Genomic DNA, 121,896 nt, shown 5'->3' with positions numbered 1-121,896 from the left:
GTGCCACGCCCCCTCATTAACCTCGTGTGAATTCCTGATTGTTATCACCTGTCTCCTGTTATTTCGACTTGTCCTGTGTATTTAAGTCCACGTCAGAGTCTGTATCCCCAGTTCCGTCATTAACATCTCGATCGTATTGTGCCCTGTCTGCCTGTTTGCCCTAATAAATCCCATTCCCTGACCATCCGTGTCTGGACCCTGATTCTCAGCTCCCTGCTCGTCCGACCAATCACAACACCAGGCTGTTTTTGGTTGCTGTCCATAAAGATCTACAGAACAAAAAGCAGTACATGGTTCAGTGATGGATCAACAGCTATTTTTCTAGTGCTACCCAGAGCTCAGGACTGCAGGCAAAATATAGACACAAAGACCATCAAGGGCAGAAGAAAAAAAACAAGAAGCGTTCCACACAGGAAATGTCAAGCAGATTTCAGTTTGACTGCGATCTCCCCGATTTTAAGCATCCAATCGGAGGCCACGCTGGCCAGTGAACACAACTTCAGTGGGCTGGGCAGCATCTACATAGCCAGACTACACCAGCCATTCACCTGTGTGCTGTGGTTCTTTCTGCAAAGACAGCCCCTTACCTGTAGCTACAGGCCAGCCCCTTACCTGTAGCTACAGTCCTGCCCCTTACCTGTAGCTACAGGCCTGCCCCTTACCTGTAGCTACAGGCCTGCCCCTTACCTGTAGCTACAGGCCAGCCTCTTACCTGTAGCTACAGGACAGCCCCTTACCTGTAGCTACAGGCCAGCCCCTTACCTGTAGCTACAGGCCTGCCTCTTACCTGTAGCTACAGGCCAGCCTCTTACCTGTAGCTACAGGCCAGCCCCTTACCTGTAGCTACAGGCCAGCCCCATAACCTGTAGCTACAGGCTTATAAATGTATATGTAGCAAAGTCTTTGAAAATAACATGTTATGTTTCTGCTTTTTTCTTCCGAATTAGGTGATGGTGTCATGTCAAGCCCATCACATTATATTGCAGGGAGGATGAGGATGCTTCTGGAAGTTTCCATCATGATTACAACTTGTTTTATAGATTACGATCGGAGACTTCATGCTGGATGTAAACATGGGGCAGGAATAAATCTGTTTTCTCTTGTTTTTTCCTTCTCCTTTGGGCAGGGAGACGGCTCCGGTTTGCCAGTGTGAGATCGATGCATGTTGCTCATGCCCACTATTGAGATGGTGGGAAGGGCAGGTGGCATCTGTCCATGGTGCTGACGTAGGCAGACTCTGCTAGAAGTGGGCCGACATGCAGGAAAAGAAAAGACCAACTCGGAAAAACCTCAGCAAATATTTTTGACATGACATAGCAGTGCAGTGGAAATGCATCCAATAGTCACGAACACGCAGACATACACATACACACGTGGCACAGTATCTGACCGGGAGTGTGACCACACAGGAGCTTCCGAAGTGGTGGTATGAAGGGAAGCGTGCTTCACGAGGCCTGCAAATGTGGCCCGGTTTCAGATCCACTTCAAACGGCCCATTATGCGCTTATGATGTCATAAACACATCACATAATGTGGGCGCCGAGGCAAAGATTCCTCTTTCCGGCACTGGAGCTCAACCGGACCCTCATCCGGCGTTCCGAGTCGGTTCCGCGGTACCCGATTACTCATTGTTATGTTTTTAGCCCCCCTTCCGTTTCCTCCCGGAATGTTCCGCAAGAGCCCAATATTTTTCTCCTCAAAGCTTCTTGCCTTTTAATCACAAACAGAAAAGCAAACAAATGGTCATGAACACAATACTAAAACAGCAGGTTATGTGGTTAAGTCCAGCTGTAGGGAATGAGGTTAGATCTTTGGTTCGGGCTCTGCTAACGCTCGCTTCAACATCAACACGCCAAGTCTTCCGCAGTCATAGAAGAGCTATGCCCATGTGGACGGCTCAGGGTTCTCTTGGCATGTCACACGGAACCGGGCAGCACTCCTGCTAGCTCCCGGTCAGGTAGGTGACAGATCCCTTCAGTACCTTACTAAAGAATGCTAATCAACACCAATCCTCAGTGACCGAGAACCATTCCTGGAAGATAAACCTACAGTATGCATAATTACAGGTTAAGCAGTCAATTTGTTCGCATCTGTTGCTAACCGGTGTGGAATTTTTTTCACCGCGCTCCCAACTTTGCGACCCCCATCGGGACAAGAACCAAAACATGCGGGGTAGATTTGGTGACTCAGAACCGGTGAGCCAGCCTCCACACAAAGCCCATGTTGTTATATGGGGGAGGGGGGCTGAATTTCAATTCCATTGATTGAAAAGTTTTTTCTTTTTTATAAAAGTATTCAAAATGTTTCCTTTAATTAAAAATCCGGGAAAAAAGGGGTAAAAGAAAGGCAACAGCTTTGCCAAAATTAACCTACATCATGTACACATTATTAAATACGAGTGTGGCTGAAAGTTTGATTTGTATTTGCCTGGTCTGCACCGTGGTATACGGGCACCTTGACAATAAACGTAACCACAACCCAGCAGACAAGTCTTTCAAAACAGTCATCAAAGGTCGAAGCTGAACGCTGTGTGGATTACCCACACTCCTGTTACAAAATCAGCCCTGGGAGACAGACAAGGAGGGTACAATCGCTCAGAACGCCAAAGGGGAAGGAAAGCTGGATTTTTCACCGGCATGGAGGTCACAGCTGAGGTGGGTGACATTTCTGTTATGTGTGGCATCGGGGACTGTTTGTGTGCGTTACTGTAAATTATTCTCAGGCAGGAAAACACTGCCACACCTTTGACCTTCCGTGAGCATAGTGTCGTCTGCAACAATTCAAAGCTGTCCGGTCATCTGCCTGCCTGTTTGCTCGGCGGTATGAAAAGTCTGGCGAATGAGGGTGATTCATCCAGCTGCTACCAGCTCGTTTGATTGGTTCAGGAGAGGTTTGTTTATTTATAACCAGACCAGATGCGATCGGGGCCTCACACGCTGATAGGCGTCTCCATACTCCTGCCTATCCCAGGCTTGTGATACTTCTTTATGTGCGAGGCGAAGCGTGCTGACGGATCCGAGCGATGATGATCTGAGATCATTTGAATATAGCTAAATAGCACCTGTTTCTCATATGCCGATCTAAATCTGGAGAATGCCATTATGACGACTAAACGGTCGTCTTTTTCTAAGCTCGTCAGTTGTACATCACTCACATGTCACCCCCGCTTGGTTCCCAGGCGTTTTTTTTCCTGATGTGCTCATGTCAGGAGCGGATCCGGAACTTTATGTGGGCGGTTGAGTTTCCGTTACAGGGGACCGTGTACTTTCACGGTCGTTGACTACTCCGATTACAAAAGACTTCCTGTGCTTTGATTCTGTCAGTTAGCACACGGGAGGACCAGACAAAAGAGCGAACACAGGTGACTTCGACGGCCAGCGAGCCACTGATCTGGGATTCTGTTCCTTCGATGGAAATTCTATTCTTGGCGTACCAAAGGTTTTTTCTTGGGCGAAGCAGCGCAACGGGTTAACTTTGTTACTGCGTAAATAGGATGAAAGCTATGCTTTGTTTTGCCACACGTGTCTGTCAAGGTCGATTGCATTTACACGTCCGCCTGTCTTGCGGAGCCCTAAAAATGGCCAGTTGAGATGCAAGACCACCTCCATTAGGGCCCAGCTGCACACGGCGCAAGATTGTACAGATTCAGGGGGACCTAACCACACCCCTGGATATTCTCTGGCCCGGTCAGTCTCCTCCTGCTTCCCCTGAGCATACAGACCACATTCCCAAGAAGTGGATCATTCTTGAATAAGGAAAGAAAACAACTAACAGTAAAAGGCAGAACTTTGTACTCATTTATGGCTTGGGTGCTTTTTTTTGGGGGAGGGCAGAAAGTTTCTAAACCTCTTCAAAGAGCATGTGGACAGAATATTTACGTCATCTGTCTCTTCCGACAAGACTTAAGATGAAAGCGATTTTGCGGCTGCCCGAAATGTAAAGACAGCTGCTCTCTTCTCTCTAACAGCATTATGTCATTTTAAATTCACAGGATGATTTTGAAAAAACACACACACACATCCCTTCGTCCATCTGGCCCCATGACGTAAACAATAATAAGACAATGGATAAATAGCAGGTCAAGGAAACTTAGCTGATTCTGTATATTTTGGTCCAATCAGGATTCCCAAGCCGGCACACCTGACCACACAACCCTGCCCCCCACAACCACCATCACTCAGTCACGTGCTCAGTCACACGGGGGACCTCAATCTGCTCCTGCCTGCATCTGGGATAGGCATAAGCCACCAGGACTAATCTCTGGTTCCATGTTTGAAATGATACATCCGCAGGAAGCAGGGCTGGACCGAGATTAAAAAATCGCCCCCAGACTTTTGTCCTTTACAAACATGATAAAATTAGCTGTTAGGGATGGGATTGCGGAGCCCATAACTCTATCAGCCAGCTGGAATAATGCCCGGTATGCCGGATGGCCAGTCCGGCGCTGGCAGGGGACGTCTCAGTGAAGACACTGCTGTCATCTGCCCAGGAACAGGCATCTGAGTCAAGCCAGAGAAGGAGTCACCCGGATCTGGAGGAGGCCTGCCGATGGCTAGACGGCCTGCATTTTGCACCCAGGATCACCTACATGCGATGGCACTGTGGCTGTGCTCCTGTGCTGACGCAGAACTCTGCAATTACGCTCGTGTTTCAATTGCGTCACAGTGAATAACTTGTTTATTGTACACGGCAAAGGCAAGTGGTTTACGTGAATTCCTGTCCATGAACTCTCTTTAGGTGCGAGAATGTTGGGTGGGACCTTCGTCTCATCCAAAGCAGTTCCACCCTTGGCCTCCTGAATCGGAATTCAGGATGACTGTGATCGTGCACTGGATATGCAGATGGGTGGATGGATGGATGGATGGAACTTTGTGTACCAGGTTTCTGAGTCTCCAAGGAATCTGAAAATGCAGAAGGTGCCAACTAACTAGTTCAGGGGTCAGCAACCTGCGGCTCTTCTCAGAACGATAGACACATTCACATTTTCATGTCCTAACATATTATGATAATACTTTCGTAAATATAAATCATTTATTTATGGGTTAATATTATTAGTTTTCATTTAGGTATTTCTTTAGCTATATGTGAATGAGGCGGTCTGTGGCGCACTTCTGTGATGTTTTATTGGCATCATTTACATCTTCCTCAAAGTCATTCTCTACGACAAGATTATGTCTCCGGTCAAATGGTAGTTTTTCGTAGTTTTCTTCAGTGTCCGAGATTGGACGTACGCTTCAACGTTTATTGGGATTCCTAATTCTTTCATATAATTTTTGTAGTAAATCGTCACCACGCCTTCCCAGGTCTTCGTAAAATTGTTATATTTCCTCCGATTTACATATTATATCCAGCTGAGTTCAGAGTGGTGATGGTATTTTGCGCTGCTCGGTCAGCAGAGTTACAATTAGTGAAGTGGATAGTGAAGGGCAGACAACTAGAACGATATTGTGACATTAGTCACCTTTGCGCTGTTATGCGTCCGAGTGATTTAAAACTGAGTCCCCCTCCCCACCCCAAAACTGTTTTTCTTTATTTTTTGTAAGTAGTGGAAGTTTTGTTTTTGTGTTGAATGCATATATACCAATATCGCATTAAAAAATCGTATCTCAAACCCTCTTCTCTATCCATTGCGGCTCTTTGTAAATCTTGTGTCAGACATTTAGGATAAAATGGCTCTGCTTTAAAAAGGTTGCTGACCTCTGAGCTAGATTAACAGAATACCATCAACCATGCTGTGTTCAAACTATTGAGATACTATTGAAACTATTGAGTCGAGAATTCCACTCAGTGTATCAAGTTACAAAAAATGCTCAACAAACAAACGAACAAATAAAACTCTGATGTTCACCTGTGAAACGTGGCTAAAGAAAAAAAGTTTCATTTTGTGATTGTAAATTTAAACCTAGTAACCCAGTGCTCTTCTAAAAAATTCCCAGAAGCGGAACAAAAGAGTTGAGTAACATCCTCTAAATTGCCATTTAAAATGATTCTCAGAGAAGCAGGTTCTCTTGAGATGTCTAAATATATCTTAAGAGGGGAAGCTTGTCATGATTAAGCTACCTAGCTACCCAACCAACCTCAAACAGCATCGTTGTTTTGGGTGAGACATCAATCCAGCATTAGGCACAATAGATTGGTAAGTGCAGCTGACCCAGGGTCCAACACTGCCAAGGACCCCCAACCAACTGCAAATCTCACATACAGACAAAGTATTTGTGACAATTTAGGATCTGACATCACACATATTTCACTGAATTATGATAGGCTATTTTTATGCCTCTCACTTTAATTTATACAATCTCATTATGGTGGGAGTCATAACACACACAAAAAATGGTATAATACTTAAAACAATTTTAAAATGTAATAGCCTGTAATGTTTTGTAGTCAAACTATGTCGTTGAGACGCGTATTTAACGAAAAAAGCATGTTTGTGGAATTTGCTGACTACCGCAGTGCATGATGGGTAAGATAGTTGGAGGCTACTTAAATTCCATCATCTGCAACTGCTGCAACTGGCGTAGGCAGGCCCTAAGTGTGTATTTGGAAAGGGGGGGGGGGGGGCATGGTCCATTTTAGCCCTAGGGCCCAGTGTACAGTAGTTCTGCCAGTGACTACAGCAGTACAAAACATAACACAGACATGGGATTCAAACCCACAACCTTGGAGGGGTAAGGCAACAGCTTTACCTATTCACCCTGGTCATTATGTATCTGCCAGCTCATCACTGTTTAGAAGTGTGCTCCAGTTACAGGTTCAATTCAGGTATTGCTGAAGGTACAGCACTCACACTGAATGAACAGGACAGGATTACTCTTCATCTCAAATACATGCATATATGTATTTACTGTCCCACTCACAGTGTCAGCAACATGTACACCGAGGGCAATTCAGAGAGAAAAATGTGCTGATTTTCCTGTTTAACCGGCTTACATATCACAGCGACGTTAAGTCTGAATTTAAACCCTACTGTTCAAACAAACTGTATGCAAATATTATGACTTCAATCATTATTATAAATGGAAATGTGCACTGAAAAGGCAAATTGAATAGGTGTCTGTATTAATATATTTCAACTATAAGTTTCTAGTACGCTAATGTAACTTTTTTATCTTTTGTTAGCATACTGAAGAATTCCTTACTGATTGCCTGTTACTAAAATACTACCTGTTTGTTTGTCACGGGTACATGGCGATTTCATTTTATTAAGCTATGTTTTAAAAAGAGAGAGCCTGCAGCTACTCAAGCAGGATGACCCCTCCAAAGATAAGCTAAGCTTTGTTCAGAATATGGCAACAGGATTGATTGTAAGCATGGTTCGAGTGTCTGTCATGGCTCCACGGGTGTGGAGTTTGCAAGTTTCCCTGGGTCATTGTGAGGCTTCCCCTGGGTACTCCAGTTTCCCCCCCGCAGTCCAAAAACATGCTGCGGTGAATCGGATTCACCAATTTACCCTTAGGTGTTCTTGTGGGTGTGACTGGTGTGTGAGTGTGCCCTGCGATTGGTTGGCGCCCCATCCTGGGTTGTTCCCTGCCTCTGAGGTAGGCTTCCCCGCGATCCTGCATAGGACAAGAAGCTACAGAAAGGATGGATGGATTTTAAGCTAAATTCATCACAAGCACACAAGGATATTTGAGTCATCATCTATCTAAAACTTCATATCGTATATTTGTCGGCTGATTACTCCATTTTGCTTGTCGATCATGCTGGCGGATCCCTTTGGCTGTGCTCTCTAACACCTACACTGCTTATAATCTTTTTTTATCCAGCTCCTCGACTTGGGGATTTCCCAAGCAGAAACCCGATGATTCCCACCCACTGGGTGTAACCCTGGGGATTCTAATAAAACTGTACAGTCAACGGTATTCAGATCGAGGGCACAGATTTATACATATTGAGGACACTTTATTGTTTATGTACCGTGATATGTAGGTTATATATATGAGCCAGGTCAGCCAAACGTCTATGCCAAAGCCTTCTTTATGTCGTCCATCCTCTTGGTGCACCGTTAGCCCTGGCTGCTCTCGCCACGGGGTGCGTAGAAGCGCAACTGGGGATCTTTTCCGTCTGCTGCCCTCAGCAATGGCCGCTCCCTACGTGCCGGCCCTCATGCCGGCCATAGCGCGTGCCAGGAGACCGTTTGCAAACAGGCAACAAACTGCACAGCCTCCTATGACTATGCATGTCACATGTGCACCCGTTTACATTTATATTTTCTTATCTGTTTATTCATTTGGATAAGCTTGTTTCAATATTTTACGCTGTTTGGAATAATGATGTAAATCATTTTAATTTCATTTTTAATAACGTGTTTAATAGTAATTACAGTAGTAATACAGTAAGTATGGTAGTTTTTATAAATCCTAACTAAACTAACTACATTTAGAAAAGCCATCTATACACAGTGCAATTTAGTAAGAAATATTAACACTAAAAATTCAATTTATTTTTATATAGCGCTTTTCACAACAGAGTCGCCCCAAGGTGCTTTGTATTGGTGTGCGGTGATGCATTACAACATCATTAAGACAGAATAATGCAATAAACAGTGAAAAAAGCTGAAAAAAAATACTAAAGAGTCAAATAATTGGGGAGAATGTTATAAACAAGCTGCAACATTTGCGGTCAAGAGAAGCGTCATATAATAAAAATAATAATAATAATAATAATCATGAACGTCATCGAATGAATAAATACAGCTTACCAGTTTAATTAGTTGTGAGGCTAAGAATAATGTTAAAATATCGGGCCCAGACCAGGAGAAATTGGCCAAAAGCGGGAATAATTTTACAATCGATGCATGATCGCCGGCCGGTGGCTGAACCACCGAAGCACGACGTTACGCCGACGTTACGACCAGCAAGTTGGTTAACGCAAAGACTGGATGCAGGCGGACGTCAGTGTGCACTCTAAAGGCTACCCGTCCGAGATCACCAGGGAGGGTGCATCTATGAGCTCTGCGTGGTGCATAATGTGAGGAACACCCTCCCGTGCGCTTATATCTGCGGCGCTGGGCGTGCGCAATGAGCGCAGCCACAGGCGTGAGTGACGTCCGGCTCAATAGCGACGGGCAAGTCAGAACATAACACTGCGAGCAGCCGTCGTTCTAGGCAGCACTCTGGATGAAAGTGTACGAGAGCGGCTCATCGCATGCGAGGGAGAGTGCCGATCGACGGCACTCGCGTCGGGCAGCAGCCCGCCTGGGACTCTCCCGAACCGGCGATGCGCTCTGCGCCACCGCACCTGTCAGCACGGTTCCGTCAAGCCGCGCATCTGGACTAGGCGCTCCGCAGACGAAGATGAACCTCGAGGATGAGCTCGCATCCGCAGCGGCAAATGGAAACACCGGGATAGTGGGACGTTTGCTCCAAAATGGAGCTGATGCTAACGCCGCAAATAGCTTTGGACGGACGCCGCTGCAGGTTGGTACGCCTCTGCGTGTTCCGCCGTCCTGTTCGTCAGGTGCAGCTATGGAGTACCCAGAGAGAATAACCGATGTTTTATTAGTTGGCATCCGAATCATGATATAATGGTATATCTGTAAGTAATACAAAATACTGTTGTGTTTATGTTCTGGTTTGGTTTCTTTTTCAAACTATGTAAACGTCACTGACACCTGAACACTGGCAAACATGTTTTTACTCTTCAGGACCCTGTTATAGCCTATGAAAGCGTTCTGAATAAAATGACCGCAAAGCAGTTTATTTGTTTGTGCATTTAATCTAGTTTGCCTTTAAAATGAAATAACATTATTTTGCGTCACATGTATGTCCAGTTATGCGCTCATGTGACGTTATGTTAAACGTCATTGCCAATCATGCTGCTTGTACTATGCGTGGTGTTTAACTTATTTAATATATCGATCTTTACAATTTTCTTTGTCGAAAATATTAAGGATCTGTTATAGAATACTGTCGGGGCACGCCCACTTCGAAAACACTTTCACCTTTAACTATACGTGAGTATCTACGCGAGTTTTTATGAGTGAATAATAATTACGTTATTTGCACTGTACACGAAGCCTTTTTTTTGTGCAAAATGTCTGAAGCAGAAAAATGCACGCAGTATTTTTTACAAAAGCCCGGATAGTTTAGAATGAAAACCGCAAACATACCAGCCACCAAATCCATCCTTAATTTGAGGGTGTTGTTAAATGAACCTTCGCGTAGGTAAAGTGGGAAGTTATCGTCCCTATTTATATTAAATACATTAACTTCGAAGTACACTTAGTTAACATAAATTGTATAATTGTATTGTATTTAAAATGAGTTGAAATGTATGAAGTACAGTCGTTTAATTAGGATTGAAATATTTGTCGGATTAATTATGTGTATTATTTATAGATGTCTTTCAAAACTCGCACTCCGTTAATGTAAAATTAATAACTCATCCTTTATCCGTCCTGTAATTGATTTAAAGCAACGATGGACTAATGTGGTATCCTTTGTACAGATGGACTCTAGAAGCAAACACAATCTCAAATGTGTATTTCATTGCACAGGTAGCGATGATGGGGAGTTCAGCAGTGGTCAAGTTATTGTTGGAAAACGGAGCGGATCCGAACAAGCCGGACAATACCGGCACTACGCCCCTGCACGACGCCGCCAGAGATGGATTCTGCGACACGGTGCAGATTTTGGTCCAATATCATGCTAATTTAAATATGAGAGACCAATGGAATCGCCGACCAATTGATCTCGCTAGAGAACATGGACACCAAGATCTCGTGGCTTTTCTGGAATCATTATAATATAATATTAGGTTCTATCTATTTAAATTCAGTGCTAAACATTAGTTTAAATCAGCGTTTAAATATGTAAACCGAATTGCTAATTTATGGAGACAGCATTACTTTTTCTTGTGTTTTTTTATTTATTCATGTATTGAATGCATATAATTTTAAAAATACATTAACGGTTCAGTTCTTTAATTAAAATTGTATGTAAACATTTGTAGAGTGATTGAACATCTATTATAACTCATATTTAATAAACCAATGTAGTACTTTGTACTATAAAATTTATTACAAAAGTTTATGAGTCGCGGAAGTTTGATACAGCACTAGAGGGGAAAACAGCCACTTGTATAAAGATTGCTTTTTATGACAGCCTTGTATATTGTATTTATGAAGTCATAAACTTAGCGATTAATAGAAACTAAAAATGCAGCCGGGTTACGTAATGCGTTTAATTGTGTTTTTACACCTTGCCCCTGTATTGATTTGTATCTCATGCTGAGTTCAAGCATCAGTGTAGTTGATGTGAATGTCTATCGGTAAATACATTATAAAGTATTTTTTATAAATTGATCGTACTATGACCGATGGACTAGGTATTCAGAACTATGCTTGATGTATTCCAGGTATCAGTAGGATATACGTACGATTGTATAGACGACGTGGTAGCGTGCATGAGGGTTGTTTGAACCTAATTTGAAAATGTTGGAATAAAATACGAAGTGGTTATTACCTTTCAATAGGCTACGTCACCGAACCGTTTCACTTCGGTTCATTTGATTAGTCAGTAATATTCCGGACAATTATTGTATATCCTTGACAATAATATAGGCCTAATAACAACTGTAATTTTTCCACCGCTTTTCCTTGTGGGAGTCGCGGTATGATATGATATAGCCTAATAGCCTAACCCAGCCAAATGCAGTAATAGGCTATATAACTTAGTAATTACTTTATATATGGTTCTGATTAAGGTTGAAAATATCTAGATTACTGATGGTAAATGTAATGTAAAGCTTTGATTATAACCTGAAAAGTGCGTTTAATGAATCAGTCTATCGGTGGACATTGTATTGGCAACTCGCGGATTTTTAAGCGGATAAACAAATAATTCCGAGTTCCACGAAAGATTAAAAACTTTATGTACAGACTATATTAGTATAATGAAACTTTATGTGGCAAAAATAAAGCCGATAACATCTCAAATTCGTTATAAAATTATAAGATGACTTCATTGCATTTTTCAGCGACTTGTATCGAAAGTGATTTAGAGTGCAGTGAAGTGTTACAGTTTTATGTGTGTTTCCCAGGATTTAGAACCGACATTTTTACATAGCTAGCGTAGTGCTTTGCTGAGCTGCAGGAGCTCTAAGTATATTACAAATAATTAGCCGAATTAATCATTTGCATTAGTGCCTGTTTAATGAAAGGGGCTCTAATCCTGCTAAATGTCGCCATCATGGAAAATGCATTTAAGTGAATTTCACAGTATTACTAAAAAATCAGATTCTTACATCTGCTAAGCGTATAACCGGTCCAAAAGAAAGTAACCGTACATGGCTCAATTATTGTTCGTTTTAATGGAGATGATAGACAGATAGATGATAGATAGATAGATGATAGATAGATAGATGATAGACAGATAGATGATAGATAGATAGTGCATAAAGTGCACAGATAAAAACCCACAGTGACAGGTTCAATTATGAGCGAAGACAGACACACTGCAAACAAGATTGTGCAAAAGTGAACTTAACAAGCGATGTAGGCTACATGAAATATACATAGTAATACACTCTCTCCCGTATCCGAACTGCCGTTTAAAATCTCCTTTACATGTTTATGTCATTAATCATCTGGAGAGGCGGCATGCCCTTCGTTTTGTTTTGTGACTTCAAGCACGAAAGGGCGACGCCCATTCCCTCCGGCGGGTCACGCCGCTCAAGCTGCTTGCACCACGCAAAACGCAGCCTGTGCGCGCCAAAAGCAGAAAAATGTCATCTTCCGGTTAATGACCAGGGTTTCTCGAAACGAGAAATACCCAAAATAAATATGCATTTTCGGAATAAAAATGAAAATGAAAAACATGGTCCGAAACCCAAAGTATTAAATATTGAAACTCAACAAATGCCATCTTTGGGTTAGTAGATATAAATTACAAAACATTGCTGATCAAGCCATTTCACGTGTGGATCTGAGCACTGAGTGTACTCTCTTAAGGGTAAATTATGTTTTCCGAATTTCTTTTCTGATAGAAGGAGTAATCAGAGTGGTTAGCTGAGAAATAATATAAATAACATATTGCCTTTATCCGTGGTTCACAGTATGCAAACCTTATTTCAGTCACAAGTAAGGCTGTATTATTTATCGCCAGGATGACAGCCCAGATGCACAATGATAAACCTGACAACGTTCTTTCTTACTACAGTCATTAGTTCAGGATACTCATTTTTATGAACAGGACCATACATGGGGGATCAAATGGCAGTATTCAAAGAAACACAAAATTATGCAAAGTGAGTTTTATTCGTTATAATTAGTTGCCGTACAAAGCGTTTGTTATTAATGCACATTCAAGTCAGATGCTCAGTCCTAAGGGAGTGCCTCGGAAGTATCTACTGTAAAACTGGAATTGCGAGCCGTCAATCAAAACCTGGCAAAAACACAAAAACGAAGAGCCGTTTCTCCGACTTTGTTCCTAATGTTAAATCAGCAGCACGGGGTAAACGGCTCATTCTAGCTAATACGCGTTTAAACCATTCCCTCTGTGTCAGTGCCAGGATAATGGTACAGTGGTTACCATGCATCATTTAAGCAATAACGTACGTGTTTATGTATATAAAAAAAATCAAGGCAGCATCTTCAATACTACATTTTACGGCGCCCCTGAGGGTACCCGTGCAAAAAAACTCGCACCCACGACGTGCTTTACGCAAAATTCCCTTCAGGGGCTCCGTAACATTTCTAATGAATACTATACTTAAAAGTAACAAAATCGTTGATCTGAGAGGCAGGAAACAAGCAGACAGACGTGCAGACAAAACGGCAATACTTCTTCTAATCGGTAAAGCGGCGCGCGGCCATGGTTGGGGTCTGCAGGCCACGTGACGGCGCATCGTCCTTATTGCTTCGGAAGCATTATGGAAGCTTGAGCTGTGGACTGAAATAAAAACCCGTCATCAAACAACAATAATAACAGCGTAAACACTGTGCCCTTTAAATGTAATTCTTACGTGACAACCGCAATACGTACGTCATAGCTTAATCCCAAGTTAAACCGATACCGAATAACTTCTGGGGCATCTGTTATCTGTCTGGCGCGAGCAGGCATTTATTGCATCCGTGTGGGCAAAGTATTAACTTACTATCTATCAACTACCTGTCTGCTGCGGGAGGAGTTCACGCTGGTGCAGCGTTACGAAAGGCTCAGCGAATTAAGGGAGGTTAATTTGCTATGAAACTGGCACATGCTTGCACTTGTGGGGGGTTAGGGTGATCCGGCAGGTGCCGGTTTGCAAATCAGGCCATGTTGACGTGAAGAAATATGTCTGGATTCCTTAATCTGATAATTGCAGAAGATGGATATTAGACCGGTGCTGATTAACTATGGAATTTCAGACAGTCAGCTTTTTTCCAAAGTACGCCGGAGTAATTTACCCCAAATAAAAACAGAATAACTATGATACAGCGGTAAAAATCTGTTACGTCAAAGCGGTGATAAACATGACCTGTGATTGCTCGTTAAATTCCAACATAAAATAATTAAGCTGTAATTGTAAGGCTATACTGTTTCTCCCAGATAACGAGCATTATAAACAAACAACAAAAAACAAGTCCATTACCTTGCTGTCTGACATGAAAATACACAGCAGACCACGTGAATTATAGGAATAATGGAGAAATCTGAAGTGAGTTAAAGTACTTCCCTCCCCAGCGGAGGGTTACTGACCGTGGGCACTTACCCGCTTGCAGTCAATAATCCCGGACCAATCCATCATAGATATGAGGGGGATGGCGGAGAGCAGGATGCTGCTGGCTTTGCTTGCGTTCTCCTTCATGGTCTTCAGCACGTTGTCCACACAGACCTGTTACACATCGAGTCACATGGCGAGTCGAAGTGAAAGCGCCTGAATTGTTATCTACAGCTATATGATCCATGGCTCATATACCAAGATGAAACCTCAATCCTGTTGGTCATAGTGCAAGACAACGGTAATAAACGGGACATAAATATGTTAAACGTGAAATTCAGAGACATAAAACAGAGGAAAAGGCAAAATACAGTTTAGCAAATGGACAATGAAACTGAATGTGGACGAATGTGCAGTGAATAGATTTTGGTGAGAATTTTTTTAAAGGCTCGTAATGGTGTATCTGGTGGGAGGGGTGCATTTAAAAAGGGGGGGGGGGGCTTGTTGGTGCCAAAGTTGTTAAACTTCCCCATTACAGCAGCTGCCAGTCCCTCCAACAAATAAATTGCCGCGAATGTGCACTGTCTCCCCACGGCGCCTCCCAGTGAGAGGGAACGGGACTGCAGGCGAACGTGAGCGGCGCAGGGACAGCAGCTAGACAGCGACGGGCCGATAAGGGGGAGCCGGAACCTGCAGGACGGCATGCATCCGTAAGGAAAGCCACGGGGCAGAGTCCAGTGCAGGACGGGCCGCATAGTTTCAGTGATGCGCTGAGCAGTACTGGTTCTTCAGCCACACCAGTGACTTTCACTTTCACTTCGTGCGGCTTCGCACAAACTGGATCACCAGGCCCTACAGATCATCCAAAATGACTGTCACCCGTGTGGGTGTGGGATACGGCTCAGCGGGTTTGGACAATGTGACTGTGATCGGAAGGTCGCTAGTTCAAATCCCCTGATCGGTAGAGTGATTTCGCCGTTGAGCGAAGCCCTTAATGCCACAAGTGCTTTGGGTGAAAGCATCTGCTAATTAAGTAAAATGTGAACAGTGACGATGTTTTCACCGAATGTACAAGGTGTGCCGGCCAACATGCATGCAAAGAACCAAAAACATCTAAAGAACTAACCACGTGTATATGGTGAGGGTGATTTATTCAGTACATTTTTACATTTTACTTAGCAGACACTTTCACTGAAAGTCTCTTTTTTTTTAAGAAAAGAGGGTCAGACAGTCCCTGGAGCAATTTGGGGTTAAGGGCCTCGCTCAGGGGCCAACGGTGACATCACTCAGCCGACCCTGGGATTTGAACCGGCGACCTTCTGATCACAGGCATAGAGTCCTCGCCCGCTGAGCACACAGGTTTAGTAAAACGTGTTTAACCCACAGTAGGCTATGAATGGGATAGAGACGAGCCCCACCGGGCTGCTTCCGCGCCGCAGCCGTGGGTGGGGAGGGCTGACCCGGTGGCCTGGAAGGCGAATCGCTGTGACTCAGCCTCCGCGGATCCGGGGATGGAAGGAAGGACAGAAGGAAGAATGTGAGAATGTGTGTGTAGTGTGGGTGTTTCAAAAGCGGGGGGGGAAGGAGGGGCACCCAGAGGTCAGTACAGTTTGATACGTAAAGGCATGCAGCCCTTAAGGTGGGCGACTGGGTCTTTCCGGGAGGGGGGGGAGGGGGGTTTGCTGACTGGAGGGCGTCTCCCCAGCTTTTACAGCAGTTAAAAACCAGCTAGCTGATGAGGTGCATTTTATTTGTATATCATTTTCAAATGTCATTTTGAAAGTTTTTATGTATTTTAGTTTTAGGTCAAGTTTCAGTAATTTTATTTCTACGGACTGATTGGAAGTTGTAGAGCTAGTTTACGAGGATCCTACATGAATACACAGTGCAAATTACGTACTAATGTCCTCAAAATGAGCAAAACACGGTCCAGGCATTATTATTGGTAATTAAAGATAAATAAATCGTTACTTTAGCTAAACAGTATTTAAAACAGCAGTGTTTGGACACAATATTTATGGTTTTGGTGTAGCAGTAGTTTTTTTTATTTTTGCATGTTATTCCCATTTACGAGAACGTTATTTTTGTTCGACAATAACCCAGATTAGGTGGGGAGCATCGAGGCACAAACACTAGGCAAAGAAACGGGCACAGACAGGCTATGTGGTGTTACTCTGAGGTGCAACATCAACGTGGGGGAGGGGTGTCACGGTGGCGCGAGAGGGGGGAGAGCCTAGCGCACTCGGCCTGCCACACCGCTGAACAGAACCACTGCGACCCCCAGGCTGGGCCTGTGTGCCACCAGTGTAAACAGAGCGAGCCTGGAAGCGGGGAAGGCGGACTTTACTCAACGCAGTGCGGCTCCCTTCCGAGGAAAAGGGAAACTGTCCTGTGAGCCGCGGCATCACAGATCGCGGCTGCATCTTGCCAGGTCATCGCCCAGAGCGCCGCGCTCCTGCCTGAAGATACTATCTGCCTTCCTGAGCCACTGACTCCGGGCAGCGGGCAGCAGGCGCCAGTCCCCGCTTGTGCGGGAATTCCGCGCTTTAGAGTACGACTCTCCTTGCAACACTCCTCCTTTCCCCGGACGGCCTCGCCGAAGCTGCGCTACGGCCACATCTTCGCTCCCCTACCACACTGCGTACATCAGTGTTTCTCAACCCAGTCCTCAGCGAACCCCAGCCAGTCCACGTTTTTGCTCCGTCCCAGCTCCCAGCGCACCTGTACCAGCTATTCGGTGTTCCTGATTGGCTGGGAGCCGGGAGGGAGCAAAAACGTGGACAGAAACACTGGCGTACATCTTTAATTAAATGCCGTTAAAAAAAGCATTTGGTTTAATTTTATTCGAGTCACAAAATTCATCATGTGCTTTTTAACATGCAATGACTTTACAGTACTTGGACCAATGAGGATTAGGGGCCTTACTCAAGGGTCCAGTGGTGATATCACTCTGCAAACCACAGGATTTGAACTGGAGATTTGAACCTTCTGAACCCAGACACAGAGACTCAAGCCGCACACTAACCTCCACGGGCAGCTCATCAGATATCATTGGTGAAGCAATGTGTTAGAATGAAGGCCTCAGGGACCAGGATGGTGGTCCGTGACAGGGTGGCGTGTGCATGTAGCATGCAAATGTGCTCTCTCTCACACATACACGCATGTGTCTGCACACACACACTGCCTTGATTTTATGGGTCCCATTGTTACGCAAACACTGTTCAGGATTGACGTTCCAGGATAAAATAAGAACCACAGCAGACTAGGAGCCATTACAGGGACAAACCAGCTGGAGCTCAGATTCCCCCCCCCCTCCCAACCCCGCCCCCCACTCACCGCCTCCTCGTGCTCCTTCCAGCAATCGTAGTCCGTCGCCATGGCAATACTGGCGTAGCACAGACCGGCTTCATTGGCCAGGACCACCTCCGGCACGGTGGTCATGTTGATGACGTCGGCACCCCACTGGCGGAGCATCAGGCTCTCGGCACGGGAGGAGAAGCGGGGCCCCTCGATGGACACCATAGTCCCTTGGGGGTGACACTTCACCCCCAGGTCCCGTGCCACCTCCAGAAGGACCTGCAGTGGACAGCAAGCCGAGGAAAAGGATGATGGGAGGGATCAGGATTCCCTTGTGGGCGGGATTACTGCGTGGGATCAATGAGCTTATTGGCTGCTCTGAAGCTAAGCCGGACTGTGATTGGCAGCTGATAGTAATCCCACGCCTGAGGGCTTTTAAAGCCTCATCCATGAGACCAATCCCATGATTCATTGCGCCCCAAGTTTGTTCTTGCAAGGCAAATTAGCACGACTGGTCTTGCCGAGACCACAAATACGATCTCTGCGTTCTTGGTACTGAGATTCACCCACTGCTATAAACGATGGTTGAGGGTTGCACTGGGGGTGCTGGGACACTATCATCGCAGAAGTGACATGACAGACTCACCTGCCTGGTCCTACTGCAGAAGGGGACGGCCATAGGAATGTGGCACACCCCAGGGGGGCTTGTGGGGCTTCCATCATAGAAGGTCTGAATCCTTTTCGTGGTTCTGACATGGGGTGGGAGGAGAAGTAAACAAGAAAGAATCGATGCTTGCTTGAGTGCAGCTACCTCCATCTCACCGCAGTGCCAGTGGCGACATCGTGCTGGCGGCAGATAGGGCTCTGAAGGGATCAGTCACGCTCGAGAAGCTCTCGCACGCAGACACACATGCCGGCAATGTGACGCCCTGCAGCAGACAGGAGACGGGGCCTCTGTGGGCCAGCCGGATGCAAGATAATTAACCCCCGTTTTCGCCCGTCACACCGCACCGAGTCGCCAAGCTGACGAAACGATCAGAAAACACGACATGAGGCGTAACCTTGGTGTGCTGCCGCCTCTCTTCCCCGCACTGCCCTCGGTGGATTTTTAAAACAACTGCCGCACAGGCTTCCACGCAAAACACGCTCGGCCAGAATGTCCAGGTGAGGGAGGCCGCGACCGGCTCCGACACAACAGCCGCCACCCAGTTCCCGCTCTGCCAGCCCCTGTGTAAACATACTGTCCCGGCACCCTGCCCTTCTCGGAAACAAACCCCTCCCCATTTTGAGGCTTAAACATGAGTGCGGAAGATGACAAAAAGATCAGAACTCCTACCCCTTTGACCAGAAGGTTGTGGGTTCGAGACCCATGACAGAGAGATGAGTCATCTCACCATTAGATGTCTGTGTGTCTCATGGAGAGCAAGACAGGATTTACAGAAAACACTCAATGGCGGAATAAGGTACTGCTCTTCTATTCTAAACAAGGGACTTTTGTCACATTCACTCTGCGGCTGCCCGTCGCCGAGTCAGGGTGACAGTTGGTGGCATGGGTATTCGGGTGTGGCCGGCGGTGTTCATCACAGGTCAACCCTGAGGGAAGAGAGGTCCTCCTACGAGACGCGGGCGTCACGCCGAAGATGGGCGGGGCCCGCTTAAACGCTTTCACTGGGCGTTTCCGTGGCGAGGCGGAGGGAAGCACGCCAGCAATCTGCTGCCAAACCACGTGGGCACTTTTAATCTAATATTTATGGGACACAAAGGACACCAAGTTAGGGCAACACTTCGCTTGAAAGTTCAGTCGCCTTGCACCTGTAAATGGATATAACATTTAGATATGGCTGAACTGAGCAATGACGGAGCAACTACCCCCCCCCCCCCCCCACCCACCACCACCACCCAGATACAGTCGAGAAAGCTTCCCAGCAAATTCCACGTTAGATCAAAACAGCTGATGCACAGAGCAGACAGGAATCCTTGCTTCAGATGTCTTTCACAGATCTAGGGCTGCCACATGCGACTGTTTTGGTAGATCATGGAAGCGATGAGCATTGAAGTCAAGAAAAGAACAGCTCAGCAACCACGACATCTTTTAAAAGAGGAGATATTGTAGGTAAACAAAGCAAAAAGACGGAGGTCTGATGCTGCTTTTTGCCGATTAAAGTCTGACACTTTTTTTTGTAAATACAGTTTTCATTATTTCATGAATTATTATTAATAACACACATTGGCACAGTCAATCCCAGATTTTACCTACACATTTTCTCAAACACTTATTCAATGGAGTTTCCAAGCTAGCAGGCAAAGAAAAAAAGCTCTCCGTACTAAAGATAATTTAATAAACATGAACGGACAACACTCACTGGGTCATCGACTACATCGATTAATCGCGACAGCCCTACACAGATCGAGATGTGCGAATCATAAACACGTTCGTCTGGCCTGGAATTATGGGAAACCCTCATTAGATCTGGAAGCCCAAAGTGGACAGACGAGATGGGGTCATATGACGGCTACCCCTAGGGATCAAAATGCAAACAAATTATGATAAACCATCATGTCATGACTATCAATATAAAAAGATGATCTATGGAGAATTAATTGTATATATACCACTGTTTGTTTTCAGGCCTAAAGCTATTGGCTATTCTCTTGCTAATCCAAAAGACAGGCTTATAGAGATTTTTATCAAATATTTACATACTACCATAACTCAAAAATTAAACACACAGAGTCCTGTGATCTGTTCATGCCTAATAGGGTGTCAAGAGGATATTAATTTGGGCAATGCGCCAAAAGAGGAGGGGCCCACAGTGACTCAGTAAATCAGGCCACATGTTGGCATTAGTCAAATGATTCAGCACAAGTCCAGACATGCCCCAGCAAGTTGAGCACCCAGACCTCACCGCTGGAAGAAAGGGGGAGCTGGTCTGTCGCCGCGGCAACGCTTCCTCATCTGCGGTGACTGTTCTGGGAACGCGGCCGAAAGATGCCACTGATTTTACCGACGAGGTTTTTCTTTACGCAGTCTGCAGAGACAGCGGGTTTATTAGATTTTAGTTTAAAGGGACAGGGGAATGAGGGCAGAAGGAGGTGATGTTGGTATCGCAAGGCGCTGTTCCGCGATAAAAAAAGGCGTGCGACACTCGTGGGCGCGCATCTCACACACACACGCACACAGGTGCACAAAAGGACATTAGAGAACAGAATAATTTTGCTGAAATAAGGGAAAACCTCTGGTATGCGTATGAGGGGGGTGGGAGGGCAAATAAAAATCCGGAAGAATGGTAGAGTCTCATTTCCTCTTTACGGAGAAAGCGTGACTTAAACCAAACTTAAATCAAAACAGCATTTCCATCACAGGAACACAGAGAGAGGAAGTAGGATTGGGGCTGAACAAATAAACATAGAATGAGAGGATCTCTAATGAAAAAGCGAGTGACCGTCTCTGTAAAACAAAAAGGAGGGACATAAATCTACTGGGGGAAAAAATATCCCAAATGAACATTGGAGGCCAAAATATAAAAAGTATTTAAATGGGGAGAGACGGGAAAAGTGCAGGGTGAGTCGGATAGCGAAGCGCAGCAGCCTGGATGTACTATTCTTAAAAACTGGAATGACTTTAAGGACGGAAAGGCATGTTGCTGTCAGACACTGCATCTGTGATGTCACACTGCAACCCAGCTTCCCAGACTGCAGATCCTAGGGGCCCTTGGATGATCATGGTCACTGGTTATCACTTCAAAGTCAACGTTCAAACACACGATGCAGTAATAGCCCCCCCCCCCCGCAGCATGTGCGATTGGCCGTTATTAACGCAACAATGCCGCTCGTCCGGATCGTCCCTGCAGAATCTTCCACGCTGCCAAGAATGTTAGTCAGCCTGAAAGTTACAGTTTGCCACCTTGTGTTGTGTAACATCAAACTTCAGTTTCCTAATTAATTCCCACAGGTCAAACAGGTTCAGTGGCCTTATTTATTATTAAAACTGCTAAAGTCTTCCTTATATGGCATCACTGGATCAAACGAGAGTCACAACTAACTCAGTCACAAATTAGAGAGTCACAAATAAGTCTTATTAACTACGGAAGAACTAAAATCAAGTCTTCAGTATTCCTATGAAGATTGGTATATAAATAACCGTTGGAAATAAATTTGTATAGCAACTGCAAAAATGCTTTTGGCAGAAATTGTTTCTGACTATGCGGAAAGCAGACATATGTACACGGCGCCAGTAGAATCGCGGTGACCGATCGCCAGGACACTGGGCGGCAATTCAAGCGTCACGCAGAACCCCAGATTTCAGGAGAGTAAAAGTTTTGGGGCAGGTAAATAAATGCTCTGCTGTCGCCGTCAACGCAATTAAGAGAAAACACAACGCCATGACAACGTGGCCCGAGGGTCACGCTGTAAAGCGGCAGGCAAACGAGCGATTAAAAAATAAAAAAAAAACAAGTGAAGAGAGAAGGTGACGTAAGAGCCGCTCCCTGCATACCTGTCGATAAACTGGTCGACCAACACAATGTGACCAGGCTGGATCTCCTCCCGGAGGGAGCCACAGGCGGTAGTGACCAAAAGATGCGTGCAGCCCTCGTCTTTCAGTGCCCAGATGTTGGCTCTGTAGTTCACCTTGGAAGGCATTATCGTGTGCTGCCTGCCGTGCCTTTAAAGATGGTGGGGGCAAGGTAATAGGTCAGGGAGGGGAGAAAAACTTCCTAGAAACTTTTATTCTAGCAGCATATAAAATACACCAGAAACTATTCCATTCACCTACACCCTGGTACGGTTAATCAGATGAACGAAGCCTCACTGCCACAAGAGGGCACTGTGACTTAGGAAACAGATATCATTCTCAACAGCTCATCACCTGAGAGCAAGACACACTCCATCATCTATTACCTTGCCAGCAGTACACATTCGACGTTTTTAATCTTCCCCAGTATGAGCACATCTGAAGGCTGAGACAATGAGACAAGAGGGGAAAAAAAGAAAAGCATTCATGAGATGTATACAATATATCTGCAGTGTTGTCTCTCAACACCTGTTCTACGATCAGAGTCACCACCGGATACGGCCGAACACAAACCTCCACTTGGGTGTGAACGGGTCAGTCTGGCTGGTGGTTAAGTTTAATGTCAATCAGCAACAATGGCTATATCATGGCAAAAAGGTCAAACAAATAAATAATTCAACAAGAAACTTCAAATAGGAAAAAGATAAACAAAAACAGAATTTACCAAAGATTCTTTAAATTAATGTTTGATAAAAATTCCAAAACTTCATGGGCTGGTACCTTATTAAAAACATCCACCAGGTGGTTTTGTCAGTAAAATCGCTGCCTTGTATTACTGTTTTGTTTCACTGACAGGGCCAGATTACAAAACGGATATGATGGGGGCTCCTAGTCTGGCTGGTGGCGTTAGAAGCATTTTTCTGCTTCGCTATTGGCTATTCGCCACCTCAGGATTACTCCCTTTCCCCAAATTACGCCGATGACTCAATACCGACACCAAATCTGCCTCCATTCCACCCATCCAACATGGAGGTTACAGCAATCTGCTTCTACAGGACAGGATATATCCTGTGACGATGAATCATATCTGCACTCTTCATCACTGCAAACACCCACGAATAAACACCGTCTGCCTCGAGTTTCACTGGAACAAACCTTCCCGAAAGGCGTGTCGACATGCTTCTCGGTCCGTCCTTCCAAAATGTCCGGGTCGTCAAGACCAGACCCTCCGATGATGCCGATCTGGACAAAGTGGGAAAAGTCAGACCCCAGCTCACAATCATCAGTCTCCCTGCTGAGCTCACTGACCCCCATGTCCTGAACTTTTATGCGACTGAACCATGACCGTTAAATGAATGTAAAAACATACAAATCCATGTTACTTACTCGATGCATTCGGGAGTTAATTTAAATTTCCCAAAGGCAAATAGTTACCTTGACAATATGTGTTAAATGACAGCTGGTGAACAGACGGCCAGGTGAAAACCAAAGGAAATGTATGTTTTAAAAAATGTCAATATAACAGAGGGAGGGGCTTGGCTCTATCCATGGGCTATACACTGAGCCAGAATCACACAATCAGTGACAGCTCAGGGCTATGGGACGCAAATACGCTGATGTACTAATGTTTATTACACACGTACATATTGGTTTGTGGTAATGTGGCGTTTACAACGGCACTGCATGAACCCAGGATGAGGCACGACATGTCGGGCAACCAGCATAACAAGGGACTGAAACCAAGAGGACCGAAGTAACGGAGAACAAACCGTAATAGTTATTTTAAGAAAACACGAGAAATATCCGATTTTAGTGCCGGGAGCCCGAGGCGGCGTGTCTGCGGGATAGGACTGTGATCGGAAAGTCGCCGGTTCAAAGAGAGGGATGCCGAGAGTCTCATCGACAGCAAGGTGCAGGGCTGCCAGATCTTATCTCATCTAGCGTGAGACTCACGCTTTCAGACTCCAAAGCAAGAAATCTTACGACAAATCTATATTATTGTATTATAAACCTAAAACACCATAAGCGTTGGGGCAGTTTGCAAACCCTACAGACTATTTGTATGCATATAAATGAGAGTGCAGACTTGTCTCGAATCGAAAATATCAGTCTAGCCAGTTGGCCAAAGTTGGCAGCCCTGAAGGTGGGACACGTGAAATACCCAGTTTCCTCAGGACAGCAAAAAGTGACACTGCTTTGTTAAATCCGCCGAAGTGCTCCATTCCACGAGGCTGTACCACGTTATCGGTTTTGTGAAGTGCGGAAGCGAATCATTTAACTTTACAGGCAAACGCCAGGTGGCTGCAGTGGACCTCCATCGGCTACCCTAACCGGACCCGCTAAACTCGCGTTTCCTTCTTCAGTTCTGGGAAGTGAATTAAGATGGGAAAAACCTGCAGTTCCAGTGGAGCTCATTACCTTAATAACAGCCGCCATGGTCACGGGGAAAAGTCTCGCGAGGACACGAAGTCTCGCGCGAAACCGCCAGGATCATTTGCGTTGCAGAAATTACTTCTTGAAATCATCGTTAAACTTTTAGATTCATTTCCAAAGTAACTGTCTGCGCCACGCCTGCGTACAAAGGCCAGCAATGCATCGCCTTTGAAAGCTACTTACATTTCCCTCCACGAACTTGACCCGCTTATAATATAATATACAATGCTTGGACTCGGGACTCACGGGTTACGTTCAAGTTCGACAGGGTCATACCGCTTTTTTTTTTTTTTTACCTGGGAGCGATGTAGTTAATCTAGTTTGGGTAAATGAATATAGAACTCTCATACCACCGTCAGATGTATTAGAAAATGTGCATTAAAGTTTCGTGAGAAGCAGAAATGTAACCAAAGTGCAAAAATGACCTGTTTTTAAAAACTGTTAGACTACTATAACGTGATGCAAAGACACAATTTGTTTGAAAAAATTAAAATTGTACAACATACCTGTCCCTTTTAACTGTGTCCCATAAGCAACTGACATAAGAGATGGACACACCCGCAAATCCCGGCATTAACCTCAGGGCAACCAGGTGTCAACAAACTTACAGTCGGCGTTTTGAATTAAGTAATGTGTCACATTGTGCATAATTTTGGAGAGATGAGTACCTAGAGGAGACTGTACTCTAGGGAACAAAACTGATATAGCTATCTAGGACATTCCATTCAAGGCTTCAAGTAGACATTCCACAGATGGTTCATTCATAGCCAGAAACCACACGCCTCTTATAGAAATCAAAAATAGATTGTTACATCTCCTGGCTATGGTGGCCCCGAAGTGCAAAAATACGAAAAAAAGGAAGCAGAAATACAAGAACGCAAAAAATAAGCATCACAAAACTTCGACAAAACCCGAAGTTGAGAAAACAATTGTTTTATTAATGTTTTTGCTTTCTAGATCTTTTTTGCGCGTTCTTAATCTCTTGTTTTGTACTTCAAGGCTATTGCACCCATCCCATGTCCACTGCGCAAGTGATATATCCAGATTAAACGAGCATCGAAACTTCACTTCATTACTAGCATAACATAATACAGCAGTACGCTAATTAGGCAAAATATTTGCTTATGAAACATTTGTTGCAATTCAGTCTTAATATTCATATGTAATAAAACACATATTTGTGGTCTTGAGGTAAGGATGGCAAACAGTTCCACAATTAGGTCATCTTTGCTATTTGCAGATACCATCGCACTATTGCAGATAGTATCTGTGATGGTGTCTCACAGAGCGGTCGGGACAGGTGTGTCCTCTGAGGTTTGTACTGTAGTTCTTGGAATGTCTCTCCTGGTGCCAGGAATCCCCGGGAACGGAATTGGGTGTGGGACACACACCCAGTTTTAAATACATTTTAAAAGCATTTAAAACTGTCATTTACTTTCCTATAATTGTTTAAACAATGCAGACTATTTTTTACTATTACACAAACAATGTTGATGTACGAGGAGACTGCATTGAGAGATTATCTACTGTGAAGTCTGGTAGTTTGTTTTGGGAGTGTCTGCTGACAGAATTAAAATGGGCAGCCAACCTCTCATCAGAATATGAAGCAGAGAGAAGAGCCTGACACAAGGACAGTAACACAAGGTGAAATGAAACAGGACTGTACAGGTCTGTGAGCTTTCACACATCTGTAAGACATATATCTTTTAAGATCAGTTCATTAATTTCAAATTAAGACACTGCAAGAGGTTTGAAAATGTACGTCTCAGATAACTTGGGCTGGAAAAAAATCTGCATGAGGTAGATGGGGGGGGGGGGTGTCAGAAAACAGCCGAGTGCATTGAGGAGAACAGATTATTTTTAATGATAAATATATACATGTGACGAAGAAACAGGAGGACATTGGCATGAGATTTCCTTGCTGTCCATCTTTGTGTTTAATGGTGCCCGTGACTCTCAGTCTCGGGAAGATCTGGAACAACCTCCCCTGTTTCCAGAACAGTGTCTCCCTGTGAGGAATCCAAAACCAGCAGTCAGACTTGGCACCACTCATGCCATTTCAAGGTTTTACCACAAAAGATGGCCAGGACAACCTTATATTTACAGCTAACATAATCGTCACCACTGCATTACAAATGAAATACAGCAGGTTAGAAGAAAAATACTTACAGGAAACAGCCTTGGCTTCAACTCAACAATACCGTAGGGTCTTTTCTACAACCAAAGACATAACTACTGTAAGCTGCATGTGAAAAAATCCATATCCTAACGGTTTTGTGCAAAGGGACTAAACATTTGCTGTTGTAGCAGACTCAAAGCCCAATCAACAGGTTATTTTAACATATATTTGCATAATTACTTACACACAGACACACACACAAAACCTAGAATAACCTAACTTTTCGCCAAGCGCAGCGTGCATTTCACGGCACTGCCCCCTTCTTTTGCACTCTTATTTACTGCTACGTTCAAAGAAGTGATAGCAACCGGCCATGTGGAAACTTACCGCTACGTGATACTTGACATAATAGTGCACGATCCAAGCCGGGATCAGCAGCCGTGTGAAAGTGAAGATTCCTGCATTATACACTTTGAACGTCTGAAAATAACAGTATAAAACAAACAGGTAAACAAAATAAGTGTGGCTTATTATCCTCGACGTATTATGACAAGTGCATCCTGATAGGTGTTATTTTACAATCAGTTGGACAAGCATTATTGCTATTTTCAAGCATACTGCACGTTCTTCACAACGTGTAAACATTTACACCTTGCTGCTGTAACGTATGATTGCACACAGCAGCTGTCACAGTAAAGATTGCTGATTTGTTGACCAGTCACTATTTACTCCACCTACCACTGTCAGCAGCCGATTTTCACGGCCAAGTCAACTGGGAAAACGGAACATACGTACGCATTTACACCAGTAAACTCACATAGAGCCTCCACAGACTTTGCGGCTCCAAAAAGCGGGACCAGAATTTAGCCACGGGTCCGAGCGGTTTGGGCTCAATGACAGGCTCGCGGTGACTGAGCTCCTGGTCTTTCAACCATTGCCTTCTTAGTTTCGTCAGCTGGTCCAAACGAAGCTTTTCGTCCGGCGTATAACCCGACATGCTGTAGACGTGCAAATTCGCAAAACAGTTTCACTTATTAGATAATACAGTTGAAAGGAAGGACAGCATTAGCTGAAGCCCGCAACCTATTGAGGTCACTGTCACTGATTTACTTCCGGTTTCCTTACTCAGAATAGCTTCCGGTGATTATACTGCTTACTTCCGGTGTCACTGACTCAGAATAACTTCCGGTGATTACACTGCTTATTTCCGGTGTTACTGAATTCATGTTTTCCGGAGCACGACTTCTGTTGGACAGGAGGGCAATAACAGCCGTCTTTTTGAATAGCCGCTTCCCTGTAGGTGTGCAAAACAAACCTCGAATCTGTTGAATTGCATACACTTTTCCAAATAAATCATCGATTCGTGTTTTTTTTTTACAAACATAAGGTGAATATCATAAAATCATTTATATATAACCAAAACAGATAAAAAGAAGTTGGGCTTTATGATACAGGAAACGATTTTTGCATTTTGTTATCAAAAACGGTACCTTTTTAAAATTATGACCCAGAAAATAAGACATAACATGTTAAGTCATTTGTCTGTATTGAGAAATGCTGATGCACCCGTGGGTAATATAGATAGCAGTAGCTCTCTCATCTGCTCTGTTCATAACAGAAACGTATCTAGATATGTCAGCACGGGGAAATGTCAGCGTACACAGTCTCATCCAGTCCCTGTCATCAGTTCAGAGCAGGTGGGTAAAGTTGGCCAGTGAAACTAAGGTTCATTTGACCAGCATAATTTCACCGTACATCAAAACACTTATTTACCTTGTTTTAAGAAGCAGGGAGTAATATAAGAATTTAAATCCGAATGTTCCAATTTTTTCATTGTTGTCACTTAATTTTCCTTTAGTAAGAGTGACTTGAAATTGCTGCGGGGCACGGTGCCTTTAAAATCATCTGGGGGTCCCATTAGCTTCACCCATCAGGGGGTCAGAAAACAAGATAGACCCCCCCTTCCACTTGTCAAACACTACAACTGCCCTGGTAAATTCAAGGCCAAACAAAGTGATGCAAACGGGACAGCAAAGTTAAGGTGTAGATTACGGTTTTTCATTCGGATAAGGTGTCGGAAACCATCTGAGCACATGGAAATCAGATTAAAGAGCCGGAAGTGTATATGAGGCAAGTATGGCACAACACTGCGAGATATTTATTGGCTAAGCCTCCTGAGAATACATGGTACAAAGCTGCTTTGGCCAGACGTTTGGTAAGATGAAGTGAGTTATTTTAAAAAGTGCCCCCCTGAATCTTAAGCTTTCACAACTGCGTGATTATGTCATTACCGTATCATTTGCTGCCATGTTTACTGTTGACTTTGACCCCGGCTGGATGACTCTTTGATGGACATCGTAATCAGAAAATCGGTGACACATCTGTGACAGACTGCATTCCTGAGAGGGCTGGCAAATGCACAACTGTTCATTCATTCAGTCGTTCTTTTTTCTGTGGTTTGTTAGATAAATTTGCATCCAGAATGTTGTTCTTCAAACCGTTTTGGGAAATATTTGGGGTATAATTCACCTTATTTTTATAGAGTTATGAAAGTCAAGCTAAAAGAGTTAACTAATAGTTAATTTATTCTTCTGCACTATGTTCAGAAAAGGGTTCACCTGTTTGCTCTGGGGTTACCACAGACAAGCAACTCTTAATGGAAGTAGATAATCGCACTTCTGCTGGATGATCATGCTGCTGTTCCCAGATGATCACGCTGCTGTTCCCAGATGATCATGCTGCTGTTCCTGGATAATCATATTCCTGTTTTTAGATGATCACTGTGTTATCACTGGATCATTACCCTATTAATCATAGATAATCTTGCTGTTAGTACTGGTTGATGATCATTCTGTTCACTCTGAAGAAGGATCACACCTATGCTAGTTTTTTTTCCCTAGAAGCTCTGAGGCCAGAAGACAAATTTAAAAATAGTGAATGAAGATTAAATGCCTTACTATTAATTGCGTATATGTGATATGACATACATCAGTCTGAACTGTTGGAATGTCCTTCTCAAGTGTCTAACTTTCCTGCACCATTAATTACTACACATCAGCAACTGGTTTATATTTAAAACACAGCGGTAGATTAAAGAGAGTCAGGATCACTTGGTGTTTTGCATTATTAGCTCTGTCGCCCTTCACTGGGCTTGAGGTGTGAATTCCTGTGCGAGTCTGACCAAACTATGTGGGTAGGGTGACCAGATAATCCATGTCAGGGAGGACACTCTGAGCTAGGACAGGAATTGTAAATTACAATTTCAATTAAAAGGGTCTGGATTTCACTTGAGCGCTGAGTTCTTGCTGCGTGCTGATTGGTCAGTCTCCTATAATCATGCATGTGTCACTAATGCTAATGTGAAACAGCTGGATGAGTCTTTCAGTCAAGGGAACAAACCAGTCAAAGCACAAGAAGAGCTGAACTATTTAGCCGAGCACAGGAGCCTTTCAGTTTGAAAGTAGTTTGTAAAACCCGAAGTAGCTCAAAGTGTCCTGACATGGATTATCTGGTCACCCTATATGTGGGATCCTGACAAGATCATCTGTTTGCAAGACACATGCAGGAAGGGTTAGATCAAATGCAAAGTGAAATGATCCTTTATTTGCAATTTGCACAGCTACATTGCAAAGCTTTTTACATATCCCATATTTATCTCCAGTTTATGACAGACACACAGATATATACAGTGCTGGTCAAAGGTTTGAACACAGCAAGCCGCCTACAAAGGAGAGTGATAGTGTCACGTCACATGACCTGGCCACCTGACCGAGACACAGTCGAGAGGGTTTTGGAGAAGTTTGACCAGAGAGTGAGGGAAAAGCGACCAATGAGTGCTCAGCATATACACCGCGTTCCAAATTATAACGCAAATGATATTTTTCTCTGATTTTCCTAAATTGCCGGTGCAAATGACAGTCAGCATGATTTTCAAGTCATCAACCGTTAGAGTATAATTCGAATGTTACTGAACAAACCTCCCAATGATAACAGTATGTTTTTTAAAAATAACAAACTTAAAATGCAGCGTTCCAAATTATTAAGCTCAACAGAGTTTAAAAACATTTTATAGGTTGTAAAGAACTGAAAATTTGTCATTTGTTGAATTTGCATCATTAGGAGGTATTACTGAAATCAAAAGCTATTTCAATCAAAAACATCTTAACAGGTCAAGTTACATTGTAACATAGGACCCCTTATTTGATAGCAGCTTCACGATTCTTGCATCCATTGAACTTGTGAGTTTTTGTAGAGTGTCTGCTTTAATTTCTTTGCAGGATGTCAGAATAGCCTCCCAGAGCTGCTGTTTGGATGTGAACTGCCTCCCACTCTCATAGATCTTTTGCTTGAGGATGATCCAAAGGTTCTCAGTAGGATTGAGGTCAGGGGAGGACGGGGGGCCACACCATGAGTTTCTCTCCTTTTATGCCCATAGCAGCCAATGAGGCAGAGGTATTCCTTGCGGCATGAGATGGTGCATTGACATGCATGAAGATGGTTTTTTTATGGTTCTTCTTTTTGTACCATGGAAGAAAGTGGTCAGTCAGAAACTCCACATACTCTTCAGAGGTCATTTTCACACCTTCGGGGACCCTAAAGGGGCCGACCAGCTCTCTCCCCATGATTCCGGCCCAAAACATGACTCCGCTACCTCCTTGCTGACATGGCAGCCTTGTTGGGACATGGTGGCCGTCCACCAACCATCCATCTGGACCATCCAGGGTCGCACGGCACTCATCAGCGAACAAGACTGTTTAAAAATTAGTCTTCATGTAGTTCTGGGGCCACTGCAGCCATTTCTGCTGGCTGGTGGCCAGATAGAAGGTCTATGGTTAACTGCAAGCCTCTGGAGGATCCTACACCTTGACGTTCGCGGGACTCCAGAGGCACCAGCAGCTTCAAATACCGGTTTGCTGCTTTGTAACGGCATTTTAGCAGCTGCTCTCTTAATCCGGTGTATTTCTCTGGCAGAAAATTTGTCTGTCACAATTTGCATAATAATTTGGAAAGTGGCAGCAACCATATGAATCCTGAAGAGATGCCCCCCCCCCCCACACACCAATTTAATTAAAAAAAATATATTTTTTTTTGCTCAGTGCAAAATTCCATATATGTTACTTTATAGTTTTGATGTCTATAATTATTCTAAAATGTAGAGAACAGTACAAATAAACCTTTGTATGGATGGGTATTTCCATAATTTGACTGGTACTGTATGCATCTGAGGGAGAAGCTTGGGGTCTAAGCACAGGGTCATTGATGTATCCAGCACCCCTGGAGCATTTGCAGGAGGGGGAGGACCTTGCCGAAGGGCCCAAAGGAGACGTGACTATTCTGCCGAGGACGGGGCTCAAACTGGCAACTTTCTGATGACAGGAACAGAGGCCTAAACCAATCAGCCACTAACTACCACCAAGGCATTGACTCTATGACCCTGACCAGGACAAGAGAGTAGAAGATGGATGTCTGGATATATAGACCATTTATGAAATGTGGTCCTCCGTACTGTCATCGGGAAACAGGCAACCACCTGCACAAAGAAGGAACTCATGGAATGTGTAGGTCTCTCCATCTCTGCACCTCATATGGTCACTTCCATTGGCACTGCCAGCCACTGAGGTCCGCAAACTCTGCAGAGCCTGTGGCGGTCTCCGCCCTGGGCTGATTTAACTGCCCCCGTGCCGCACTCAGGGGACACTCTGTGTCCTGAAACCCAACTCCAGCTCCAGGACCTCAAGATGAGATTCTTACGGTCTGGGACGCAACCCTATGCCAGCAAGCCCCCGGGACAGGAAATGGGGCTCACACTGAAGGAACCTCCAACAACAGCAGTTGCAAGTTTGGAGAACGACAGAGGCTGTCCCAAAATAGCCTCCGTCCTGCTCAGTGACCTGGCTCATGAAGGATGCCTTCAGATCATGCATTGCAGCACCGCAGATCACAACAGCACCTTCTACAGAAAATACCAAGTGCTCCACAAGTCAGGCTGCTGGGTCACCAGTGAGCCATCAGGGGTGACAGTGACAATTGTAGCACTGCCAATCGCTTAAGCAAAACTCAAACTGCACACACATAGATTTGCTAATTATGACATTTAAGGGATTAAAAGACTCATGCAGTCTTCCATCTTCCAATCGCTTATCTTGGTCAGGGTCATTCTGGGTAGCATAGGGCACACGGCTGGGCTACGCCCATGATGGGATGCCGGGCTATCGCAGGACACATGTCCACAAAGTCATGCTCAGCAGCCAATTCAGAGATGCTGGTTAGCTTGATTGTCTTCCAACTGCAAAAGGAAACTGAAGAACATGGGAAGAACATGCAAACTCCTGAAACACACAGAGTGGGGTGAGAGCCATCATGCCAGTCAAAAAACAGAAGAAGAAAGACATGAAGATCCAGTCAAAAGTTTGGACATGCCAAGCTGTCTACCAAGTAGAGTGATACTGTAGCATCACATGACCTGGCCACCTGACCTAAACCCAGCAGAGATGGTTTTGGAGGAGTGTGACCATAGAGTGAAGGAAATGTGGCCAGTGAGTGTTCAGCAAAATCAGCAACAAATTAGTTGTGTCTTCACTGCAAACTCAGCTTATTTATAGTCCTTTATCCACCCCATTTTTAGGATTTACTGCAAGCCATCACATAGAGCTGACTGCCTGGGTGCATTGGTTCAGTCCCATGGGAGGCTCATGTGAGGGCTGACTATTCATCCAGCCTAAAGTGTTACGTTACTCCAGGAATCGGATTGCCTCAAACTCGCCTAGTAACCGGCTTCTGCAGGCACATTATAACCGTGAACCCCACCACTCGTGACCTGGCCCCTGTACTTCATTCAGGTACGGCTGAGAGTTTGTCCTGTGTCCCCTAGGTCATCCAGGGGACACCTGGATGAAGGCATCCATCATTGCACATTAACGCCAATGACTCTGCCATAGGTGCTAACGGCTGCCTGTATTAAACACCTAGATCCTTTTCCTAGATGGCATTGCAAGACTTTGGTAGGGCTGGACCCAAGAGACTCTCCCTTCTATATTTATTGCAGGTTTGGATAGGCTGTAAGGCGTAGCCCGGACTGCCAAGCAGACGGAAGTGCTTCGGATGGATGGCATCGTGCCCGTGAAACCCAGTCCACACGCTGTTTGTTCAGCAAATGCTAAAACCGGAACGTGAGCAAAGTTGTGGGCGAAAAACATAAACAAGCCCAGTGAGGGAACAATGAGCAGCCCAAGTTCAGTAACACATGCAAGGTCGTCTTCATTAGGTGTCCTCTATGATATTATTATCTCCAACTCGCAATGGAGGACGAACGCCGTTTAGCAAGAAAGACTTGCTAGTTCTGACTAACCGGTTGAGTGGCTTTAGATGGAACGTCTTGATTGAAGGTGCCCGTTAAGCCCCCAATGTCAATGCTTTGGGGAGAACTGAATTTGGCCAACAATTGGCCAAAAAATCTGTGGCAATAAAGGGGGGTGAGGGTGTGTGCAAGCTGGGCACCGAAAGTCAGCAAAAAGTCCGGCAGGCTGCCAATGCGCGTTACGTGACGTCTCCAAAAGGCGCGCAGCTGCCTCTTGGCGCTTCTCGGATTTCCAAGTCCGTTTACGTTGGGAGGGCAGGTCCGCTATAAAAGCGATCTGTTTCACGGCGGCGCTCAGCATCCCGTCCGACAGCGCAAAATCGTCAGGAGGAGGGCGATCACTGGCGGCACGCCGTAGCGTGGCGTACCGGAAGCACTTCCAGAATTTTCCCGCGTGTTCTTCATTTAGCTACACAGGCTGAGCGCTCGCGAGTGAGGCTGTACTGTCGAAGGCATGACGGCGCGGTTGGATGACATCAGACCGCGTACCGGGATGGTCGTGGCCCTGGCCAGCATCTTCCTGGTGTTCGGGTTCATGTTCACCGTGTCGGGAGTTAAGGGCGAGACTCTGGGTGACGTCCCGCTCATTGCCATCGGGCCGGCCATCTGCCTGCCGGGAGTGGCTGCCATCTTCATCGCCAATGCGACCAAGGGTTGCACGGTGTCTCCCTTCCGAGACGTGTGGCTCTGTAAACGGGGACGGCCCAGAAGGGAGGATGGTAGGAGCTGTGTGGATCTGAAGGCACTCCACAGCTGCAAGAAGGCCCGTTCTGGTGAGGACTCTGTGTCCACCACCACGGTGGGCGAGACCAGCCAACTGGTTCGAGATGTAGAGCGAGATGAGGTCTTACGCTACCTACAGGACTGTTACCCTTCCAGCACCTTCCTTGAGACTTCAGACAAGTCGGGCTCCTATGCCTTGGACCGGCTGTGCCCTAGCCAGGAAAGCACGCTCAATGAAGCCGCTCGCTACACCGCTGTGCAGGCGCCATATGACAGCATTGTAGTGTCATCACTCTACAAGAGCAACTCCTACGGGTCCTACTGCTGCTACATCCCTCCGCGGGACTTCAGCTGGGACGTGGAGACCGTGGTCTGACGGGGGGGGGGGGGGGTGCTGCAGGAGAAGTCCCAGGCAGACCCAAAAGCTGTTGATGCCCATGCCTCTTCCTCACTGTTCCTTACACCGGGAGAGGTAATCCAGCTTGGGGGGGGCGGGGGGGGGGGCATCATTATGGGCCACCCAAGGATGTTTGTGTTATCAAACAAATCTCAGGGAAACTTAAAATTGAACACACAGATGCTGATTTAATTGTTTCTCTACGTGGAGCGTCTCCTCGATGTATTTCCATTTTGCTGTAAATTTTGAATGAATGTTTGTATTTATATTCTGCTTTATAACAATGGGCTGTTTCTCAGTTCTTAGGACTACTGACGTTCCTCTAAGGCAGCTAGTAAGAGGCTTAATCGACAACTGGACTGACGCGGTTGTATTTGAAACCACCAGATACCTAATTATTATAAATAATTATAATTTCACATCGACAAGCTAAAAATTTTATAGTTTTATATAATTGTTTTTTGTTGTTATTTTGTGTCAGTTTGTGAATTATGAATGAATTTACACTGTACTCAACTGGGATATAAAAAAAAAAGTAAGAAAGGGAATTTTTGCATATCAAACTGCAGTTTTTGACTTGATAAAACATACTGGATAATATGTTACATAAATAATGTTTTTTTCCTGCTATAAAGATGTCATTTCTGCTAAGAGGCATTACGACTTTGCACCTGTCATATTCTGGCATTTAAACCAACGCAAGATTGTAAGAATCACAGAATTTGCCATCTGCTACAATAAAGGATTGCACACTTCCTTGCTTTCAGAATAAAAATACTTGCCACAACTGTTGCTTCTTTATCAAATAGATCAGAGCTGTGAGCTGTGGCTTCTATCTACACCGAATCCACTGCCTGAAATTCATTCTCCAGCAAGCCTGTCTAGCTAATCCACATACAACAGTCTATACCTGCAGAATGGATCCAGCAGGACCCACGAGATGGGACCAGAATTAATGGACGTTAAGGCGGCTGGACCTCAGAAAACCCCACACAGAGTGGCCCATGAAGAACCACATGTCCACTGGAGGGAAGCAGAGGGTTGCTGGAGAGGTTGTTATGGGATAAAGACAGAACCAAACCACTTTAACAACATCAACATTAAAGAGAACTAAAATTTAGAATGCTAGAAAAGTACCACGAACCCGACAAGTAATAATAATAATATACTGTATAAATTATTATACTATTTCAGACGGTGAATCGCAAACCTGCCTCACAAACATGCGATCGGCTCCCGGTTTCACTCCTGTCGGGCCGTCAGACGGCGGAAACGCCACACGGTAGCAGTGATTCGGCACCGATGTACGACGGGAATTAGGCGCCTGCTGTGCCGCGAGCATTTAAGGTTACAGCGAGCATTTTACTGGTTATTGTATAACTGGTCCCCATCGCATTAAAATATTTAAAAAATGTTACAAAAAAAAACTAGGGTATAGATAAGAGAGGACAAGCTTCACCAGATACACAAATCCACCCATGCAAATTATTTCAGTATCAGCGTGAAGCTGTTCAAACAGCCCGGGATGCAAATAGGTTTTTTATTATTTTTTTTGCACATTATTAGGTTCTCGGCTATAACGACGACGAAATACAGAGATATTAAGCTTCTGGAGTCATCTAACGCAGACACCGACAGCCCCCCTCTCAACTTGGGAAAAGCACACTGGGGGCGATCGCGTTCCCCGGCGAGGCTATTTGGAAATGCATATTCATGATCCTTGACGCCTAGGAAGAAGCGTTTCGCTGATGGTTGAGTAGCGGACGTGGCCCGTGCGCGTCCCTGCTGCGCAGCGGTGACTTTGGGAGGAGCGGGGCCACGCGTGGGCGGCTGGCGTGCGCGGTGCCGCTCGCCGGGAACGCGGCTGGAGAGCGTGGCCGGTACGTCCCATGCGTCCTGCACCTTCAATCTCCCGTTTGCTGATCGGCCGTTTCGCAGGTTTCACTTTATTTACTTTTTTTGCACTAACGTTTGTGCGGCGCGGCCATGTTTTTATATTAATAAATATTTTAGTGATTGTTTTATACTAGGTTTTATTTATCGTGATAGTGTTTTAGTGTCGGGCACCACTGCGACAGTTTTAAAGGCATATGCGGAAAAGTGCGTCCTTCGCCGGCGGTGGGAGTCGTCCTCAGTTCCCATGCTATCTGTGAGGTTTTACCGATTTATTGCGTATAATCCCGGAAATCGCGGTCACATGGGCCAGGATCGGTCCGGTAAATGAGTGCTGGGAGCAGGATCCATCGCGCCGATTTCGCTACCCAGACTAGTGAATAGAGGTGAACGGCGATTTGGAGAAATGAATGGGGGCGGTTAACGGGTACGTGGGGAAACGAGGACTTCTCGGTGTCACGAGTCACCATTATCGAGCTGTCACATGGCTGGGGGGCAGATGGACTTAGCACTTTGCAACACATGCGAAAGAGGATGTGGGTTATATTTACGTTATACATACTTAGCAGACGATCTTATCCAAAGCGAAATACATTTTTTAATTAAGTAGGGAGAGAGAACGACTCAAGCGGCTCCGTCATCAGACCCTGGGATTTTACGGGATCTTTAGGATTGTAAGTTCAGCGTCCCACGCCTGCAAAGTATGACACAGTGAAACTGGAAAAGGTCGATATCAGAGATGTTTTTATTCCGCCACGGCGCGTTTTAGTGCTTTATTGCGGCTGTCAGACGCCCACTGCGCACCCCGGTGAAACCGTCCGGCTGGCAGCGTCGCCACGTGTGAAGGCGGCGCGTGAAAATGAAACGGGGTGTCTCTTTGAAGTCCTTTGCTGGGCACACGGGCTCGCGGCTCCTAGCTGCTGTGCTTAATGCGCTGTTTATTGGCTGCTAGGCTCCGGTGCATGTAAGCGCACGTACGCATGATTTCTGCCGTCAGCTGACATTCTATGGTTTTGCAGCTTTGCTCGCTATCAGAGTAACCTTATCGGGTAGGCCTTATGTCCTGTGCGGAACAGGCAATAAAAACAGACCCACCCACTGTGTAGTAATGTAGATCCTCTTCTAACTGATAAATCTGGTGTGACTTACGCATCATGGAAATGTCTTTGTATCCGCAGGTTGATCTGCTCTGTGCCGGGAGGGGGGTTGGGCCACTCTGCACTTTAAGGACACCCCAGCAGACCTTGCCCTGGAACCTCCCTGTGATCAGCCATGGTGAAGTATTTCTTCAATGAGACGGACATCAAGAGCGCATGGGACCATGTCGTCTGTGCTTTCTGGCAACGCTACCCCAACCCGTTCAGGTACGTGACCACCACCACCACCATCTCCCCTGGTGCTGGGGTTCGAGGTTGGGCTTGAAACCGCATCTGTCATCTGTATCAGTGCTGAACCATTTCCGTGACGCAGATCCGGGAAAACTGAAGCGTCATGCTGTTGACCTAAATTTATTAATTTAGCAGCAATGGCTAATGGCAGTAGAGTTGACACACATCCATGCCGTCGTCTTTGGAGACTGTAGCCGGTTCCGGCAGAATAGGGCTCTCGTTTATCGTATATACGATACCAGACTCTCACGGCACTCACAGAGAGCACTGCAGGTTCTCAGTAGGGGAAGTGAGATAAGCAGGCATCGAGAAATGACGTGTCAAGTGATGCGTCACCTATGGGAGACCAGCACCATGCATTTCCTGTAACACGCTGTCCTAACGACACTCTGGGATTTTTTTCTTCTTAAAGTTGTCCACAGGAGTAAATGTCCAAGAGGCGTCACACACGGGTATGAGAGCGCAGCGCCCCCAGAATGAGAGTATATCTGTAGACTCAAGCTGGACTCTGAGCTACATCTGAAACAGATCAAGTTGTTTTAAACACCCCCCCCCCCCCACCCATGTGTCCATGTGTGTTGCTCCAGGTATGGAATCCTGCAAAATTGGAGAACCGGTGTCCATTGTTGCAGTGTTATACTTCAGTTACCTTAGTCATGCCCCACCCACAGCTACATGCTCACAGCTGAAGTAGTTCTACCGAACAGGAGGTTATAGGTTCAAATCCCACGCATAGCAGCATAATAGTGCCACCATCGGGCCTTTAACCTTGACATTTCCACAGGTTTCGGACACCGACTGACCCTGCGCTGTGACCTACCTTGGCTGCTAAGTTAATGCGTGCTGTGATGTGAAAAAGAAGCCTTGGAGAATCGCACCGCTCTGTGAAGCTCACCTGGGCCCCAGTGCTTGTAGCCCCACACCCCCCAACCTGTCTCTTACCCTCCCCAGCGCCCACGTGCTGACCGAAGATGTGGTGTACCGTGAGGTCACCCCGGATCACCGGCTGCTCTCCCGGCGCCTCCTGACCAAGACCAACCGTCTGCCACGTTGGGCCGAGAGGTTCTTTCCCGCCCACCTGTCGCGTTCCGTCTACGTCGTGGAGGACTCAGTCCTGGACCCAGTCAGCAGGACCATGACCACGTTCACTTGGAACCTGAACCACACAACGCTGATGGTGAGCGCGACCTGCCGTCTCTCGGTTACTCGCCGGTCGGGTCGCAGTGGCACTGGCAGTATCCTGTATACGCCAGATGGCGAGGTCTTCTGTAGATGTTTGCTGCTAAGATCCTCTTCTGCGTCTCTGAACCATTCCTTAAATCGCTGCTTCTGACATACATTAAAATTTGCATTTGCTCAGTCTGCCGACCCTAAACCCTATTCCAGGCGGAATTTACTTTGCAATTAATCATCGTCTGTCTCAAACTACAGTCTCAAGTCTCCATGTTTGGGGGGAGTTTACATTTAATGCCATAAATTAAGCAATTTTATCTCTAACTAAAATACACAAGGAACTCTTCCTGGTTCGGAACGGCTTTGTGCCCGTGCTGCTAGGTTTGTCTGCTCCTGGTGCCTCAGGCTGTATCACCTATTCTTCCCCATAATTACCCCCCCCCCCTCACATGCACACCCCCCCTCACAGATTTCGCCACCTCACCACCCTTTTATTTGCCCACATCCATAATTTATGCCCCTTGGTCCACTCCTCTGTGTTACTGCACTTGACCTAAATGTCAGATAGAGGCAGCCGGTGCCAGAGATAACAGACGGGGAATAATCAGAAGGTCGCCGGATCAAATCCCAGCATCAGCTGAGTGCTTTCTTAAATGTATGTCACATTGGATATTTACTGCTAAAAAATATTATTATGCTGAACATACACTATATGGACAAATGTACCAGGCCATTACATCTACAGATGACGTCCCATTATAAACTGAGTATCTGTGAGGTCAGGCACTGATGTTGGACGTGAAGGTCTGGCTCACAATCTCCATTCTAGTTCATCCAAAAGGTGTTTGATGGGGTTGAGGTCAGGGCTCTATATGGGCCAGTCAAGTTCTTCCACACCAAACTCACCCAACCATGTCTTTATTGGCCTTGCTTTGTGCACTGGGGCAGAGTCATGCTGGGAGCGTAAATGTCCTTCCCCAAACTGTTACCACAAAGTTGGAAGCATAGAATTGTTCTAAATGTCTTGGTATGCTGAAGCACTGAGTCCCGTTCCCTGGAACTAAGGGGCCAAGTCTAACCACTGAAACACAACCCCACACCATTATCCCTCCTCCACCAAACTTTAAAGTTGGCGCAATGCAGTCAGGCAAGTAATGTCCTCCTGGCATCTGCCAAACCCAGACACGTCCATCAGACAAGAGAGAAGCGTGATTCGTCACTCCAGAACACGTTTCCAGTGGTGACGTGCTTTACGCCACTCCATCCGACGCTTGACACTGCGCTTGGTGATGTGAGGCTTGCATGCAGCTGCTCGGCCATGGAAGCCCATTCCATGAAGCTCCCAGTGCAGTTTTTGTGCTGGAGTTAATGCCAGAGGAAGTTTGGAACTCTGCAGTTATTGAGTCAACAGTGCGTTGGCAACTGTTACACACTGTACGCCTCAGCACTCGACTCCGCTCTGTTACTTTACACGGTCGGCCACTATGTGGCTGATTTTCAGTTCTTCCTAAACACTTCCACTTCGCGATAATAACACTTACAGCTGACCGTGGAAAATCTAGCAGGGAAGAAAATTCACAAACTGACTTATTGCAAAGGTGTTGGTTGAATGAACCATGGTTGAATTCACTGAGCTCTTCTATCTGTCAAATCAGATAGAAGTTAAGTTTGCATTCCTGTGTTTGGAAGCAGAGCAGATAATAAGAGGGATCTAGGCTTGATTTGGTGACAGTAAAACAAGCTTTATGTCGCCATGTTGGAGGGTGTTGGGGTGGGGTCACTGGCTGTGTAGTATGTTCTGAATTTCCTGTCTAACTCTTCCTCATACTGAATAGGCTGTGTAGGGTGGGACAGGGGTGCAGCGTCTGTGCCCGTGATCAGAAGGTTGCAGGTTTGATTCCCAGGCCTAGCAGAGTAGCTATATCTCCAGTGGGCTTTAGAGCAGTCGGCTTTAACGCCCTGAAAATTGCCCCAAAAAAAATATTCTGTGGGCAGAGGGAAAAATGATTAGTTCCAAGAGATAACCAGATAGATTGTAGAGGAGGTGGGTCCAAGCAACCAGAGGAGGCGGGGCCAAAATATGTGATTGGTTGGTGCCATCTCCTCTAGTTGCTTGGTCCCACCTCCTCTACAATCTGATTGGCTTTTTCTCTGAACCAAATAAAGCTTCGGCTTCATTTCATTTCAGACTGTGGAGGAGCGCTGCATGTTTCAGGAGAACCAGGAGCGTCCTGCTTGGACCAAGCTCACGAGGGAAGCCTGGATCTTCTCAGGGGTCTATGGCTTCTCCAGGGCCATACAGGTATGGGGTATGACACTGCGGAGGGTGGGGCAGTATAGTGGGTATACCGTCAATTTCAGGGTGTAACTCCACCCAGTAGGATTCCGTAGTAATCGTGTTGTCATTGAGCTCTTGGACCTTAATGCTGCACACGGAACAGTGCTGGTTCACAGAAGGGGCCCCTGTTGTACCCTGAAGTCCTCACACTCTGACTCCACCTGCCCAATTTCCCCAGGAGTTCGGCCTGGCCCGCTTCAAGAGCAACCAGACAAAAGCCATGAAGGGTCTGGAGCACGCTCTGTCCAACCTGCAAGGTACGTTTTCCCCAGGGGGCTGTTTAAGCTTGACGTCTGACTTGCTTCGCGGCTTAGTCTTAGGAGAGGATGTCGTGATTGGCTTATTATTTTGAGCCGATAAACCTGAGGTGGAGTTCATTTCCATCCCGCTACATTGTCCACCAACCAGTAGGTGGCGCCATTACAAAAGGTCTCTTCTTTTTGACACCCGATTCCTTCTCCTGCTTTTCACTCTGTAGCATGGGAGTCAGCATTAGAGTGGTAAGCAGAGACTGGTCAGTGGGGCGACCCTTCCAGAACATTCCCTGGTGTGTAGGCGATAGAGACCCTCTTATTTTGTTTTATGCCTAGTGTTAAAATAGAGTATTTACACGAGTAGCTACAGACGCTGAGTCTGCCCATTGCAAGTACTTTGTTTAGAAACGCAGGGGGGCTGGGAGGGAGGAGGCAGACTGAACGCGGACTTATGGAATTATTTACGCTTTTTGCAATGGTGTCCTTTTGACTGCGGGCTGCCTAATCTGTCTTGGGCCCCCAAGGTCATTTCTGTGGGACCTGAGAGGCGGAGGCTGGACACTCGGTCCGATCGCGTGTCTCCCTCACACGCAACTGTATTGTTGATTTCGTTATTTTCGAGGTGACCCCCCCCCCCATCCCCACCCGCCCACCCCCGTCATATGGAGGCCACATGCAGCACACAGCTATGGGAGGGTCCGTGTGAGCGTGCAAAGGGATGGACAGCCCCCCCCCCCCCAAATCACTCTGCTGACGTCAGACCCGGATGTCTTGGGATAGTCCTGAGATATATTAGCCTGAATTGCTGGGGGGGGGGTGGGTTGCAGGGTGACAGACTGGCTGGCTCCACACGTGGGGCGTTCTCCTCCTACTGCCGGCTCAGCTACACAGGGGGGGAGGGGTCGGGGCGTTCAGGAAGCCTCCGGCCAGCTGTGGAGGAGGGGGGACATTATCAACAACACCCGCAGTACTTCTGCTGCGAAGCGGCACTTGACAGCGATAAGGCTGCCAGGCCCCTCCCCCTGCTGTGTACGGACCCCCCTCCCAGTGCTGGTGGCGGGCCCCATTCTCACCGCCTCGCGGGGTTACATTCCTCACGTAAGAAGACTGGGGGGGGGGGGTTCTCAAAAACATTCATGCAGGCTGTGAGGCCTGGGCTCCAGTGCGGACGCTTCAGGACCACGTGACCTCCATGAAGCTCACTTGGGGGCGCTAGAGAGGCGCTGGCTCTCGGTGCAGTGGGCTTCCTGCCTGCAGTGCTGCGTTTTGAGGATGGGGTCCTGGGTGCGTGTGTGAGCTGTACGCCACACTGCCTCCTCCTCGTTATCCACTCTTGTTGTTCACTCGTCCGTCTCTCTACCTCCCCGCAGGAGAGTCCCCCCAGTGGCTGCACAGGGACGCCGTGAAGGAAGCTTCCGGAAAGGCCAAGGGGGCTGCGTTAGCTGCCACTGAAACCGCCAAGAACCTCGCCTCCGCCGCCACCCCCAAGAAGAGCCAGCAGTTTGTGTGACCGGGACATCCCCTCAGCCGGCACGGGGTGGGGCGCGTCCCCATCCTTGTGACATCATCCCCGGGGCCGCTGTTGCCCCGGTGCTCAGTCCTCCTCCTCCAGCCAATCACCGCTCCTCTACAGTGCTGTTGGTAGCCCTTAGGGCCCCGCCGCCCTCGGGCTGCACATTCACTGGGGCTGCGATCTGAACGGTCCAGAGCCTCGTTGGGTCGTCCCTCAATAGGCCTGCGGGCCTTTTTGGCTAGCGGAGATGACCCCATTCAACAGGAAGGGCAACATTCAGAAAAACACTTAGGTGTCTTATCCTTCAGTCTTTTTATTGCTGACTAACACATTTTTGTGACAAGAAATAGCAGCAATAGCAGCCAATAAGCTATCGTTCTGTCCTAAGAATCTGAATCGTAGCAACTGTGGCTACAAAGGCTTTATTTTATTATTAATTTGCAAGTTTGGTGAAGCGTCGTGCTCAGTTCTGTGTAGAAATGTTCAGAAAACGCTGTGCTGTGCTGCTTAGTGTTCAGACTTGCTGTAGCCCTCTCAGATCTGGGGGAGGGGGGGTTGTCACTGTGATTAGTTTAGCGGGGGGGGGGGATCTTTGCATTCCTTTTTAAGCTGTTCCAACTAACACAGTAGACATGTTGATTCGGTGGGTCTCCTTAGATATTTTTGCCATCCTGTTACCATGGCATTCAGCCTGTAGACCACGGGTGTCAAACTCCAGTCCTGGGGGGCCGGAGCCCTGCACATTTTTGGGTTTCCCCTCATTTAACACACCTGATTCAGCTCCTTGTGCTAATTACCACACAGCTCTTGAACGGAATCATTTGTGGTGGAACAGGGAAAGAACTAAGCTACACAGGGCTCCGGCCCCCCAAGAACTGCAGTTTGACACCCCTGCTGTAGACTCAGGCTGATCTTGGCGTAATATAGTAATCGGCACCATAAGTTCTGGTGCGGGAAGGTTAGACTTTTTTTTTTTTTTTACTTAATTGGAATAAAATTGGAATAAAAAATGTTTTAATACACCCCCCTAGATTGGTCTGGTACTTTTCAAACTGGTGCACTTAGACATAATTTTGAGGAATACTTCAACAAAATTATCTTGTCAGTCTTGTTATAGCCTGTCATCATATTGAGCAAACTTCCCCCCCCAATACTTTCGAACCCATCACTAGCTGTGAAGACTTGCTGAACTAGGGGAAAACTTTATCCAGTGCTGGGTTATAGGGAAGGTGGAGCCTATCAAGAGACTGGGCAGAAGGTGAGGCTCCACACAAGACGGGGTGGCCGTCCATCACAGGGCATACGTGCTCATGTAGAGATACGGATGCGTCTAGCAGGAAAGCCATGAGTCCACGGCCCAATACTGCAGGACTGAGGTTTCAGTGCTACCTGCCGAGCCACTGTAGAGCCAAAGCCAGGCTCAAACTAGCAACTATCCGATCACACGCACAGAGGCTTAGCCCACTGAGCCACACACTGCGCCCTAAAATTCCACTCGTTTGGAGAAGAGTCATTAGCCTTTACCTTTTATGGAGAAAGTGACTGCGGTGGATTATGGGAACTGATCCTGCCCCGCCTTTACCTTCCCACTGTGACTGGGAGAGGGTGGCTGACAAGGCAGTCATGGTCACATGACAGTTAATGGAACATGCTGTCCAATAAAAACATCCCATGGTGCAGCTGGACGAGGTAGGTGGTCAGCGTGGCTTCTGGGACATACAGACACTATCTTAGGCCCCTTCCTGCTGGCAGGTGCCTCACCGTTTCGTGTTGCTCTCAAAATCATGTCACAAGCTCTGACCGTTTTGTGCATCTTGATGTCATTTCAATGTTTGGCCAGCAGGGGGCAAATGCAGACGTTTAGTGCCAGCACAAAGCCTCCCAGCTTGTTATTCTCAGCGCAGTTATAAGGGTGAAATATTAATGTTCGTAAGATTTCTACATTTCTAATTTCATATCAAGCATGTATTAATAATGAATAAATGTGTCTTGAATCCATTCTGTGCTTTTAAAAGCTGCACCTTACTCATTTAAGGGGCATTTTGCTAACTGCTAGGCTAACCCAAATTTATCTCTCCACTCATCTTCCTCCCCTCTATGCCAAATACCATCCCATCCACAATAAGAATACGTGGACCCACCATTGCTTATTAGGTCCCATAAAGAGAAAGCGGAACAGCGTTAAATACTCTGTATAAAACTTTATTTATAATACAATGGAAGTATAATCGGCACAGTAACTGGAAAGGTGGAAAACAGTCCACCCCAAGTAGACCTGGGCACAGATACAATATGATACACCTTCAGAATGCACCGACGCTTGTCCGCCGAAAGTCATATGTATATACATATATATATATATATATATCTCTATTTATTCACAAGTTTACGGTACAGTACTCTCCCCATTTTGTGTACGCCTGACAGAAATGTCAAGCCCCCTCCCCTGTACCACACCCCTGGCCAACCAAAAAAAAAAAAACTGTAAAATAAAAGGTGTAGAGAAGCAGCCTGAACCACTCTCAGGGCAAAAGAGCCAGAGGACGACCGTTAGCATTAGCCGTTAGCAGTATTAGCCATTAGCGGTGTAAGCCTTGTCCGCCGCAGTGGTCGCCCAGCCTGCATGTCATGTTTGCGCTTGTGGGTGTGCCAGACGGGTGAGGTTGCGGTCAGTCATACAGGACACAGACTGCATAGAAATAGCCTACGTTTCATGTACGAAACTATACATCTGAGATTACAGAAGCACCACCCCTACCCCAACCCAGTTACTATGGTGGCAGGGAATTCAAAGTGTCCAAAAGCAGCTAGGAACCTGGGCCATTTCTGGACCTTCCCTATGCATGTCCTGAACATGTCTCGGGCCTGTCCTGGGCATATCCTGGTCTTGTCTCGGGCCTGTCCTGGGCATGTCTCGGGCCTGTCCTGGGCATATCCTGGTCATGTCTTGGGCCTGTCCTGGGCATATCCTGGTCATGTCTGGGGCCTGTCCTGGGCATATCCTGGCCATGTCTTTGGCCTGTCCTGGGCATATCCTGGACATGTCTCGGGCCTGTCCTGGGCATATCCTGGTCATGTCTTGGGCCTGTCCTGGGCATATCCTGGTCATGTCTGGGGCCTGTCCTGGGCATATCCTGGTCATGTCTTGGGCCTGTCCTGGGCATATCCTGGTCATGTCTGGGGCCTGTCCTGGGCATATCCTGGCCATGTCTTTGGCCTGTCCTGGGCATATCCTGGACATGTCTTGGGCCTGTCCTGGACATGTCTTGGGCCTGTCCTGGGCATATCCTGGTCATGTCTTGGGCCTGTCCTGGGCATATCCTGGACATGTCTTGGGCATCTCTGCCTCTTCAGTACCTTTGCCCACCCTTGCTTCCAGTGAGCTCTGAAATCTTGTGGTTGACACTCCCCTGTTCTTTCAGCTGTCATTCACCTTGCATTCTCGCTTCTAAGCAAATTCAAATTATTTCAGACTTTCTGAGTCACCTCACAGGCCACAGGGGTGGTCAGGTGACTTGCGGGACATGTTGAACTTCTCTAAATCCTTCATGGTTGTGTAACACTCGGCACCAGTCCTTTCCAGTGCGTTCTACACCATGGGCGATAACAGGAGCCCTTATAGAATATCAGCCCATTTCAGTTCCATTGGATTCCTTTGGGGGGGGGGGGGGGGGTGAGCTCACATAAAAATTGACACCCCCTGGATATGCCTACATCACACATAATAGCGGGAGGTTCTGTGCAAGTTTTAAGTCACCTGGTTGTTTATTTGACAAGTTTACATAGTACATTTTTTAAAGGTCACATGTTCCTTAACATGAATGTAAACTCTTTATGGAAAAAAAAACTTTTCTCCTTCACTGGACAAACTGGAAAGGAAAAAAAAGGTAAATGCAAAGAGCTGGTCTGACAATGCATCAGTGTGGAATTAATCTCATTTCCTGTAAACTTATCAAAAGAACAGGTCTCCATACTTATTGCCTCACCTCTAAAAAACAGAGGGAGCTATTGGATTCACTCAGACTGCTTTAATACTACGTTGGAACCTGCCCTGGGAGACAGAAGGGGAACATCAGCTGCCATTATAGATTGTAGTTTTTCCTTCATCTCCCTAGGTCTTCCTCTTCATTTACACATAATAAAACAGTAATATGATGGCTGCTTTTGTTGCTAAGGAACAGTAACCAGGATGTTTTGGAGCTGCCATGGGGATCACCAACGCGGTCAGTGTGATGGAAGCGACACAGTGGGGCGGGGCTAGGTGGTGGGCGGTGTCCCATGCAGAGGGACAGCCCTGATTCGAACGCTGATTTGGGGGCGGGTTTTACGAAGGACCCTCCATTCAAGTAAATTACCCCACCACTCAGACGAGAAGTCCTCAGCACGATTTGGCAAGGAGTGCAAAGTAAAAAGAACTCAAGAGGGTGGGGGGGAGCACCGAGGTTCATCCAGGTGCCATACGGACTTCACCACATGGGGGGGGGGGGGGGTTCTTCTCAAAGCCTGGCCCAGAGTCCTTCCTTGTCATATATACACTATACTCTTTTTTTGCCGTTTAGAACATTTACGAAAATATAATACAAAAATTTTATACAGGAAATATAGACTTAACTTCTTAAAAACTTTTTTTTTTGTATGCAGATTTTTTTTTTTTTTTTTTTTGCATCTTTTTATGGGCCCCACTGGCTGGTGAGGTCATGTTTCCCCCCCCCCCCCGGCGTTACGGGCCAGACTGTTAAGGGCCGCGGGCTGACGGAGCTGCCGGTGAAACTGCCAGACGTCGGGATAAACTGCACGCAGGCGGAGCTCCGCCTGCTACTTAAGTTTGTAAATATATGTGTATATATTCAGAAAAAAAATAAGGAAAAAATATGGAAGCGCTTAAAAAGATTCGAGATAGACCTGAAAGATACAATTTCCATAGTTAAATGAAAAAATATATAATTAAGGGTAAATCCACTGGGAAAGGTGAACGAGAAGAAATCTACTCTCTCGCTCTCCTTCTCTCGCTCTCCTACTCGGCGACTTCTCCTCCACGCCATCCGGCTGGTCCCCCCCCCACCCCTTTTGTTCCCTTATTGTTTTTGCCTGTCTCAAGTAGAATTGGCAAGCCAACCTGAAACCGCAGCGCGCACAGCCGTTGACAGTTCCCGTCGAGCCTCGCCGAAACGTGACGCTGTGAGCCTTTGGCACCCGTTTTCAGTCCACCATGAAGACGGCGAAACACAAAGAGGGACACGGGGGCTGCGAGAGCCTGCATGGCCGAACAAAGACCTCCTACCTCACCCAGTCTGCCATCCCTCTAGACTACAACATCACAACACCCCCCTATATTGTCTGGGATTCTGGAGACCTCCCCATTCCCAGAACTACAGCGGGAGATACCAAGCACACATGAGAGGGGCGTCTCTTCACGACGCTCTCAGCACAGATCATAATCACAGGTGAGGAATGTGGGACTAACATTTGACTAAATTTAACAGACCAGAGTTAGTGGCATAGTACTGAAATTCAGCATTGGTAAGTTTCTGTGCAAGACGATGGGACAGTCTTACGAAACGTCAGTGCATTTTTCTGAGATTTAGGCTGCCGTGGTTGGATTTAGGTTGATATTCACTAAACTGTGTCAGTACAGACATCTGACTATGTTGGCAGACAGAATGGAAGTAGGCGTATATTAGAAATTAGATAAAACGCCAGTCAGCGCAGGCCAAACCTTCAAAAAGTGCTCTCGTCTGTAATCTATCAATAGCGAAACGCAGCGTGATGAAGGACCACAGCCATATTCCTCAATGGAAAGTTCCAGAAAAATGCAAGTGTTCAGTCAGTTGTCTGATTCTTCCCCGTGAGCGCCAAAAAACCCCGTGGGGAATTAAGATAGCTTTGAAGTTGACGGATGTTAAAATGTCTGGAAATTTCCATGTCTAAGTGCCATTTTTAAATGAAACCAGCAAACGATCTTCATTTGCTAATCACACACACGCGCAGATACACACACACACACACACACATACATACACACACGGTTGGGTGTTCTTGTTGGCAAGCCAAAGCTACACTACAGTTTCTCACTACAACAAACTGCTCTTCTGTCTGAGATTATAACTGTGGCAAATGAAGTGGGGCGGGGGGGGGGGAGGTAAAGAGAGGAGGATGAAGGGGACGTCACAAGTGGCATTGTCTGCGGTCCCATTCTTGGAAGCCAGGCCGTTTCCGCCCCACATGGGGCAAATCAACGAAGGTGGTGCATTTGGGTCGCTGGGCGGAGCCGGGGAGTGCGCTTAGGAATGGCAGGACTGAAGTCTGTGGGAATGTGTGTAGCTGCCGGAGCTGGAGGCGGAGCCTGGGCTGGAGGAGGAGCCTGGGCTGGAGGCGGAGACTGGGCTGGAGGCGGAGACTGGGCTGGAGGCGGAGCTGCTCCGTGTGCTGTAGTGGTCCTCCTCAGCGTCGCTCACGCTGCCCATGCTGTCGCCCTCTCCCGGGGTGAACTCCATCCCCTCAATGTCCACCTCTGCACAGACGGAAACAGATGGATGGTCACTACCCCGCAGCACCGACCCTCTCTGAAAAAAAGGTGAGGCCAATGTGTAAACCTGCCCATCACATCGCTGCTGAAATAGTTTCGGGCCTGATTCTGTGGTAGGCCCTCTGGGGCAGCCAACACCTGAACAACCTGCTGCATCGTACCGTGTATTCTGTACAAAACATATGAATTTCACCACTCAGTATATTCTGTGGGCTGCCTGGCAGAGTAACCTGCAACCCCCCCATGCCGGGCTTGTTAGTTCTGGTTTCAAGCATCCTGGGGTTGGCCCAAAAAAGCCAGCAGGCAGACCCAGCTTATACCACATCCTACCGCATACACATCCTGAGGTGTGATGCTCACATCCTGGTACCCAACCAGATACTTCCAGGAAGCCTTAAAGAGCTACGGGGGAGTTCATTACGCGGCCGCCATTTGGGGGGGGGAGTTCTTGCGGTCTGTGCGGATTTCGGCCTGGACTATTGCTCTGGCCGGTGACGGCTGGTTGGCTGGTGACCCCCACGGCAAGCGACCCCTACCATGTAAAGATTTACTCATCAGCCCCTGCAAGCCGGAAGCTGCGTGTTACATCACAGTATTCCTGTAAAGGAGGGGCGGGCCGGAGGGGGGGGTTTACCACTAAGTCAACGTGTGAGTCAGCACTCTGCGGCGAGTCGGAGCGCACAGGGGGCCTGTACCTTGCTCAGAGTCGGTGGAGATGGTGGAGCCCATGCTGTCGGTCCGGACGCGCTCCAGGCCCGAGACGGAGAGCTGCTCCAGGCGCCGTTTGAGGTAGCGGTGCTCCCGCTGCAGGGCCTCCTTCACGTTCAGCGCTTTGCGGTCCTGCTCCTCCAGCTTCTGCACAGTACGAACATGCAGACGTGGTGAGCGGAAGGCCCCCCCTGTGATCAGCAGGGCACCACCGAGTGTCACGGCCGGACCGGGACCGGGGATTTTACACAGATGGACATCGGCCATTCAGAGCCAAAGGGTGAGGGTTCAGAGTCCACGTCTATGATAGGTACTGTGCCATATCATCCATACTTTGTTCCCCACTTTGTCTATGATAGGTACTGTGCCATATCATCCATACTTTGTTCCCTACTTTGTCTTTGATAGGTACTGTGCCATATCATCCATACTTTGTTCCCCACTTTGTCTATGATAGGTACTGTGCCATATCATCCATACTTTGTTCCCTACTTTGTCTTTGATAGGTACTGTGCCATATCATCCATACTTTGTTCCCCACTTTGTCTATGATAGGTACTGTGCCATATCATCCATACTTTGTTCCCCACTTTGTCTATGATAGGTACTGTGCCATATCATCCATACTTTGTTCCCCAAATCTGTAGCCTGCTGCCTCTGACTGCCACAATCCAGTTTCTCACGTCCGCCATTATTTTGACCAAATGCTGGCTGATCCAATGCGTAGACTCAGCCACAAAGCCACCATTAACCACCCCCCCCCACCACCCAGATGGTCGTACCTTGATGTGCATCTTGGCCCGTTTGAGGAGGCTGAGGGTAGTGTGCCTGGTGCTGTCGGGCCCCAGCGGAACCAGCTGCTTCAGCTGCTCCAGGTACAGCCGCAGTTTGGCCCGTCTGTGAAGAAGAGAGACAGCAGGGTAAGGGGGGGGGCGGGCGTGTGGAGGAACTCACAGGAAGTGAGGCGCAAGACAGAGGGGGCGAGGGCGGGAACCTGCATACGTGGGGGCCGCCGTTCCCACTGAGTCGCAGCATCCCCGTGATGGGGCGCTCATGTCGCCAAGGTAACAGAAGACCGGGTACCACAGGGCTGACAAATGCTGCCGTTTGTTTGTTTATTTTTATTCTGAGTGCTGATAGAGGGGCAAACCGCATGAGCGAACGCCACGGAGATGTACCCGGACGCATATGACCCTCTGCCCCCCCCCCATGCCATGTAACGTCAGGGGCCGCCGCAGAACATTTTCGCTCTGACCTCATATCAGCAAAAGCACACGATGCATAACGTCCATTTGATTACATGCTGTGTGCTTCATGACGCAAGATAGGTCATCATTATCCCACTGCTATTTATAGGCATTTTAAGAGCAAGCAGGAAGCTGCCAAGTCTCTAGGTACCGAAAGGGGGGGGGGGGGTGGGGGTTACCTGCTCGGCGCCCTCTAGAGGTGCCTCCTACATTCTGCGCTGTTGCTGTGGTTTTTTTGAGGGGGCTTTTCTCCTTGTGAGCTTCACCACTACAAAAGGGCACGCTTTCGACCCGAGACAAACCAAAGGGCCCCAAACGTAGCCCAGGAGTAACAGCACGATATTCACAGATGGGGGGGGGGTGGGCATAGCAGTCTGAGAAAAATCAGATGTGACCTTGACTGTGGCGGGGGCAGCTGCAGGGTGATGTCGTCATGTCAGGCACAGTGTGGAAGATCATGTTTTTTTTGGGGGGGGGGGGGGGTGTTTCCATGGAGCTAGGCGAAAATACCCCAGAGCCAAGGATTTTACACCTATGGCCTCTCCAGATGGGGTCCGGGGGGGGGACATGTCTCGCCCACTGGTGCCGCCCAACCCGACAGTGCCCCCCTTGGGTTAGGTGAAGGTGACCACTGATAGACATACCAGTGTCAGTGGATAGAACCAGTTTCTTGGGCTCCGGGTCACTGCATAGGAATGCAAAAGTAGTCACTGAGGACACAATGACCCCCAAAGGGTCCTAGGTGGCGTCAGCGTGCTGCTCCCCTCCTCTCACGCGGGGGACACGAGAAAATCCACATGCTGGGGGCTGGGAATCTCACGTGGCGGCCCTGAAGCCCCAGAACCTGCCCCCAGGGCAGGGAATCAGCCCCCACCACTAGGACCCTCACTGGACACAGCACCACCAAAATAACAACAGGGTGCCTTAAAAATCCCACGGAAACAGCGAAACGACGAGCCTGCAGAACCCAGGAGGGAGGGGGGAAAAACAATCCGTGCGCAGGGAAGGAGGGGCTTCCGCGCGGGAGCGTGTGAACCCCCCCTCCAGTCCCTCCACGCCCTGTCCTCCCCGGAGACCCCCTGACCTCACCCCACCCTGCTGGTGCTCAAAGATGCAGGCAGGGGGGCCCCCCTCCAACCTGCCCACCCCCCCGGCTGGAAGGAGCCCAGGAGAGGCAGGAAGGGGGGGGGGGGGGCAATCCGCTGGAAATGTTGCTCTTTTAGTGAAGAGTAACAAGGGCCCATTGAGGACAGTGTATTCAGCTGTGGTGGGTGGGGCCAGTCACATGGACAGAGGGTGACCCCACCCTCAGCTTTTTTTTCCCCATGTTTATTTCCACCTGCACTCCTGACTCCCCCTGGCACACAGACCTGGCATCGGCTGGTGCTGAATGGGGAGCCAGAGGAGGAACTGGGAGACTGAAAGCAAACTGGCCAGGAAGAAGGTATTCGTGTTTTTTTTTTGGGGGGGGGGGCGCAGTAATTACTTTCCCAGCCTCGCACAAACCCGTACGCCCAGCCTGGCAATCCCTCTCACGTGCAGCGTTCAAACTATGCAATAAAAAAAGGATAGACCTCTTGTTTTTTAGTAATAGGAAGCCCCCCCCTGGGCTACTCTGTCACTAAGGCCGGGATGATTTACGTCTTCCAACACACAGACCCCTGTGAAGCCTGGGGCGGCCCCAGGGGGGCGCCTCTCTCCCCGTCGCCCAGCTGCACCGTCCTGTCCCGCTAGGACTCTCACGCGTTGCCATTCAGGGGGCCAGCTGATGCAGGCCGGAGAACATGCTGGAAATGCACACTCAGAGGGGGCAGATGGGACGGCTCGTTCTGGGAACATGCCGTCAGAGGCGGCGTGCGGACCCTGGTTCCGCGCCCTGCGCGGGGGGGGGGGGGGGGAATGGCGGCCGTGACCTCCGGGCACCAGCGAGTGGACGGGCTGCCCACCAGTCCTGCCACAAACTGTAGGCGGGACCTCGGTCAGGCAGAGTCGCCGGCTTCCTGCTGAAATTGACCTTTGAACCCTGGGACCTGGGCTGGCCAGCCCCAGCTGGGTGACCTCGCACGTGTGCCGCAGATTACAGGCAGTCTGCGAGCCGTGTCGACCCCCTCCCCAACCCCCTTCCCCAGACTTACAGCCCCACCCCCCTGCTTCTGCAGAACACAGTGTACAGATGCAAATCAGCCCTTTCTCTGTGTCCCACAGCCAGGCAGAGACACCAGAGCCTGCTCCTTTTCAGAGCCAGTCTGACACCCCCCCCCCGCCCGCAAACAGCATGCCAGCCACGCTGTCGGACCCTGAGAGGAAGAGTTCAGTGCTCATGAACCATCCCTGCAAAGCAGTACCTCGATGCCCCTCCCCACACCACTCCCCCTGGCTCATTCCATTGGGTAAGAGGTCACCCTGCAGCCACTGTAAGCTCCCCCCCCCAAAAGCATGCTGTTGTGTGCCCGTCCTTGTTTTAGCTTGAAGCTAAAACGCAGTCGGGTGGGGAGAGTAGTAACTTACACTCGGCCGCCCTCTGTACGCGCTTTACAATTTCAACGGCATACGGATGTGGCAGACTGGTGTCATAAAAACAATATCTCCCTCGATACAGATAAAACCAAGATAATTGTCGACCCAAGGAGGAGGAGGGAGTTGCACGCATCACTGAACATAGGCGATGCGGGTGTGGAAAGAGTGAAACGTGAGGATCTCAGCTGGAGACACCATACATCACCAGGCAGCCCCAACAACGGCTGCGATTTCTGAGAAGATTAAGAAAGTTTGGAATGCCAGCCAAAATTCTAGGTAACTTCTACAGCAGTACCATTCGTAGCCTCGGAGGATGCGCCCCCTCCACCCAAAAACAAGACGAACAAGCACCACATACACAAGCACGATGAGATCCATCTTAACCGCTGCTCCACCCGCTGGCCCACAGGTGCGCCTGTCTGAGGCTGCTCCCCACGCGTTTAAGGTCTGAGCGAGCAGACAGCCATGGTGTGCGGCGTGGTCGGTGGCTTCGTGATCCCAGGCAGATAAGAAATGTCAGCCCGGCCCGGGACGGCACCGGCATGTGCCGTGGGCGAGCATGCGCATGTAGGGCCGTGCATGTGCACCCCCTCCCCTGGGCCAGACGGCTTCAGCTCAGGTCTCGCTCCGTGGCATGCGCACGCACACATGCATGACCGCTGCCGTCGTCACCTTGGAAATGCTACATCTCTCGTGTTTACCTCTCCTCAGCTCGCTCCAGTTTCACTTTCGATTTCTTATTTTTTGGTTTTTTGTTTTTTTTTTTTAAAGAGGGGAGATGGCAGTCCGGTAGAGGCGGCACTGACACACAGTGACTTCCCGCTTCCTCACAGTGTGCCAGGAAGGGCAGATCACACACCCCCCAACCCTCACTGCACCGTCAGAGCACTAAAGCAGCGCCCCTTAAACTGCCTCTCGACACAGCCCCCTGCCCATTTCCAAAGGGGCATTAGAGGTAGGGCATAGAGGCACAGTGCATCGGGGTCAAATTTAACGCGTGTAGAGCTCTTTAACTTCATTTTGTTTTGAGCTCAAATGGGCGCCAGAACAACCCCGATCACTCTGAAGACCCATCTGGTTTGTTCTGACCCATGGGGTCAGCTGGTTGGCGTGATTCAAAAACCTGGGGGCAGAGAGGCCGCTCTGCCCCCACCCCCACGGGGTAATATCCAAGACTGGCAGCCCTCTGACATGACAGCCCAGGAATGCAGACATACCCGCCTCCCCATGCATGGGGGGTGGGGGCGGTTAAACACCGTCCCAAACGGCATCGAGTCGCTTGCCAAAAACCTAAAGATATCCCCACTGACAAGTTGGAACAGGAAGCCATTCAGGTGACTCCCCAGATGTGAAAAAAATGTGGTGGGGGGGGTGGTGCCGATTGTTGATCAAGGAAACACAAAACCCAGCGTATGTGAGTACGGCAAGAGTGACTGCCATACAAGTAGAAGATACGAGGAGACTCATTCGTGGCTGACAGATGTGTGACAAGATCCGTTAAATTACTTTTATTTATTTTGTTGGTTTACCTGGCCGATGTGTATGTCACGGGGCTAGCGTGAATTTAACAAGCGGAAGCGGCATAACACACACTTAACACATGACGCTCCTTACCCCCCCCCCCCCCCACAACACCGGGAGGGGGCTGCCCTCCACCGAATCATGATGAAAAATCCACCAGAGACAATAAACCCGTAACACAAGAATTCACCTCCAGCGAGTGTGGAACAGACCTGCCCATTTCCCCATGGGTGTCATGTGATCGCGGCGCGTGTTTGTATAGTCATATGATCTCTGTGCGTATGAAGCCATGTGCTCTGTGTACGTGTTGAAGCTGTTCGGCCTGTGTTTTCATGTGCTGTGTGTGTGTATGTCTCTGTGTGTTCACGCTAGTGTGACGCGGTGAGCGTGTTTTCTGAGGCTAGGATACACAACAGAGTGCAGACTGGGTGTTCCTAGGGCAGTCGGGGGGGATCTGCCTGTTTTTCAGAGGCCATGGGCCTCCAGACCACCCCCCCCCCACAATTCCATCCCTCCCCAATTATATTTGTTATTAAAAATAAAATGGGAAAATAAGACGTGGTCGCGTGACAGAGTAAAGCTGCTGTTGGGGAAGTGCACGAGTACGACTTCACGTGGCACTGGAAGGACTGGATGACGTGACTCAGGTGTCATGCATGTGCGGGGGGGGGGAACACGCCCGGTTTCCGTAAGCACGACACACCCCCGGTCGTGCTCCCTGCGCGGCTGAATCCTAGGGCCGGGGCCAGTATGCTGAGTAAATAAACACCAGAGCATTGTGGGTTAAAATCCCAGTGGCCTCTTGGCTCTGTGACTCCATGTCCCCCACCCCCCCCCCCCGTTTTAGGAAAGCTGGTGTCCTTCTCCAGACTCTTTTCTTCACTTTGAACAACTTCCTGTTGTTCGGAGCAAACAAGGAACTTCATGCGGCTCCCTGACGCAGGAGGAAGGATTTTTTTTTTTTTTAAATAAAGGAATTTTAAAAAATGACTCTGGCAGGGAGGGCGGCTGACAGCCAGTGGGCAGCGGGACAGACACGGCCTCCATGTTGCTGAGTCAGTGCAGTGGGGGCGGGGGGGGGGGGGGGGGGAGGCTGTAAGCCCCTCTGCAACAGAAGTAGGAGGGGGGGACCCTCAGCTGCACAGCTCTTTCGCATTTCTCTCGCTCTGCCCGAAGAATACCAAGCCAGCAACCCCCAGAAAGCTGCCGGGACAGCCCCCGGCCGGGAATGTAAAACTCGGGTGGAGGAAGGAGAGGCAGGACTCTTCTATACCCTGGAGGGTAGGAGAGGAACCCTGGGCGCCACCTCTACCTGCCATCACCCATACAGCAGCTTGGGCGCACGTGGCAGTCCGAACGGCAGCACTCACAAACACAGCAGACCACATACTTGAAAGTGGACCGAATCTCCGCAGCTTTGGGCTCCATCTGCTAAAACTGACAGTTAGAGCTAGACCATGATGTCACATGACCCAGACTGGAGGGGGCTCTCAAAGGATGGAGGATGACACACCTGTCTGATGGGGCGGAGACCGTCACCCCGGTGAGGCCATCTGAGGTTTAATTACAGGCCTGAGCAGGTAGCCTTCGGCCTATTGACTTCATCAAGGTCCACAGCCGAAAACAGAGCTCCTCACACAACATGGACTCCAGGTGGGTAATTAGTGACAGCCAACCCGGAAAGGACCTCGAGCAAAGGACTGCCGAATTCTCCTAGTGGCCTTAGAAATCCAGGCTCAAACACCATAGTCAAGGTCAGGCACAAGCATCCTCGCCCCATAGACGTGGCCCAACTGCCCTGCCCACATTCCCTGGCTGCCCCTCAAGCCCGGGAGATGCCGCCTCCCTCCCTCAGGCTGCGATCTAACCGTCTTCACCTCCTGTCTTTAAAAGCAGCTTTCGCAGTAGGCCGGGAGGCCAACAGTCCTCCAAGAAATCAAAACCAAGCGTGTCATCAACGCCAAAGTAGTTTCACAAAATATTGTGCTAGTTACAGTCCTGCAACGCCTTTCCAATGAAGGTGGGGGGGGGAGGCTCGTCGAACGAAACACTCAGGAAATCCATCGCAAGAGAAGCAATCGTTGTCATAACCTGCTAGCCAAAACCGGCAAACGGCTCACATGAAACTGCAATAAAATGGGTGGGGAAACGAGGGCCACGCCACTTTACACGAAACGCACTTCTCAAAAGCTTCCGGAAATCGCCCGGCCACACCATGGAAGCCAGAGGGGCTGACGTCACATCGACCCATGCCGGGCATCACCAGAGAGACGACAGCGGGCTCTCCCTCTCCGCCGCGGGCCAGAACACGTCTCCCAAAGCCGGCACAGTCACACTCCACTCGGATGCACGTGATCCCGACACACGTGGCCTTGCGTCAGCAGACACGTGAGCTGGCCAGAACTCGAACCTTGATATGCCAGCTCCTCACACCGGAGGCTGCCGCCCCTAAACCCCGACCCTTTCATTCGGTTGTGAAAAAAAGGCTGCTACCCCTAGTCGTTTTCACAAAAACAGACAACCTCAGCCACAATTTCCCTGGAACGTGAGCGAGACCAAACGAGTTCAACTAACAGCTATTAGTCACACATTTGCCCCAAAACTTTTTTTTTTAATTCTGACCCTTTAAGGGGGTAAGATGGCGCATTGGGATCTGGGTGCTGAAGTCTGCCTGGTACCAGAAAACAAACAAATAACCGCATTAGAAGTTTTGAAAAGGCATACTCCTCTTCCTCCTCTTTCAAAGCCCGGCTACGGTCATCACTAAAAGCAGAAGGTAGGAGAAACCGGCAGAAATGCACCGTAGGACGAAGCGAAGGGCAAACCGAACCTCCGCGTCCCGCACGTCAGTGGGAAAGGGCCGTCCCACATATCGGGAAATCTGTCGAAAGCTTTCGCCAGAAACACAAGTGAAAGGCAACGTGTGTCTTAGAGACGTTGCACCACTGACTGAGCTAGAGCGAAAAAGAAAAAAAAGAACCTCAGAGTCATGCCGCTGTCAAAATACAGTGACGCAGGTCCTTTGAAGTCTGAATTCCTCACCAAGTACCACACGGCCTTAAATGAAGACACGTCACGCGAAGCGGCAGGGGAAAAAATGGAAGAAAAAAATATCTACCGTAATACAGACACTGATATGTTGACTTTTGTTTCCCAAAACCTTTCACCCTATTTTTTAAGCTACATTTAATTGTACAGTCAGTTAGATCTATTTCAATGTGGCCCGGATGGAATAATTATATTTGTGACAAGAAATCGGTGCCATACACGGTAAGACATCTTAACTTTAATAGAGATGAAAATCTAAGGGTAGCTCCTCTGCACTCAGACCAGACACAAATCATCACTCAGTGGAGTGTGCCATTAGTTTTTGGTAAGAGGTTCAAAAACACAGTACTAAGTGTTTTTGAACCTCTGGAGCTTATGGTTTGAATAGTCAGGGGTTCCTGGTCCTGGGGGGCTCAGGTGATCATGTAGGAGTGGGGGCATGGGGGGGGGGGGGTTACTTTGCGTACTCACCTGGTTTTCTCTAGCTCGTTGTGTGATGACCTGGAAAGACAGGAAAAAAACAGCGAGAGAGGTTAGCGGGGGGGGGGTTAGATACGACCACGTTCCTGCTGGTGACGAATGCGACCGGCGGCGGAGGAACAGAGGGACGGCATGCAGGGAACGAGGAGGCCAGAAAAAGATCAGAACTTTGGTTACGGGCCAAAGCTGGAAGGAAGTGCGGTGGGGCAAAATGCTGGGGGGGGGGGGGGGGGGTTGGGTATGCTAGGAGGCAAATAAAGAAATACATCCCCAAAACTCAGCGAAAAACGGCGCTCCGGCCAACACGTGTCCCAGGCCCAGTTCTGCGCCCTTGGACTGCATGGGCCGACGCGCTGCTGGGCCGAGCAGCTGCGACCAGCGGATACCGCATGGCAAACAGCCAAGAAAGCGCTCCCAGGGCCCGTGCCCGGCGCCAGGGTGAGGGCAGGCGAGGCCACGGGCCTGCAGAGCAGGGCGGGCGAGACGCTGGGCACCAGGCGGCTGTACAGCACTGAGGAAGACGCCAAACGAGTTGGGTCCACCAGACAACCCCCAAGAGCAAGACAAGAAGGAGGAACTGTAACAGGATGCTGCATGTAAATACTGACTGCAGCTCTGGTCTTTGCGCATGCAACGATAAAGTGTAAGAATCTGGGATAGCTTATGAACGTCGTTGTATTTTACATTCAACGTTTGCGTTTCGACGCCGTTTAAGGCTTCGGCTCGTCGTCTGACCTAAATCTGCCAGCAGCTGAACCAGGTGGCGAATCTGAACACAGGATGAAAAGTGGGCAAGGGGTTTGAGCCGGGACATCTGCGGAACAGCACCCCTCCACCCCGCCCGTCAGGGTCCTGCCAAACTGGGTCGGTGCAAAGAGATCCTCAAAGCGAGCGCAAAGTCATGCACCTGCCGCTGTGTGTATGTGTGTGCATGTGTGGTCTGGCCGCTCCAGAGAGGATTACACTGAAAAGCATTCTTTAAACAAACAAAATCATGAAAAAAAATACACACTTAAGGTGACAGCCATGTTGTCGCCAGGTCGTACCACGGCTATTTTCGGTAAGAATTTTGCACTGGGCGACGGACGATGACCTCTGTGCCTCGTGTAGGTCCGCACACAACTAAACTGGACAGTGACCCACGTACAGCTAAAAGCGGAGATCGTCGGCAATAAGGAAATCAAAACAGAAACGCGTGTCTGGCGTTAATCTTATTTAGAGGCCTTTCGAAAGGGGGTAGGTCTTGCAAGATTTATTTTAACGCTTAGGCTTTAAAGCCACAAACAAGATCAGCAGCGGCGACGTCACCGCGAGTTGGGATAGAAAAGACGCATTTTGTGCGCGCGTGTGTTTTCGTTATTCGAAGATTAGAGAAGTGCCTGCTTGCATCCAAAGAACGTGCAAATCAGGGACATGTGCTTCTTGTTCTGTGTGTGGGGGGGACATCACGAATACCAGCTGTGACGAAAGAAAATGCAAATACCTTGGAATGTCAGACAGGAAAAGGGGAGGGGGGGGGGGGTTGGGAACCCGGGACGCACGCAAACGCACCTCTTGCACCCCGCAACAAAAATACCCAAGAGACGCCTAACGAATTTTAACGCGTTTTTTTGCCTGTTTTTCTCCTTTCCGTCCGACGCCGCACGGGGCCCAGTTTTGACTAATTTCTCCCTCCCTGCTTTTCCTAATTTAATTTTTGCCTCTTTCTGTTTCCGATCCCGGGCAAATTGCTGCCACCTTTAAACGTTTATTATTATTATTATTATTATTGTTATTATTATTATTATTATTATTATTATTATTATTATTGATGATATTATTATTATTATTAATATCCTCTCTGTGTGCGCTCCACCACCCTGCCAGATCCTGGCGCTACAGCCTGCGGACTGTATCACAGTTTACAGCTCCAAACAAGTTCTATATCGAAAAACACGTGCGAAGTGAAAATGCACTTCGCTGATCAGGCCGGGGGGAGCGACAGAAACGCGGTTGCATAGAAAGACTGCCCAGGGACTAGCAGGCATACGAACGCACAAGCCGTAGACAGACAAAGAGGAAAAGGGTGCAAATGCAACTTTTTTGGGGGTGTGGGTACAGCTTCGATCGAGGGGCAGGGAGGCACCCTGGCTTTACGATAACCGCCGCGCAGATCGGGACTTAAAGGGATGTCAAGGCATGTAAAACCAGCTGTACAAGGCGGCTCGTCTGACACTTTACTGCGATCACACCGTAACGGGACCGGAGCTTAAATGTCACGCATCCGATGCACATGAATCAGTACACATGCTCTGCACAGCTACGGCAAAAGCAGGAAAACAAAGCGGAGGCGTGACATTATTTAATACGGGGGAGATGGGGGAGTGGGGTGTGGAGCTGGGGTTGGAGGGGGAGTCGAGGGTGGAAAAAAGTGAGTGAAAGCGAAGAAGGGTTTCGGGTAGGGAGGCGAGGACGCTGTACGCGTGGCAGTGTTTGTGCGGAGAGCCGGAGAGAGCCAAGCCCTGCAAGGGGAGAGGCATGGCGCCCGGCCGGCAGGGCAGGGCAGGGCTGGGGGCTCCTACTCTCTCGCACACACACACACACACACCGATCATCCATGTGCATATTTACCTATTGTTCTGCGCCTTTCTTGAAAGTGCCGAGGCTTTTGTTTTCTTGCCGGAAAAGTCGCTATTGAACGGTAAGACCGACGCGTAGCCGTGTTCTGCTTCTAGTGACAGAGCAAAAAAATAAATAAATAAACGAGCATCATTAGATCTGTTGTTGTTTTCCTCTCCCCGGAGCATGTGGTATACAATGCATCTGCTCTAGATGACGGTCTGGCTGGCGTTGCAGGGGCTCAGGCGGACGATCGTATGAACGCCCGAGCTTAGCATTAGTCCCAGGCAGAGAAAGCCATGGGCTGCGAAAAGACATCCAGGTGATGCCGGTGCAGACAGTCCCGCCGATCGACGACGCAGACTGTCACGCCGATCGGTTACGATGTTTTCATACGTGGGATGCAGTCAATGCAAATGGAAAACAAATGCAAGTGGACAGGGGGCAGCCGGGAAGGACCTGTAGGCGCCTATGCCCCTCTGTGCCCGGTCCCTGCATTTAACCAGCTGGCACCACCGATCGCATCAGTTAAGCCCTTATCCTAGGTGCGTGGTTACCAGCAAAAGCTGGCCGCTGGTACGTACACATTTGACGTGATAAAAAAATAATTAAACATATCCAAAGTGACATCATACCCACTCCGTGGCTAAAGCTATATAATGATCTCGTATTAATAGCTGTCCCATTGACCTTTATTTTAGTACGCTCTCCTATATATAAGTAGCCAACTAACTAGTTAACTAGTTTAGCGGAAAAAATACCTCTGTCTCTCCTCTCCAAGTATTCTGCAGCCTCCAGGAGAATTAAAAGAGAATTAAGTTCCATCTTGTTGTGTGTATTAAAATATATATATAAAAAATAAAATCTTATATACAAAAATGAAAATAAAAAGGTAAAAAAAAAAAACAAAAGGCGAAAACAATTAACTAAAACCGTGCGCGAGCAATATAAATTGCCATCCACTGAATCTGTTTGACTCCAAATGTATATGTACTGCTTTCTGCGAATAACTACTGCGAAGTGACAGGCGTTTCAACCAATCACGAAGCGGTATTGTTACGGGGACACTTTGCTTAGCCAATGAAAAAGCCATGTGTGTGGGGCTTACTGTATAATGTTGATATGTCACGAACCGTGCCCTGATTGGCTATGAGTGTGATAGGAGCAGACCCTAGCAACAGCACGTGTGACTCAGCCCCGTAATCTTTCATTGGTCTGACGTCTATCCACAGCTGCCGATTGGCAATGCTGCAAAGAATGGGCGTGTCCTCCAAGGACACTGTGAAACATGAACTTGAACAGGGCTGCCAGGGGTAACAGAATGGAAGTGGTCTTTCCCTGAGTCTTGGCGATTTTTTTTTTTAACTTTGCGTGACATTCATTTAAATTAAAAGAGATTTTTAAAAATTGAAAACTAACACGTGCACTTATAAGTAACCCCTTTCCTGCTTAAGTCACGCGTGGCAAAGTCATTTGCAAAATGACTTTAATGGTTACACTTTTTCCATGGTCTACTTCGACCTCCTCGTCTTAAAATATTCATGGTTAAGTTTGAATTTACGGGCTCGGCGTCCAAATGAAATTAGTTTCGCCATGGCTATCAAAAAGTTAAGTCTTCGTAGTCCTTTTAGACAACAGACTTTTAGAAAGCTGGCATGAAACAGAAATGTAATATATCTGCAAATATATTTTGTTCCATACTATTTGATCCTTATATTTAGGACTGAAAAATGTAAAATAGCAACTTTTTTTGTCTTTCCAGCAGTTTACATGTTTAGCTTACTGTATTACAACGTCATTTGGTTTGAGAATAAACTGACTACGTTTAAATAAGTAATTTGTTGTGTATATAATTATTTTACTGATTAATATGTAGGATGGCCCTGGGGGTAAGGCTGTAAAATAACGTTTTTATATGGCAGCCCGCACCAGCAGGACGTTGGGTTGAACGAAAAAAAACGTATCGTGTAGTCTAATATATTTGTTCACTTCTGGCAAATTACAGGGCTGAACATATTTGTGAGCAGGGTTGAAACATGACAGTAAGGTAGGTTTATCGGCTTGTAGGAACACCGAGGAAATTACATACGGAGAAAAGTAGCTTTCGTCGCTATCTGGAATCAGAGACTTAAGGGGAATTTCCACATACTGACTCGTATATCCAAATGAAACATTTCACTTCTTGTCTATTCTCACTGTCTGACACTACCAGGAGGCCTTTTTCATTCCTGTTTGTTTCCTGTAAATCTATGAATAAAGTCTCCTCAAAATCGTTATCATCTATTGCAGGATAGTTTCTAGCTCTTCTATAAAGGAAGTTGGAAGATGGTGGAATTAGTACAGGATTGTTTTTTACTCAGTTTGTTAATACCCCTACCAGGGGAGAAGCCCTTCTTGATCTTGTTTTCTCTAATAACCAGGGTAGGATTGGAAAATTGGAGGTTTTAGAACCATTGGATCATAGCATGGCTAAATTAGAGGTTAATTTTAGTGTCCGAAGAGCAAAGTCCAAAATAAAAGTACACAATGTTAGGAAGGCTAACTTTAATGGTATGAGACTGAAACTAGAAACTGTAAACTGGATGGAGTTAAATAGCAAAACGGTTCAAGAGGCATGGGGATTTTTTAAAAGCATAGTGTTGCAAGTGCAAGAGGACTTCATACTTGTTTCCAGCAAACTAAATCCAGGAAACTACAACCAAGGTGGTTTACTAAGGAAATTAATAAAGTCAGGAGGAAAAGGGCTCTCTTCCACAAATGGAAATTAACTAATGATTTCAAAAATAAGCAGGAGTATCTAAGTCTACAGGTTGAGTTAAGAAATAACATTAGACTCTTTAAGAGGGATGTAGAAAGAAAAACTGCATTGGAGGCTAAGGATGACAATAAATATTTTAACTCCAAAAGAACTGTAAAAGCTGAAATCACTAATTTGCAGGATAGTAAGGGCCTTATAATTGAAAATGAAATTGATATAGTAAATGAGTTTAATGATTATTTTACACGGGTGTTCACAATAGAGAACACAAGTAACTTACCACCAATTTGTACGAATACAGCGTCGTCTTTGACCAATATATGTATAACTGAGGCTGATGTGGTACTAAGCCTAGCTAAATTCAAAATAAATAAATCGCAGAGCCCTGATGGCATCTTACCTATACTTTTAAAAGAGATGAGCGATATTATTAGCCAACCTTTAACTTTAATATTCTAGAAATCGTTATCTGCGGGTGTGGTACCATCTGATTGGAAGCATGCTAATATAACACCCATATTCAAAAAAGGGGATAGAAGTAATCCAGCAAACTATAGGCCAATCAGTTTAACTAGCATTACTGGAAAAATAATGGAAGCTATACTCAAAGTGAAAATGGTAGATTACCTGGATGTAAATAACATTCTGAGGGATAGCCAACATGGATTTAGGAGAGGTAGATCCTGTTTAACGAATTTACTTGAGTTCTTTGAGGAAGCAGCGAGTAGTTATTAGAGGCACAATGTCACAGTGGGCCTGCCTTCATAGTGGGGTACTGCAGGGTTCAATTTTAGGACCAGTATTGTACCTAATCTGGTCTAATGAGGAGAGGTTAGTTGAGCTGAATCTGTTTAGCCTCAAGCAAAGGAGACTAAGGGGGGACATGATCCAGGTATATAAGATTTTAACAGGTCTGGATGCTGTTCAGCCAAATGGCTATTTCAATATTAGTTTAAATACTCGAACTCATGGCCATAAGTGGAAATTAGCGGGAGAACATTTTAAAACGAATTTGAGGACGCTCTTCTTTACACAGCGTGTAGTTAGAGTATGGAATAGTCTTCCTGCTAGTGTAGCGGAAGCTAAAACCCTGGTTCCTTTAAATCAGACCTAGATAAGATTTTAACAACTCTGATCTATTAGTTAAGTTCTCCCCAAATGAGCATGATGGGCTGAATGGTCTCCTCTCGTTTGTAAATTTCTTATGTCCTTATGTTCTTATGATATTATTGATAAGTAATCCATTTATTCTGGCTGATATTAAAAACAGAGTGGATGAGTGCAGATCCCCACACTGCAAATGAAACGGAAAATTCCAATTCTCTCCTTTAACCAACTTGGGATGTTTTTGTTTCCAGTTCCTTGGTTGTCTTCTGATATTTACACACAGTCCACCACCATATAACATTAAGGTTAAATGTGTCTCGCATGCTGTTTAAGTGCTTTGGGGCAATGACAGAGCTGTATAAAAATAGACAGTATTCACCTGAATAAATAATCACTCTCTGTCGGTGAAATGTTATGTGAAAACCCGAAATTGCCAAATTTGAGTGGATTTCCAAATTAGGGCCCTTCTGAGAACATGTCGAACTGCTGCAACCGCATTACTAGAGGTGTGAACTACAGTCATGAATATTTTCCCCCGTTATGGTGTCAGGCCTACAGTACCAGTGCACGTGCCTGGGTGCCATTGTTTCCATAACGTATGAAGGGATGTGGTACCTGCCGTGTTTTATTAGGCACCGATTTTGGCTGCTTTGTTACACATAACATTAATCATTTTGCTGGTACGACCCAGTTAGACCAGTTAGGCCTATTTTCTGACTGACTCATACGTGGGCTTCTTTCTGTACTGTGTGTGTGTGTGTGTGTGTGTGTGACATCCCCAAACAGTTCCCTGACTGTCACACACCTATTCTGCCGTCTTACTCCTCATTATTGTTTTGTTTTTGTTTTTTTTTTGGTGTATTCTGTTTTCTCTGCCGGAAACAGACACAAACTTTGCCTCAGACATCTTTTAGCATTTTGCTGAAATCATCGTGCTGCAGCTTTTCAAGGCTCCTTATCCTCGGTTTCCGTCTTCCTCCCGGCGTGATGTTACTGCTATCGGAAACCACGTTCTGTTTCAATTCACCGGAAAGAGCAAAAAATGGCTAATGGCCATAATGAAAAGGAGAGCGCTGCTTTCGGTCTCGTTTCTCTTACGTCGCTCCTGTCAAACGTAGCAAAGCAAAAGGAACTAAGTAAGTAAAAGGAAGAGAACACGGTGATGCCTTCTGAGAAGCGGCAGAGTGTTTCCCCGCCGCTGTCTTGGCTGGAACGCTTGGCCATGTAAACCATCTGAGTTCCATTGTGAAGTGACACAGACGAAAGGCACGCTCAACCTTGTTTACAGCTGCCAGAGATCAAAGAATGTGGAAGAGTAATTAAGAGAATCCTTGCACATAACTGAGGAATAGTCGGACAGACTCACAAGGCTGGGTCCACATCATGCTCACATCTACCCTCATCCGCTGTGTTCTGATTACTGATCGCGAATGGGTCTGTCCCTGTCTAACGTGACAAAGACGTTTGGTTGTTTCACCCCACAATACTCAACCCTCAACCCAAGTTGAAATAATATATTATGGATATTCCTCCACTGAAAATAATTGTTTGATTCAAGGATATTTTTTTAGCAATGTATTTTTAGCAGAACACAACAACATTTGTTTGACAAATTACTTATTAAGTATTTGAATGAAGTGTGAGTCTCATAGTCTAATTGTCTATCTTTACTGCCTGATTGTGACATTTTTGGCCTACATTGTTCGATGCACGTCTCCCATCTCAAAAGGATTATGGGTAATAAAAGCAGATATAAGAACAACTAACCGCAGGGCTAAGAAGTGAACCGACTCGGTATGTATACCATGACATTTTTGTGTTCATTAAGGCATCACATTGTTTCGTTTAATAATGAGTCTCTCACCAAACAGCCTCACAATGTTTGTTGTAATCGCTCTGGTATGGCTTTAGACAAAAGCTGGGGGGGTCAGTTTCATTTTTTGCATACTGTCACTTCCATCACACGTCTGGAAACGCCTTTCCTATAAGTGCATGCCTTCTGAATCGAGTGTGGCGAAATCACACACCAGAAGTTGCGTCAGAAAGTTGGGTCATGCACAGCTGTGTCACGTGGATTCAAAGCACACCTAGGACAAAGGTTTGAAATGGTCTGAACGGACTTCCATGCCCTGGGAGGGCTAAATTTCATTTATCCTCACAACTCAGCGTGATTAAAGTCGCCATCCAGGTGACGAAAGACTCACGTGGTATGTCAGCTGTTGATTGGTCTCTAAATGACACTCCACTTCCTCAAGGACTGTGGCCCTTTTGAGTAACGGAATCGCTCGCCTCAAGTCTAAATGCTGATGTGAGGCGCATGGTTCTACAAATGACTAAGTCGAATGAAAGTCTGAAGCTGTAAATCCAGTGGCTGGCTAACAACACACGCCTATCTAGGTATGAGATGCTGAAACAAAGACGCTCGGAGGAGCCAAGAAAACCATAATCAGACACTACACGGATGGGTTTTGAAGGTATATATAGACACGTTTTCTAACTTTCACTGTCATCTAGACTCCAAATTGTAATTGTAAGTGACATCATCGTAAGAAGCTCATTTTTTTCCCCCTTAAGTCAAGCTGAGGAATTGTATTCAATATTTGCTAAATAGCTGGACAAACTCAGAAACTGAGAATGAGGAAATTACTCCTTTTCCCCCCATCACTAATATGACAAAAATATATAATAAATAAAATAATACATGGACAGGGTTTCAAATCCCTTGCCAATATAATTATCAGGTTTACCTGGTAAGAATCGTTCATTTACGCTCCGATAACAGAGATCAGTTCGTGTTTACGCTCTTTTTTTGTGACATGGGATCGACTTTGTGGTACTCGCATCATCACATATACAGTACAGGTTCTTTTCATTCTTGGATAAATACCCACGGGCTGGGAATACACTGTGTCAAGTCATAAATGAGAAAAAAAAAGTCAGTATAGAAATAAACAATTGACAGCATTTCGTGTCCCGTTTGTGTGTCTGGTCGATATTTCCCGCAGTGAAATTCCACACCAGATGCGAGGCAGCCCCCCCCCCAAAAAAGAAACTATTTATATTATAATCATCTGTATGGCGCTTGATGGAAATGACAGCTTCTCTGCTCCAGACCTGGCAACCATCTGCCTTTTTAATCTCCTAGTGTTTTGTTTTTGACTTTTTCTTTCTTTCTTTCTTTCTTTCTTTCTTTCTTTCTTTCTTTTTTTCTTTCTTTATGATCACTGTGACTTTCTTTCTAATTTCATTCTATACATGCAATTCAGTTTCCCATGTGCAATTAAAAATGCCGCTTGTGAATGAAAATCTCCGTGGAATCAATACGGGGTGGATTGAACAACGTCCGTTAGAATATGCATCACCATGGGTGTAAATTTTTTTTGGGGGGGGGGGGTTGTATCCCCCCCAATAAATCAAAACCAGCTAATACAACCCCCGCCCCAATAATCATGTTTCCCCTGTAATTGGTGGAGACCTCAACCCCCCCCCCCCCCCACCCCCAATGTTCCAGCCAAAGTTACGCCTTTGTGCGTCACGTTTAGGCTGCGTTTAGATACTTTACGTACCTCTAGTTTACTTTTGTAAAGTATACCTTAAGGCAATTTTGCATGGAAGCAAACAGTGGTTTCAAGATAAGCGAGATGTTTTTTTTTTCCCTGTCAAACCTGACATTTATTTTCACACTCATTAGAAATCTGGAAAAGGAAAACATGCTGTTTTGGCATGACTCAACCAAACAACATCAAAACAAATCCTAGAAAATATTGCTGCAGACCATCTTAGTTTTGGTTTTGAAATTACGTTAGAGATTGCATGGTTTACTGAGTAACGGTTTGGGGGGCTTGGATCTCATTGGTGTGTGTTGTGTGTTCTACAGTACCTGTCATGCAGTAGTGCATGCACATTCTTTTGGGGCTTCCCCTGTAACTCTGCCTTGGGTAAGTCGCTGGAAGATGGATGGGTTTAAAGAGAAGGGAAACGTTTTTGTAGCAGAATAAACGATCCTATAAGAGACACTTTATGTTTGCATTGTTTGCACTACTTTGACAAGGTCACCTGACGAACACGTGAACACGCCTGATTCCAAACTCCTTCTCTCATTTTATATGGATACGCATTCAGCGTGCGGTTTGGAAATCTATATGGTTTCTGGTCAGGAGTCTTCACTGCTTTCACTGTGTTTACAACATTGTTTGAGGATTATAAGGCTGTTTTTTATATAGTTATTTCCTGGTGGCAGGGAAAACATCGCGCCAGAGTGTCACCAACATCTACTGGGTTGCTAGTTTCATTTCTTGATTTATTGCAGCAGCTTGAATCTTTATCAAAGACACGTAATCGCTCCAGTTTCATGAGGCGTCGGCAGGAAGCTCTGTATTTACCGAGACATCCCGTATCTTGCCATCGATTCACGGACCGTGCTGATACCGGTACAGAGCGGTCACCTAAACCATATGTCCAGAACCAGAACATTTTCTGTCAGTTATCCCTATTGCTGCACGCTGAAATATAGCCTTTCCCACTCAAAGTAAAGATACGGCCGCTATCGCTTTGCCAGCTGTAGCTTTCAGGTTTCCCTCCAATGGGGCTTAGCATCCTAATCCTGAACCGGTCCCGCACATGTGCGAACGGATCACCGAGTCCACAGGCACTCCTCTCGGCTCCCTTGGAAAAACACTGACGTTTCCCAAGTCCTGATCCTTAAAACCGCTGTGCGGTGGTGTTTCCGGCCCCCCAACACAGCGACTCAGGACCTCAGCAGATCTGTCCAATCATGAAGCACCTGTCCAACATGCCGTACCGTCAGCGGGCGGTATATGCTCACGGGGGGATCCTCCCTGACGTGCCGCTCTGGCTGTCAAACTCGCCTAGCTGGAGTTTCCAACACTCCGTTCCCTGCCACACCGTCCCCCTCCCCTCGTAAAGAGAACCCATTCATCTCCATGGAGCTGGAATGAGACCAGGGCTGGTGAATGGGAGAGGCCATTTGGGGAAGTCTTTGACTATGTGGTTCTCTTAAGCATACCCTACTATGCCATTTATCCACATACTATCTGCATCTGCGTCATGAATTCCTCAGTGCCATTACTGAACTGCTGAACTGGTCTCATTGTTTTGATTACATTTTTACCCATTTATACAGCTTGATAACTGGCAGGAGCCTTTCAGGCTGAGTACTTTGCTCAAGAGGGCCTCAGATTCCTCACCCAGGACCAGGGGCAAAGTTCACGTCCTCCAGTTCCGTCTTTACATCATAGTGGCTCTTCGCCCACGAGACGTACAAGAGGTTTCAGCCAACATCTGTCTTTTGCTCTTGTGTGTTTCACATGCGAGTTAAACCAGACCTGTGCATCTACTGGTCTGGGATGAAAATGAAACTTGTAAATTGGGCTCGGCAGCAATGTGAGAATCTTGGCCTAGACTCCTATGAGCCGTAGGAGGTAGTCCTTTGATTCTGGGCTCAAATCCGTGGTCTGCCGATGAAACTTGTGTTGGTGTGGGCGTGAAAAAAGAGTGAAGAGGAGGTTGGGCTGCGTTCACGCTCTCCTGCTGGGGGGTGGACGGCGTGCTCCGGCAAACATGTCCACACGCAGGGCGAGCGCACAGACACGTTCACGTACAAACGTTAGGCCGTCTGAGTTCCTGTGTGTGAGGTTCTTGGCAACAATAAGCGCTCCAGTCTGGCCTAAATGCTACTGCCACTACAAACAGACCCTGCTGATGGTTATATTTTTGAACTCTCCAAGCAGATTGTTGATCTTTTTTTCTCACCGTGGTATTCTGCACCATTCACTGCGTTTCCTGCACCAAGCCCGGAAGCCATGCCAGGCCACGGCATGAGTCATTCCGAGAATGCAGTGTGGTCCGTCGTCAGGCCCGGTCTCTCCCGCACGCGGTGATCTCACGCCATGCAGTATGGCCATCGACGTGGGAACTCATGACACCTGCCGTCTGCTCTGGGGAGGGGGATTTGTTGGGTTCAACAAGTGGCAAGGAGTGATAGTGACCAGGAGACGCCCCAGACCCAAACGGTGGTGAAACTGGGTCATCTGTGAGTCACTTTGTGGGACGATGTTCCCTGGGTGATACACGGGTGCAATATCTATCATGATATCCTACCACTGAACAGCGAGTCACATGATTTGCAGGCACCCATTCTGGCAGGGATCCTTCTGTTGTACTTTTGTGTTTTTCCAGCTGTTTACCTTTTATTTCCCAGTTTGTGTGCCAATAATTTGAAATTGCTCCAGCAAAACATATGTCTGAATAAATTGCTTTAGAGTAGATCTGGGCAGTAAACAAAAATGATACTACATGGTAGTATTTAAATACTACTGGTAGTATTTACAGTTGGGGAGACCTAAACGCCCTTGCAGGGCTATGCCGCTTGTGCGATCTGGAAGTGTGATTACCCAGTCAGTTTGCTGGGAGCACTCTCCACCTGTGGGTGTGGTACGTGAGAGCGCTCACTATTTTGCACCGACATCGTGCCCCAGAGTGGAATCTCACTCAGAGAGATTGCCGCGTCGATGGAGTGCAAGACTGAGAATGAAATCGAAATCAGAATGAGAGTGGAACTGGAGAAGATGCATTTGTTTAAGAAGAGATATGTATTGTTTGTTTAATTCTGGACCTCCTCCAAGTCCTAACCCTAACCCTAACCCCCCCCCCCCCCCCCCCCCCACACACACACACACACACATCCTACGCAGGCTGGATGTGTGGCCAGGTCCAGAAAAATCAAGCCCAAGCATGGCACGTTTTCTGTGTGGACCCAACCCCCCCCCCCCCCATGCTGAGGACATGTGGTACGATCCGACCGGCATCCCGCACAAAGCGCCCTCATCCCCTTTGCTCTAATTCACGTCTCCCTCGGGCCCTCGCACAAAGGGCCCCACTGTCTCACCTGGGCCGACGTCACCGTGGCGACCGCCGCACCTGCGCCATCAGGGGAATCCGTTACGGAACGGCAAACACTGTCGTGGGGCACAGAACCTGAGTTTCGGGGTCTGTGCCGAGCTTCCAACCCCCCGCGTTGCATGCAGTTGCGGTTTCTCTCATGTTTTCGTCAGACTGGCCTCCGAATGATCAACAGTGTTCCACAAACATCAGGCCAGGAGGAACTTCCCTGTAATTATTAAAATTTCCTGGGGCAACTGTGTATGTCTGCTCGCACGCAGGCATATGCATTTGGTCTTCCGGACATATTAGCATTAGCTATAGCCGCTCGTCCTGCCATCAGCATGACTGGGCCTCTATCTTTCACCGCTTCTTGGGCCCAAAACGAGCTTCCTTGCCGACAGAGTCAGCAGCAGCAAGTCAACAGGCCCCAGGAAGGAGCGGGCGGCTGCCGCGTACACCCGAGGCTCGGCAAATCCGCAGCCTCCGCCGCCGCTAAAACGGCCGGGGAGGGGCCACGGGTTCGAGGGAGCTTTTTGGGGGAGGGTGGCCTGCATCCTCACTGTTTCGACGGGCATGGACTTCTGGAGCCGCCCGGCTGGTCATTCTTCGGCGGCATGGGGAGCAGGCTTTCATTTTCAAACGCTGCGGATGAGGAGGAAAACTGTCGACGTCCGGGAGGGGGGGGGGGGGGGGGGGGGGGGGTGGGGTATTTTTAGAAGGAACTGAGACAGGGAAACAGACAGCAAAACAAACCCAGCCAAGGGGGGGGGGGAGGGGTCACAAGGGGGGAAAAACACAGAGCGAGTGAACAAAGAAGCCGTCACACTGCATGCAGGAGCACGATGGGCAGCTAGTCATGTACATCTGGGACGGGGTGTTTCTACCATCTCAGCATACATGCTGTCCAGAAGCTCTGGGAAAGTTCCCTTACAGCTGGGTCACCCCCAGCTACCCATCCTCAACACCCCCCCCCCCCACCTCAATGACAGGTCAGCCCACACAGCTGTTTCTAATGGTCAGTGGCCACCGCCTGCTGACCTACATTCAGTTGAATAACTTTGAACTTGGATCGCTGGCAGGCTCTGGCTCCAGCGTCGAAGTGGCGGGTTTTTTTTTTTGGGGGGGGGGGGGGTTTGCGTGCCTGGGAATGTGTTTCCATGTCCCACACTCACAGCTGCACATATTCAGACGTCAGGAAGAAAAGGGGAAAGCAGACGGGAGCCCAGCCCAGCCTCCCCCCCCCCCCCGCCGGCTCCTCTGCGGACTCTGTTCGGCCCCTGCGCACGGCAGACAGCCTTTAAAATGCGACGCTGTGCATCTCTTTCAAACGTTGCATTCCACGGGGGCTGTAGGCTGCCGGGGCACAGCCCCCGCTACAGTCCCACTGTCATCTCTGCACATGTGCTTTTTTACAAATTTTAATTTATTACCCAAGAAGGAGGGGGGTGTCCTGACTGGGACGGTTTGTGGGGGCGGAGGGGGGCATTCGGCAACCTGAGCTCCGGTCAGGAAGGTTCACGCAGCCCCAGGTCCGAGAACGTAAAAAAGCATAGGAGAGAGATTCGGATCGGACCTCCAGCACCGTGAATCTGGTGGGCTGTCAGCTTGCCGTGAGCCCGGCGCTCGGGTGTGGCCGATGGCACCTGGCCGGTATCTGTCTGTGGAGCGCAGCCCCCCCTCCCCAAGACTGCTGTACGCATCACACTGCTGAGTAAATAAGGGCAGGCCCCCAGCCTCGCCCCCCCAGCCTCGCCCCCCCAGCCTGGGCACTGAGGCTGTTATTAGCACTATGTTTGTTTTTCTAGCTGCTAAAGTAAGTTGCACACCTTACACAAGGCCAGCTTTCATAGCTGAGCACGTTCAGGCCCTCCTCTAAGGTACAACAGCAGTTCCCCCACTAATCCCATTCCCTACTTGCTCTGTGTCTTTGGAAGATTAAGGGACAAAAGCGCACATGCCCCCATAGCAAAATCCTGCAGAGCTTCATAAAAGTGGGAGCGTCCATTTTTAGAGTCCTTCAGAGTTTCACTTCTGCTCTCCCTAACTGTGTGTGTATGTTTGCTTGTGCCTCTACCCACGTGGGTTTGGGTTCTGGGACGGGAGACGGCTGGTTTAGGTACGACCAGGGCTTGGCGATTGGAACAGAACGCCATTGGGAGATGATTATCATGCCCTCTGAACACCCCCACCCAGATCTGCCACAAGGAGGGCTACAGATTGTGAATCCATTTCCTAATACTGATAGCTGAGGGTCAGGGTAGGGGGGGGGCATGCATGACTTTAACAAGTGGGTGTGTGAACATGAATGCACCCGAAGAAAGATGATTCATTTTCATCGTATTACTTCCTGCGTTTTAAAATATGTGGTATGTACATTTTGTGTCCTGCAAGAATTTCCTTAAATTTCCTGACACTGAGGACTGGAATACATGCAGGGTTTGACCCAGAAATTGTTGGCGCATCATAACACGGTGACGGTCATTGTGACAGTGATTGTAAAAAAAAACTGCGATTCCGCTAAATCATGCCCTGTAAACACTCCCACCCAGATCTGGCCGCGAGGAGGGCTACAGATTGTGAGTCCTTTGACCCCAACGTGTACTGCACCGGGAGGAGTGTGTCACAGTCACCCATGACTCCCAGACTTTGTCGTTAATCTCTTATGTTTGGTATCAGGGTGAGCATGTCTACGTCGTGCAAAAAGTCAGCACATCCATAAGATCGTCGGCTCAGATTCTTTAAGGAGCGCTGCTGCTGTTGTGACCTCGGGCTACATCACCGGCATCGTTCCACTAAAAAACGTCGAGCTGTCGAGATCAGTTCGGCCGAGCAAGAAAACAACATGAACGAATGTCACTAGAAGCATCTCACTAATGAGTTAAACGTGCAGAAAGCTGGTGCCTGGCTGCACGGCTTATGCGGAACCAGGGGCTGTTTTGCACATTTCCAGTCTCTGGAAGATGTTACAGCGGCGTCTCACTTGTGACGATCACGTGTTCCGGCGGAGTGTCCCTGGCCGAAGGCAGATGTCAGTCGTCAGAGCTGCTGTGAACCCATTCCCTACTGCTGATAGCTGAGGGTCAGGGTGGGGGGGGGGGGGGTTGCATGTGTGACTTTATCAAGTGGGTGTGTGAACATTCTAAACGTGGCGTAAAGAAGATGATTCATTTTCATCATTACTTCCCGCATTTTAAATATGTTGGGACGTTCAGTCTGTGTCCTGCAAGGATTTCCTTAAACTTTTAAATGGTCAGTTATCTAACGGCTGACTCTTTTTTTTTAGATCAACAGCTACATTTATGAAATGCGACTTAAAATGTTCACCCAGGTCGGCTTAAACGAGCATCATGCACGTGGGGGGGGGGGGGGGAGGGGGGGGGTGGAGACAATGACACACCCATGCAGCAAAACATTACTTTCCCCCAGTTCCCCAAACCTGCAGCCTAAGCTGTAATGCATTTCTGTCACTTGATGGGCGCATTTCAAAACAGGGAGTTTTAAGACGTGCCAGCAGAAGCGGAAAGCATGCTCACCGCAGCCTGCTGCTATGGGCTTTGGCAATTCGGCCCACGGGGAGCCCTGATCTTATCTGAGCAGCTATTCTGGAAAGGGTCAAAGCTTCTTTAGGGCGATGACAGGCGGGTTTGTGGATTTGTGATGCCTAGCGCTGAACGCTAAGTCAGCGGGGTGGAGGAGGGGCCTTCCTCGCATTACGTCAAGTTCCTCCAGAGGATAAAGTTCACTCCGTGCAGTGACAGCGCTGCCTCGATAAAGCACTGCGGAAGGGTCCCTAACATTACGACAGTTGCACTCTCTATCTTTTATCTTTCTTTTCCATATGGATTTCTTTTACTATTGTAAATTGTGCACAGACAAGCTCCTATGTTTTACCCTGCTTGCTTTTGCTTGTTTTCCCGCAGATGAGACGCGCACTGCGTTGCACTGCGTTCCACTCGCGAGATGGTAGAAGGTCAAGATGGGCCAATGTTGCAGTGGCATTGCTGTAAGTCCTGGCGTGAGTGAGCGTGCTCAACAAGAGGTGTGTCATAAGTCCCAGCTGAATCACAGTACTGGGAGGGCGTGGTGGGGGGAGGGGGGTCGAGTACGTGTGGCGAGGTCACGTAGATCCATGCCTTCGCGGCCACGTGGTAGCCAGCCTCAGCCTTGGCCGTTTTTAACTCCTGTTGAACAGGTTGACTGAAAACCCGCCCTGATGGCACCTATGGGTGGCTCAGTTTCACCCTGGCACGCCCAGTGTCTTTAATCCCTGCCACATACATGCCTCTCAGAAAAAAAATACATATTCAGTCCCCTCCCAAGTGTCATGCGCAACTATGGCATTGTTATTATTTACTCTAGTTGCCTAGCAGACCAGTTCATCCAGTGTTAGAGACAAATATACCTAATAGTTGTACACTTTAGCCATTTAGTTTTTTTACAGCTAAATACAATTTAAATTCCTTTGATGGATCCTCTTCTTTGTAGCCTGAAATTGTTTTTTCTTTTAAACAGTGTACTGTGCTTCCTGTGCCCCCCCCCCCCCCCCCCCCCCCCGCTACACTATTTGCCAGACGTGGCGTTTCCTCTTATGGATGGATGTTTGGGTCATTTCGAAGAGTTGACTATCAGTCAGTCGTGAAATTCCCAGTTTCAGTTCACAACCAGGTGGCTTAAAAAGTGCAGTCATAGAGTTGGGGGGGAGGGGGGGGGGGCAAGGACACCTACGAATATGCACGGGGGGCAGCCTCGTGGCCACATGGAGCCTTAACCACAGACAGGTGTTGGGAGCACAACGTTATAGTGGGTCTTGTTTTTCACCCTAAAGCTGCCCCCCCCCCCCCATTCCATTCTGAAATGACACCTTTCTGTCGCCAGCTGAGATAGCAGCTTAGTGAATCACCGTGACTGGGGAAGGTACCTCCTCAGGCACACCTGGGAGTGAGAAAAACACCTCTGCACTTCCCCTTGTTATAAATCTCCCGGTTACTGAGGCTGCCTCCTGCACGCATATGAATTGCTGCTATTTATGGCTAGTCATACAAACTTAATCCCTGACCATCACCCTTTGTCTTCGACGGGAAGCAGTTTGTACAGTGTAATACGGCGTTAAAACCAGTTCTGTAAACCTCGTTTTAAAATTTAAATGGTTTCATTCATGTTTGTTTTTCCTCCCTTGCAATTTCAGGTCTCGTTTTTCTAGACTTTGCTGACATCTTGTGGACATTTGTAACATAGCATCGTGTTCTGTCGGGTGGAAGTTGGGGGAATTGAAAGTTTGCTCTGAAAAGCTTTTGATTTGTATGCTGTTATTCTTAACTACGATCCAGTAAAAAAAACACCTTAATAAGACAAACATAATGCATAACGAAGCAAAAACGACAGAATATATTTTAAAAGATTTTGCTAATCATTGATATAATCTGTGAGGGAAACGTTGACAAATAAACACCGAAAGCATGTAATTTTATTCGGTTTAAACTGCTAGAGAAATTTTCAATTCTTAAGAATGCTCAAAATACAGCTTTGTTACAGAATTTTTATGGTTCCCGAAGACAGCCAACGTAACAGAGCACAGCAATGAAATAAAAGGAAGATATTTCTAGTAGGCCTACTTATAATAATCAATTTTCAGCTTCCGTATCCATAATTTAAGGATGCGGCATTTTGCATTTTAATGCATTATTTTTAATACATAATTTACAATTCACAATTACTCATCCATTGCTAATAAATGTGTATTAATCTATGACCATTTTTTGTATAGACGAGTAGGCTGAAAAATACGGTTATGCTTCGGAAAAACACACCCATCTGTTTCAGGGCACTTACAAATTAACATATAATTATATTTCAGTTTGGGAGTGTCCGAAAGCGAGAGCAGAACATGAAACCGAGCCTAAATCCTTCAGCTATGTATAATCAGACGGCAGGTGCTGCTGGCTCGCGCTGCCTGAAAGCAGAGCATGACTGAAATCTCCGTAATACTGTCTGGCTTCACTAATGTCAATATCATAAACGGCACGTCAGCATTGCATCTGCAAGAGCCGGCTCACGTCCCTGACCTCTGTTTGCTGTATGACCTTGAGAGGCGCATTGTGTTATTGTAATTAACTGAAAACCCCAGCATGCTCATTTTTTTCTAACGTTGGTGACACTGACATAACGATGCTTTTATGAAAATTCAGCCTTCCTATATTGTTGAATCAATTCGGCGATTGAACTCCGATATAACCACAATGAAAACGCAAACGGGCCCGGTAATTTTTAAAGGGGGGGGGGGGGGGTTCTGAAGGGGATGGTGGTGAAAGCGGTTTCATTGCTGCTGCTGCTTCTCCGGCTGTTGCTAGGAGGAGTCGCATCCAATCCTAAACGGGGTCTTCACTTCGCTTCCAGTTGGGTTTTGATGGGGGGGGGTCAGTGAATGACATCATTAATTCAGCTCCCATCCCTGTGCACAAGAAATCCGGCGACCGGCCGCCAGTCGCCTGCGCTCCGCTGCGCGTTTCGGGCCAGCTGCCTCCGGCTGGGATGCGCTCCGTCCCCGTCGGTGTGACGTGCGCCGCTGTCGGACCGGCCGCGCTTCCTCCATCGATCCGGGATTCTGGGAGGGGCATCCTGTCCGGCCGGGAATGGCGGATAGGGCTGGACATGCATCTGGATAGAGGATGACATGGGGGCGCGGTGGAGTGGCACCCAAGAAATCCGTGTTTAATCCCAGCATACGCGTACTGGTCTTCGTCATGGATCTGGAAATAGTGTCCTGCTTTGAAGAGTCAGAAGAGGTAAACCTGGGTGTTTGTTAATACACAGATATACTTTCTGCATGTTTTTGTTTTTTGGTAAACAATAACAGCCATGTTGTTCGTATTACACTGGGCTTTCTTGAGATTGTTTTTAGTTTTCAGATTTCAGCGTTTTTCATTCGACGCGTTCTTAATGAAGTGTATTCTCTATACATGATGGGTTGTTGCACTGTGTTATCAGGTGAAATTTGTTCGGTGCATGTTGCAAGTCCGCACATATTTTTCGTCTGACCGTGCGTATCACCACCCCATATCTGCCTCTTTCAGGTCCATTCATGTTTATTTTCTCTGCATTACACACAGTGGGACGGTCACTTTCATAGCAACTTTTCGTGCCCAGTCTGGCCTGTGCGCGATGTTGCGTTAAATTGCATTAAAGTTCTGGGGCTCTTCGCTCTACTCGTTGCAGCTGGGAAATTGCACCAATGCAGCAAACCCCGAAGCGAGCATCGGCTGGGATACTGTGTTGCATGTGCGGCGGTACCCTGGGAAGGATAACATTTATTATCCTAGGTTCCGGCGCCGCTGTTGTATAACCCTCGTTTTCCTTTACATAAAAGACATTATAGTCGGAGCAGTTCGTTTTTCATGAACTCGGCGCAGTTTTGCGGCAGACAACGCTGCACACATCGCATGCAGAAACAACAATGCAAATAAATAAACATCCGAATAAATCTGAGACAGAGCAAGACAAATGCACGTTACAATTGCAGTTGTTTTGGGGAAAGCAGCGCAACGTGGTGGTGAATTACTGGGTCCCTGATGGTTTGCGGCTCAAGTCCCGGGAGAACTCTGCTGGTCACCTTGACTCTGAATTACACCAGTTATGCACCCAGCCGTGTAGATGGCTAAGCGCGCAAACTGCCTCGCCGTCAGATGCGGCGTCTAAATCACCACGCAACAGGTCTGGCAGTATCCAGAGCAGGTTAAAGGCAGCATGCGGTCAGTTCCGATACGTGGGGAGCTGAAATGGGTGTGAGTGCGGGTGGGAAGCTGGCAGGTGTGGATTTCGAGCTGCCGGCAGTGAGCTGTGAGTTTGACGTGGGACGTGGCTCCTGCCTCTGGCCAGCCGCCTTTTCGTTCGCCGTTGGCAGGATGAGGGGAAATGAAGCGCGTTTTGTCACGTAGCGCTAAGTGATATCCTGACCGGCACGGTGAACTGCCAGAGCTGCCGGGTCAAGCAACCTCAATGCAGCTCAGGCACTGAGTCAGGATAAGTAGCTATGGTGCGGATGGCAAGGCCTACATGAAGCAGGGGGGAGGGGGGGGCAAGATGGGGCTAAGGGCCTTTCTCAGGGGCCCAACGGCAGCATTAGTGTACCAGCCCCTGGATTCAAATGGGATTAGGTTGCAAACCTTCATATCATGGGAACTTGATGAGTCTTATCCTACTGGCCCACACACAACCACCCCTCCCCCCCATCTCTTTATCTGTCCACCCGTGAAATCATATGTGATTGGCTGCTCTGGTTTTCATCACGATCGACAGACAAATGACTCCCAGCTTCTTAGGACCAAGCCGGAAGCGTGAACTGTGAAATTTAAGAGTAAACACCCATGACTCTAGAGATCTACAGGGAACACAGGGCTGCCAACTTCGGTCAGCTGGCTGGAGTGGGATTTTCAATTTGAGACAAGTCTGCACACTCATTATCACCTTGTAAATAGTCTGTAGGGCTTGTAAACTACCCCAACAGTTCCGATGTAGCTAATTTTAGGTTTATAATAGAATAATATACATTGGCTGTAAGATTTCTGAGTATCTGAAACCGTGAGTGTGACTCCAGATGCGTAAGAGTTGGCAACCCTGGAATATCAGTCATAAAGAATTTGCATGTCTTCCACAGGGGCCAATGGGAATTGTCTCGAGAGATGTTTTGTCATCACATGTTCTCAGATGGGCTCTCCACAACCTGGCCGTCTAACATTTAAACCTGAATATGACCGGAGTCACTGCAGGTGCAGTGGGACAAGGCACCAAATGCCAACACGCCTAGTGTCCACTTACTGTCCACAGCGAATCACAGAGCAGGACACTGGCATCTGCTTCTTGTTCATCCAATCAGGTGAAGGCTTGGTGTAAGGTGACGGCTGTCCAGAAGGCAGATGTAAAAGTGTTCTTAAGGCAATATGATCTATACTGTGGATTGCCCATTCTTCTTAAGCCAATATGATCTATATTGTGGATTGCCCATTCTCTTTACTCTTGAAAACAGATACTTTTGGAGTCTCAAAATAGTTTTGAGCAATCTGTCTTCTACATTTCATTTTGATTTTGCTTATTTATTTTAATTATTAAGTATCGCACTCAAGCGTCCAACAGCAGGACTTCCCAGTATCTCTCCTCTCTACTACCTGCTGGCAAACTACTATAGACAGATATAGGTTTTTTCTGGGCTGTCCAGAAGCTTGCTGGTATCCTGCGTGCCATGCACTGCATGCACTGCAGGGGAGCTCATTTGTATGCCGGAGCCCGGGTCTCATTTAAAACAACACACAAAAAAAACGACCTGCGTCTCCATGCAAACACCTTGACTTGTGGTCTGCGAGCCGCAGCGGTCTGCATGTAGCATTTCTGAGGGCCTGCATGTCAGGGTTTAACTAGTAAGTGGCAGTGGTTTTTCATTGTGAGAAATTCTAGCAAGGTAATTTTAAGGCGCAGTTTAACCTCTTGGTATTCACTATCAGCCTCGTCCTGCTGGGCATGTCTGTTCCGACGAGGGTCGGGGCAGAGATCTCGGAATATGGAAAGCGTCCCCTAAGGAGGTTGCTAGCGAGACGTATAAATAATGTATCAAAATAGTGTGCTGGGGGGGTTGTTTTGTAATTGGTACAAGTAGACACTATATGGCTGTGGGATTTGGGGCTGGGGGGCTTGTCCGTGGAGTGTCTTGGTTCTGTTTGGACACCCCCTGCAGACCTCACTGAGGACATACTCCTTGGACATGTGCTGTCCCATGTCATATCCTTTGGGGGGGGGGGGTGAAATTAAGGCAGCTTCAGCCTGGCCAGCCACTATTGTCAGTGAGCTGCAGACAGTGAGATTTTTGTTCTCTGCAATGGCATGTTGTCACTGTATTCCACCCCACCCCCTGCTCTCACTCTCTCTCTTTTTCTCCCCCCCCCCCCCCCCGACATGATGCTGCTCTTCCCACCTCAGTAAATGTCAAATGCATTAAAGCTGCTTGCTGTGTCTCCATCCAGATGACTGTCTCCCTTCGAGAGGCCGAAATGACCACAGCTAAAGTAATGAGGGGCGTCTCATCCTTTGTCCAGGGGGCGGGGTGCGAGGGCGAGGGCTGCTGCGTCAGAGAATGGCACACGGCCGGGCTGGGGGGGCCCTGGGGATCGCGTGCCCCCTTGGCACCCGTTCACCAGGAGGTGTGGCATGTGACAGAAAGTCGGCATTGATTTCTGTTTAGGTGGGGCTCAGTTTAAACTCTCTGCAGTGGATTAAATTGGCCCCGCAGGCGTGTCACGGGACCTGCAGATTGTCGCTGTCGGGAGGTGGAAGCGATTCGATTGGAAACGCATGCGAGTTTCCCCGCCATTTCCGGACATGTATGACCCAAAGTGTCCCTTGTCAATTGCAGATTACAGCCCTTCCACAGGATCTGGACATGGAAACAATCAGTAAGGTAAAACAAACAAACAAACAAATTTTTTTTTTGTTATACAGTACAAAATGTGTGAGATCATTAGTGAAATGTACCCATGCTGCTGTTGTGCTGTCGTGTTCTGTGCGTTTACTATGTCAACTATGATGCCTCTTTCTGGGTATGAGTGATATTAAGGGATTTAAGGGATGTGCAGTGCATTGTGGGTAAGCTAGGTGACTGTAGGATAGGAATACAGATGGCTGTAATTGGGCTTGACGGAGAGACGCGGCTGTGATCCAGGTCTGCGGTCTTCCCCCACGCAGGGGGTGCAGTACCGTGGGGGCCAGTCCGTCCTCTCCGGCCCCAGGTACTGCCCCGGCGTCAACAGTCACGGCGGCTACCTGTGCGAGACGGGACATTGCTGCGGGGAGACTGGCTGCTGCACCTACTACTATGAGCTCTGGTGTAAGTATGGCTCCCCCCTCAGTATTCTCCACGGCATATTATGTAAAGATAGTACCCTTCAAATACCCTTCAGCAAACCAATAAAAAAGATGTCACTTGTACAAGGAACAGTCATATGAAACTTCAGTTTTTATATAGAATAAAACCACATTTTGTGTCAATGTAAACCTTTCACCAGAAGGTTGTTGGTTCGAGTCTTGCCATCTGCTAATGAAGTAATTGGATAGTTACTATAGGAGAGCATTGCTGTGTACTGGAACCCATGCTGCGTGCGCCGGGCCCCGTCGCAGGGTTCTGGCTCCTCTGGACCATGCTGATCCTGTTCAGCTGCTGCTGCGCCTACCGGCACCGGCGGGCCAAGCTGCGGATCCAGCAGCAGCAGCGGCAGAGGGAGATCAACCTCATCGCCTACCACGGTGCCTGCAACTACCCGGCATCCATGCTGGACCTCAGTACGTGGCCTCTGGCTGACCCACAGCCCTCTGCTAGGCTCTCATCTCTCACCTCACTTACCAGTATTCATTTTTATAAAGTCCAGTGGCGCTGTATTCCCACACATCTCGGGGATGCAGGTGCTGCAGGTTCTGTTATGACTCTCCTCGCCGTGGCTCCTGTCGCCATGACTCCTGTTGTCGTGGTTCCTGTCGCCGTGGTTCCTGTCGCCGTGGCTCCTGTCGCCATGACTCCTGTTGTCGTGGTTCCTGTCGCCGTGGCTCCTATCGCTGTGGCTCCTGTCGCCATGACTCCTGTTGTCGTGGTTCCTGTGTGCTGCTTTTTCAGATGGCTCTTCTAGTTTTACACAGACCACGTTTTGCTGAAGGACTGGAACTTTGTGGTCGACATTGCACTGGTGTCAGTTACCCATATATGAATTATGTTTTTTTAGGTTTCCTGGCCTCATTCAAGCTCCCGTCCTATGAGGAGGTGGCAGCCCGGCCCAACACCCCTCCTCCAGCATACAACACGGTCTTCGCCCTGCAGGGGGCAACGGCACAGTATGCCCACGCGGGCCCCAGCGGCATGGCCTCCTCTCACAGCTCCGACAACTACACCAGCTGCTCCTGCGAGTCCTGCTCTGCCTCCTCGCACTGCAGCACCTCCTTCTCCGTCCAGGTCACTGATGAGACGGACACCAGCAATGCCACCACGCCCAGCGAGATGGGCGACCCCTGCCCTCTGGCCACTGATACGGGCTCCCCCTCCGCATCACTGCCCCCGCCCACCCTATCAGACCCCCTCGGTGTTTTGGTGGAGCAGGAGGAGGACGGAGGCCTTGAAGAGGAGCCCCCTGAGGAGCAGCCCTCCCCCAAACCTACACAGTCCCCACCCAGACATGCCCTCTTCTCCCCGAATGTGGATTTCTTTGAACCGGACGGGCGTGCCTCTGAGGCAGATGTGGAGGAGGAAGAGGAAGAGGCTGAGGAGGCGGACGAAGGCCACTTCCGGCACCGGCGTCTGACGGGCGACTCGGGCATCGAGGTGTGCCGCTGCCAGGTGGAGAGCGAAGATGAGGAGGAGGAGGAGCAAGGGCGCCAGCTTGCCGGGGGCAAGGAGGTGGGGGAGCGCGAGGAGGCTGAGGGCCAGGAGAAGCCCGGCTTACTTCACGACAGCGTGGACTGCTCTGCCCGGGCTCTGGCACCAGCGCCACCTGCTGACGAGTGCCCCAGTCTGTGCGGCTCCACCTCCCTCCTCCCCAGGGGAGGAGATTCTGTTGTCGGCATGGAAACTGTGTGAGGGGCCTGATGTGTGCCAGCAATGGAACTAGACAGGAGCTAATAGCGTGTGGGAGTAATGACTATGTGCAGCGGGAGGCAAGCGAGGAGGTGGCATCTGACCCCCAGTCCTGCCACCAGGTGGCGCTCGGGGGGGGAGGTGCGTCACGGACCCTGGCTGTGTGCAACCCGACCCTCTGTACCACGCACATGAAAAGGAGTAGGCGAACTACAAGAGCATCCAGTGTCTAGAAGTTTCTAGAAGCAGAGGCAGGGGTCGTCCCCTGCTGATCGGTCTCTGTCGGTGCCGCCGCAGGGATGGTGTTTCAGGGGTAGTAGCTCTCCGCACATCCGCAGCCAGATGCTAATGGACTGACGTAAGGAGTGATGGAGGCACGGCTGTGCACACGGCGCCCCCTGCTGGGTCCGCCCCACCCCAGTGTGCTCACTTAGCCTCTCCTTCTGCCTCTATACCTGAGTGTCAGTAGGTCGATCCCAAACTCATTTCTGGTTCTAGGGACAAGGAAGGAGCCGGTTTGACTTCTAAACCGGCCTGGTGTCCCCTAAATGCTCCTGGCCCACGGGCCGGACCGACCACTGTCATGGCCGACCTACCATGCTGCTTTAGACTGGTCCATTCAGATGCAATAATTACACTAATGAGGATGGAGTTAAAACCAGTGATGTGATAATGGTGGCACTAAGCCAGTAATCCTTTCTCGTACGGCGTTGGACAATATGGTTGGTCCCTTCAGACGTGCTAAATGACACCAAAGTGGTTTCAATCTGCTAGAACTCTTGGATTCCAGTTTAACCAGTGGCAAAGCTCCTCCTTGAATTCTGGCGATGGGATTCCCAACCAGCTATATACAAAACAAGTATTTAAATATATATATGTATACGAACTGCTGTGAAATGTATTATGGCATCCGAACAATGCCCTCTGCAATATGTATTATCACAGCCCTCTCAGTAGAGGGCGCTGTTCTGCTTGTTAACGCTGCAGAAGCCTGTGGCTATCCTTGTACAGGCTACTGCTAACCCTTACTGCTGATGTTGAATGTAATTTGCCTCCATCGTGTCAAACACAATGTCAGCCTGACCCGGTCCTTCCTTCGGACCCGGGAAGCTAGATTTCAGGCCTCAGTGCCTCCACACTTTTGATGGTGTACCTCCCTGACCTGGCACCGGTTCCTTTAGCCACCCCGGTGAAAAAAACGTCAAGAAAAAAGCCTCACAGAGGGGGATTATAACTACTATAGAACACATGCTAGGTGGGCGGGAGGAAGCATGGTACTCATGGGTACTCATGGGTACTCGTGGGTACTCGTGATGATGTAGAGGTGAATTTAAATCTGATAACATTTGAGTTTCAGAATAAGTGTACGTTTTGAGGCATCATATTTCTGTTTAATGTTTATTTTTTTGTAATGGTTTGAGGATATGAATGTTGAGCAAAAAGCAGCCAGTAGCGACCGGACCTGGTTTCCTGCGTATCTGTGTGACGTCTCGTGTATTTATGGCCCAGCTCAACCTGGAGTGGATCCCATGCAGCTTCACTGGGTCCATCAAGGCACGTTTGGCTAGATGGAGTAACTCCTCCTTCCTGATGATCCAGCACGGCGTTGAGGGTGGGGGTACGGCCCGCCCAGACTGAAATTCGCGGCTGCCGTAGGCCTGCTGTTCTTTGGGAGGAGGTAGCCTACCATCCCCATTCTCACCCAGTGTATCCGGTCTTGCAATTCAACCAGTGACTGTCGATGGACTGTAATTTCTCATCCATTAGCAGCTGCTGGCTGATTCGAAGTGAGAATGTAGGGGGAATTTGTAAGTATAAAGTCAGTACAATCATAACTTCAATTTATTTTTTTCCGTGAACATGTACAACTATAGCTGAAGTTAGAAAGAAAAGAAAGAAAAAAATAGACCTGTATGGACCTGGGGGGGGATGTTCCACAAAGCAGGATTTCTCAGTCAGCTGGATCATTTAAGCCAAACGTGAAAACTGTCCAATAGGAAGGCAGGTAAGTGAGATTCCTATTGGACAATCCTTACATTTGTCTTATCTGGCTAATGATGAAATCCTGCTTTGTGGAATTACCCCCCTTATCAAATACAACAAATAAATCAGATATTATGTCATGGGCTGTCTATGAGCTTGCATTGCGTATGCAGTGGGGATGGATGGATGGATGGATGAATGATGGATGGAAATTATAAATCAGTCAATGAACTCACGGAATATCCCAGTGATTAAAAGCATGACTGTCAGACGATATAGCCCATAATAACCTGCTTTATATTAATAAATACCAGCTTATCGTGATAATGTGGTTAATAATACACTCCAAGGCAGTACAGAAAAACCTGCATTCAACCAATTGCACCCTTATTACATTATATGGAATATGAACGTAATAAATGCATGAAGGATCCATGGTGTCTGTCCCGACGCCGCCTCGGCATTTAGTGCTTTATCATTAACTTGCATCAGTGTCACCTGGGCCAGTGCATGTGTCCCGTAAGTCAGACCATGATGCAGCCGTCCATGGAACTTCCCTGATGTGACGGTGACATGGGGGGGAGCTCTACGTAGCATTTATTCAGACCCCTCCCAGAATGTCCTTGGTGGAGAATGTAATTACACTCACTGTAAAGCAATTTATATTTAATGAGGATTTTAAAGCACTTGTGACTTGAAGCGTAGATTATATGTAGCTATAAGGTAACCATGTTGCCTTTTTCAAATTGGACATGAAGGCGAAGGTGACGTGAATGTGTTTGATGCTTGTTTTTTGTGAGACCCAAATTATACAGAGTCTCCAGTCAGAGTCCTACACTATCAGAAAAAATAGCTCCAATTTGTACCTTTGCTTGGGCTGTAACCTCAAGGCTCTGCCAATTGTACCCTTAGCTGTAGGTAATTGTACCTTTTAAGGTACAGAAGTGGACTCTGGGGAACGTTTTTTGTAGCATTGATGGTACATTAATGTTGTTTGTACCTTAGGTTTCTCCGAGTCCATTTCTGTATCTTAAAAGGTACATTTGCCAACTGCTAAGGGTACAATTAGCAGACCCCTGAGGGTACAGTCCCAGTGACAAGCAATGGTACAAATTGGGTACCTTTTTTTCTGACAGTGCACCTGTAGACCTGCAGCTGTTTTGTTAAACATCTGTTTCCGAGGTCCAGCACTAACAACGTCAAGGCTAGACTAGATCACTTTGTCTTGTGGATGCCATTCCAAGCTTTATTATTCTTCCGCCCGTTCATGGATTTATTAGTGGTAGATCAGGGTATTGCAGTTGGGGAAAGTTGTGTGAAGGCCGCAAGTGTCACGTGATGATGGGGTGGTGACATCACTCTGACAACTCATCGGCCGCCCACTGCCGCTCACTGAGGCGTGGAGCGGTGAGGTCAACCCGCCGAGCCGGGTGATGTAACTCCGACACATCATTGGTTAGCCAGCTGTCACTCAAAGAGAAGGGGAACCCAGTGACCAATGGTCTGCAAGATGTTGCTAATGGAGATACGAAGTCAAATTGGGGCCTGAATCCTAGTCTTAATGCTGAATAGGCTTCCGGCCTTTCGTTTTGTCATGATACTTATTTCAGACACACTGAAAAGAGGTGATTCAGATTAAATGTTTTTTCTTTAAATGATCTGTTTCTTTGTTTTATCCTTCCAACCATTTCAAAGTTCTGCTGAATGATATCATTTCTATGTTTAAGCCTAATCTGAACATAAAAAGTTACTGTCATAATTATGGCTTGCTTATAAATGTGCCATAATACAGTAACTTTTTAAATAACCCCATTACTGTGTAATTAAAACTGTAACATCATCACATCTGTATCATTCATCTTAATTGATAACGCAAGTCTTTAAAACGCACATGACTTAGGAGGGCGAACAGAAGGAACAAAGCTGTTGTGATGGAGAGCTGCATTATACATTTTATGCTGTGAATTTCCAATCTGTCTACTTACTGTTAAATACCAGCATTCAGCATTGTATGCTTGACCTGAATTTTGTCAGTGCAGAACTACACATCGTCTGTCAGCTGCTTGGGGGGCAACTGAGGGGCACCTCACCTTGGGCATGAGTAACAGTGGGTTGGTCCAGCCCGCATCGCTGAGGTCCGTGCAGAGGCCCGGACTGCGTCCTCAGACTGTTATCCCGCGCTGCAGCCGTGCTCCGTGTGTCCTGCCTTTCACAGCATCTTCATAATCTATATTTTTTTTAAATACTTTGTGTTCTGAGAAGCTAAAAACTGTCAAATAAGCGCCTGTGGAGTATTATGTTTGATACACAACCATCACATTTGAGCCGAACTGTTTCTCCCCAACGGCGCAGGTCTGGGAACACCTCCAGAGCCTTTGCCGCCCTCGCTGCCACCGAGCGCTGAGATGCAGCGCCCTGAAAGGCATTCAGGCTATTCCACGACGACGCTCTCTGACGCTGCACGCATACCTTCTGATGTATGATGCATGTGACACTGCAGCGGCTGTGCGACACTATTCACAGTTACCGAGCTTGTCGAGTTGTGAAGCAGACGCCATGTTTTTAATGTGGGGACAACAAAAATGTTTCAAAGTGATATCCTGCCTGGACTGCAGCGAGACATCCATCTTATGCATACTGGATATAGGGTCAGTGACCCAACATGCTTGTCAGTCAAGCAGAGGGATATGTTGGTCTTACTATTCAATTATAACTTTTTATATTTACTGTACTGTTAAATATGTTTCCCTGTCCAAAACCTGGTGTATGGTGTATCCTTCATTATCCTTAAGCTTTGTTCATTTTTGAGGTCTGAACATTGAAGATGTCATGCAGCTCACTTTCATTTTCACTGTTTTAAGTCGCTGCGCTCTCCAACTCATAAACAGCCCGTAAACTTGTGTGAAAATAAATGTTTCGATGCGCTGTTTGTGGTCTGCATTCCCCCAGAACACTTGTATTCAGGACAGGCGTTCCGTCAACGCTACAAGTCCACTGATCTCTGCAGACATCCGTATCCTCCAACGCCCGGTTGTGTGGATACACGTTTCTATCGCACGGTTAACTGGGCATCTAGTGTGCACTTGTGCATTAACCGTGGCTCGCCTCCTGCACTTCTATACGCTTGTTTAGGCAAATAGGTTACGAGGGGATGCAAAGGAGAGCTGACTTTACAATAAGCCGTCCATGTATCAGCGTCGGCGAAGTGTGTTTGTTGGTTAAGTACGATCACTGCTGTCAGAAACAGTGCACAGTGGGGGGAGGCTGAAGGAGTTAAATTTCAGGCTCTAAGGCTGTGTGGACTCTGCAGGGCTGCGGCACAGCTGGGGGCAGGTCTGCTGTCAAATATAAACTCCGTATCTCCCTACGCACTCATGCAGTTTCGGGGTGGAAATGCATTAAAAAGCTTCTCATTTGCTATGTCGTTCGCAGACTTTTCGGATTACAGTCCCACGCTTTCTCATTTAAGGTCCGTCTGATGATATTTTTTGTCTCCCATTAGGTCTATTAGATAAAATCTTCACCCTCTCCTCCTGTTGAATACATTTCCAGTTTAATTCTGTTTATTTCTTATGGTTTCCTTACTTTATTTACCCCAAAAGAAGATCACCTTCAAAATCTGAGTGAAATCTGCCCTTGCCAAAAAAAATACTTTTTACTCATGGAAAATGATTGAATAAACAACCAACCATACTCAAACTGTAATGCACAGGCATTTATGAATTTATGATTTTAAGTAAAATAAAAACATCGGAGCAAAGTACGCATTTTATCTTCCACACATGGGTGCCAGCCGGGCTAATGAACCTACAGTAAAGTATGCACCACATTAGACGTGTAATTTTCAAGCATGAGAAGCTATAGCGATGAATAAAATAACTTCCATTCACCGTTGTTTGATATCAGTATGTTGTGTATCCGTATTATATGGCCGTGTTTTTTTTACATCACGTAATAAAAAGTACTGTGTCATTGACTGACCTTGACTGCTTCTCGGAAGTGCTGCTAGAAATGCGCTTAGCTGCAGGCGCTGCGTTTATCGTTTCAGGACTTTTACGGTACTTTAGCACCGCCGAGTGGCCAAAATGAAACACTGCAAGCTGCAATCTGCACCGTCTCATAGGTAAAGATGCTGCAGTTCCGGGGAGGGAAAAACCTGATCTGATTTCAAAATGGCATTTTAAATTCAGCCCGAGCTACAACAAAAACAAAAACAGATACCGGGGATGTCGTTCACATGGCGCCAGCCAAGGTCGCGGCCCACACTGCTCCCACTCCAAAAGTTAATTTTACACGAGAACAGCGAACCAACACCTAATGTTCTCCAGACATCTTCCAGAAGATTCCTTTAAGTTCTGGGGCCTTCATTTCCTGGCTTGGCCCTGTTTAGAGAAAACCCTGATTTAAACTATGTGGCTCCCTATGGAAAAACACACAAACTCCACTTCAAAGTGTTACATGATCTTGTCCAATGAAGCAGAATTTTACATATTAGACGCATACTATCTATCAGGGGTGGAATGTAACTATAAATCGGACCTTGACTTTTGCCCGAACACCACACATACATATCTATGATAACATTTATCGATGGGGGGTTCATCTACGAGGAAAAAAAAAAACATTGGCTCGCTGTGAAAGTGCCCTGTATGACAGATGGCCAGCCCAGTACTGCTTTCTCTACACACGTATTTCCAAATTTCAGACACTTCTTTATCCCAAACGCAATTTTCTAGTGTCTCAATGGACGGGTTAAGTTGGGTAAAATTCTGCAAGAATGAAGGAGAACTGACATACAGGGAGGATGCAGATATACCGCATGAATCATGCACTACAACGGAAAAAAAAAAACATTTTGAACATGTATAAACACTGAACAAATGCATGAATCATTCACTGCAAAAAAAAAAAACATTTCGATTAAGTATACACACTGAATCATATGCTATACGGAAAAAAATATCCACGGCTCATTAAGCGGAGCGGAGAAAATGCCGTATTCATTTAACCATTTGCTTACAAACTGTGAATAATAGCGCGTAAAGAAAACTGATAGACTTGCTAAAAATTATGTTCGCCGGACCGCCCCAGGCACTTGCAGAACGTTGCCTAATCAGTCAAAGACGTCAACGGGGAAGCACAGACTGGGGGTGTCGCTTATACTGTCTTTGGTCCACGCTGCTTGCTTGTCCGATAGGCTGAAACAGAAAAAAAGTTTCCGTCCCCGTTTGAGCCACTCCTCCATACATTTTCTCCATGTGATTCCCCATGCACTCTTAAGTTAAAAACAGATTTTTTTTAGACTTTAATTAGTCGCGATATTCTTGTCTTTGAATGCATTTCTTTCTTGGCGAATTAATTTTTTTCCAAGTTTTCAACCAAGGTTAATCAGAGACTCGTCGTTTCCACTGCTTTCTGCCATTTGCATTGCTTTTGAAGGCTCTCGTTTCTGTAGCCGAGGTGAGACGTGTCCCTATAATAACGCCGTGCATGGCTGTCACACAGTTAAAAAGCCATTCTGACGGACGCTTTTGAGAGCGCGTCACGTCTCCGCGTCTGTTTTTCTTTTGTTTTGTTTTTCAGCGACCGCTAAGCGGGGGCCAGAGGGGGAGACATGACGGCCGAAGTGAACCCGCGGTCCGATGCCTCACGGCCCGACGGTAAGGCGCGCCGCCGGCGATTTGCGTGAATGCGAACCGCGCACCTGGCTTTGCGGAGGCGAGCGCAGCCGACCCGCAACGGCGGATCGGGGGGTCGGGCACAGCGCTGATCGGGCGCCGCCATGTGACTCTCAGAGGCGGACGATCTGTTACCTCAATCCGCTACATTGTTACTCCGTATGCAGGAATACAAAGTGGCAAAGTATAGGTTGCTCTGCCTTTTGTTGGTCTGTTTTGCCTGGATGGGGGGCGCACGTCCGGACACACGCTCCAGCGACATGCACTCATGGCCCGTTTCCCTTTGCCCTATAACACAGATCTACGCGACCGGAGTGTGCTTGCAGAACGCGACACGCCACGGGATGTTACGAGACATAAAAACGCTTTATTCCGTTATACTAAAGTTTGCATTCTGAAGCGAGTAGTTGCACGTTATTTTAGCAGTATAGTACTAAATCGGTTTACTGTCGCGTTGTTTTCGGTGAGTTAATTGCCTTGTTTGTGTGGGATTATCCATTTGGCCGGAGTTAAAGATCCCCAGTTGACTGTCGGCAACGCCCCCAAACATGCAGAAATAACGTGATTACCTGCGGATTTACCGCGGTGCACAAAGAGCTCCTTCCTTTCAATATTCGTTTCTTAATTTTCGTGCTTAATAAATATGTATTTTATCGCACATGCGCGATAAAGAAAAAACCCCAGTACCTACTCCCTAAATCAGTTAAATAAATGCATTTGCGAGGGCTCGGGACTGGCAGAGAAAGAGGCTGGATACTTGTCTGTACCTTCGGGAAGCGCTGATCTGTTACATAACGCGCTGCTTCGCTGCCATCCTGTTATGTAAGTGGTGTATGGTGATTTCAGTCATGTTTGCCAGCAACGGTACACACCATTTTCGGCCATATTTGCTCCCCCCCGCTTAACTGCTGAAATTTGTCCTGCCTTAAATCCGGCGCTGTCGGCGAGTGGTTCTGTGTATATCATCATTGTCCAATATAAGCCACAGGTATGTAGAGGGAGAGGGGGTGTATTCCTGGACCCCTTTCTAGTCATCTTCACTTTCATTCATTCCTCACATTCATTCCTTACCTAAGGCCGACCCGATCTGACGTGCAGGGATGGGGCTGGTTAAGAGGTGAACTCTGCTCATTCCCGCTATAAAAAGTGACATCCAGTTCGGTCAGATACAAGCCCCCCCCCCCCCCCCCCCCCCCCGCCCGAGGTAGTGTGCAGCCAAAGATTGCATGACTGTAAATGATCTGTCGTTGCTTCTACTTAATCTTTCATATGCCTGTCATTAGGCTGAATTTTTAGCGTCGAACATGGGACTTAAGCCGCAATATATATTTAGTAATGATCGCTATGCTAAAAGGCGATATTAATGAATGTCTAATACATACAGTGGCCAATATTGCTCAGATAAGGCGCTTTGGAATAGCGGCAGGTTTGCACACATTTACTTAATGCATGGTTTGCGATTTGTGTTTGTGGCTGTTTTTTTGACAGTTAGGCACCGGTCTTGCTCCTCTGACTCGTTTCCTCCGGAGGAGGTTTAACTGAGCTCGTTTTGTGCCAGATTATTGCGATATACTCTTACCTGTATAAATATTGCGTTGTAGATTTTAAAATTTTGACTTTGTATAACGCCCTGGACTATTAGAAAAGCGCTATACATGAAAAACTTGAATGATAATAGAGTTAGGATTAGGGTTAACATTTTTATGCAAAGTTGTTTGTATAAGTCACTTTTTTTTCCTAACAGTTTTTTAAACATGCAGCTAGATCTTACATGGCTGTTCAAAGGATACAACAGCAGGCTCCAATCCAGGGGCAGGCATATAACTTGCTGCACAAGTCTCACTACAGGCAAGGGTGCCTGCTGAGGTGGATATGTGTTACAGACTTATATTTGTATTTTGTGGCTGAGGGTGACCCAGTCAGTCCGTGAAATGAGACCGAATCTTCTGGTTTTTTTTTTCCACTGAGAGGAAATGACCTCGTCACCTCCAAAATAATCATGAAAACAGCCCTCTTCCTTCTTTTGGTTACCTCACTACAGTGCGCGGCCTTAGCAGCACCTAGCCAGCCGCTGTCCAGGTCTCAAAGCTCCAGTGTGGACATTTCCTGGTACATTAATGACATTTATTTACTTAGCAATCGTTTTTTTTTTATAAAGTGACATACAATTCAGAGAGCAGGCTCAGTCAGTCCCTGCATCAGGGGTGGTCAGTCTTATCTGCAGAGGGCCGGGGTGTATGCAGGTATTTGGAATAACATTTAGGTCAGAGGTTTAACTCCAGGTGTGAGGACCCATCAGTCCTCTAATTAGTAATCTAATTAGGTAGTTGCAGCAAAAACCGGCATACATAACGACCCCTTCTGGATAAGATTGCCCACCCCTGCTCTAGAACCATTGGGAGTTAAGAACCTTGCTCTGGGGCCCAATGGCGAAATAATTTTTTTTTTAAGAAAAAGTGTTCTGCTTTTAAAATCTCCTGATTTGGGAGGTAGCTTTAGTAGTTACAGAGGAACTAAATGAACGCAAACATCCAGACGAATATAATAATAAACCATAAATGTCAGTCAGGGTGGAGTCCTTGTTGCATGACCTTTGCAGACCTTCTGTTTACATATTTTTCCAGTTTGGCGGCTCCACATTCTTCCCCAAATGATTCTCTGACTCGACCGAGTTGTTTGTTTTAGCTGCCGCGTCACGTGACGGAGGAGAGCGCCGTCGATTGGCGGAGGGGCCAACTGCCACGTGGTTAACTGCGGGGAGCGAGCGGCTTCCTGTGCGCCCCCCCCCCCCCCCGTGCGGTTCGAGATCTCCACCTGGCATGCAGTCGCCACCATCAGAAAGTGCTCCGAACCGTGCGAGGGGATTTTGTGAGAGACCCGCTGCTGGCAGCTTGGTATTGATGCGTATCCACTTGCTTTAGGCGTCAGGCGCAGCGAGAGTCGCCGTGGAGACGCCGCACTGCTCAGCCTTGTACACACGTCCTGTTTTCACACACCTGTGTTTGGGTTCACAGGTCGGCTGCGTCGCACGCCCTGCCAAGAGCGTCAGTCAGACTGGTTTGGGTTGAGCAAGCCAACTGGGGCGTATAAGTCACATGACCTGACCCTGCAGCCCTACAGGGAAATTCATTGGATCGTTAAATTTTCTCCTTTTGGGGGGGGGGGGGGGGGAATGTGTGCCAGGATGGAAGATCTGTTCCTCTAGTCATGTGAGCGGTATGTGGCATCAGAACCGCCATGCGATACCACTAACATTACCCTGCAGAGTACTGTAGAAACCCCCCCGCCCCCCCCCAAGAAAAAAGGGCCTGTCAGCTTTTTTCCTTCCAGCTCTATACAGGCCCCTCCCACTTGGCTGCTGTCCAGTATCTGCTTCTGAGTGCTCTTCTGGATGGCCACGATATCCAGCATGGCCGTAGACGCATTCTGATTTACTTCCTTCTATGATTATCTTATTTTATTTTATTTTTTTACTTCGGACCCCGCCCACTCAGAACCCGCCAAACAGAAGTGAACATTGTCCCGGCCGGGCGGTCGGGCCCACATGGAGTTCGGTGAGAAGGGGGCAGGACTTCCATCTCAGCGAGCGGCGTGTAACACTGCTTCCGCGGCGAGTCTGCAGCCCAGTTTCCCTCCAAAATCCATCTGAACGCTTATGAGCTCTGAATCTGTTCTGCTTGTTTATGAAAGACGGCTGCAGGACCTTCACTTTTTCAGCTGCTTCCCCCCCCCCACTCCTGATTGTCACTTCCACTTGTTTCACAGCTGTTTTTATCTCCTCTTAATGTGCTGCTCCGTGTTTTTAATGAAGACAGTAATTGTTACCCGGCTCAGCACACACAGGCAGCATTATTTCTTTCCGTCTGGCAGCATCATGCTGTGGAGTTGTTTTGGTTTTGCTCCTGTTCCTGTCGGTTTAAGCTGAATGTTGCCAGTTAAAGAGCTTTTTTTTTTAACTCCCACATCCTGTCTTTTATCTGATCGCTTACCTCAGTGGGGTCACAAGCGCCTTTTATAACTGCTAGGCCAGCTGAAGCAGCCACTTCTTGACTGGTGTTATTTTCTGGGTGGGTGTGGTTGGGCAAAGATCCATGGGCTTTAATCTGAGGTGAGCGGAGTGTTATTGCCTAAAGGCGGGAGCATGGCTCTGGATCCTGGGTTCACCGGCCCTTCAGTTCTTTCCTGTCACCGCTTGCGTTGGCAAATACCAGTCGAGTCTCTGTATGTGTCTGCCGTTCGCCACGACTGGCCCGACTGTGTGGGATGGCAAAAGGAAAAAAAAACAAAACAAACGTTTTATTGAGGGTCTGGCTGATGAGGGAACGCCGGAAATATGGCAAAACTTCAGCAGAGGAGCGGGCGGGCATCCTCCAGCGCCACGGCGAGGATCACCTCCGACGCCAGCCTGCCGCGGAGCTCTGCTCTGCTTCCTGTGACAGGTCTGATGGCTCAACCCGTCTATTTTTAGGGTCCGGAGGCTGGAGGACCACTAGCAGATCGCGGGGAGAGGTGGTGATGACCCCCCTCCCCCCACCCACCTGCCCGCTGCGGTGGCTCTGTCACAGGAATCGGGCTGGTTCTGGATTTGTTTTTCTTGAGGGGGACGGGTCCAGTGTCTGCAGGCACTGTCTGCATCAAGTCAAGGTAGAGCGGCCAAGTTCATCAGAACTCTGGGTCAGATATGACCTACTGGTGGCCTTTTGCCCTCCCATCGTTTATTTTCTGGTGATGTTTGCCTGAGACATCCCTGTGGAGGCTGGTCAGTATCTGCCCCCCCCCTCACAACAACTCGGCGTCAAACCGATGAACGCAGAGGAACAATGAAGCCGTTTATATCTCATATCAACCATCATGGCTTCCCCTGGCCGTGAAGGTGAACTGAAACCCATCTTTGTTCCTGTTGTGATCTGCAACGTTGTTTATGATTCAGCTTTGACACTGTGGCTGGGTGTACGACCCCCCCCTGCCAGGGAATAAGATTGCCGTCACCTTGCACCAACAGCATGGTTGCGGGAATATTCTACAAATCCTGCTTTTCTTCCCAAAATAGAAGTGCATTGTTGAAACGTACCTGTGTTTTGGCTTTCCCCTAACCTGATGAATGTCCGTCTGTTTGGCACAGAACTTTCCAGAGATTGCATGAGTGTTTTTTTCTTTTTTTTTTTCTTTGTGTGGTTGTGTGATGCCCCCACAAGCTCATCTCTTCCGCCTCGGTGTGTGGATCTGCAGGGGTGTTTGATGAGCAGGCGGACGGGGACAGCTCCTACGGCGACGAGGAGGAGCTGAGTGAGGCCGAGGTGAATGGGGCATGGACGCCGCAGGAGAAGGCCCTCCACGAGGCGCGGCTCAAGGCCAAAGCCAAGCGCCGCCTCCGCCGCACGTCCTCCCGCGAGTCCGGCCGCGACTCGGTGTCCGAGGCATCCGGCGACCCCGTGGCCGACCTCACCAGTCCCAAGAGCAAGCTGCACACCAACGACCGCAAATCCCGAATGGGAAAGGGCCGCGGCCTTCCCAAAAAAGGTATGTTCCTTAGCCAATCAGATAGTACCTACCTCGTACATCTGAAACACACCTGCAGCTCGTGGATTTTTTTGGTCATCCCGCCACTAGGTGGTGTAGCAGTTAAGGCATTTGACTGCTGCTTGTTTGTCTTATCTTATATTATTATTTTTCCTAATTTTTTCTCTATATTTTGTTATCACAGCTGCTCGGAGTGACCAGGGTCACATTCCACTACATGTTGTTTGTGTACAACTGTGTACGTGAGAAATAAACCTCTTGAATCTTGAATCTTTGTGACTGAACCCCTGAGTGTGCAATTTCTGGTTATTTGCTTTTTTTTTTTTTTTTTTTTACTTTTATTTTCCGGGGTGTCAAACCACATCCCTGGCAGGTTTCAGGAATCGGCAGAGAGGCCTTTAATAATCATGACTAAAAGTGTGCCTGAGAGGTGGCGGCCATGTTTGCTGGTTTCACTACTGGTGTAAAGAGTGTTATTTGTGGTGGTGTTTCAACGCAGGCGGGGCTGGAGGTAAGGGCGTGTGGGGAGCAGCGGGCATGGTCTACGAGATGGAGGAGCCGGATGCCAAGGACCCCAACTATGACGAATCCTCTCAGGTGACTGTGCTGTGGTGTTTCTTCATATTTCGAGCTCCTGTTTGGGGTAGGGCTGTCACTCTTTTGTGGTCTTGCCTTGTCATTCAATCTGAACGTGTTCTTTCGTAATGATGGCCGGGGTCTGTACCATAACTGCCAAAAGCACTTTCTCTTCCCGTTGTGCTCTCCACACAGGACTGACGCTGAGATTTCTGCTTCTCTTTATACCAGTATTTTGCAATCCGGTCCTCGGGACCCGCAGACAGTCCATGTTTTTGCTTCCTCCCAGCTCTCTGTAAAAACGTGGAGTGTCTGGCAGGGAGCTAAAATGTGGACTGTCGGCGAGTCCTTGTGGACCAGATTGGGAGACACTGGTTTATACTGACAAATGGCTGAAGTATACTTCATAACAGGTGTCCAACCATTGAATCATTTCAGAAGGTACATAAGGAAATTAATGTCATTTTTTAACGATCAAGCACAGGTTTTGCACTTTTATAGTAACGTGCAGATCTCCTATTTTTTAAACTCTTCTCACGAATTTTAATCGGCAAACCTGGCTCAGAACAGACTAATGCTGCTGGGTCTTTGTTGCCATGGTGACTGTCCAGTCGGCAATGATAAAGTTTGTCGCTGAGGTTGTCTGACGGTATACGAGGCCGTGGACAAACCCGGAGACCTCACCCCTTCACCAGGGATGGGGGGAGGGGTTGTGAATTAGGCGCTGTGATTGCTTTTGGAAAAGGGCCCTGGCCAAAATCAGCGAGCGTTCATGGGGGGTGGGGGCAGTTTCCAAGGCCATGTCACATGGTCAATTTGTTTTTCTTAAAGGAAAATCAAACAGGAAGGTGAAAAGTCAGTCGCCGCTTTGATTTTTAATGTTAAAATCAGTTCCATTCTCCTATAAACTTAATTAATTGCAAAGGGGGGGTCTAAACAATAGAGCTCTTAAATTCCCCTCCCACCTCCGTTTCCTCCAGATGTTTTTGATCGTCTTTTATCATGAATCTGTTTGTCCTTGTCAGTTTCTTGACCTGCCTTACTTCAAGCCCGGACACCGTATGGCAATCTGAGGAACGTTGTTGCTCCATGTTAAAATGCTAAATGCTAATCATCGCTGCAGGACCTTTCCATTGGACTGGCACACCAAATCTTCCCTCTGATGCTCGTTGGCAGCGAGCCTACAATGGTCCGAGCGTCGCAGTTGAAATTCCAACCACCGGGTGGCGCCACTTAGCGGTTATGTAGTCCTCGTTGACGCGGAAGACAAGATGGTTTTTGAGCTCCGGTGTTTTGTGTCGCTCTTTTGAAGGGGAACACGGTCTATGCCACGGTCATGCCAGAGCTGGAAGAGCAGGAGCTGGAGAAGACAGTCAGCCCCGTTGTGAAGGAGTACTTTGAGCATGGCGACACCAAGGAGGTCCAGGTGAGACCCTGGTCTGAGGCAGGGCGTATAACAGGAGAGCTAATCATATGGACGTCAGATAGGTCTAATAAGAGGTCATCCTGGTATTGGTCCGAATTCCTGAACACATGGAAATTAGTGGGGACTGCATATTAATAGGAATAAGGCTCCTAGCCATAGTTCGACTGGTTCCCGTGTGCCCACTGTCTATGAGACGTAACCATGCCCCCGCACTTGTGACCACATGTGTGACCCACCTCCAGATGTTGCTGAAAGAGCTGAACCTGGGCAAGAACAAGTTCAAGGTGTCATCGCTGGCCGTGTCACTGTCCCTAGAGGGCAAGGCAAGCCACCGGGAGCTGACGTCCCGGCTGCTGTCTGACCTGATGGGCAAGGGTATGGCCGAGCAGGACATGGCACGGGCATTTGACAAGGTGCTGATGGAGCTGCCTGACCTCATCCTGGACACACCGGAGGCCCCGCAGGTAGTGGGCAGGGGCAGGGGGGGATTAGTGATGGACAAAATGACGCTTTATGAACCATTTGCTGCATTTTTTTTGTCCCCACTAGATGGTGCTGTTGGCTTGCTTTGGGGCATGCTTTGTGCTGTTTTTTTTAACAGAAAACACCATCTAATGGGGTCAAAAAATACAGCAAATGGTTCACAAAGCATCATTGTGTTATGACTATAAAGTATATTTCTATAGGCGCTTTCACACCAGTGGAACTTTTTTCTGGAACCAGAACCTTTTTGTCGTGTTCACATGGCAGGAACTTGGCCCGATTGTAGTTCCTCAGAGTTGCAGTTCTTAAACCCTTTTTTAGCACCTGCTCTAGACTAGGTAGTTCTCATTCAAACACAGACTACTGGCGAAGCACTTGCAGTGATAAACTTGCTGATTGGTTGACCACAAGCACCAGCGCTAACATGGAAGTTACGCAGAATTGCAGAAAAAGATGTAGCAGAGCAAAAACTGAGCAGATGGAACTGTTTTTGTACCTCAATTACATTTAGTGCATCAATTAATACATTTTGTGCTGGTGTCTCCATATTTCTGCATCGGAGAATTCAATTGATAAGCAATATACTTTTCTGTAAATTTGCTGGTGCTTATTAGTGGGATAACATTCCATTGTTTATTATTCTGTGGGAAACAAAACATTGATCTGCTTTGATTTAATAAAGGCTGTGTCCCATTTTGAATGCGATCGATCCCCCCAATAACCAACAAATAACTATCGAAATGACTTATTCCTCCTCCATTGTTGTGGGGGGTCGGTGTAGTTTCATATGAAATCATGAGTGAAATTTTTTACCTATAAACTTTTTGCGTCTCCCATGCTTAATTAACATTCCACTTCCTATTATGCAGTGTAAAAGCGACACACAAAAGTGGTCCGGAGCTACAAAGGTTCCAGCTCGAGGAGCCCAGGGACCTGTAACCGGGTGCCGGGTCTGGAATAATAATGCCTGGTTAATTTAACATGTCAAGATACCAGTTTACATTAATTTGTCTATCCAACACTTTTTATCTAGAGTGACTTAGAGTTGTGGGGTGGGTTACGATTTTTGTATGCTCCCTGGGATTCGAACCCATGACCTTTGTGTCGTTAGCATGGTGGGCGACTTGTTGAGCTATAGGAGCTTGTTTGGCCATTTGGAGTGAAGGCTCACCAAACTCGGAGGCCCATATCCTTGCCGTGTCCGCAGATGCTGGGTCAGTTCATCGCCCGGGCCATCGCTGATCACGCCCTCCCCCTGGACTTCCTGGACCGCTACAAGGGCATGGTGGCCTGCGATCACGCCAGGTGAGGGCAGCATTCAGACAAGTGCCCCCCCCCCACCGAAGCAAGAGCATGTTTGAAATTCATTCATGAAGGGAAAAAGTCTCCTATCAGACACCTTGTGGTGATTCCAGCTGTCTGTTAAGAACCCTCAGTAACCCTCCCCATCCCACAATGCCCTGCTTTCATGATCCCCGGTGACTTGGGGACACTCCTGCTTCCCTCCCTCCAGGGCAGCCCTGGACCGGGCAGCCGTACTGCTGTCCATGAAGCGGGAGATCGTGCGACTGGACAACGTGTGGGGAGTGGGCGGCGGTCAGAGACCCGTGAAACATCTTATTAAGGAGGTGAGGGTGGGTGGAGCCGGGGAGCATGAGTAGGAGTGGGCGGCCAGTGTGAGCGTGAATCCTGTTGCCTGAGTGGGTGTTGCCAGGATACAGTAGTGGGTGGGGTATGAATATATTAATTGTGAGCGTGGGTTTGATGGTGAGGTTAAGAGTAGGTGGGGTTGACGTCTCTGTAGTGATTATGCAGGGATTTACTTAGAAATCTGAATTTCAGATTTTAACCTATGCCTGCATATATACATTTATTGAAGTTTATAAATACATTAGTAAAAGGCAAATTTTAGCTTTCGGTTTTAAATACTTGCCACTTACTCCACTGTGTTTGTGGCAGATTAGATGTCTGTCAGCAGCAGGTCCATTTGGGTGCCGCACTACCTGCTGTTGTGATTTTTCTGCCTGGGTGTGTGGAAATGCTCGGAAAGCTTACTGGTGTTGTACCCTGACCCCTCCTGGGGAGGCTTCAGTATTCCTGTGAGGTTCAGGCGCCAGCAAGGAATTGTGGGAGACGTGCCATCGTTATCTCAGAGCCAACCTCCTGTGTCAGCAGAATTTGCGTGCTCTCTCTCGCTCGCTCTCTCTCTCTCTCTCTCTGAGTGTACCACATGGGGTCAGTTGGAAGCAGCACGGTGCAGAATGTAAGCCCATAAGAGAGAGGATTTGCGCCATTATTCACCTCCCCGGTGTGAGAGAGAGGGCCCTGTGGAGATATAATTTTCCCGACATACTCCCAGCCTGATCTGGCATTGATTACATTCCCTGGACATAGACAGCTCTGGTTCAGCACAGACCAGTTTTGCTCTAAATCGATTAATGCTGTCTGTGAACTTTGCTAGCTCCTGGGCCGTTTTAAAGCATGTTCTCTATTGCACTGAATTGGCTGAAATGCTATAGACTTCAGTGTTGTTTTAGTCGCTTGTTCCAGTTCTTCAAAACCCCAGTGGGTGGGATTAACATGAATCATTACCCTTTTTAACCCATTGGGAACGAGTAAAGCACTGTGAACAGCGTTAGACTGCTGACGGTATTGCACACCTTTGGGTGGGGTGTTAAAGAGAACGTTTTCTCTGTCGTGTCGCTGCATTTGCACTCGTGTGCGTGCGATTGTAACACAGCGCCCCCTGTCACGTTCCAGATGAACCTGCTGCTGAAGGAGTACCTGGTCTCGGGGGAGGTGTCCGAGGCGGAGCGCTGCCTGAGAGACCTGGAAGTGCCCCATTTCCACCACGAGCTCGTTTACGAGGTTCAGAGCCCTTCCCACAATCCTCAGTGCCACAAAACAATGACCTCCCTGCTGTATATAGTGAATTGAATTCCTGTGATTTGCATGCTTAACTTATTAATAAGAAGGGAAGTATGTTTCTAACTTGTGAAATGATCCTCAGCTGACTTAAAGGCTGTGACCTCTGGTATTATACTTAATAATGAACATTCATAAGGGGCTCGAGGGAGGGTTCTTGTTGAAATGGCAGAAATCCTGCGCAGCACTGCCATCTAGTGGCAGGTTGGGGTTATTCCTCACTTTAATAGATTAGCATGAAGAATGATGGATCCGCATGCCACTGCTGACTGGCCCGTATGGGAGACTGATTGAATCATACTGACCTCTTTTTCACACTTTTCAAAGGCAAATCTTCTCCCATGACTCAAGGCCTAGCGGGATGAAGTACGGCTGCCGGGTGTATCGTGGTTGCTTAAGTTCCCCCTTTTTGCTGTCATTTCTCCTCCTGCCCCCCCTCCCCCCTCACAGGCTATAATCATGGTCCTGGAGTCCAAGGGGGAGACGGCCATCCAGATGATGGTGAAGCTCCTGAAGGCCTTCTGGGAGATGGGCCTCATCACACTGGACCAAATGAACAGGGTCAGTGGAGCGGCTGCCATGGCAACAGAGCTCTGTGCCCCTCACTGCTGAGAGGCGTGGGGTTGAACGTCTGGCTTTAGACTGTTGCGTGGGTGTGTGTGTACTTGTGTGTGTATGAGCGTTTGTGGGTGTGTGTGTACTTGTGTGTGTATGAGCGTTTGTGGGTGTGTGTGTACTTGTGTGTGTATGCGCGTTTGTGGGTGTGTGTGTGTACTTGTGTGTGTATGAGCCTTTGTGGGTGTGTGTGTACTTGTGTGTGTATGAGCCTTTGTGGGTGTGTGTGTACTTGTGTGTGTATGAGCGTTTGTGGGTGTGTGTGTACTTGTGTGTGTATGAGCGTTTGTGGGTGTGTGTGTACTTGTGTGTGTATGCGCGTTTGTGGGTGTGTGTGTACTTGTGTGTGTATGAGCGTTTGTGGGTGTGTGTGTACTTGTGTGTGTATGCGCGTTTGTGGGTGTGTGTGTACTTGTGTGTGTATGCGCGTTTGTGGGTGTGTGTGTACTTGTGTGTGTATGAGCGTTTGTGGGTGTGTGTGTACTTGTGTGTGTGTATGCGCGTTTGTGGGTGTGTGTGTACTTGTGTGTGTATGCGCGTTTGTGGGTGTGTGTGTACTTGTGTGTGTATGAGCGTTTGTGGGTGTGTGTGTACTTGTGTGTGTATGAGCGTTTGTGTGTGTGTGTGTACTTGTGTGTGTATGAGCGTTTGTGGGTGTGTGTGTACTTGTGTGTGTATGAGCGTTTGTGGGTGTGTGTGTACTTGTGTGTGTATGAGCGTTTGTGGGTGTGTGTGTACTTGTGTGTGTATGAGCGTTTGTGGGGGTGTGTGTACTTGTGTGTGTATGCGCGTTTGTGGGTGTGTGTGTACTTGTGTGTGTATGCGCGTTTGTGGGTGTGTGTGTATGCGCGTTTGTGGGTGTGTGTGTACTTGTGTGTGTATGCGCGTTTGTGGGTGTGTGTGTACTTGTGTGTGTGTATGCGCGTTTGTGGGTGTGTGTGTACTTGTGTGTGTATGCGCGTTTGTGGGTGTGTGTGTACTTGTGTGTGTATGCGCGTTTGTGGGTGTGTGTGTACTTGTGTGTGTGTATGCGCGTTTGTGGGTGTGTGTGTACTTGTGTGTGTGTATGCGCGTTTGTGGGTGTGTGTGTACTTGTGTGTGTATGAGCGTTTGTGGGTGTGTGTGTACTTGTGTGTGTGTGTGCGCGTTTGTGGGTGTGTGTGTACTTGTGTGTGTATGAGCGTTTGTGGGTGTGTGTGTACTTGGTGTGTGTGTGCGCGTTTGTGTGTGTGTGTGTACTTGTGTGTGTGTGTGTGCGCGTTTGTGGGTGTGTGTGTACTTGTGTGTGTATGAGCGTTTGTGGGTGTGTGTGTACTTGTGTGTGTATGAGCGTTTGTGGGGGTGTGTGTACTTGTGTGTGTATGCGCGTTTGTGGGTGTGTGTGTACTTGTGTGTGTATGCGCGTTTGTGGGTGTGTGTGTACTTGTGTGTGTGTATGCGCGTTTGTGGGTGTGTGTGTGTACTTGTGTGTGTGTATGCGCGTTTGTGGGTGTGCACGCCATGCAGAGCACATGGCAGTAGGCAGTGTCCTGTGATAATCACCTGACTGGTCCTGGTGGACCCCGGGGCTGTCCTCTGTCTGCCTGAGCCTTTAACCTTTAATTAACATAATTATCAGGGTAGCCTGGAAGCATCTTCCCCGATGTCTCAGCTTCCAGTTAAAATGCTTAACAACGAATAGCTTCCATTACATCAGCTTCCAGGCCATGTCACTGTCAGCCCCCCAGTTGTATTCCTAAGCCCCCCCTCCGTTAATCCACGCCCCCACCACCCCCACCACAGGGCTTCCAGCGGGTTTACAGCGAGCTCCCCGAAATCAACCTGGACGTGCCTCATGCTCACGCCATTCTGGAGAGCTTCGTGGAACTGTGCCACCAGGAGTCAGTCATCACCAAACAGCTGAGGGACACCTGTCCATCCAGGTGCCCCCCCCCCCCCGCCGTCCTGCACCAGATGCCCAAAAAAATGTCCATTTGCTTTGAGGCTGTTTTGTTCATATAGGAACTCAGTAATACCATTTGTCTAATTTTGTACATATACAGTGCTCACAGGAAGTCAAACAACAACAAAAATCACTATTTTAATCATTTGTTTACAAAAATATATATCACATTAGAAACAATCAATAGTTTTAAGTAAAACATTCATTTCAAGCACCAATAAACTAAAACCCATATTATAGTTCTAAATGAGCTGTTCTGAGTTAAAAAGTTCCATGACAAGCAGTTTCATTGTGGACTTCTTAATTAGTGCCACCTTTAAAATAACATAAAATACTAAAATTTGTGTTTCATATCACTTTTGGAGCCAAAGACTACGATCGCAATTAATAGCAAAATGGCAAGAACAGAACTGAATCATGACACTTAAAAAGAAAATGTCTGTGTAAATGTTTCTTGTCAATGGACTTTTGTTATGAAACCAATAAATTTACAATATTGATACAGAATTAAGCAAGCGTCCCAAGGCTTTCTATGAATGCTGAATATATATTACATAGAAATTCCTTTTATTTCAATCACGGGCTGTTTTCACAGCCACGGTAATTGGCAGACCAGTGATTGGCCATCTAATTAATTCTCATCATTATGACATTATGGTATCTTTCACTATGTGACCTTGTTAAAAGCGTGTGAGCAATTTGTTTCTCCAGCAGGTTTCTGCTGCGATCATTTGACGAACGGTCCTCTCCTTTCTGTCCACCAGGGGGCGCAAGAGGTTTGTCAGCGAAGGTGATGGCGGGCTGATCAAGACCTAGAAGGGGTGGCTGGTGATGTCACTGGGGAGCGGGTGGGTACGCTCTGGTTGAGCTTCGGCCCTCACTACAGGCCTGAGGCTTGGATGGGAGGATGTACACCCCCCCCACCCCCGTGCCCTGGCCTTCCATCATTACTGCACCCACCACTGTGTCATCAGGTGGATGAGGATGGGAACTGTGGGGGAGGGGGTCATCCGCCATTAAATGTTTCTTTTCCCAAATTATTTGTTTGCAGGATTTTTTGAAAGTTCTTTTCTTGTTAAGCTTTGTCCCCCATGGATTTTCTTGGGCAGCCAACGGGGAATAAATGAGTCTCTCACGCCGTTTTTCTGTACCAGTTTGTTGGTAGGTGTACATCTGTTGTGACCATTGCATGTGACTTGTTTGTAAGGACACTTACATAAAGAAAAACAGAATTTCGAGCAGTAAAATGAGCTGTGTGTGGATGTTTGTCTGCCCTGCCCCCACCTAAGCATTCACAGGTTAGTGGTCTGTACTGGTCGGTGACTGTCTGCCAGGATCTCCGATCTGACACACACTGCATCGCAACACACAGTTTAGTTTGTCCAGCGACTGTCTGTAGTCTGACTGCTCAAAATCCACTGCTATGTGAACCGAATGCTTTAGGCTGTCCTGTGTGTCAGCGTTTTAAACACGGCATTCGAACACTATTCGCCTGTTATTTGTTAGTTGTGTTTATCTAAAGTTGTGTACAATCAGGAAGCAGGGGCAGATAGTCATAGACCTTCCTCACGGGCCCAGCGGCGACGTCCTTCAGCTGAACCCGGGATTTGAACCAATGACCTTGACGGGCACAATATCCTATCCTGCTGAGCTGCACACCACCCGCCACAAGCAACAGGATTAACATAAGCTTGAACCCAGGGCCTTTGGCACAGCAGTGGCCTGTACTACGAAGTGGGGTTACTGGCTTATCGGGGTAACTTGTTGGATTTAAGGTAGTCTGAGCAAAATGTAAGTGAACGAATATGAAGTCCATTTAAACTGTGGTACCTTAAATCCAACAAGTTTCCACGATAAGCCAGTAACCCCGCTTCGTAGTACAGGCCACAGGACTGATTTCTAACCAGTTGAGCTATTTGTGATTTAATAATAATTATTGATTTTCATGTGGAAATTTACACATCTTCCAACTCGCTCATTGTAGGTGACACCCACCTGTTGCAAAACCCAGGGAGATGGGGGTTAAGGGCTTTGCTCAAGGAGCCACAGACATGCCGAGGCTGGGCTCGATCCAGCAACCTTCTGATCACAAGCACGGAGGCTTAGCCCACTGAGCCACAAAGTTGCTTATTGTATAATGTGCACAATTCAAATTACATCGCACCAAACGCATGAGTTGAGAAATCAGTTCCAAACCGTTTGAGAAAGCATCTGACAGGGACAAGCTTTACAATGAATCGTAGTTTAAGATTTTGTTTAATCCCAGCTCTTGGGCAGTTAAGTGAAATTATAGTGAAGTGAACAGACTGTGTTTTCACAAAAACTGGTAATGGTTTACTAATTTGTTTTTCTGCTGCAGATACTTTTCAGAAGCATATGTTAAAATGAGTCATAAAAGATTGGTTCGACCGTATGAATTACCTGTCGACTGAATCATGTAAGTCAGCAGAGCTCAGATGGGATGAACTCCGGCTCTGGATGAACACAGACGTCCTCAGGGCTCAGGTCTTCGGGCGGCTTGCACGTAACGTACGGTCTCTCACCGGCATCGCCTACTTCGGCCGTGCACAGCAGTGCTTCTCCGTGTTGAGAGACACAGCCCCTACGCTGAGGTTTAGTAGGTTTGATCACATAACATCTCGAAAGGCACCGTCATGAACACCAGGGTTTAAATCACAGAGGAAGACATCTCTAGATGTTCACCTGAAGATCCAGAATATGTCCAAGTTAGCCAGTGACACACAGTTCTTTGGGGTCCAGCTCTAACATGACCAGCAAAGGATGATGGGATTACAGAGGACAGGATGATGGCTGTAACCGGACAGCGCCCCCCTGTGGCGTTTTAATCTTGGGACCTGGCCACCCTTGGGACATGCAGAACATGCGACAGGAGTCCAAGGCAAAAACTCAGTAGGCCCCGGTTTGCATGTGGCCCGCAGTGATTCGGATCCTAACAGTGCTGTCACGTGGTGACAGCTAACAGGGTCGTTTGGGAAAACCTATTAATATTCATAAATGAAGCTCTTCCTGATTGGCCAGTGAATGCCTTAGGCTGAAAAAAATAAGCTGGGATGGGCCAATCAGGTAGCCATTCTCATAAATATGAATAACTTGACCAATCATGTAGCGCTTCTCTCGGGAATATGAATAAAATTTCCCGAACCACCCTGTAAACAAAAAAATTCGCCTGCCGGCCCTTCTCCAGCTAAGCGGGACGGCGAAACGCTTAGCGTTAGAAGCCCCCGCTGTAATTAGGACATGCCCTCCCCCCAGCAAATGAGAACAATTAAATGGTTTCAGGGCTGGAACTGGATGACTCCACCATGATTGTGTGTTTTGATGCGTCAGTCTTCGCCCTCTGTCGATATGGCGTCGGGAGCAAAGGGCAGCAGGATGATCCCGCTCGCGATTGGTCATTTCCCACAGGAGGCAGAGGAGGCTGCTGGCGTGACGTCACCAGGGGTGGCGAGTCACCAGCAAGGCTGCAGAACCGCAGGCCAGCTTGCTTTCTTCTTGGATCAAACGTTCCAAACCCCAATAGCGGGCAATTCGGGTTTCTACACCAAGCCAATGCAATGGTCTGAACCCTCCCAACTACTTATTAACAGATGAAGCGTTAAGATTTCACTCCGTTTTCAGGGGCAACATTATTACTTAGAGCCACATGCATGGGCTTCCATTTGCGATTTTTTTGATTGTGTTAAACGTTTTTGCAAATAACCGATTGTACGTTTTGAAGAATCATAGCTTCAGATTTTATTTTGTATACCGGTATACCAAAGTTTTATAGGAAGGTTTATTGTTTAACTATTTCCCCCAGAAATTCATAAATGTTAACTTCTCAACTGTTTAATCATCTGTAACAAATTGCGTTACACTTGAAGTGCACTAAGACGTTTGTAATTATTTCAATAAAACCCCTTATTGCACGTGTGGGATGGTAGTCTCCGTTCATTAAAATCATTCAGGATTCCCACGCTGTGTTCCTCTCAATTCTTTCGCTTATTTTGACGGTAAGATGATGAATGATTGCTCTTTGTACTCTGTTTTTGTCTAATGTTTTTCTAAAGACTGTCTAGTAGCTCTGTTATATCCTATAAAAATAACAGGGTACAATTCTATTTCAGAATAAGGCGAACCAAATCCCTTTGTCTTTAAACTCTGTCTTCCCTAACTTGCGTCTTACTTCTAAGTTCAACTCTTTACCCTTAAAGCCTAAACAGGTGACAGCCATGTTATTTGGGCTGATGACTAATTATAGCGCTACTTTGTAAGCACGTTTCAAAATTATTTATTTCCTTGCTATACGCACTTTTCTGGAGCGATGACAAGGTAATTGCAGTCAATCAGATGACAGCTAGTAATTAAATTGAAGAAGCTTGAGGCTGTGGCCGTCCTTTTGGGAACACAGCAAGCCATTGTAGTACTTTATCAGCTCGATGTAACCCGGGTTTTACCTGGACTGCTTCCTGGCTAAGAGATTTGGTCAAACGTGCGTGTATGAGATCAATGAATGAGCCGGACCTGCTTGGCTTACATCACACGACATTTAATGGCTTCCAATACATTAATGCAGCGTAGATGTAAACAGCTTGATAGCTGTGCCCTTTATTTAATTTCGGCATTTGCCTCCCACGACGATCTTGACGTAATATTAATTGTGTAGTGTCATGTTTATCCCCCAGTCACTCCTCTATAAATGTCATTTTGCGTCATTTGTATGCGACGCGTTGACGCTAAGTATTTGCCCGGTGAAAATAAAATGCACCTTTCTCGTGAAATAACGTTATGACAATTAGTAATGTCGATGAAGATGATATGTATGTGTGTGCGGGTGGAGAGGGGCATGCTACACATTTATGAAAGGTTTTAAGCGTTTGCTGTAGGTCTTGGAGAAACGTCATCTTCACGCGCCGTCTTTAGGTGGGATCGAGGCGGACAGGAAGCAGCGTGACTGATAATGTGCAACCGGAGTTTCGCACGTATTTAAGGTACATCTGCTGTTCGATTTAGGCTGAAGCTGTGAATTCTGGTGCATTTCAGCTATTCGTCGTGCGATCGTCTTTTCCCTCCATTTCTTTTTGAATAGCCAGGCGTGTCATTCTCTCCATATAGGGTGTTGCACTTGCGTCGTCAGCTTCCTGGTTTTCAGAAACCATTCATTGGAGTGCAGACACTTACCTTTATTTTCGGCGAATTAATAAATCACCATTCACACGATTGACATAAGATCTGTTTAGCATTAAGCTAATTAGAATCACATGATAATCTCTCCGACGTTTTATTACCGTAGTCACGTAGTGTTAAGTAATCGTGCTATTTACCCCCGTTTCCTAGTGCCAAGACGATAACGGTATATAAACCTATGAGGAAGTTCTTAGTGTCCCAGTTCGAGGAACGGCACATCACCCATCAACACAAACACAAAGACCCCTCTAGATAACGTCAGGATACGGAGACAAGTTAGTGCGGCAGGAGATAGGGAACCAGATAATGTCGGAAAATGCTCGCATTTGCTCGACTCACATAAGTATATGTAGATGAAGGTTATCTTACAATGCTGTTCCCAGAAGCTGATTGCTGCTCTTAATGTTTAGCTGGTGTCCTGCTTAAGGTGAAGCTGAAAAACATAGCACATAATTATGGAAAATTGTAGAAAATGTGAGCTTGGTTCATGGATCCAACCCTCCAGTTATACTGCATGAAATATGAATTCCAGGTTGCTGTCAGGCCTGGAAGTATATTGGGGTTTTTGGAAGGATACTGCATTTGACAGATCTGGGTTCTTCGTTTTCACATTTTTAAGCACTCTGGAGTAACACACTTGTCCCCCCTCACCCCCACTGCAGACTGTCATGGGAAGGATGAGCCGACAGAGGCCAGTGAAGCGAGTCTCGCAGAATGACGCCAGCACCCACCGGAAAGATGAGAAACCCAGCGGCCCACACCGTAAGGACAAGGAGCGGAAGAAGAAGGCAGACATGGGCAAGCTCTTCATCAATATCTCCATTGGCCTCTGCATCTTCAGCCTGGTGTGGTTCTTCTACGCCCTGTACATGCGCTCCTCACTGGCCAGGCGAGTTGTCACCCTGCATCCCTCGCCCCAGGTCCTCCACGATAACAGCACCAGTGCCACTGTGTCCCCTCAGCGCTTCTGGGGCTCCTACAGGCCACAGGTCTACTTCGGCATGAAGACGAGGAGTCCCAGGTCCATGGTGACGGGTACGGGCCACTCCTTAAACATTGAGCCTGTGCTTCTGCCTCCTGGTTTGGGTCTGTGGGGGGGTCTCCTGCCACACTAAAACAGGACTTTGTGGTTTGGTAATCTGGGCTTCCATGAAAAGCTGCCAGCTCCATCTCTGAAAGGCAGCTTTTGCTATCACCTTTAACGAGGCCATTATCCAAAATCCCAGCTATATCAATGGCTGAAAAAGATAGGACTGTACTGTCTATAAAACTGGTCCTCATGCTTGTGTTTGAAAAAAGGAGGGAATCTGACTTATTTGAAGTCCAGTATTGAGAGAAAGCTGAATGGGTTTAATTAGTGTATTAATTGCATTAATGACAGACTGATAGCCTGCACCCATCCAGAGAACAAGGGCTGAGGACCACATTAGATTAGTTGGTATAAATGTATTCTTGTAAGAAAGTAAATGAAGGCCACCCCCGCAGGGCTGATGTGGATGCGGCAGTCCCCTGAGGTGGAGGTGAGCCTGAGGCACACATGCGAGCAGGGTGACCGGCTGCACGGTTACGGGTGGCTGGCGCATGACGGCCTGAGCTTCGGCGTCCAGGAGATCCGGGATACCGACTTCATCCTCACCACCGAGTTCGTGAAGCGACCGGGAGGGGATCACGGTGGGGATTGGACCTGGAGGGTGACCGCCAAGCAGCAGGTGAGCAGGTCCGTGCCTGTGACATCCGTATGTCCGGGAGCAAAGGAGACAACTCTGCTGAAATGCTGCAACGTGCTAAAGAACAATCTGGCCCACAGAGTCTTAGTCTGCTGTTCATTGGCTGCTTCTTGGACATTTTTAAACTGGAGATGTTAAACTATTGGCTGCAGTAGGCTCACCTCTCCTGGCTCCTCCCCCTCCAACCCCAGAGCTCCGCCCCCCAGCCACCCATCATCTCGTTGATGTTCTATGTGGCGGCAGACACCCAGGGCTCCCTGCAGGCGCACGTGGAGGAGCGTGGCCGCCTGAGCTCCGTCACGGGCTCCTCCGAGGAGCTGGGCAGCTTCAAGGTGACCTTTGGGAAGCCCACTGCCGGAGAGGCTGCAGGCACCAAATATGCCAGGTATGTCCCTGCTGAGGGGGACTGATGGATGTATGGTTGGGTGGATGGAAGCTCGGTGGTTTATATGGACTGTCTGGATGAGTTTGAACTTTCTTTCATTGTCCTCCAGTTACAATCACCTGAAGACTGTTAGCCCCGGTCTGGAGAAGCTTACTGACATCGTCCGCAACAGCCTGAGCCGCAGGTTCGTCTTCAGTCCCCCTTCAGGCGAGAGGAGACCCTACATTGGCGTGGACGTCCACCGTCCCCCCCCACAGCCCCAGCAGCAGAAACAAATGGACCCCAGGAAGGAGAGCGACTTCGTGCTGCACCAGGTCACAGTGCAGACCCCCTTCCAGATCGAGGTCCTCTTTGAGTCTGGAAGCTTCCGGGAGCGGCCCAACCAGCTGGCAGGCCGGGTTATGACGGAGGCGCTAGAGGAGAAGGTAGCAGCATTCAACGGCAAGTTCGAGGAGACCTTTGGCCTACAGGGCAAGGGATTTACCCCTGGCCAAGTCAAGTTCGCCAAGGCAGCCCTCAGCAACATGCTTGGAGGGATGGGCTATTTCCATGGCCAGTCCATCGTGCAGTCGTCCTACAACGAGCACCCCTTACTGTACCCCGAGGGGAGCTTGTTCACCGCTGTCCCCTCGCGCTCCTTCTTCCCCAGGGGCTTCTTGTGGGATGAGGGCTTCCACCAGCTCCTGGTAGGTCGCTGGGACCCCGAGGCCACCCGCGAGGCTCTGGCGCACTGGCTGGACCTGATGAACGCGGATGGCTGGATCCCGCGTGAGCAGATCCTAGGCGACGAGGCGCGCAGCAAAGTGCCCGCTGAGTTTGTGGTGCAGTGGAACGAGAACGCCAACCCGCCCACACTCTTCCTGACGCTCCAGGCGCTGCTGGACGCCGAGTCCTCGGGGCGCCGCTCTGCGGCCACTGAGGGCTTCTTCCGGCGGATTTTCCCGCGGCTACGTACGTGGTTCGAGTGGTACAATGTCACACAGTCTGGCCCACTGCCCGGTTCGTACCGCTGGCGGGGGCGGGACAAGGACGTCAACCTCTTCCTGAACCCCAAGACTCTGACGTCGGGGCTGGACGACTTCCCCCGGGCCTCGCATCCGTCAGCCGACGAGCGCCACGTGGACCTGCGCTGCTGGATGGCACTGGCTTCCAGTATCATGGCCCGTGTGGCACAGCTCCTGGGTGAGCCAGCCAGCGACTACCGGCGTGCAGAGCGCGAGTTGAGCGACAACGCACGGCTGGCCGAACTGCATTGGTCTGAGCATTTGGGTGCTTTTGCCGACTACGGGAACCACACCCCTGCTGTGTCATTGGTCCAGGAAAAGGTGTATATACCCCCAGGGCAGCCCCGGCACCAGTTCCCTGCAGCCCGCTTGGTACGCTCCGTCCGCCGCACCCCCAAGCTCCAGTACGTCAATGCTCTGGGCTACGTCAGCCTCTTTCCCTTCCTACTCCACCTCCTGACCCCCGACTCCCCCAAACTGGGGCACATCCTACGTGACATGAGGGACCCTGGCAAGCTGTGGACCCCCTACGGCCTACGCTCGTTGTCCAAGGCTGACCCCATGTATATGAAGCGCAACACCGAGCACGACGCCCCCTACTGGCGAGGTCCCATATGGATCAACATCAATTACCTGGCTGTGAGGGCCTTGTACCACTACGGCAACATGGACGGGCCGTACCGGGAGTCCGTGGCGGCGCTGTACCAGGAGCTCAGGACTAACATCATCAACAATGTTTACAAACAGTACATGGAAACGGGTTATATCTGGGAACAGTACAATGACACCACGGGGTGGGGTCAGGGGAGTCACCCCTTCACGGGTTGGTCGGCTCTCGTCATGCTGATCATGGCTGAGCAGTACTGACACGCCGGTCCACAACGACGTCACACGTGCCAAGTAATTTTTTTTTTGTTTTTAACTTCTTGTCTCTGTACAAATTGTTGTATAGACGTGTTCTAATGACATCGACAATGTTCTCGTTTCTGTGAGGGAATAAAATGTAATTAAGGGTCCGGGGATGAAGACTTCTGAGTTTTTCTTGACTTAAAATTTATACGAAACCGTTTTATCCAACCCCACTTAAATTGCACTGAAGGTCATATTCAGGGAGCGATCTGAGTAAGAGTGCGTACATCCTTCAAAAGGTACCACGTTTACACATTGTGAAACCCAGTAAAAACATTGCTGATAATTTTTTAAATAGTAAAATAAAGCAGTTTTGATCCCCAGTTTTCACGTGTGGAATTTTGTTCAGCGTGTAGCTTTCATTTTCATTTTCCCTCTCTCCCTCCCTTCATCCTTCCCTCAATTCATCCCTCCCTCCCTCTTCAGCCCTGTATGAAAAGGACTCGTGTGCTGTTGGGGTCTAAATCCACTTACCGTTTCCGTTCCATCCATCCACTACTACTACGTAGTGTAATACGGCAGCGCCTCTCGGCGAGGTCTGTTCCCGAGGTGAGCGCAGGGTGTGAGGGGAGGAGACCCGTCGGGCAGCTGCCACTGAGATTAGTCACGTCACGGTGCCATGCATTTTGTTTACAGGGGACAATGGAAAATTGGATAAATATCACTTATTGACAGGACTCGCATATGTCTATTCTATTAAAAAATGGTTTGTGTGCTTCCACAGGCGGTGAAGTCTGGTAGTTTTCTGGACTTTAGGTCACCTGTGATTACTGTGCATGCGTCGGTGTAAACTATCTGTATCCTCTGTCAATAGGCCCTTTGTTTTGTTTTTAATGAACTGGCACATTCCTTGACTCTGCCTGTCCACCCTAGCTGGGAAGTTACGACTTATTCATTCTGTTTCATTTTGAATTTTGTCCTGTAGGTGGCGCGCTAGTTAAGGACACAGATTCACTAGCTGAGGTGTGAGTTTTGCCTTTACCGATTTAATAGGCTGGAACGGGTGTTGCTCCGGTCTGGCTGTGACCGGTCAGATTGATTATGGAATCATTTGGCCCAGTTTAATATTAATGGGTTAAATGAATGTTGATTGGTAATGGTCCTGGTTCAGGAACATGGGCAATGTGGGCTAAATGATACTTGTGATTCTGAGTGGTGCTGATTTGGTAGGGGGGGGGACTCGGGTGCCTGGCCCCTCGGTTTCTCTTGCCGCATGCACATAATGGACCCCGGCTGACGTCAGCCCGGCGCGGGCATTGTTTTTGGCAGGCCAGGTTACCATGGCGAGGCGTCGTCACGAGGCCCCACTGCTAAACCAGTGCGCCGTTGCCGCGGTCGCCCGCCACGACGGGTTTTTTTGCCATTGTTTGTTGCCGTTAAATGGATCTGCCCAAAACACGGCTGCCGTCACCCGCGACTTGCCTCCTTGTGAACAGTGACGATGGCCTGGTACGGAATTCCGCTTCAAAGCACCGGCGGCTGCAGGAGACATTTTCGTCGACAAGGTTAACCGGCTAAAAATAGCCGCTTTCTGGGGCGGGACCTTCGTTGGACCGTCTCTGTGGCCGATCTCATCACCCTGGCTTTCCCTGCGTCGGGGGGGGGGGGCCCGTATCAACACCAGCAGTACTTGTTTGGGACCTTTGGAGGGGGGGGGACAGTGAGGAGAAACGAAGGCTGTTGGAGGAAGTCGAGCCAGTGGGGAGCCCACTGCTTGACCAACTCGCCCTCCAGGATTTTTCTATCAGGGCTGAGAGGCTGGAGTGTAACGCACTGGAGCTGTACGCACTGGAGTGTAACGCACTGGAGCTGTACGCACCCAGCCTGCACCAACACAATGCCATGTGGCTCCGTGTCCCTTTCAACTGCCCGCCGTCGGAGAGAGGCTCCAACCTTTTGAAGCGCGCAGCTGATCTTTATGACTAAAGCCATCATTGTGCAATTGATATCCCTCTAGCCCCCTCACCCCCACCCCCATCCCCCGGCAAAATGGCACCGTGGCCAAACAGCATTAGTGATCACAGCTAGCGCACCTCACATGAGTCAGGACGCGCCCGCTTGCGCACTGATGGAAAGGCCTTGGGTACTTATGAATTTTTTCCGGGCATATGTAAAGGAGGCTGTGTGGAAACACTCTTCTTGTACTCTTTCCCTTCTATGGGGGGGGAGGGCAAGGGCAACAAGGGTCATATATTCACGTCAAAAGTGTGCTGTGTGGTGCAGCTTGACCTGGGGGGGTCCTACAGCTATGCCATCCAAAGTATGATCAGTAACTGTGGGTGTTGTAGAGGTATAATCTAAGCTAAACGTCATCTGTAGCCTGTGCTCTTTCCTCAAAAAAAAAGAGAAAAGAAAGGTTTGTGTCTGTTACATCATACTAAAGGAAGAAGCGTAAAGATTACACGAAAATGCCACGGTGGGGTGACGATGCCCCACCTCCGATTCACCGCCCCTCGATTCCTAAACCCTTATTCGGGACTGGGTTCACATTGAGGCCGGGGCCCGTCCCAGGAATCACAGGACACGAGATCGGGATGTCCTAGTCAAGTTCTTCCTTTTCTCGTGTAATTTTGGTAATAATTAGAGGGAGTTCTTTTAACTGCACAAGCGCCGAAAAGCACATTCACGGTCCGATTTCCTGTGCCGGTCCTCTTCTGCTCCCTACGCAGCTCTTTCCCGCTTGTGGAGCCGGGGAACGGACGCTGGCTGGCGCTCAGGCGGGGGTCAGCTGGATTTGCCCAACTTGCCCTCTCCCCAGCCCACGAGCCTGGTCCCTCCGGCTCGCATTCCAGCACCCAGCTAGCCTCGGTCCACCGTGCCCCCCGTGGAAGTTATGTAAGTGAGGCACTATTAATAGTCCTGCTCAAGATCTTTTGTGTTCACCTGCTTGCTGCTATTCTAACAGCTATATTTCTGGAGAGCAGCGCAGGCACGGCTGTGCAGCCTCCCGTTTCCATAGTTACTTTTGTGAGTGGAATCCACAGAAATTCTAAGTCTGTTTCTTCGGAGAAACGGCATCTACATCTATAATTTAACATCAAAAGGTGCCTTTTTTTAAAAGAAAAAAAGCCTCCTTTTCCTTTTACAAAGCAGATTGAAAATGCATTTTTTGCTGGGGGGGGGGGGACACATTTAGCGAGGATAAAACCTGGGTTAAATGAAATTCCTTAGTGTGGTTGAAACTCTATACCAGGTATTGTTGCATTTTTGCTGGTTGGTAGGCCAATTTGTGAATGTTTTACAGGGAGAAATGAGTGAGACAATGGTCTAAAGTTTACATAGCTGGGTTTTTTCCTTGTAAAGGTTGAGATACTGACCCAGAAACTCTCCTTATCTGGTAGGGCTGAAGAGCAATTATGAACCATCACCGAGAGGTGAGAGAGACTTTTGAAGCAGAATGGCACCGGAGTCCATTTATTCCTTTGGGGAGTGGGACTCATCTCTCTGATGGACCTGTGACTTTTTCTCCCGATACTCATTTCAGACTCGTTGGGGACTTCAGGAGATGCCTGCAGCAGATCAGACTGGTGCTCGTTTCAAAGTAAAGGTGATTCACTCAGACTCGGAGGCTGCATTAGGCTGCACGGGAAAGGTCATCGTCCCCGTCATTTCGTTTCGATGACTCGGCTGGATAAATGTTTGCGTCCGGCTTAGGGTGACACCAAATTAAAATACCCGGACATGTGAGACGCCTGTGAGGTATCGGTGAGGATTCTTGGCGCTTATGGCCGTCTCTCGGCAAAGGCTTGCATTTTGCAACAGTTGTGCCGAAATATGTAAGAAGGGAAAAGATGTTGCTGGTACGTGGTTCAGCTGTGTCTAGGCAACCAAGGAGAGGAGGACTAGTTCACATCATGGTGTAAACCACATGCCCTGCTGGTGTCCATGTCTGGTAAATGGTACACTTTTGTCCCCTTGGTCTGATCTTTGTCACCTGTGCCAGTTCCTGCTGGTAGTCACAGCCCAGTCACATGGGCCTTACTCTGCTCCAGTTCTGAATGTTGGCTAATCTCTTGAAGCACCATTTCTTTATTTATTGTTACCATCTTCATGGATGTCAGGGACATTGTGAAGAAGCACCGACTCCACGCAAGTTCTCCGCGGAACCAATGCAGCGCCGCAGGGGTCCCTGGGAAGCTTTCGGGGGACGACTCGGTCCCGGGATCGCTAGCCGCCGTGTTCGCTTGCTGCAGCTCCTTCGCCGAAGCAGAGATGGGAGGCCGAGGAGAGCTCCGACAGAATGGGGGGGGAGGCAAAGAGAACACAGAACCGCTGGAACCCTCGCCAGTCACGATCGTTAGCCGAGCTCCCGATAACCCTCTTGCCAGAGAGGCAGGGACGGGGAGGCTGGTGATGGCAAGTGGGCGGGCCGCTATTTTTAGTGCGTGAACGAGGGAAGCCTGCCACCAACAGGGGGCTCGGTAGAGAACCGGGGGATCCCTAATTCTCTCCCCGCACCCCAGGTTCTCAAAGGCCCTCCGCGCCCCCGCTCTGTCCGCGCGGCTTTCAGATGCCGACACATAACCAGCGCCGGGGGAGCTTGGCACAGGAGACACGCCGCTCGTATTTATAGCGAGCCGTGGTTCCGGCAGAGGGTTTCCAGCTCCTCCGTTCTTTTTTGTTTTTTTGTTTTTTTTTTCCCTTTTTTTGGAAGCCCCGTTGTTTTTCAGTGGAGAAACAGAAGTGTGCCGTTATCTGAAGCCTCTGGGAATTATTTATTTTTTTGGAGGCATAAATGTACTTTGGGGGTGTGTGATACTCTTCTGCCTTCCCGGTTACTTGTCATCAGTCCAGACCTGACAGTCTCTCGGCTGTATCGGTGAGGGAAAGCCTCTAATTGGACCAAGGCTGTCCAAACTTACAGTCAACTTTCTGGAAATCTGAACCGAACCATAAGTTTCCAGTGACTGTAGCACTTTGTGGATTTTTTTTCCCCGCAGAAAATATGATCGCTGACTTGTTTTCCTTGTTTAAAACGTGCCATTCGCGCTCGCATCGTCCCCCCCGTAATCAGGATGCGCTCCTTATAGATTCCTGCGGTTTGTTTCCCCTGGTTCACGTGCGAAACCTTCCACGTGCCTCTCGCTCGATAGTGTAGTCTCGTGTGACGCTAACGAGCCCGGCGCCCTGACTGTGGCCGCTATAATTAATGGCCGCTCCCGCTGGCTGTCTCTTACCTGTGTGCTCATACATGCTAAGTCTGCCCACTGCTCTCAGACATGCTATGAATCTCAGAGGAGGTCCGGCATCATTCGAACTCGGTTTCCAAAAAGGGGAACCAATTAACAGCAAATGGGAGATGGGCTCAGATATGGCACTAACGCTTCGTCAAGGGAGAATTTCGTGAAACAGTGGTCTATCGTGAATGTAGGCCTTTAGCTGATATGAGAAATATGCATGATACCATATAAACCGCATGTGGATGCAGTATTTACAAGGAGGTCAGAATAGCACCATGGGAAATATTTATCTGTATAGAGC

At 48.0% G+C, this 121,896-nt stretch overlaps 8 protein-coding genes and 1 long non-coding RNA gene across 20 annotated transcripts; 6 read left to right on the top strand and 3 right to left on the bottom strand.

The window, feature by feature from the left end:
• Positions 1-13,242: 13,242 nt before the first annotated feature.
• mtap (methylthioadenosine phosphorylase) lies at positions 13,243-24,982 on the bottom strand. 2 transcript variants are annotated; one of them, XM_023799373.2, is made up of 8 exons: positions 24,875-24,982; positions 23,612-23,698; positions 22,843-22,901; positions 22,439-22,606; positions 18,590-18,692; positions 17,983-18,222; positions 14,698-14,820; positions 13,243-13,895 (listed from the first exon to the last, which is right to left on the bottom strand). In XM_023799373.2, the coding sequence occupies exons 1-8, from the start codon at positions 24,890-24,892 to the stop codon at positions 13,857-13,859; spliced, it is 837 nt and encodes a 278-aa protein (XP_023655141.2). In that variant the 5' UTR covers positions 24,893-24,982; the 3' UTR covers positions 13,243-13,856. The 2 variants fall into 2 exon arrangements, with proteins under 2 accessions (XP_023655141.2, XP_023655140.2); XM_023799372.2 differs by lacking the exon at positions 24,875-24,982 and adding an exon at positions 24,736-24,845.
• A 1,747-nt stretch (positions 24,983-26,729) lies between these two features.
• On the bottom strand, positions 26,730-28,140 carry ndufb6 (NADH:ubiquinone oxidoreductase subunit B). Its single transcript, XM_023799386.2, has 4 exons — positions 27,826-28,140; positions 27,396-27,488; positions 27,059-27,103; positions 26,730-26,898 (listed from the first exon to the last, which is right to left on the bottom strand). The coding sequence occupies exons 1-4, from the start codon at positions 28,003-28,005 to the stop codon at positions 26,827-26,829; spliced, it is 390 nt and encodes a 129-aa protein (XP_023655154.1). The 5' UTR covers positions 28,006-28,140; the 3' UTR covers positions 26,730-26,826.
• Positions 28,141-34,207: 6,067 nt separating this feature from the next.
• Positions 34,208-35,474, top strand: LOC111837374 (transmembrane protein 215). The gene has a single exon (XM_023799392.2). The coding sequence runs from the start codon at positions 34,820-34,822 to the stop codon at positions 35,462-35,464; it is 645 nt and encodes a 214-aa protein (XP_023655160.2). The 5' UTR covers positions 34,208-34,819; the 3' UTR covers positions 35,465-35,474.
• Positions 35,475-36,918: 1,444 nt separating this feature from the next.
• LOC111837241 (PRELI domain-containing protein 1, mitochondrial-like) lies at positions 36,919-45,066 on the top strand. Of its 6 annotated transcripts, none has more exons than XM_023799123.2 (6): positions 36,919-37,365; positions 38,557-38,742; positions 39,718-39,943; positions 42,128-42,241; positions 42,456-42,534; positions 43,902-45,066. In XM_023799123.2, the coding sequence occupies exons 2-6, from the start codon at positions 38,651-38,653 to the stop codon at positions 44,039-44,041; spliced, it is 651 nt and encodes a 216-aa protein (XP_023654891.1). In that variant the 5' UTR covers positions 36,919-37,365; positions 38,557-38,650; the 3' UTR covers positions 44,042-45,066. The 6 variants fall into 6 exon arrangements, with proteins under 6 accessions (XP_023654891.1, XP_023654886.1, XP_023654890.1 ...); XM_023799118.2 differs by having other exon boundaries at positions 36,921-37,423; XM_023799122.2 differs by lacking the exon at positions 36,919-37,365 and adding an exon at positions 37,481-37,634.
• A 1,164-nt stretch (positions 45,067-46,230) lies between these two features.
• Positions 46,231-63,667, bottom strand: mxd4 (MAX dimerization protein 4). Of its 3 annotated transcripts, XR_011985555.1 has the most exons (8): positions 63,451-63,667; positions 62,702-62,801; positions 60,083-60,112; positions 52,061-52,175; positions 51,266-51,425; positions 47,350-50,555; positions 47,295-47,316; positions 46,231-47,195 (listed from the first exon to the last, which is right to left on the bottom strand). XR_011985555.1 is itself a non-coding variant. In XM_072707017.1 (6 exons), the coding sequence occupies exons 1-6, from the start codon at positions 63,512-63,514 to the stop codon at positions 50,326-50,328; spliced, it is 699 nt and encodes a 232-aa protein (XP_072563118.1). In that variant the 5' UTR covers positions 63,515-63,667; the 3' UTR covers positions 46,231-50,325. The 3 variants fall into 3 exon arrangements, 1 of the variants encoding a protein (XP_072563118.1); XR_011985554.1 differs by having other exon boundaries at positions 46,231-47,316; XM_072707017.1 differs by having other exon boundaries at positions 46,231-50,555.
• On the top strand, positions 54,699-55,300 carry LOC140583079 (uncharacterized). Its single transcript, XR_011985866.1, has 2 exons — positions 54,699-54,915; positions 55,125-55,300. It is a non-coding gene; the product is annotated as an uncharacterized lncRNA (long non-coding RNA).
• Positions 63,668-79,891: 16,224 nt separating the features above from the next.
• On the top strand, positions 79,892-89,696 carry LOC111837275 (uncharacterized). 2 transcript variants are annotated; one of them, XM_023799164.2, is made up of 6 exons: positions 79,892-80,239; positions 83,465-83,506; positions 83,854-83,898; positions 84,183-84,324; positions 84,615-84,776; positions 85,211-89,696. In XM_023799164.2, exons 1-6 carry the CDS (start codon positions 80,123-80,125, stop codon positions 86,056-86,058), a joined length of 1,356 nt encoding a protein of 451 aa, XP_023654932.2. In that variant the 5' UTR covers positions 79,892-80,122; the 3' UTR covers positions 86,059-89,696. The 2 variants fall into 2 exon arrangements, with proteins under 2 accessions (XP_023654932.2, XP_023654933.2); XM_023799165.2 differs by lacking the exon at positions 83,465-83,506.
• Positions 89,697-93,190: 3,494 nt separating this feature from the next.
• On the top strand, positions 93,191-108,450 carry pdcd4a (programmed cell death 4a). Its single transcript, XM_023799163.2, has 12 exons — positions 93,191-93,498; positions 93,622-93,698; positions 98,946-99,236; positions 99,736-99,833; positions 101,125-101,238; positions 101,481-101,702; positions 102,929-103,026; positions 103,235-103,349; positions 104,482-104,589; positions 105,097-105,207; positions 107,044-107,183; positions 107,968-108,450. The coding sequence occupies exons 2-12, from the start codon at positions 93,653-93,655 to the stop codon at positions 108,017-108,019; spliced, it is 1,395 nt and encodes a 464-aa protein (XP_023654931.2). The 5' UTR covers positions 93,191-93,498; positions 93,622-93,652; the 3' UTR covers positions 108,020-108,450.
• A 1,833-nt stretch (positions 108,451-110,283) lies between these two features.
• mogs (mannosyl-oligosaccharide glucosidase) lies at positions 110,284-116,738 on the top strand. Of its 3 annotated transcripts, XM_023799158.2 has the most exons (6): positions 111,943-112,194; positions 112,541-112,598; positions 113,053-113,425; positions 113,876-114,099; positions 114,309-114,502; positions 114,612-116,738. In XM_023799158.2, exons 2-6 carry the CDS (start codon positions 112,569-112,571, stop codon positions 116,371-116,373), a joined length of 2,583 nt encoding a protein of 860 aa, XP_023654926.1. In that variant the 5' UTR covers positions 111,943-112,194; positions 112,541-112,568; the 3' UTR covers positions 116,374-116,738. The 3 variants fall into 3 exon arrangements, with proteins under 3 accessions (XP_023654928.1, XP_023654926.1, XP_023654927.1); XM_023799160.2 differs by lacking the exons at positions 111,943-112,194; positions 112,541-112,598 and adding an exon at positions 110,284-111,216; XM_023799159.2 differs by lacking the exon at positions 112,541-112,598 and having other exon boundaries at positions 111,944-112,194.
• The last annotated feature ends 5,158 nt before the right edge of the window (positions 116,739-121,896 follow it).

This window comes from Paramormyrops kingsleyae, chromosome 25 (genome assembly GCF_048594095.1).
Source record: "Paramormyrops kingsleyae isolate MSU_618 chromosome 25, PKINGS_0.4, whole genome shotgun sequence".
Classification (NCBI taxonomy): domain Eukaryota; kingdom Metazoa; phylum Chordata; class Actinopteri; order Osteoglossiformes; family Mormyridae; genus Paramormyrops; species Paramormyrops kingsleyae.
Note: the sequence above shows the minus strand (reverse complement) of the source record. Positions and strands in the feature narration are given on the sequence as shown.

Bases quoted from the DNA above. Each gene is read 5' to 3' on its own strand.
- pdcd4a (XM_023799163.2), top strand. From the start codon at position 93,653: ATGACGGCCGAAGTGAACCCGCGGTCCGATGCCTCACGGCCCGACG. The intron at 101,703-102,928 runs GTAGTGGGCAGG...CCGTGTCCGCAG, and splicing joins ACACACCGGAGGCCCCGCAG to ATGCTGGGTCAGTTCATCGC. The intron at 103,027-103,234 runs GTGAGGGCAGCA...CCCTCCCTCCAG, and splicing joins GTGGCCTGCGATCACGCCAG to GGCAGCCCTGGACCGGGCAG.
- mtap (XM_023799372.2), bottom strand. From the start codon at position 24,774: ATGGAGGTCCACTGCAGCCACCTGGCGTTTGCCTGTAAA. The intron at 22,902-23,611 runs GTTTGTTCCAGT...TCATTGTCTCAG, and splicing joins TCGACACGCCTTTCGGGAAG to CCTTCAGATGTGCTCATACT. The intron at 18,223-18,589 runs GTGAGTCTGTCA...TGTCCACTGCAG, and splicing joins TCTGCAGTAGGACCAGGCAG to GTCCTTCTGGAGGTGGCACG.
- LOC111837275 (XM_023799164.2), top strand. From the start codon at position 80,123: ATGACATGGGGGCGCGGTGGAGTGGCACCCAAGAAATCCGTGTTTAAT. The intron at 80,240-83,464 runs GTAAACCTGGGT...GTCTCCATCCAG, and splicing joins GCTTTGAAGAGTCAGAAGAG to ATGACTGTCTCCCTTCGAGA. The intron at 83,507-83,853 runs GTAATGAGGGGC...TGTCAATTGCAG, and splicing joins CCGAAATGACCACAGCTAAA to ATTACAGCCCTTCCACAGGA.
- LOC111837241 (XM_023799123.2), top strand. From the start codon at position 38,651: ATGGTGAAGTATTTCTTCAATGAGACGGACATCAAGAGCGCATGGGAC. The intron at 38,743-39,717 runs GTACGTGACCAC...TACCCTCCCCAG, and splicing joins CGCTACCCCAACCCGTTCAG to CGCCCACGTGCTGACCGAAG. The intron at 39,944-42,127 runs GTGAGCGCGACC...ATTTCATTTCAG, and splicing joins TGAACCACACAACGCTGATG to ACTGTGGAGGAGCGCTGCAT.
- ndufb6 (XM_023799386.2), bottom strand. From the start codon at position 28,005: ATGTCGGGTTATACGCCGGACGAAAAGCTTCGTTTGGACCAGCTGACG. The intron at 27,489-27,825 runs GTGAGTTTACTG...TGTTATTTTCAG, and splicing joins AAAGTCTGTGGAGGCTCTAT to ACGTTCAAAGTGTATAATGC. The intron at 27,104-27,395 runs GTAAGTTTCCAC...CTTTGGTTGTAG, and splicing joins ATGTCAAGTATCACGTAGCG to AAAAGACCCTACGGTATTGT.
- mogs (XM_023799158.2), top strand. From the start codon at position 112,569: ATGAGGAAGTTCTTAGTGTCCCAGTTCGAG. The intron at 114,100-114,308 runs GTGAGCAGGTCC...CTCCAACCCCAG, and splicing joins GGGTGACCGCCAAGCAGCAG to AGCTCCGCCCCCCAGCCACC. The intron at 114,503-114,611 runs GTATGTCCCTGC...ATTGTCCTCCAG, and splicing joins GCAGGCACCAAATATGCCAG to TTACAATCACCTGAAGACTG.
- LOC111837374 (XM_023799392.2), top strand. From the start codon at position 34,820: ATGACGGCGCGGTTGGATGACATCAGACCGCGTACCGGGATGGTCGTG.
- mxd4 (XM_072707017.1), bottom strand. From the start codon at position 63,514: ATGGAACTTAATTCTCTTTTAATTCTCCTGGAGGCTGCAGAATACTTG. The intron at 60,113-62,701 runs GTAAATATGCAC...CTGTCTTTCCAG, and splicing joins AGAAAGGCGCAGAACAATAG to GTCATCACACAACGAGCTAG. The intron at 51,426-52,060 runs GTACGACCATCT...CGTACTGTGCAG, and splicing joins GGGCCAAGATGCACATCAAG to AAGCTGGAGGAGCAGGACCG.